The 144,179-nt window shown below is 44.1% G+C and overlaps 1 protein-coding gene across 3 annotated transcripts; it reads right to left on the bottom strand.

Annotated features, from left to right (window-relative positions):
• Positions 1–66,518: 66,518 nt before the first annotated feature.
• CCDC50 (coiled-coil domain containing 50) lies at positions 66,519–125,433 on the bottom strand. Of its 3 annotated transcripts, XR_014471778.1 has the most exons (13): positions 125,139–125,433; positions 105,587–105,649; positions 102,707–102,836; positions 101,957–102,047; positions 90,096–90,192; positions 86,021–86,521; positions 85,327–85,442; positions 83,671–83,715; positions 82,207–82,305; positions 78,704–78,777; positions 76,454–76,569; positions 70,988–73,167; positions 66,519–70,781 (listed from the first exon to the last, which is right to left on the bottom strand). XR_014471778.1 is itself a non-coding variant. In XM_083177547.1 (12 exons), exons 1-12 carry the CDS (start codon positions 125,185–125,187, stop codon positions 73,148–73,150), a joined length of 1,401 nt encoding a protein of 466 aa, XP_083033673.1. In that variant the 5' UTR covers positions 125,188–125,433; the 3' UTR covers positions 66,519–73,147. The 3 variants fall into 3 exon arrangements, 1 of the variants encoding a protein (XP_083033673.1); XR_014471779.1 differs by lacking the exon at positions 86,021–86,521 and having other exon boundaries at positions 125,139–125,424; XM_083177547.1 differs by having other exon boundaries at positions 66,519–73,167.
• Between the last annotated feature and the right edge of the window lie 18,746 nt (positions 125,434–144,179).

Below are 144,179 nucleotides of genomic sequence, written 5' to 3'. Positions count from 1 at the left end.
TAAGACTTTACATGTGATGTTGCTATGGGCAACCAATCAGATCCTGTGTACTATCTTCTAGAAGATGCTGAATAAATAAGTAGATTCTGATTGGTTGCCCATAGCAACATCACATGTAAAATCTTATTCCCATTTTAGTCGATTTCCCCCATAGTGTCTCTGAATAGAGGATTAGCTAATATAGTGGCTTTACAGAAGAATCTTGAATTGTTGCCAAGGGAGAAGTTACATGCTCATTGCTAGGGTGAGCTACGTCCTCATTGCTAGGGGAGAAGTTACATGCTCATTGCTAAGGGGAGCTACTTGCTCATTGATAGGGGAACGTTACATGCTCATTGTTAGGAGTGAGATGCTCTTTGCTAGGGGGAGATACATGGTCGTTGCCAGAGGGAGTAACATGTTCATTGTCGAGTTGGGGGGATTATACACATGCTCATTGTGTACACTTATGCATTTTATCCTCATCCTCAGAGAGAGCAGAGAAGCACTGGCTGCTGCAGCGCTCCCTCCCTCCAACTTTTTCCTTCACATGTATCTAGACAGTGCAGTGTGGAGAACACAAAGGTGGGAGCACAGGGGGAGAGAGCGCGGTCTGGTGGCTGAGTGGGCAGGCACAGTGGCAGAACTCTGGGAGGCAATGGAGTCATCTGCCGCCGGGCTCCTGCTCCCAAGGGGGCACCTCTCCTCACCTGCTAGATCAGTTATTTGAAAACTGTCAATATGGCTTTTGTAGCTGAGTTCTGAAATATGTGTTCTCTCTCTCTAAATATATATAAATAAATATAGCTACATATATATATATATATATATATATATATATATATATATATATATATAAATAAAAAACACATATATTGTATATATTATTTAAGGTCCGGTTTGTGTGTGTGTGTGTGTGTGTGTGTGGGGGGGGGCACCAATATATATCTTGCCTCTGGCAACCGGTACAAACTTACGCCACTGGGCAGGCATGAGGGTTGGTGGTCTGGTGGCCATGAAAACATACAGCCGGACCCCATCATGAGGGTGGAGCTGGGCAGAGCATCAGACCCCGTCTCCTCTCCATCCATCGATGGGACTAAGCGGGAGGAGGAGGGATCAGGTGGGCGAGTTAGTGACAGGCAGCTCACAGCAGCCAACGGGCATTACCCAGCAGGGGGCATGGTCTGGGATGGATATAGGCGGTGTCAGGCATATGCGCACGCCTACAGCGGCACCAGTCGTTGCTGAGGGTCAGGTAGGTGCCGGGGGGATACAGCAGGTGGGTGGAATGAGCAGCATGGGCCCTTCCCTCTCTGTCAGAGGGGCCGGGCCCAGGACAGCTGTGCTCACAGTACCCCCTGATAGCGGCTCTGGTTTCAACTGCCATCTTACCTGAGTCCTTCCCGGGACCAAACCTGCAAGCTACCAGGAGATTGATTCCCCAGTATGGGCCCGTGTTAACCCATTTACACAGAGCTGGGATCTGGGTTAACCTGGCAAAAATTCCGGTTATGACAGAGGTCTCAAAGGACTGTAAGGGGGAAATTTATTAAGATAAGAATAAGACTTTACATGTGATGTTGCTATGGGCAACCAATCAGATCCTGTGTACTATCTTCTAGAAGATGCTGAATAAATAAGAAGTAGATTCTGATTAGTTGCCCATAGCAACATCACATGTAAAATCTTATTCCCATTTTAGTCGATTTCCCCCATAGTGTCTCTGAATAGAGGATTAGCTAATATAGTGGCTTTACAGAAGAATCTTGAATTTCTTTTTGTATTTACATTTTTCAATGATGCACTACATGTGTTAGCATACCCGGATGTGATTCTACAAGTGCCAGCAGGCCTTGAAAGCTACATTAGTCTTCCGAGTATTTAGTGTACTTAGTCAAAATGGTATTTTTCTATTATTTTACCACTTATTAATGCAACAACCTTCACTCTTGGAATGTATTCATCTGGGAGTAGGTCGGCTTTGTAGGGACAAGGAATGCACACAGCCAGCCATAGTACCAACTGTCCCAAGGCTGGTGGATAATGATTTTGAACCACTACACTGCAAAGGTCAGACCCATCATTAACCAGGGTCCAAAATGCTGTGTGAAACCTTTTTCAATCATCCAGGCTGGACCTGGGTTTTTAGTGTGAAATGGCTATATGGATAAATCTAAATAGTTTTTCATTAACTGGTGGGTTAAGTTCAAGGAGAATCACAAGGGTGGATTCCCAGAAAAGTACTTCAACAATCAACTTGAATATAAAAGATGAATTTATTGATATACTTAGCTCATGGTATTGTTAATTTAGTAGATGTCAATACAGCATACACATCAGCAAACTCAGGAGCCCCGCCCTCTGCGTCAAAAGGCTAAGTTGTTTTCAGATCTTCTTGGCACGTCTGCAGTCAGTGTATATTCTGACCAATTTATATCTAGGTTGCAGAACTCCATACTTAGCTATTTCAATATATCAAACTCCAAAACTGTAATATTAATATAACAGTAGATGGCACTGTTGCCTCAGTTATAAGTATAATAAATAGCACATGAATTACAGCAGGAGGCACTGTTGATAACTGGTAATAAGTAAAATACGAACAGTTTGTACATAGATTTAATAGATTATTGTCCAAGGATTAAGAAGCAAGGACAAAAAACACTTGACTTGATAGGTGATCATTTTTTTTATTTTTATTAAATTTTTTTTTTTTTAATTATAGGGGGAGCCCATGGCACCTTCCACCAACTGACAAAAAAATAACATCCACGGACATGGTTACAGCACCTACAGAACAGGCACCTAGATGCCCCATTGCCAACAGTTTTTAAATATCTGTAGCAAATGCTGTTCATATCTGATGATGTCAACCATGCAGTGGTAGTGGGAATGTATGGATATTGGTGCTACTGCTAGGCTATTATGAAACGTTTAGATGCTGATATTTGAATTTGGAAACACTGAGTTGTCTTTTTTTTATTTTTACATCCTTGTTCACAGTCAAGGCTGCAGAAACAACAAATTAGATTTTGCTATGGAATATACAGTAGGTAGGGGTTATTATCAGCAATTGGGTTTACTAAATGTTGATCTTTACTTATGAACAAATATAGGAAACTGTGGGGTAGAATTATGATGTGTTGATCAGGGGAACATGCACTATCCCCGTGCGTTAAGGCAGGAGATAGCGCTTCCCCTGATCTATGACACCTGCTGTGCAGGGCAGGAGGCATAGCGCAGCTACAATATTTCATACTGCATGCCCGCCTCCTGCCTAATTTATGAACGGTCAGCATCGCTGACCGCTCCGCTGCCTGCAGCTATCGACTTCGACAGCATCAGGCGGCGATGCCCTATGCCCACAGCAGGGACTGCACTGTCCCTGCTGCTGGCTCTGAGCTGCGCTGGGGATCTCGCGTGAGTAGCGAAATCCCGCGCATGCGCAGTCAGTCAGCCAGGGGGAAGGAGATGGTGCATCAATATTAACTGATGCGCTGTCTCCAGGAGGGGACATCGCCGGAGGGGGGAAGTCCCTGCTTCCCCGCATCGGCCGCTAATGAGGCGAAGCAGGAACTGATATAGCGGCGTGTTTAATAAATCCACCCCTGTGGCTGCTACCTCTTCTTTTGCTCTCTGCTATATACAATACAGGATCCTTACTGGAACTGGCTTTATCCACAAATACTGTAGGTCATACCACAACCCAAATGATGTCACACATATCAATATGCCAAAATCTATTTGACCAAATTATGAAAACATTAATATGACTGACAGTTCTCTTGATAGTATCCAGATAGTATCTATAAAGTATGTGGTTTAGGCATTAGTGGGGGGGGGGGTTTGGGGGCAGGGGGAGCAGGCTAGGGTAAATTCTGAGCACCTGTCAGAATATTTACTATCAGGATGCCGGGGTTCGGTTTTATGACTGCCGCCATCCCCACCACCTGAGTAGTGTATATACAGTATAGCCCCTATTTATTTTACAATTGTTACTTAAAAGCTATTATTTATAGAAATCCATACACAACAGAGGTAACAGTGAAATAAGAAAAATGTTTGATATTATATTAAATAATAGAGAGCACTACAAAAATGCAAAGCATTGCAGTATAACTACATTAATCTAATAGTAAAATAAATACTATAAAAAATAAGGTACAGGCCGTGTGGAAAGACTTTGGCAAAACAAAAGGTCTACAGAAAATGCTGAGACAGAGATACTTAATATACATTCCAGGTACAATTTAATATCCATATAGTTTATGTAATAAATTAAATGCAGGGAAACGTGGACAATGCAGGGAAAAGTGATGACTGCAAATGTAACTAACTAGAGATTCACTTACACTGTCTATGACAAAGGAAATGCAATGATAATGTTTGCTCTTGCAGTAATTATTTGCTATTATATTACAAAAAATGCTCAGAATACATTTATGGTTAGAAGTGACTTTAAACCATTGCCACTCTTCACCCAGTGCGCAGTCAGGGCATCCATTAATTCACAACTGTAATGCTGCTTTCCCACTGCCAAACCTGCTCTGACCCGTTTTTTTAAACGTTTCTTTAACCGGGTCAGAGCAAGTTTAACCCCATTGACACTGCATGTTGTAAACGGTATATTACTGGTTAATTTCCATTTTTGTACCTTTCACATTGCACCCGTTGTGAAAGGTACATGGTAATATACCATGCAGTAGGCGGCACCTAGTAACACTCCCTCCCTCCCCTGGTACCTGGCAGCGAGGTAGGCAGCCGCTCATTACATATGTGCATATGAATAAGTCTATCATTACATATGCGCATATGTAATGAGCGGCCCGCTAGTTCCCATTTGCAGCAGGGGATGGGGGGGAGGGGGGTACCAGCTGCAAGGTACCAGGGGAGGGTGGCAGGACAGGTACCAGGGGAGGGGAGAGACCAGTGTGGGATATAAGATTGTTTTACCAATGGGTATGGTGTACCGGGCGCTACTGTGGGTTGTCTCTCGGACTGTGTTTGGGTCAGCAGCTGCTCAAATGTGGCTTTTGTGGGCCACCAAGGTTATACTACAGACAAAAACATATAGAAAAGCAGCGCTAGTATAATAATGTCATAGGTGGGATTGGCTGAAAATTTTGTACATTTATTGTATACAATGATAAATATGAACTGTGAACACTGTTACATTCAATTGAAAAAGAAAAAAATGCATTAAAATGAACCACTCTCTGCTTGGATCCAAATGCTAGTGACTGGCTGGTTTTTAAGTCCTCATCCAAGTCCACTTATTTAAAGTAATCTATTTGTTGGATATTGCATCTCACCATAAATTGGTATAGGGTGTCCGGCTAAGGTCCCAAAGAAGTTCTCACTCGTGTGCGGTTGTGCATGGATGATATCAGGCCGCTGGAGGTGCTCACTTTGACCTTTTCAGATGCCTTCCCTTAGGTTTGAAGAATGGTGCCCTTTTCAGAGGAGTGCTGGTTTGGATTGCACCCTGTTCAGGGTCTCTGTGGGTAGCTGGATGGGTTATTTTATGCCAGGATACAGTGCAGTTTCTGGATCATGCAGGTGGTATTTTAAAAGGCAAAACACCGACGCGTTTCGCTGTGTTAAATCAGCTTTTTCAAGGTGATAATAAAATGGGAAAGTCCCAATAAATTATAAAAACATAATAAACATAAAATATGCCAAATGAAAATAAAAGCATGGGGAAGTAAATTGGAATAAAATAACCTCAAAAGTTAGTTGCATCCATTTTGCAAATCCCTGTCTGAAGTGAACTATAAGATAACATCTAAAATCAGTATTCCACAATACAGGGCCCCCTCATCTTCAATTCCCTCTCCATCTGCTGACTCATCCAGCTTCTATTTTCCAAGTTCCCTGTCTGCATTTGAATAAAGTTTTACCATTACTCCCAAATACCAATCAAACGCTCAGGTATGCCCATTTTGCAGTATTCTAGAATCAGACCTTACTATGGATGCCACCAAAACATCATTCATATTCTTGTCTTTTCTACCTGAACTCAGGGCCAGCGTCAGGGGGGTCAAGGGGGACATGTGTGAGAGGGCCTGGCAATCTAAAGGGCCCCGGAGCCCGACCGCAGCCCATCTGTGTTACCCTCACTGCATACCTCCCAACTGTCACGATTCCGTCGGGACAGTCCCGATTTTCGGGTCCTGTCCCGACGTCCCACCCGCGGCAGGCATTGTCCCGCTGCGGGGGGGTGGCAGTTGGGGGACCCCCCAATGTAGTAGAATAGACGCTGTGCGCATGCGCACAGCGTCTATTCTCGTATGAAAATGAGGTCGCGGCTAATTAGCATAAGCCGCGCCCTCATTTGCATACGCCACGCCCCCTTTTCGGGCGCTCGCGCGGCTTCGCCGCGCGAGTGTCCCTATTTCTTAACATGAAAAGTTGGGAGGTATGTCACTGCGGCTGTCTGCTGTGCAGTCTGTGCATGCCGCCCGTGTCTGTGTGCTGCTGCACTACCTGGCTGTGTCCATCCCACGGTGTGTGCGCGCCGCCTCTGAATCTCTCCTGCACTGCTGTGTATGAGTGTGAGTCGGTGTCCATCCACTGCGTACAGTGCAGGCCGCAGCCACTCAGCATTAGGAGGCTGAGTCGGCTGTCTCCTGTCAGCACTGCGCACAGACCTTAATGCGCATGTGCGGCACCGTGATCTCTGCTTCGAACTCTGTGCTGTGGCTGCCTCCTGCCCTGCTGCTAACTAGTGCCTTCTCGTCGCAGCAGGAGACACAGTTGAAGAAGAGAATAAAGTCCCTAACTGAAGTCTAAAAGCCCCCCCCCTGGATCCTCAATGGTATAGGTGAGGAGGACAAGGAGGGAAGGAGGCAAGGAGCTGCCTGGACCTCATCTTTCTGCAGAGAGAGTTAGGCAGTGTAGATGTGTATAGTAACAGAATCACAAGCACACTTGCATCATAGATGTAACACAGGTCTTTATTCACCATGAGGCAGACACTAACCGAAAGAAAGTGAGACTAACCAGAAAGTAAGTCCCCTCAGCATGACGTCATCTCCCAGGATGCACAGCATGCATTTACAGGCAGTGTGTAGTCTTCAACATTTTTGAAGCAGCTCTAATATTTAAACAAAAATAAAGATGGTGTGTAAAATAGCATTAAAATAAACACACAATACCAATAAAAATAAATAAATAAATCAAAGAAATTATAATGCTACAGCTATTTTTTTATTTGTTGCTGCAGTACAGAGATTCATAGTGCATGCTAACTTTCCCTTACTATTATGGCGGAACCGCCATTATCTGTGGCTTCTACTGCTGGGTGATCTACAAGAATACTTTTATAGGAACTTCTGTGAATTCCAAAAAGCAAATACTGTATTTTCAAAAGATGTTCTGCTGTTGATCGCCCAGCATTAGAAACCACAGATAACGGCGGATCCGGAGGCACCATAATAGTAAGGGAAAGTGCGCTCTGTAAAACCGCAATAAAAAATGCTTGATACTGCAACAAATAAATAATAGCTGTAAAGCCCTGTACACACAGGGAGATTTCAGCCATAATCGCTGGGAATATGGTCACTAAGCGACTATATCCCCGTGTGTATGGGTCAACTGTCACTGGGAGCACGCTCCTGCAATCAGCCCTAGTGGTGGTCGCTGGTGCCACAAGCATGCTCCTTTAACCAGCGGCTTCCCCCGGCAAAGAGTCTCATTTTTATCAGCAACCATCTCTGGTCGCTGATGAAATCGGGAAACTGAGGAATATATTGCTCAGAGATCTAGTACTCTGTGTGCACGGAGCTTAACATTGCAATCTCTTTTATTTATGTATTTATCTTTATTGGTATTGCATGTTTATTTTTAGCGCTCTGTTAAGCTGTGTACACACAGGAGAGATATATTGCTCAGCAATATATTGCTCAGTGTCTCCAGTTCATCAGCGACCAGAGATGGTCGCTAATGAACAGGAGACTCTGCCAGGGGAAGAGGCAGGGAAACAGCTGATAGAAGGAGCAAGCTCCTGCGACCAGCATATATCAGGGGCTGCACACGGGAGTGCGCACCTGGCGATTTATCGCAGACAGCACAAACAAATCACTGGCAATATGGTCACTCAGCGACCATATTGCCAGCGATATGTGCTGAAATCGCTCCCATGTGTACACAGTTTTACACACCTTATTTATTATTGTCATATACTGCATCTCTGCAGTGAGAGCCAGTGCCATCATTATTGTGATATACAGCATTATACTAATAAATGTACGGTGCTCTTAATTGATTTTAAGCAACTCCAATGGGTTAAACTAGATAAAAATAATAAAAGGAGTGTTAGGGGTATTATGTTGGAAAACCTAACTGTCCCTACCTTCTGGATCCCTGGCTGCGGCATAGCTCGGCGGTTGTTTGTACATCACTCGGCCAGTCTGTAGTCCCGTGTGCGGCGGTGAGGTATGTTAGGTCGTGTTCGGTAATGCCACTTACCCCAAAGTAAGTATTCCAGTGTCTTATGTTTGGCAATACATTTATTGGTATATGCAGAAGAGGGTTGTGTGGGTTTGGGATTAAGTGTGTGTGTGTGTGTGGGGGGGGGGGAGCTGGGGGCCCCCAGAAATATCAGTGTACAGGGCCCCAAGATTTCTGTTGCCTTCCCTGTCTGAACTACTGCATCCTTCTACATCAGGGCTGGGCAACACCGGCCCTCCAGGTGTTGATGAACTACACATCCCAGCATGCCTTGCATCAGTTTCAGCATGGCCACATAGCAAAATGAATGCAAAGCATCCTGAGATGTGTAGTTCATCAACATCTGGAGGGCCGGTGTTGCCCAGCCCGGTTCTACATGCTCCCACTTCTCACCACTTCACTCGATATTTAAAGCTTCTGCCTCATTTACCTCTAACTACTCTGTGTCAGACTCACCCCCCCCCCCCCTTTACAAATACTTAATTGTCTCCCTCTCGTACAATTCACACTCCCCACCTTTACATGTAAACAGTGCCTTATTAACCAATAGGCTGATCAGGCTGCAGCCTAGGTAGCCAGGAATGTGGGGTAGGCAGCCTTGCAGGTGACAGTTGAGGAATACAATTAAGGGGCAGATTTATTAAGCTTGGAGAAGAGATAAACTGGAGATAAAGCGGAGAAAAGGTAAAAGGAGATAAAGCACCAGCCAATCAACTCCCAACTGTCTTTTTCAAACACAGCTGATTGGCTGGTGCTTTATCTCCTTTTACCTTTTCTCCGTTTTATCTCCAGTTTATCTCTTCTCCAAGCTTAATCAATCTGCCCCTAAGTCTTAATTTATTCTATGCTTCTTAACTATTACCTGTCCTGATGTACTGTGGGGGGCAATGTTCTTAAGCGGACTGCCAGGTGGCTGTGCCAATGTAACTTACTGATGGAGCCATTACTTAATGTACATTCGGCCCCAGTGCCAGCTGGACAGCCTAAAGCCTGACTCACTCACCATTAATTGATTTAACCAGTCTGTGCAAGAGTGCATTACTCTGACACTTCCACAACTCTGTGACACAAAAAGGCGTATCAAGGCTGGAGTTGAGGTCACAGACACCCCCCCCCCCCCCCCCTGAATACGCCTGGGAACACATGTGTTTTTTCTGACAAGAAAACGGAGGGTTATCACCCACAAACGGCTGCTCCCTGTCAGTCAAGTTAATCGCTGATTTATTAAGCTGTTTGGCCTCGAGCATGCATTCTTCAATCTGTATGCATGCACGGTTGTTTGATAATCTATCATCTTGAGAATCCGCTTAACAGCGATCAGGTCTGAAAATGGAGGCAAAGACATGGCAGTGTAATGAATTTGAAAAGGTTTGACTTATCCTCACCAAAAAAATAAATCTGTGAGAAAAGATATACCCTTTAGCTTATGGGTCTTCAAACTGTGGCCCTCCAGATGTTGTGAAACTACATGTCCCAGCATGCATTGCCACATTTTTTCCAATAAGAGCATGCCAAAACGGTCAGGGCATGCTGGGAAATGTAGTTTCACAACAGCTGGAGTTCCACAGTTTGAAGACCCATGCTTTAGCTGATTCTATGTTACATGCATCTGGAGCTACTTTTCTGTCTGGCAGAGGCAGGCTACTTATTTCCTTATACTGCTGCATGAATCCATCTGTGCACACAGGGCCGGGGCTACCACTAGGCAGCTTTAGGTAGCTGCCTAGGGCGCTGGCCACTTCCTTCAGTGGGTCCCAATTTGTGGTGCAGTCACCACAAACAGCAGCCGCCTGACCTCTAGCCCACTTATTTTTTGCATATTAATTGTGTCCCCCCACCCCCCCAGTGAGAACAAGTGCCGGCCAGCGCTTATCCAGGAGTGCAACCACACAGCGCCAACCACACAGCGGCTGTGGAGGGGGTGGGGGGGGGGGGGGGAGTCCAAAGTTTTGCCTAGGGTGCCAAGAAACCTAGCACCGACCCTGTGTGTATGGCAAAGTTCCCTGCATCTGTATGTGGAAGCTTATCCCATCCACCGTTTTTATGTTGGTAAGGTGCAATAGATCCATCTGAAGAAGGTTTTTAATTTCCACTCACACGCTGCAGAAGATAACTTTCATATACACAATCCTCCCATAAGATATACAATTGCATGGTTGTCGCCCAATTACTTCCCAGTTACTTTCCATTTTACACAAAGAGTGTTTTGTTGGTATATGAACTAGGAATTTCTGCATATTGTTTGTCTGATATACTGTTGCCAACTTGTTCAAAAGGAAGCAGAGCATGGGGAGAGCGGAAATTGATTAAGGCTAAAGTCTAAAGGCTTTGGAGTTGAAACCTGCATCCTCCTGAGCCAGTAAACTTTAGTTCCAGAAGTGAAGATTCAGCACAAAAGACTTTAAAAAGAATACTTTTATGTTGATATTTAAGTGTGTAACTTTCTTTGAATTCAGCATACTGTAGTAAACTATATGTTATCTGCATTAGTATAAACTATGTAAATCATAACTGAATTTAGTATAACTCATCCAATCTTAGCAGTTAGCAGGGTAGTAATTCACAATTACAGTAACTCTTGCAATGCCTCTTCCCTGTATTTGTTATGTATTTACAGTTTCTTATATAGCGCAGCAGATTCCGTTGCGCTTTACAATAGTGGACACAGGGCATAAAGTGGTCATGCAGAGGTGGGGGAACTCATTTCTCTATGCCACCTAATTACACCCCCTCCCCTCCCCCCATTATGCAGAGACAGGGCCAGTGGTAGGGTTTTTGGTATCCCCCTGCAAACTAAAATGCTTTTCTGTGAGAATTGCTGTGCAGAGCCAATGTGGAGGTTAAAATGTTTCACCTCACCATTAGAGGTGGTGGAACTCAGTTCCACCCCGTTCCCCCTCACTTTAGCCCCTGGTAGACAGTGATAAAACAAACTGGGTAACAACAAACTGGGTAACAACAGACAGACTTGGAGGTGAGATGGCCCTGCTGCAAGCTTACAATCTATAGGGATATAGGAGGGAAACACAAGGACAGGCACCAGTAATAGCGTAGCTTGTAGGTCCAGAAGGGAAGCTATATCATACATAAGTGCCTTAGAGGGATATGCGTATGGTACTTAAAAAATATGATAGGCTTGCCTGAAGAGGTGAGTTTTCAGGGAACGCTTGAAAGTTTTGCGGCTAGTGGAGAGTCTTATTGTGCGTGGAATAGCAGTAATGTATCCATTATTGCTGCATATTCTTACATGTTATAGCCCACATACAGTATTTAAGCCAGTAAATTGTATACATTTTTTCTCATGCTCAGAAAAATTATGCAACCAACTTTGAAAATATGGATGATGATTGGTTGGAATCTACTTTCCACAAGGAAGAATATACGGATAGGTTTTTTGGTATCTGGGAAGGGTATATTGACTCATTGTCACGGGACTTAAAAGCTTATTTACGCAAATGTTTCCATTCCACTCAAAGGTAGGAAACACGGTTGCTACTGGAAGATGCACCAATTACTTCACCTGTGCATAATCTGTGCCTAATGCCGACCATGGGCCCTTATTCTGGTTGGTGCGTATATTTCCAATTTATTTCGGAGCGGTCCGCACACCACGCTGTGCGGACATCGTACGAAAAAACGCCCACCGGTCCTCCGCATTCGGACGGACTCACACTTTAAGAAGAGGGCGTGTTTACGGACGACATCCAAACCTTTGCGTGTGCGGTGGACACACACATATTCTGCACGGTCTTACAGCGTATGCATGGTCTTACCGCGCCATTATAGTAAATCTTACAACATTTCACCTAAATTAGACTTTGAAGGTACTCCAGGTTTTGAAAATTCGAATTGCCGCTACTATGGGCATGGCCTATGCGCCGCACAAACAGCACGGCGTACGCTGCCGTACGGAACGCTGCCGTACGGAACGCTGTCGCAAAAAAAAAGGGTGGGGCTGAAGTACGCCACTGACACAAATAAAGATCTAGATCCACAAAATGGTGTTGCAAACATCGCTGGCTCTCATTCTGAGGGAGAGCAAGAGTTCCATACCCTCATGGAACGCCTGGACTCCAGCACCTCCTATGTGCCCCTCCAACAACAGGCATTTGGAGGAGAGCAGGCAGCTGGCCCATCTTCTGCCTCAGCAGAATCATTGGGAACACAGCAGGTGGCTTCCCAAGATAGTAGCATGGCCAGCACTTTAGGTACAGCGACAGGTGGCCGTGGGCGTGCCCGTGATCGTGGTCAAAAGAGACCGACAGAGGATCCAGACACCAGGAACATGGCATTCGAACCGCAGGAGCTTGCCATTCTGGTACCCCGTGCAAGGGATTGGATAGAGTGTCCACAGGAGAAGCTGACACACACCAGGAAATGAAAGATTTGGGAGGACATAACCGCAGAGATTAATGTGGTAGCTCCACAAGTTCGTGAGAGGGAGCATATGAAGAAGAGGCAAGTTAAAGTGTGCTACATTTGTGCAGAAGTAGACCAGTAATGTTTGTATTATATGTTAGATGGAGCTGGTGAATGGACGCTGACATTGCTAGGAGCAACAGACATGATTGGCATGTCTCTTATTCTACATTTCTTGGAGGATGAGTGGGAATGTTTGTTCTAAGTGTTGTGTTGATAGTTTTACATAATGTAAGTTATGTAGAATGAAGCACAGGTTGACATCGGTAGCAGATTACAATGCATGCTAAATCAAACGTCAGGGGTGACGTATTAATATGAGAACTTTGCATGCAGGTGGCACGACTTCAAAACCAACCTGAAGAAGAAGCTGACCAAACGGCGGGAACACAGCCAAACCTCTGGGGCTGGCCCCATGCCAGCAAAATTGAAGCTCACCCCCCTGGAAGAGATGGCAGTTGGCTGCATAGCCATAGAGGAGATCCGGGGGGTGAGCAACATGGATAGCGAGGCCCCAGCGGAAGTCTTTGCTGCTTATGTTGAAGGTAATTATTTGGCATGGCATAAGTAGTTGGTACTAATTTTCTTGGAATGTGTTGTAATTGTAATTTTCTCTTTCACCAGCATCCCCGCCGTTTGGTCAGGCAAGTGTTCAGGAGGTGGAGGAGTCTGTGCCACCTGCCACCACTGCCAGACATATGCAGCAGCAGCCACCAGCCACACAGGATGTGGACAGGTGGGTGGAGATGCTTGGGCAGATTCACCAGCAGGGAGACATAGCATCAGAGCGGATGCGAAGGACGGAGGAGGTCATGATGGGTCTTGTCAGCACCCAGCAGTCCGTAGCTGCCAGCCTGCGGGTGCTGGCAGATCAATCCTGACGGATGAATGACCTCCTCCAAGACCTAGCTACCACCAATCGGGCCCTATTAGCAGTCGTCTCTGGTGCTTTCCCACCACCAGCACTACCTGCTGGCAGAAGGGGAAGAGCATCATCCCCTTCGCCATCATCTGCCCCACCTGCCCCACCATCCCAACGTGGCCGTGGCCCTGGGCGAGGAGCTGCTGCTGCACGTGGCAAGGGCCCTTCCAAGGCGAAAAAGCCCCGCACATGAACTTGTGTCCACATTAATCTCCACCCTTATGTCTTCCCAAATCTTTCATTTTGCTGTGTGTGTGTCAGCCTCCTGTGTGCAAACCAATCCCGTGCACAGGGTACCCACATTTGCCCTCGGTTCGAATGCTGTGTTTGGTTCCTCTGTTGGCCTCTTTTGGCTGCCATTACTGTCTGCTGTACTAGAAGTGTTGGTGCTATACTTTTGTTGTGAAGCCACCTGATGTGTTCCTAATGATTCTGCTGTGGCTATGTATGTAAATAATACATTGTTTTATTTTTATTTATTTTTCTACATTCCTGGTATGGTACCTTTTAATTTGTTGCATGTGTCAAAAAACATGCTTTTTCAATTTTGTGTTTGACCTTAGTGTAATAAATTTATATTTTGATCCCCAAATGTGTTGTTTTATTGGTAAATGTACACGTGACATTTATATTTATATTAGTGATAGGAATTTCTGTCCATTGCTTGCAGTGTAAATGTGTTTTAAAAATGCAGCATATATTTGTGTGTTTAGTAATGGTCCATTTAAGCTGCAATGGTTCCAATTGAAGCAATGACAAGAGTGTAATTAATGAGTAATGAGTAAAGGAGTGGATTGTATTGTGTTCAGCTGACATTGGTTGAGGTGCGCCCATACTGATTGGGCGTTCCGAATGCCTAGCGCATGACCGAGTGGTGTCCGCAAAGCAATACCTGACTTTTTGTTCGCGTGCATTCAGTGTGCTGTCCGAATGTACGCGTACCAGAATTAGTGCACTCCCTGTTGTGTGCGCCCATGTTTACGCCCAGTTTAACCCACTTTGAAACTACGCCCCTGTGTAGTTCCGAATGATGCCCATATTACGCCCATATTTCCCGAGTGAATGCGGTGCACATTTCTGTACGGTATTAGTGAGAACAAGTACGGAGACCTTGCGTGGCACATGCGCATAGCGTTGCCCACGCATGCGCAGACGGCTAAAAAACGCCATCCGAAAGAGTGCGGGAAAGTACGCACAGACCAGAATAAGGCCCCATGTCTTAGGTAAAACAATACCAATAAATATCTTCCTCTGTATCTGTGTGTATACATTAAAAAAAAAAATCAAAAAAGTAGTAGTCCCTCAAAGGCTGCCATAATCCATCCCAAGTGTACAGTACTTTAGCTGAACATAGACTACAAACCCAGCATCAACGTCCCATTATAAGTGTAGGGAATAAGCCTCAAGAAGATGGACGGACAGTCTCTAGGTCTGGATAAAAACAGCCCTCATATCACCAAGGTGTTTCAGATTCCAAGAGTCTTAGGTTGTTGATCTGGGCAATAAAAAATACCGGTACTTGTGTATTATCACGGCGCCCACGAAATCGGCCGCAAATCGCATGCAAAAATCGGATGCAATTTGGCGGCGGTAAGCGTCCTTTCGACCTTTTCATACCCCCACTATCCACAGCAGCGTGGAGTTGATTTTAGATAGTGTGGCGAGCGCAGCGAGCTACCGAGCCTGAAGCGCGGCGAGCGAACGCGGAATACAGGTAAAGTAATCCGCGTCCCTTCGCGGGGCTCGCTGCGCTTGCCACACTTCGGGCTCGGTGGCTCACTGCGCTCGCCACACTATCTAAAATCAACTCCACGCCGATGTGGATAGTGGGGGTATGAAAAGGTCGGAGGACGCGTACCGCCGCCCCTCGCGGCCTCGCTGCACTCGCCACGCTTCGGGTTGGCGTTGATAGTGGGGGTGGCGTTAACAATGGGGGTGCATTTAACATTGCGAATCCCATTCGTATCGCATGCCACTTGCTGGCATGCAATGCTATGCAATATTTAATTGTACAATCAGGGGCATTTTCCCAAAAATCACATTGCATACCATTGCATACCATCGCATAGTACCTGGGGGTGTGCAAGGATGGAATAACATGCAAATCGGCAGGAAATGGCCGAAAATAGGCAAAAAATCGTCCGTAAATCGGACGCAAAATCGCATCGCAGATCGAATCGGCCAAAAAATCGGCCGCCGATAAATCAGATGCGATATCGTATGCGATTTAGATGAAATCGGGCGCCGTGATAATACACAAGTACCTTATACCATACAGAGGACAGGAAGAAGTAGAAAATGATGATGAATGTGCAAGCAGTCGTTTCCAATCTTGATCCAAATATATCTTCAAACGTGTAAGAGGGACCTGGATAAATGGGAAACCTCTACTACTGGGACTAAGTATGAGGACCCAGCATTTTTGCACCAAATAACCTCTGTTAGTGAGACCAGGGCTGCCATCAGAAATTATGGGACCCTGGACTGGCAAAAAAAAGGCAGGACCCCCGTGTGTGTGTATATGAGAGAGAGAGAGAGAGAGAGAGAGAGAGAGAGAGAGAGAGAGAGAGAGAGAGAGAGAGAGAAAGGAATAGGTGGAAATGCAAGTGGGAGGGTGAGAGAGAATGAATAGGGGAAATTGGAGAGTGTTTGACAAAGGCAGGTATTCAATGGTGGGAATCAGGGGAGGCAGCGAATCCTGTGTAGGATTCGCTGCACTTTCGCCCCAATTCTCCCTGTAGGGCGATTTGCCGGGCAGCCGCTTATTCAATGCGTCAGGGGCTCTCTGGTGGCTAATTTTAACCCCCCCCCCCGGCGAATGCCGCCGGGGAGCTGGGGGACGGATGCAGGCAGGGAGATGGAAGCCTCCCTGCCTGCGCCGGACACTGTGGGGGTGTTGGAGGGCTGTGGGGGACACAGGGAGAGCCCCCCACAGCTGGCAGGGGGCTGTGCTAGGGAGCCGCTACACACTGGTCCCGATCGTGCAAGTGTAATGATCGGGATCAGTGTGCAGTGAATATATGAATATTAATGAGCGGCTCCCGGCTCGGCCCCCTGCTGGCGAATGTGTAAAAAAAAAAAACAAGCACATGAATAAAAATAGCATGCCCCTTCACTTGACACCAAAATAAAAATAAAAAACGCTTTATTTTCAAAGATCACATTCCAGTTCTCCAGAAAAAGATGACGAATGTGAAATGGAGAATCCGGTGGAAAATCACTGGAGAAAGCAGTTTTCCACTTCAGCATTGAATACACTCTCGGCGAATTCCACTAAAAACCCCATTGAAAACCACTGGCGAATCGCGGAGAATCACAAACAGAGAATCGCCAGACATTCGCTCTTCATTTGCAGAGAATTGTGTCCATTGAATAGGGCGAATTGTTTTTTCTATGAGAAAATTCCCCGTAAACCTGGCGAATTGCCTGATTTCCCAGAAAATATGGCGAATCAGAGGCATTGAATACTGGCCAAAGAGTGAGAAACAGAAGAGAGAGGGGTAGAAGGAGAAATTGGGGGAGAGAGAGGGGAGCAACAGAGAGATCAATCTGAACAAAAAAACATAATACATGTACTCACTGTGGTGGGGGGCTGACAGGGAGGTCCTTGCTGCAGTGTTTTCTTGCAGTGGGACGTGTAGTTTTTTTTTAAGTGCAGCTGAGCCGATGCACACACCACGGGGGTAGATAGCAGGGGCAGAGATGGATAGCTGTTAAGAATCTATTTATTGTTAATAGTTGTAGGACCAGTTCCATGCCCCCTTCTCTGTCAGGGCCCGGGACTCCAGACCCCACAGACCCCCCTGTTGCTGCTGCCCCTCACAGCAACCAGAATGTACCCGCAGACAGTAGAGCCAGAAAGAAAGTGAGATTGACAGCTGCAAGCCACCCCCTTCTGTCAAAGCCATGTGACCAGCTCTTCCAGGGTCAAAATTAGTAGTTCTGTTCCCTGAGCAAGGTACTGATTAGTCTCCCCCCTCCACTGCCATACATCAACACACAAACTGTCCCCAAATCTCCGTCACCCTGTCCTGTGTGTAACTGTGTGTGCACGTGATTATTTTCACGTGCACGTGCATAATCCTGGGACTAGCGTATGTCTGAATGGCTCTACCCAGGATTTTAGTCGACTAAAAACCCAGGATTGTACCGGGTTTAAATTCCCAGAAAAATTTAAAATTTAGACCCGCCTCTTTTTCAGACTGTTCCTCAAGAGCTACTAGCTGAGCTCCCTCTTGATCCGACTGCTGGGTGCTGCACTCCCTAACTGCACTATTAAGAATTAACTGAAAGTAAAGCTCCCAGCAGCCTACGGATGGCCATCGACAATGATTCGAAATCATCGATGGTTCATGGCCGATGTCAAATACTTTTGCCATCGATGGGGGAGAACCAGATGGGTTTTTTTCAAAGTGCCAGGACACGGAGCATAGCTCCACCCCCGACACCCGTGAAGCCCCAGACCCCCATGTTATGATTGGCCCAAAGGCCAATCAATCAAACACAATGGATGTAAAAATATCGATGGTCATCCATTGCATAGTTAAGCACTATCGATGGCCAGTTGCAGAATTGCCATCGATGGAAACCATTGATGGCAATGGCATCGATGGCCATCCCTACAGCAGCCCTAAGATTCCTGCACCAAGGGCTGCTAGGAACTGTAGTTTATTTAATTTCAGTTTCCTTACTGCGGTGCACCCGGTTATAGACATACTTTATCTATAGCCTCAAGGGCCCGGTGCCAGCTCCTCTGTGCCCCCTGATAGCTAATACCCGGCGGCCAATGTCTCCATTGCCTCCGGGAACTACGCCACTGTATGGTGAGATCATTAAACAAAAAGCTGTGTCTTGAATCACTAGTGCGAATGAAGGGGTGTGGGTCATATGGTCGACACAAGTTAGGTCAACATACATTAAGTCAACCACTGCTAGGTCGACACTTATTTTAGATCGACATGCATTAGGTCAACAGGGTCAAAATGTCGACACAAGTATTATGTTGACATGGCAAAGTTTGACATGCATAAGGTTGACATATTTTTTTTGTCGTTGTCAAAGTACTGTAAGTGAACATGGACACCGTTTGAATGTACAGCGTCCCCTCGCATGGCTCGCTTCGCTCCCCATGCTTCGGGCGCGGTGCCTCTCTATGCCAAGCACACTATTCTAGTCTCACTCTATGCCCACTTGGATAGTGAAGAATGAAAAAAACACCTATTTTTCAAAAAATAACATGAAAAACTAATGTATGCCAACCTTTGCCATGTTGAAATAAAGCTTGTGTCGACCTTGAAACCATGTCACCTAATACATGTCAACATAATATAGGTGCCAACCTTCAGTTTTCTACTTAATGTATGTCATCCTAACGTGTCTACCAAACAACAGTATCCCTAGTGAACAACATGCACTTTTGACACTTTAATTTTTAGTAGAGTAAGATTCTTACATCAGAAGTCTAGAAAGTACCTTTCCCTTTAGCGGCAATAATTAGGATGTGGTTATTTAGTATGAACAGTAGTTTATCTATCAGCATAGTTGATTGCTGGGCATGGTGTGACTTGTGGTCCAACAGCAGCTGTGGCAGCGGTATGGGGAAAGGGCAATAAAAGTGTCAGAATATTTACAGATAACACACAAAATCTCTTCACCCACCTTTGATCAAATCTTCTTAATGTAATCGGTCAAATGAGCAGATTCTGTAGGTCGCAGGGCAAGTGATTGAATGAGATGTAATCATACATTTTAATGAATTTTTTACTTAATAGGCAATTTATTATTAACAAGACTGAACTAATTTATCATTGTTGCAGTATTCAGACTGTGAGTAAGATTCCAATGAATACAATGCCACCATGTGGAATTACTGGCTGGTGCAAGTAGACTCTCATAGAATGTAATTCAATAGGCATAATACAACGAAACAAAACGAATGAACCATTATTTCCTATTTTTACTCCAAATATTTTGGATGAGTACAAATGTCACATTTCTTTCACCAGTAGTAAGTAAGGGTTTCAAAGCCTCAGAAGTAAGTTTTATAGAATATCTGCAGTGTATGCATGATTTTCCAATTGACCTGTAATCTACATGATTTAAGTGCAGTTTACCTTATTTTGGTTTTATAGGATAAATAGAACATTTTCCTTATAAATGAAATTGCATTGAAAAACTTTATAAACTAAACTTGTTTTGTGCTTTTGGGGAAGACAAATGGGTGTTAAGGGGCATACACACAGGGCAATTTCAGACCCTTTTCCTAAGCAATCTGACTAGATCGCTAAGAAATGGAGCACTGATTGCTCCGTGTGTATGCCCTGCAGCGATGGCGATGTGCGTAACCGCACATCGCTATCACCCGCACGGAAAGCCAGTGCTTGCACTGGCTTTCTCTAGATCGTGGGGCTTTGCCTTTTAAAAATAGAATGCTCAGCACAAAGCATCGCAGGACACCCGGTGTGCTGAGTGATCGTGCTGAAGCATGTCGCTCGGCTATAAAGCTGGGTCGCCTATGTGTATGGGGCTCTAAGGGACATACTCACAGAGGAGATTTCAGCCCCATTTCTAAGCGATCTGACTAAATCATTTAGAAATGGAGCATGGATCACTCCATTTGTATGCCCTCCAGCAATGGCGATGTGCGGTCCCACGCGCCACTATCACTCGCAGGGAAAGATAGTGCTTGCACTGTCTTTCCTACTAAGATTGCAGGATTTTGCCTATAATCATAAGCAAAACCCCGCCGAGGGCAGAGCGCTTAGCACACATCGCTTGTGCAATGCATGTATGCTGCGATGTGTTCTGAGCGATCTTGCTCTAGCATCTCGCTCAGCACCTCCGGCTCCCATCGCCCCATGTGTACCGGACTTATGGTAGTTACTGATGTATTTTTTCTTTTCAATATTGTGAAATACTACTATAGTATCAGCATAGCATATTGATATTGTTTCAAAAATGTTTTGGTTTTAATTTTACGGTTTACATGTGTACAGTTGTCATTATATGTTGCATTAGTTATTGTCCCTTTCTGAAACGTATTTAAATGGTACTAATCTGTTGTGGTATAAAATGTATCAGCTTAAAAGGATAGGGCACTGAAATGTCAGTAATGTACACAACAACAATATGACAGAGCAAGCAGTGCTGCTCATCAAGTCCTTGGTGGTCCATAGAAAACCACAGGAATCCTGCAAAGACTATGTGATTGTATAGTGATGAAAGAAACAAAGAATACCTGCAAAGATATGACAGCGAGCAATCAATGCATCTCATCTACTCCCTGGTGGCACTGACTTACATCTAGAACATAGGGGTCATAAAGCAGATTACTCCCAAGATCAGGCATTTACAATGTTTCCATATATTTTTACATTTGGAAGCCTGTTCATACAAGCTACAGTATTCCAATCACTAGTATTATAGTATTATTTTATCACTAGCAATCTGAGCAGATACCAGAGCACAAAACATCCAGAGAGCTAAGAGATACTGAATGATGTGCAGCCATCTGAGCATGAGCAGTGGGCCATTATATGGCAGTGGGCAGCACGGATGGGGTAATGGTTAGCATAACTGCCTCACAGCGCTGAGGTCATGGGTTCGGTTCCCACCATGGCTCTAACAGTGCAGAGTTTGTATATTCTCCCCATGCTTGCGTGGGTTTACTCCGGGTACTCTGGTGTTCTCCCACAATTTAAAAATATACTGGTAGGTTATTTGGCTCCTAACAAAATTAACCCTAGAATGTCTGTGTGGGCGTGTATATTTGGTAGGGAATATAGATTGTAAGCTCCACTGGGGCAGGGACTGATGTGAATGCTCAAATATTCTCTGTAAAGCGCTGCGGAATATGTGTGCGCTATATAAGAAACTGTTAATAAATAAGTAAATAATAATAAATAAATTATATACTTGGGACTGGGGCTAAGATGATCTACATTTGGTAGATTTTGCCATGCACTGACCCGGAATGTTTAACGGAATCCCAGCTATACATAGCACTAGATATAATGAATGTGTGATATGTATATATACTAGCTTTTTTCTGCCACGGAAAATAAAACCTTAAAAAGTAATCATCAAAACATTTTTTATTCTCTCACACTGTCAGTGGTATCACTATCCACATATGATGTTAACAGGACAGGTAATGTAGCAGTAGAAGTAACATACTTGTTAAATCGGCAAAGACATACAAATGCAGGGGTCTAACTAGATGTTTGAAACCCCCAATTCAAAAGTTTGTAAGGGCCTCTATATACCAACTAATGATGGCCTCCCCATGGGACTGCACCCCAAGCACATATGGTAGTTACACCCTTGCAAAAATAAATCTGTTAAAAAAGGCTACTGAATCAGGAGAAAATCTATCAGATGTTCAAGCAGCATAGCCTAAACTTTGTCACCAGGTGTAAGGTACTAAAGTCCATGCCTCCCTACAGGAATCGGTACATCTGTCAGAATGAACTTAGGTCTACAGTCATTAGGTCGACCCCACTAGGTCGACTGGCAGGAAGGTCGACCTGACTTAAGGTCGACATGACTTAAGGTCGAATTTGCATAAAGGTCGACATGAGGAAGGTCGACTGGTCATAAGGTCGACATGGGTTTTTCACTGTTTTTTTTATCTGAATGTCGACACAGTCGACATGGACACAGTTGGCAATGAGAATCGGACCCTCGCATCGCTCGCTTCGCTCGCAATGCTTCGGGCACGGTGCCTCGCTGCGCTCGGCACACTATTTTATTCTCCCACCACACCCTAGTGGATGGTAGGGCATGAAATACCGCCTGTCGGCACATGTCGGCTCAAAAAACAGTGAAAAACCCCATGTCGACCTTATGACCAGTCGACCTTCCTCATGTCGACCTTTATGCAAATTCGACCTTAAGTCATGTCGACCTTGGCCCATGTCGACCTTAAGTCAGGTCGACCTTCCTGCCAGTCGACCTAGTGGGGTCGACCTAATGACTGTAGACCTAAGTTCATTGTAATAGATGACCGCTTCCCTCCCTACAATGGTGGCAGAGGGACACTCTCTGCGATCTTTCTAGAAGGTGCTAAATAAATAAAGGGGTATACGCAGTGTGAGAACAAAGTCCTTGGAGTGCTGGTCCAGAATCGTTATACTGTGTGTGTGTATATATATATATATATATATATATATATATATATATATATATAGTACACTTACACCCCCCCCACTGCGGAAGGAGTCCAAACCGGCACACGAGTAGTGAAGAAAAAAGATGTGGTTTATTCCATAAGTACAAGAGTTATAACAGCGGTCCCGACAGCTGTTTCAACTGGGTCCTACCAGTCTTCATCAGGTAGGACCCAGTAGGACCCAGTTGAAACAGCTGTCGGGATCGCTGTTATAACTCTATATATATAGAGAGAGAGAGAGCGAGAGGAGAGAGGTGCGGCACACAGACACTATAAGTGTCAATAAGAATGAGCAGACGGCGCTGCTTAGACAATGTCAACTTGAAAACAGTTTAATAAACTGAAACGTTGTCTAAGCAGCGCTGTCTGCTCGTTCTTATTGACACTTATAGTGTCTGTGTGCCGCACCTCTCCTCTCTATTGATGCATTTTTGTGGAGGCACTGGACCAAGTTATCTTTTGTATTTGGGAGTGCCGGACCCCCTACAGCTATATATATCCTGATGAAAATTGCATAAAAGCGATTGAAACAATGGTGGCAGTGGCGGAGGGACATGGGGCGGTCCTGAAATTAGGGGGCATGGTCTCAAAGTCAGGGGGCATGGCCTATGCCTGCAGTACTTCCACGAGGCCCCACCCCCCATTTACTTCGCTGTTGGGGGAATGTCCAGTGCTGTGAGAGCTACAGTGAGCTCCCCTTTCTGCAGTGAATAGACACTGTGCACATGCACACAGTGTCTATTCCCCATTGCTCTGCTAAGGGGGGACTCTCAACTCCCCCCTCCCCCCCTCACCGCAGGATACAGCAGGAACCTGGGACTGACCAAAAAATGGGACGGTCCTGTGAAATTGGGACAGTTGGGAGGTATGATTGTGCAGTATTTATGCAGCCTCGTCTTTCCCTGGTCAGTCCTGTTTCACACACTACTATGAGCCAGCACTTACTACAGCCAAAATCATACACAACATTTTAGTTAAGTGTGCTTAGGGCAGTGGTAGCCAACTACGGTCCTCAAGAGCTACCAACAGTTCACATTTTCCAGACAACCCAGCTGCTGCACAGGTGCACTCATTACTAGGTGAAACATTTTCAAAGATCCACAGGTCGAGCTTATTACTTCACTTGTGATTCCGTGAGGAGACATGGAAAACATGAACTGTTGGTAGCTCTCGAGGACTGGAGTTGGCTACCCCAGCCTTAGGGGGATCTGATGCAGGTGACTGCAAAATAAGTCAGCATGCTGTGTCACCTCCGGTTGGGTCCATAAGCACAAAAGCATTTATGCACTGTAAGGGTAGTGTTACACAAGATATACAATGCAAACTCCATGAATGCAGGGTATAAACTCTGGATTTCTTTGCTTATTAGATTAGATTCCCATCACCTGAGCATTTTATAGAGTAGTGTGAAATCAGGTTCTACAAATGATATCTTCTGTAAACAGGGTGCCATGTGCCCCCCAGGCCGCTGTACTAGTAGTGTTGTGGGCCATCTTACCTCCTCCTCCACTGCCGGCGGTCATGTTCCTATAACCTGCGGCACCGGCTTTCAAAACATGGCCACGGCTAAAGGAACATGGTCGTTGGCCTCCAGGGGTACGTGGAGGAGGGCCCGGCCGCCTGTTAAATCCTGATTCCTGGCCATGACAGATGCTGCGTGGGATGACCCCACCCACCCATGCATCTGTGGAGTATCTTGGTGGGTGGAGGATGGGCGGAGGTGTTGAGTCTGTGGCCGCGGCTCAAGGACGGCAGAGAAGCAGGGAGCCACAGTAGGACCAGCAGGTGAGCATCTAACACACATTAAAAAATTTCTGCTGTTTTCTGTGTCCTCCTGTTATTGTGCAGGGGGAGCAGCCTGTTGTGTCCCCCTGTTATGCAGGGGGAGCAGCCTATGTTGTCATGGTATGATTATTATACAGGGGGAGCAGTCTGTGGTGTCCTGTTCTCTATTTATGCAGGCGAGCAGCCTGTGGTGTCCTGTTCTTTATTTATGCAGGCGAGCAGCCTGTGATGTCCTGTTCTCTATTTATGCAGGGGAGCAGCCTGTAGTGTGCTGTTCTTTTTTTTATGTAGGGGAGCAGCCTGTGGCAGGGGCAGATTGGGACGTTGGGAAGCCGGACAAATTTCCTGTGTGCCGGGTCCCGCACCCCTCTCAGTGGCCGTTGTCCTACCAAGATGGGCTAATACATAAAAAACCTTGGCTGCCACAATTGTATGCGCAGAAGCTCGGTTAACCTGGAGCCAGTTAACAATGGCGTGCTAGGCCAGGGGGCAGTGTCACTAGCCCCCCTGCATCATATAATAGGCTGGCTGCAGGAGGCTGTCAGTGTTGCAGCTGCGGCCACTCTCACTGCCATAGGTGAGCAGTTCTGCCTCCTTCAACGGGTTGGGATCATTTGGTCTATTGCATTATGGTCGAAAGTCATTAGGTCGAATCCATTAGGTTGACATGCTAAAAGGTCGACATGACTCTAGGTCGACATGGGAAAAGGTCGACATGATTCTAGGTCGAAAGGTCATTAGTTCGACAGGTCATTAGTTCGACAAGGTCATTAGTTCGACATTGTCTATGTCGACATTCACAAGGTCGACATGGGGTTTTTCACTGTTTTTTTACCTGAATGTCAACACAGTCGACATGGACACAGTTTAAAGTGCACTGCATCCCCTCGCATCGCTCGCTGCGCTCGCAATGCGTCGGGCACGGTGCCTCGCTATGCGTCGGGCACGGTGCCTCGCTACGCTCGGCACACTATTTTATTCTCCCACCACGCCCTAGTGGATGGTAGGGCATGAAATACCGCCTGTCGGCACATGTTGGCTCAAAAAACAGTGAAAAACTCCATGTCGACCTTGTGAATGTCGACATAGATAATGTCGAACTAATGACCTTGTCGAACTAATGACCTGTCGAACTAATGACCTTTCGAACTAGAATCATGTCGACCTTTTCCCATGTCGACCTAGAGTCATGTCGACCTTTTAGCATGTCGACCTAATGGATTCGACCTAATGACTGTCGACCATAATGCAGTAGACCAAATGACCGCATCCCCCTTCAACAATGTGCTGTTACTTATGGGCAAGTTCTCTGGACTTGCCCCCAGGCTAAAATTTGCCAGCCAGCCCCTGATTAGGCCGCCATAATCAAAAGGCCTCCGAGGATGAAGTGGCATACACAAAGTACTGAGAACATAGTTACCTACCCTCCTGCATTCTGCAGGAGACTCCCTAAAATAGCAGCAATCTCCCTCTCTCCTTATTCTAGCAATCTCCCCCATTTCACCTAGCCCACACTATGCAGATGTAAAAATTTTTGGGGAAAAAAAGGAATGAGACATAGATACATTTATATTGAATCATCAGCACCATTTCCCAGCATTGCGATAAAACACAATGATCCCGCAATAAAGGCTATAAGCATTTCTTGTGGCTATTTATATGGAACAATCCCTGACAAGTATAGTAGCTCGTGCGCGGGGGGGGGGGGGGGGTGCGGGGGGGGGTGCGGGGGGGTGCCCGCGAACTTCGGGTGGATGGGTCGCGGGTGGGGGACTGGTGTCTGCGAATTTCGGAGGGGGGGTGTGCCCACGAATGGCTTCTCTCTGTAATAGAGATTAGGGCTTGTGGAGAGTATGAATCAGGGATTCTCTCTCCCTGTGATCCATCTCTCTCTTTATGTGACCCCTCTTTTTCCTTCTCTCTCTCTCTCTGCAATCCCTCTCTGCAATCCCTCTCTGTGATCCCTCTCTCTCTCTGCGATCCCTCTCTCTCTCTGCAATCCCTCTCTGTGATCCCTCTCTCTCTCTCTCTCTCTGCGATCCCTCTCTCTCTCTCTACAACCCCTCTCTCTCTATTTCTCTCTGCGATCCCTCTCTCTCTATCTCTCTCTATGCGATACCTCTCTTTATCTCTCTCTACAATCCCTCTTTCTCTGCGATCCCTCTCTCTCTCTCTCTCTCTCTGCGATCCATCTCTCTCTCTCTCTGTGATCCATCTCCCTCTCTCTGTGACCCTTCTTTTTCCTTCTCTCTCTATCTCTCTTTCTCTCTCTCTCTCTGTGATCCCTCTCTTTCTCTGCAATCCCTCTCTCTCTGCAATCCCTCTCTCTCTCTGTGCAACCCCCTCTCTCTGCGATTCCTATCTCTCTCTTTCTCTGAAACCCCCCCTCTCTCTCTATGCGATCTCTCTCTCTCTGCGATCCATCTCTCTCTCTCTCTGTGACCACTCTTTTTACTTCTCTCTCTATCTCTCTTTCTCTCTCTCTCTCTGTGATCCCTCTCTTTCTCTGCAATCCCTCTCTCTCTGCCATCCCTCTCTATCTCTCTCTGTGATTACTCTCTTTGCAATCCCTCTCTCTATCTCCCTCTCTCTCTGCAACCTCTCTCTCTCTCTGAAACCCCCCCTCTCTCTCTGCGATCCCTCCCACTGCGGAGGGGGGTTAGAGTATATAGAAATGCGGAAAAAAACCCTGATAACAGGGTTTTTACTGCATTTCTGTGTTAGAGAATAGCCCCCTCTGCGATCCATCTCTCTCTGTGACCCAAAGGCGTAACTACCATAGGTGCAAGGGATGCAGCTGCTATGGGGCCCAGAGCTGAAGGGGGCCCATCTTTACTGTATAAATGATATTTTCTATATACATTTATCGCCAATATTTGGTATATAGGGGCCCTTACAAACTTTTGCTATGGGGCCTGTGAATATCTAGTTACGCCCCTGCTGTGACCCCTCTTTTTCCTTCTCTTTGTCTCTCTGTGATGCCTCTCTATCTATATCTCTGCGATCCCCCTTTCTCTCTCTGCGATGCCTATCTCTCTCTCTCTCTCTCTCTCTCTCTGCAACCACCCCCTCTCTCTCTTTCTCTCTGCGATCTCTCTCTCACTGCGATCCATCTCTCTCTCTCTGTGACCCCTATTTTTCCTTCTCTCTCTATCTCTCTCTGCCATCCCTCTCTATCTCTCTCTCTGTGCGATTACTCCCTCTCTCTCTCTGCAACCCCCCCTCTCTCTCTCTGCAATCCCTCTTTCTCTCTCTGCGATCTTTCTCTCTGCGATCTCTCTCTCTCTCTTCGATCCCTCTCTCTCTCTGTGATCCCTCTCTATCTCTCTCTCTGCCATTTCTCTCTCTATCTCTCTCTGCGATCCCTCTCTCTCTATCTGCGATCTCTCCCTATCTCTCTTTCAGCGATCTCTTTCTCTGCTATCCCTGTCTCTCTGCAACCCCCCGTCTCTCTCTTTCTGCGATCCCTCTCTCTCTGCAATCCATCTCTCTGCAACCCACCCTCTCTCTCTCTGAGATCCCTCTCTTTCTCTCTGTGATCCCTCTCTCTCTCTATCTCTCTCTGTGATCCCTCTCTCTCTCTATCTCTCTCTGCGATCTCTCCCTCTGTATCTGTCTCTGCTTACCTCCTAATGCAGTTTATTTACTAAAATGCAAGTTCATTTCCAGATGGGATGTTGCTATGGGTAACCAATCAGATTCTATTATCTTCTAGAAGGTGCTAAATAAATAAAGGGGTATACGCAGTGTGAGAACAAAGTCCGTGGAGTGCTGGTCCAGAATCGTTATACTGTGTGTATATATATATATATATATATATATATATATATAGGTCTCAGCTCAGTAACAATCAGCGGCACTCCAACGGACTTCAAAACAGCAAACTTTTAATGCACAATAGTGACCAACGTTTCGGGGACAACGCTCCCCGTTTTCAAGGTGTGCAAGTCTTGCACACCTTGAAAACGGGGAGCGTTGTCCCCGAAACGTTGGTCACTATTGTGCATTAAAAGTTTGCTGTTTTGAAGTCCGTTGGAGTGCCGCTGATTGTTACTGAGCTGAGACCTGCATTTCCCCCTGCCAGAAGGCACCCACGGCAGTTGCACTAGCACCCCGGGAGTGCCAGGCTGACACCTTGTGTATATATATATATATATATATATATTTATTACACTTACCACCCCCCCCCCCCACTGCGGAAGGAGTCCAAACTGGCACACGAGTAGTGAAGAAAAAATATGTGGTTTATTCCATAAGTACAAGAGTTATAACAGCAGTCCCGACAGCTGTTTCAACTGGGTCCTACCAGTCTTCATCAGGTAGGACCAAGTAGGACCCAGTTGAAACAGCTGTCGGGATCGCTGTTATAACTCTATATATATATAGACAGAGAGAGAGAGAGGAGAGAGGTGCGGCACACAGACACTATAAGTGTCAATAAGAACGAGCAGACGGCGCTGCTTAGACAATGTTTCAGTTTATTAACCCCTTCCCGACATTTGACGTACATTTACGTCATGGTCGGGATGTACTTCCCGACACATGGCATAAATGTACGTCATGACTTGTAACTGTCACCGCGTCTATAGACGCGGTGACAGAGGGACGATGTCTGCTGTCCCTGACAGCAGACATCTTCCCTCATTGCCCAGGGGGGGGCACCGATGCCCCCCCCCTCAGCGATCGCTGCGATTGGCTGTTCAAACGTGAACAGCCAAAAGCAGCGTTTACTGTGTTATGTGCATAATTTTGACTCTGCTGCCCCCTAGTGTCCAAAAAAATTAAAAGCAGGTTGAAATAATGATGTCATAATAAAGTATACATATGGTCTATGTTAGTTATTAACTATTTTGAGTGGTATGATTATTTGTCTCACCAGCAGAAAATTTAACATTTTGCAAATTGCAAAATGTTCAATTTTTTTACGACATTTTGGTATTTTTCACAAAAAAAAACAGACTGTATCAACCAAAATTTACCACTAACGTAAAGTACAATGTGTCACGAGAAAACAATCTCAAAATCACTGGGAAAGTAAAAGCAAAAAAAAGTTATCCCCACTTAAGTGATACATGTCAGATTTGAAAAAAAGGCCTCTGTCAGGAAGGCAAAAACAGGCTGCGTCGGTAAGGGGTTAAACTGTTTTCAAGTCAACTTGAAAACAGTTTAATAAACTGAAACGTTGTCTAAGCAGCGCTGTCTGCTCGTTCAAATTGACACTTATAGTGTCTGTGTGCCGCACCTCTCCTCTCTATTGATGCATTTTTGTGGAGGCACTGGACCAAGTTATCTTTTGTATTTGGGAGTGCCGGACCCCCTACAGCTATATATATCCTGATGAAAATTGCATAAAAGCGATTGAAACGTTGACCGTTCCTCTAAGGCCTGGCATCTGCTTTGTGAATTCCGGGGAGTGCCACCCACTGCAAACTATTTTTATATATGTATATATATATATATATATATATATATATATATATATATATATATATATATACCAGCGATGTGTGTAAGCAATGTGCATGCAGTATAAATCTAGTCAGGCAATGGCGAGCAGGACCACACATCGCCGTCGCTGGGGGGTATACACATCCATGCTGCACTTCTAAGCAATCTAGTCAGATTGGTTACAAATAGCTCTGGAATCATCCCCTGCGTATACCCCTTTATTTGTTTAGCACCTTCTAGAACACGGGTGTCAAACACAATGCCCGCGGGCCAAATCCGGCCCGCCAGACCTCGTCATGTGGCCTGCGCAGCCGCCGCCACTCACCCCCGCCTGGCGCCGATTACATTACTGCGGGAAGCCATCACAGTGTGAGTGTCACATCACATTCAGTGACACTCACATGACGACTCGAGACTGAGAGACATACCTAACAACGTGAGGAAGCCGGGTGACACAGCCACTCCGCCGTGGCGCTCGCTGGGAGGAGGAGGGAGGCAGGACAGTGGACACAGACTTGTTAGTGTCACTGTGTGATGTGCCCGACTCCTCCCCGGCTCCTCCTGTGGGCAGCGGCTATGGCGCTGCCATGTGTGACACACGCCCGCCTGACAGCAGTGCCAGTGACACCGTGACATGCATGCTGCTGCGGCTGCCTGTCGGACTTGGACGCCGGCCCAGCGGTGAGCTGCCTCCTGCCTGTGGTGCCGCGCTGTGGGGTGGGCACAGTTGTGTTGTCTCTTCTTGTCCAGACCAGTCTGTCCAGTCCAGAGTCCGTGGCCGGGCAGGCAGAGAGCCAGGCCAGCAGCACACAGCCGCAGCCTGAGCCCACAAATCTGCAGTGCGGCTGCCTGTGTCCAGGGTCATTATCATTATCTGTCCCACTGTCACCACCAGTCCAGAACTCTAGCAAGAGTCCTGCAAACCCAGAGGCCCAGGTCACCTGCTGGGCGATCTGACGTCACGTCACTGTGCCCTGTCCCAGCCAATCTCCCTGCTAGTTATTACTTACATTATTACAAAAAAAACAGTAATAATTGAATGCAGTGACAATAATTTATGATAATAAAGAGTGGAAACATAGTCCTACAGATATAACCGGCCCTTTGAGGGTGACCAAACTGCTGATGCGGCCCCCGATGAATTCGAGTTTGACACCTCTGTTCTAGAAGATAATAGAATCTAAATGGTTACCCATAGCAACATCCCATCTAAAAATGAACTTGCATTTTAGTAAATAAACCGCATTAGGAGGTAAGCAGAGAGAGAGATACAGAGGGAGAGATCACAGAGAGAGTTAGAGGGACCAAAGAGAGAAAGAGAGGTATCTCAGAGAGAGTCCTGGGTGACAAAACGCATTGGTGTGTAGTTTCCTGACGTACTGGATCGCTCACTAGTGTCCCGTCCTGTGGTTTATCTTGTGAACATGCTGATGCCGCCGTCTTGCTGCCAGGTCTGCCCGAGTTGGTGTCCTGTGACTGGAGAGTGCTGGGGTGTGCGGTGATTACCATCTATGCTGTCCATGCGGAAGTGTATGTGAGCTTTATAAAAAAATTGATACCTGCAATTTTATTGGTCATTGGTGCGCTCCTTCTTATTTCTTCTACACACACACACATATATATATACATATACACACACACATACAAGGTGTGTCTATTAAATTCCAGGACTGGGGCTAATACAATGGAATGAATAATAAAAAACAAACATACATTTAATAGTCCTCAAAATAATCACCTCCGGCACTCACACATTTTTGTGCACGGCGGTGAAAATTCTGGAAACACGCTTCGTAGTCCTCTGAAGATATGCTTCGAAGTTGAGCAGTTACGTTTTTCTTTATGTCCTCTACGTCCTGAAATCGATGCCCTTTCAGAGCAGTCTTAAGTTTTGGGAACAAGTAAAAGTCAGGAGGTGACAAATCAGGAGAAAACGGAGGATGATTAACCTCTACAATGTCATGTTTTGCCAAAAAGCGCTTCACATTGAGAGCACAGTGGGGCCTCGCGTTGTCGTGCAGTAGGAGCCAGCTGCCTTTATCCATATTCGGTGGCACACAACAATTTTTAGTAACTCGTAGGTTTCACTCTGCGTTTTCCCAATTTTAAAACAAAAGTTGATATTCACTCTTTGCTCCATCACCGACCGTGACAGGCGCTCTAATGAACCACCTGCATTTACCTTCTCCAAACCAGAAATGCTGACGCAATCACTGCGCGTTTGTTCCACCTTCGCGCCTCATTGGTTGCGCTATCACATCCGCATGATGACGCATTTTCATTCATTAACTACACGTACAGTCCTGGAATTTAATAGACACACCTTGTGTATGTGTGACATTCAATAGTGGATTCACAATTTGCGATTTGTAAACAAATTTTATTTAAAAATAAATGATATAGTCGATATCAGACAATAGTCACATAAAACATAGTAAAATTATGATTCAAGCATTTTCAGTGAGTCGAGACCCAACGCGTTTCGCCGGTACTCGGCTTCCTCAGGGGTGGTAGACTCTATGAGAACATAGAAGGCCCTTTAGATCCTTTTAAATATAAAGTACAGTATTTGGTGGTATGTAGAGTTTTGTATACATACCGGGATGCTGAGCTTATGGAAGGTCTAAGGATGAGTTTTTAAAAAAACTTCTTATGATGCTTGGATGACGTCTAAAATTTAAAATACATATAAATACATGAATGATCTTGAGAGGGGGGAACATGTGTTTAGGAAAGAAATAAGCAAACAGGAGGTGCCATGTTGAACCTCCTGGAGAGTACATACCCTATGGTGTTGAAAGATCTGTCATACAGATGTCTGTCCGATATTTATATGGGTGGCGCTGTCCAAAGGTTTGGAAAACACCTAAATGATGGATTTTAATTTTAAATATGGTGTCTTTTATTTTTATAAAAATCAAGACACTGTCAACAATTTCTAGGCAATTTACCCACCGAAAAAATAAACAGGGGGTATAGTGTTAATTTTTTATGTACCCTTTGATGTTAATGGATCTGCCAAACAGTTTTCTGTCAGATACTTATGCGAGTCGCGCTGTCCAAAGAATTGGTGAACACCTAAATAGTGAATTTTCATTTTTTAAAAGTTCAGTATTATGTCCCTTGTTTTTAGACACACAGTTAAAGGTATCTGGAGGGTTTCGCTACAGAGATTCTCTAATTAAAAATATGTCTGTCTGGGGGTCGTTTGCCGTGGGAAGGAAAAACTCCCATGTATAAAGGATCATTTCATTCCCCTAGTGGTGGGACAGTCATATGGCGCCTTTATTTTTGCGCTTAGTACCTATATTTTACAATATGTCATATTTACTTATTTTTTTGCTATAATTTATCATATTGACTTATTTTTAGTGCAGGGTGGTGCCTTTTAAACTTTGAGGTTTTTTGGGGGTGTGACAGTAATTTGTGCTGCTCGTACAATAGTACTACATTTCTACATGTTACAATTAGACACATTTAGACATGTTATAGTTGTACATATTACGTCCGTCTTAAAGTATGGGAAACTATTCAGATAGAGCTTATTGTAATTATACATCATAGTAATGCAGTGCTGAATAGGTGCAAGGACTTACCAGAGGTGTGTGAGTCTCTCCTTCTAAGTGTCTGCTTTCAGACTCCTGTTGTATCTGAGCTCCCTATAAGGCTAAAGGTACCTAACGTCATATCCGGTTCTAATGAGAAGTTTATCCATTAGATTATCGCCTTTGTAGTGGTGGCTCATAATCTATGGTGACTTCCCTTTGTGTGTGGTGTTTAACTTTATCGGGGATTGTGTGCCCGGTGTTTTAATATCCGTTATAAGGGGAATGGTTCTAACTGAACGCAGTTTGCGTTCCACGTGCGTTCCACTCGGAGCGCGGCGGGGCTGAGCTTACTTCCTGGTAGGGGTGACGTGACTTCCCTTCCCTAATGTGGAGTGTTCCCCGTGCGCTCTACTGGACGACGTTTGCGTTCCAAGTGCGTTCCACTACGGAGTGGGACCTACTTCCTAGTTGGATTGGCGTGTGTTCCCTTGTAGTTGTATTGCGTTCCATATGCGCTCCACTGACAACACAGCGGAGTTCCTCATTGTTTCGGGGTTGCTTTTCTTTGATTTAGGTAATGTGATTAACACTTTGGAGTGTCATATTCCGGGTATTTAACTTATGGTCTGGAGCTTTTTGATACTAGGGGCGTGTGTTGCTATGGCGATTCATAAAATAATGCTGGCTTATTTCTCTGATATGTAGATTAATGGTGGGTGATTTAAAGTGTGCTGCATAGTGCTCTGGTTCATAATTTTGTGGGTGGTTTGCGATGTATTGCTCTTCTAAATAGTTTGCCATTTACAATTGCATGTTTAGACAGTGTTGCAACGTTTGTGTTGAAATTTTAACATTTGTTGCATAAATATCTTATGCATTCATTGCTTGGATAAATGCTACCCCTATTTCTTTTCCCCTTGCTAGTATGGAATACATTACAGGTTATAGAATACAGTACAGGTTATACATCAGGGTGGAATTTAGGGTATAGTAATCCACCTATACTAGTTAGATAGATCCGTAGTTGTCCGGCAGCATTTTTCTGATCTTGTACAATGATTTGGAAACATGATTTATTTGAGATATGCATTTTTAAATATTTTTCAGAGTGCATATCATTTTTATATAGTGCATTTGAAATATAAGGTGCACCGTGAGTAATTAAAGTTCCTTAGTAGTGATAAGGGAGTGTGTCCTCATGCATTGTGCCATATTGTGACTTTCTCCAATGCGTGATTTGAGTTCTATGTTCCGTGCTGTGGTGTCTGATACACCGTGAGACATTGGAATTCATAATACATTGTATGGCATATATTGTGCCAAATCGTGACTTCCTCAAATAAGTGATTTTGAGCTCTAAGCTTCGTGTTGTGCTTGGGTGCTCTTATTCTTTTATTACATTAAGTGATTGATATCCATGGTACATTTTACCAAAAGTGATACTGTGACATTATGGAAAGGGTGGGTTTGTGATAGTGATTCGTCTGTGTCAGGATTGTCGGGTGCTTACATGTCCAGCCCTTATTGATAGAGTTGAGTATGTCCATAATGTTCATCCTTTTATGTTTAGGTGTGGGATGAATCGGAGGCTGTTTTTTCTCCAGTGCGATTTGCTAGGGTTCGTTCACTTTAGTCTATTCTGGTGTTGCGTTTCTTCTGATTGTGATTTTTAGGGTTTTGTTGAGAGGTTTCAGATCTAGCCTGTCCTTTAAGGTGGAGTTTGTATTCCTGACTGGTGGACCGTGATGTAGTTTCTTATGGATGGCTCATTTTGTCCCCAGGAAGGAGACGATATCTAGATTTTCATTTAGTCCTGTTGGTTGCAGAGCGTTCAGGGTGTATATCCAGAAGGTTTCTTTTTTTGATAAGTCTTCATCCCTGTTTCCTCCCCTTGGGTTGATGGTTATGTGCTCTAATATGGTGAAGGTGAAGTTGTTTTTGTTGATTGTGGATTCGTGTTTCTCGTTGAAGTGTCTTGGAAGGCTGTGGGAGGTTAATTTGTGCTTTATATTTCTGATGTGCTCTTGTATCCTTAGTTTAATTTGTCTTTTTGTTTTTCCGATATATATCATTCCACAGCTGCATGTGATTCTGTAAATTACATAAGTAGATTTGCATGTACATGCAACATTTAATGAATATGACTTTTGGTGTATCTTAGTTTTGAATGTTTCTTTTTCCATGTGTTTGCAGCAAATGCAGTGTCCACACGGTGTGCATCTAATGCTACTCCCGAGAAAAGTGGTTTGTTTAGGGGGGTGTTCTGGTTTGGTTTTTATAGTGCTTGGAGCTATCATACTCTTGAGGTTTTTGGCCCGTCTAAACACTAGATTCGGTTTTGATGGGAGGGTTGGGCCCAGGATGTTATCCTTCTTCAGAATGTCCCAATGCTTGTTTAGTACTCTTCTGATGAGATGATTCTCTTTGTTAAATTGCGTAATAAACGGTCTTTGATGGTATTTTTGGGTCTCTGTAGTGGTTTTTGGTTTGGTTGACAGAAGTTCTTCTCTTGATCTATGACTCGCTTTTTGTTTTGCCTCTTCAATTTTCCCCGGATCATAACCTCTTTCGAGAAAACGGCCTGCCAACATTTGTGCTTGTGTTGCGAAATCTTCCATGTTCGTGCAGTTTCTTCTCAGTCTTGTAAACTGGGCGTAGGGAACATCGTCTTTCCATCTTACATGGTGACAGCTGTTATAAGGGATGAAGCTGTTCGCGTCAACTTCTTTGAAATGTGTTTTAGACGAAATTGGCTCACCTGGAATGCCCATAAGGCAGAGGTCCAGATAGTCTATACTGGTTTGGCTTGTTTTATGGGTGAATCTCAGATTAAACTCATTTTGGTCCAAAGATGTTACAAATTCGTCAATTATTGTATTGTCACCACTCCATATGAATATGAGATCGTCAATATACCTCATGTATAGCTTGATGTGTTGTTGGTAGGGGGAGCTGTGTAGATGTTGATCTTCCCACATCCACATTAAGAGATTGGCGTATGATGGGGCGAATTTCGTCCCCATCGCCGTACCCGTTGTTTGAAGGTGGAACTTCCCGTTGAACTCGAAGAAATTCCGTGTGAGGATGTATTTGATGCTGGACAGTATGAAGTCAGTTTCTTCTTTTGTTTTTCTGTTGTCTCTTGAGAGGATGGTTTTAACGGCTTGGATCCCTTTTTCGTGTGGTATGGACGAATATAATGCTTGGACGTCAACCGTTATCCAAGTATAATTGGGTTCCCAACAGACCGTTGTCAATTTGTTGAGCAGGCTCCCCGAATCTTTTAAATGTGACGGATTTTCTGCTACATACGTAAAAAAGGTAAAGGTAATTAAATTCTTCCACACTGATGAGGTTTTTACTTTTAGCATCGAGTAGTAGTTTATGTAGTTCCTCTTGGAATTCAGAAGTGGGATCGTTTGAGAGTTCTTTGTAGGTTATTCCATCTTGTAGTATGTTTTCCGCTTCTTTCAGATACTCTTCTTTAGACTGAACTACCACCGCCCCTCCTTTATCCGCGTTACGGATGACGATGTCTTTGTCTTTCTTAAGTTGTTGTAGTGCTTTCTTCTCCTGTGCGTTCAGGTTGCTGTTATATTTAGTGTTGGTGGTTTTAATTTTCTTGAAGTCTTCATTGACAAGGTTAAAGAATTTGGAGGGGTTACAAACTCTTGGTGGGGTTTTTTCCAGTTGTTCAGGTATAGGGTTTTTTAGAAAGTGGCGTTGCAGTGTGAGGTTCCTCACGAATTTATTCAAGTCTATGAACAGATTGAATTTGTCCAGATGGCAGTCGGGAGCGAATTTGAGTCCTTTATTTAGTAGAGCGACCTGGGTGGTGGATAGTTCCCTCTCAGCGAGGTTAATAAGCCCTGTTTTTGATTGGCTAGTTGTGACGCTCCCTTCCTCTTTTTTGGGCTGCTTTCGTCCTCCTCTGCATCCTCTTCTTCTGTGCAGTTCAGTATTCTTTTGGTTCCTTTGGGGGATGCTATTCTGTCGAAAAGGACTTCTTCTTTTTGAAGTCTGATTGGCCTTTTGCCTTCCCCTAAAAAATGACTTTTTGTTGGTCTTTCATGTGAGAGTGATCTCCTAGATCTTAGAGGAGTGGGTGATCTATATCTCTGTCTTCTTTCTAACGGTTTGTTGTCGTAGGGATGACCATACGTATGATCATGATGAGTGTCCTCCTTTATATCCCGATGTGATCGGATCCGACTTCTATTCCGTCTATACTCATCGTTGTATGATGGAATTCGTCCTCGGTATGGTCTTTTTTGTTGGTCGTTATGATATCGTCCTTGGGGTCTGTTATAAGGAGCATTATGATGTCTTACTGGAGACCGAAAATGTCTATCTTGGCGATCATTATTTGTATGGTTTTCGAAGACTGGTTGTTGCCAACGTTGTGTGTTGTATCGTCTAGTATTGTCTTGTTGTTGCCTGTTTCCGTTCGTATAATTATGACGATTGTCATTGTGATTGTGGTAGTTCTCCATCATGCGTTGCTCCCTTTGGGTCCAGTTTTGAACTTGGCCGTTAATGTAATCATTTCTATCGCGAGCAAATTTTTTCTGTTTGCGTTGAATGATTTCATTTTCAGTATTTTCTAGTTTGTGTTTGAGGTCTTGTACATCCTTCTTGAATTCCTCACTTTCAGAGAATTTCGCCACAAGTTTATCCAATTTGTTCAACTCTATCTCGATTTTTGAGATTTCTCTTTTTCTTTCATTCACTATAAGGGTCATGAGTTTGTTGGAACACTCTTCCAATATGTTGTTCCAATTAGTCATGAATGTTTCAGTGACATTGCCCAGAGTGGGATTTTTTGTTATTCTGAGGCCCCTTGGTCTCCCCTTGATATTCACTCTTTGCTCCATCACCGACCGTGACACGCGCTCTAATGAACCACCTGCATTTACCTTCTCCAAACCAAAAATGCTGACGCAATCACTGCGCGTTTGTTCCACCTTCGCGCCTCATTGGTTGCGCTATCACATCCGCATGATGACGCATTTTCATTCATTAACTACACGTACAGTCCTGGAATTTATATATATATATATATATATATATATATATATATATATATATATATATATATATATATATATATATGGAGAACAAACCCTTGTTTCACGCTAATGGATTTTCAAAAAGAATATGAGAATGGGCTGCCTCACTTACAAAATCGCCTCTTGCATGGGGGATGAGAAACACATGAAGTACAATTGTAAGATGGCGCCCCTCTTGTTGATCTCACAATTAGATCAATATAGCCTTATATTCACTTTCCTTAGAAGCATACAAGGAAAGTCCGTATAGTTCAAAAATGTATAAAAACAGTCTCTTTTTCAAACATCGAAGGTAAAATTCCAGACAGCATTGATGTATTATTTCTGGTATTTCAAACATTTGAAGAAAGCAAACAGTAGTCCCCAACGCGTTTCGTCCTCTACTGGGACTTCATCAGGGGTTTGCGAGTATGTTATTCGTGACAATATTCCCAAGATGAGTATAGTCTTAGTATACTGCTTGATAGGTCCTTATGTAGGTGGAATACCTTCTAATGCCATCCAAAAGATGATATGAGGCAAATTAAAAAGTGGTAGTAAAATATCAAACTTCTTAACCTTCCTGTAAGGCCGTACCTTTACTTGATTGTGGTTGTGGTAATGGCCTCGTTGAGGACTGGGTGGGCTCAAAAAGATATTTCGGGCTGGTTTAGCCACCTTTAGAGATAAAATTGCAGGTAAACAAATATAGTCTGTGCAGATTCAGTATGTTCAAAGGGCAGTGTCTCCTCCTGGAGATGTGCTCATGTGTGCTGCTCTGCATTATTGCAGATGGGTACTGCTGTCAGTGTACGCCGAGGGAGGGGGAGTTGGAGGGGTTCTGCTGTCAGTGATCGCAGGAGGGGTGTGGTCTGAGCGGATGCTGCAGGAGTTGGTTTGTAAGGGTGCTGCTGTCGGTGAACTCCAGGGACTCACTTGAATATCCCCAACAGAACGGGGAGCCAGGGACCAGGTAGCGGCAGGCAAGCAGGATGCTGTTGGCAGCTGCTGATGGGTGAGAGGAGAAGCTGGTATATCACGTAGCTGCTGACTACAGGTGATAGATGGTGGAGTAGCCTCTTCAGGGCTTGGTGCCTGGCGGTGGGAGACTCCATTATCTCTGAGAGTTCTACAACTGGTATGATTATCATACCATAAGAGGGTAATCATACATTAAGAAGGAAGCCCAGGAAGAGAGCATTGTGTACCTCCTGGAGAGGGTCATGTTGGGAGGTATGCGAATACCCAATTCACAGAAGGTCAGGATGCATTGTGTCATCAACATTAAGTTAAACAGAACTAACATCACAGATCTACTTCTAAGAAACTTTCTGCTTCATTTTTTTATTTCTTTCAAATAGCCAGTTCCTCAACACTTTTATGTTCTATCTTGGTGCTCTGCCAACAGCACACAGCATACCCTGGCAAGCAAATGACAGCAGTTTTCTTGCATGATCAAGAAATACACAAACAGTAGGAGCATTGTTGGGAATGCTTCCAGGTTCTATAGATAAACCGCATATGAAACATATGATTTCGAATACCGATACCTAGTGTAATATCAACAATACTTTATGTAACATAGTAGTATAACAGAGCTTTATAATTTGACACTCTCTAAGTCAGGCATGCGGGGCAGCAAGGGGGAAGCTTGCTCCCGTAACATGCAGAGTGGAGGAGGGCAGCAGTGGGAGCCCAAGCATCTCCTGTCCTTGCAGTGCCTGCTTTGCCTCTCCTTCCTCTGGCTCACACAAGGGGCTGGGAAACATACAGAGAAGGGAGGGGGCAGAGTGGGGGACATACAGCGAAGGAGGGTCAGGCTGGGGGACATACAGTGAATGGAGGCAGTGATGGCCATTCAGAGAAGGGGGAGCAGGGGCAGGCTGGGGGACATACAGTGAATGGGACAGAGTGGGGTACATAGTGAATGGGGGTCATACAGTGAATGGGGTCATACAGTGAAGGAGGGTCAGGCTTGGGGACATACAATGAATGGAGGCACTGATGGACATTAAGAGAAGGGGGCAGGCTGTGGGACAGAGTTAATGGGTGCAGAGTGGGGAACATAAAGTGAATGGGGGACATACACTGAAGGAGGGGCAGGCTGGGGGACATAGAGTGAATGGGGCAGGCTGGGGACATACAGTGAATGGGGGCAGAGTGGGGGACCATTTTGATGTGATTAATGATTCAAAGAATGTCAGGCTGAATGGTCGGCCCCCCATATTTTCACCTCACCCAATCTGGCTCTCGTCACAAAAAGTTTGGACACCCCTGCTCTAAGTGCTGTATACACCCCACACTTATAGATAACCATATGTAATACCCCACAATTGACATGGTGGCAACCTTCATCACCAAATGGGACTAAGAAAGGCAGAACAGTGAGGGGTTAATTGTTTTAACCTTTAATATTCCAGGGAAGGGCGGAGCTTGTGGAACACTGACTGTTACAGGGGGAAGCCTGATTGGCTAGAGAGTGTGGCGCAAAATAAGCCGCAGTGTAGTGACATCTGTCATCATTGACTAGAGGGAGGTAGGGATGGCCATCATTGCAGTCATCATCAATGGTGATTCTGCATCCAGACATTGAAAGTTAAAAACTATGCATTGGACAGCCATTGATAGTTTCAGCTATCGATGGTTCTCCATTCTCTGGATGTTGTCTATATGATGTGATGTTTATATCATGTAATATTCATGTTGTATGATGTCTAAGTGGTATTGACGGCTACTAGGCAGTAGGTTCGGTTCAATGGTGCTGTTACATTGTGCCCGGTTAGTGATGCTTTAATACAGTAGTTGCAAATTCCGTTATAAAATATGTTTATTACCTCTCACTGCCTGGCAGCACCAATAAACTGGAAATAGTGGGTATCTCACCGCTGGAGGATAAGATGTGTGGCAATTGGTGTGTGAGTCCTCTCAATTTTGCGGATGGAAATGTTTTACCACTGGGGTCTCCACTTAGGTAAGTCCAGGTATCTTCTCCAAGATTTAGTAGCAGAGAGTTGATGGATTTAAGCCGCTGGGGTGGTATATGGTACCGGGACGTCCAAGCCTTCCTCACTAGAATGCAGTGTCCTGCCCACTTGGGAATCAGCAATCAGGTTGAATGGTTGCCAAATAGGACTGAATCCTTCTCCTCAGTCCACTCACTGATAATGATGCTCCGAGCATCATTATCATATTATTAATGTTTTTTTTTTTATAAAATGCTAATTTATATGTAGACAGTCCGGCTTGTTCATACATGACATTAAGGGGGAAATTTACTAATATGAAAAACCTAGTTTTTCGTATTAGTATTTCCCCTACGACTGCATACGACTGTTTCAGTCGAATGCAAAGTCATGTTCCCGAGGGGAATTTACAAAGCAGTCATATACGACTGCTTTGTAACCCTCCGATGGTGTAATGATTCGTATTAGCTGGCCATATATACGGCCGCTAATACGATTTTTTCAGGCAGTCTGCACGGATCAGTCAGATCCGTGCAAGCTGCAAGGTGTAAAAAAAATAGAAAAATAAATAAATAATAAAAAAAAAACAGCGTGGGGTCCCCCCCACAGCCGTAACCAGCACCAGGCTGAAAGAGCCGGGGCCGGTAATTAAAAATCAGGGAACCCGACAAATAGGGGTTCCCTGATTTTTAACAACCAGCCCCAGGCTCCAGGTCCGGGGCTGGTTCCCAAAATACGGGGGACAAAATGAGTAGGGATCCCCCATATTTTAAGAACCAGCCCCAGGCCAAACCAGCCAGCAGGGTAATGTCACAGCCGGGGGACACTTATTATATAAGGTCCCGCGGCCAAAACATTAACCCTACCGACCAGTCAGCCTGGCCAGGGGCCCTGGGGGAGTGGGGACCCCCCCAATAAAGGGGTCCCCCCTCTCCAGGACTTACCTGACCAGGCTGAAGCCTGGTGCTGTCCCCGGTGGCCCTGTGCGGTGGCCACCGGGCTGATTCTGTGTAAAAGAATAGATGAAAACCTTGCCTCCCCCGCAAGCTGGGACTTGGAGAACCACAAGTCCCAGCCTGCGGGGCATTAAAGGGCCCGCTGGCACTTGTAGTTCCATAGTAATAAAAATAGTACAATAAACACACACTGACACAATGAAAATAAAAGTTTAATAATACATACATTACACACATACTGATACTTACCTATCTTGATCCCGTAGGTAGCCCTCTGTCCTGGTGTCCTGTGTCATCCTCCAGGTCCATGTCGGCGGTCCGTGTCGTCCTCCAGGTCCATGGCGGTGTCCGGGTCCGAAGAAATCCATGTTGGAGCTGTGGAAGTAGTAGTAGTAGTAGTAGTACGTTTATTTATAAGGCGCCACAAAGTGTCCGCAGCGCCGTACATAGCAAAAAAAAAAAAAAAAAATTACAAGGTAACGTACAGGGTGTGTAGAAAGATACAGTATAAATAGGGGTATAGCTGGTAGAACTAAAATCAGCATCAGTTCAGAAGTAGGTGTCAAAATAGTCAAGGAGACCGAAGATGAAGTAGAGGAAGGGAAGAACAGGACAGGAGCACAGGTGAGGTAATGAGGTAGGGTGAGTACGTGAGGAAGGAGGGCCCTGCTCATAAGAGTTAACATACTAAAAATAGGTGGGTGGACGAACGAAATACAATAGGATAAGTAGGAACGGAGGGGAACGGAGGCAGGATAGGAGGATCAAAAGAGGTTAGGAGGAGGGATAGGCTAGTCGAAAAAAGTGGGTTTTGAGGGAGCGCTTGAAGGAGGTAAGGGAATCAGATAGCCTGATGGGTGGCGGGAGGTTGTTCCAGTGCAGGGGGGCAGCGCGAGAGAAATCTTGGACACGGGAGTGGGAGGAGGTGATTAGGTGAGAGGTCAGTCGGCGGTCAGCGATGGAGCGAAGAGGACGGGAGGGAGTGTGGATAGAGATCAGTGAAGAGAGGTAGGGAGCTGTGGAGGAGGAGAGAGCCTTGTAGGTGGTGGTGAGGAGTTTAAAGAGAACTCGGAAAGGAATGGGGAGCCAGTGAAGAGATAAACAGAGGGGGGAGGCGGAGGTAGAGCGGCGGGAGAGGAAGATGAGCCTAGCAGCAGCGTTAAGAATGGATTGGAGAGGTGCGAGGCGGGTGAGAGGTAGCCCAGAGAGAAGGATGTTGCAGTAGTCAAGGCGGGAGATGACAAGAGAGTGAATGAGAATTTTGGTCGCGTCAGTGGAGAGGAATGGTCTGATGCGTGAGATGTTGCGTAGGTGAAAGCGGCAAGACTGTGAGAGAGCACGAATGTGGGGGGTGAAAGAGAGGGAGGAGTCAATGATGACACCGAGGCAGCGCGTTTGGTCGGTGGACGTGATCTCGGTTTCACCAATGCTGATGGAGATAGTGGGAGAAGAGGGGATGTTCGGGGGATGGAAGATTAGAAGTTCAGTTTTAGCCATGTTTAGTTTCAGGAAGCGTTGGGTCATCCAGGCTGAGATGGCCGTGAGGCATTCGGAGACCTTGGACAGAAGTGATGGGGATAAGTCGGGGGAGGAGAGATAGATTAGGGTATCATCAGCATAAAGGTGGTAATGAAAACCATAGGAGCTGATGAGGGTGCCCAGAGAGGTGGTGTAGAGGGAGAAGAGGAGAGGGCCAAGGACTGACCCTTGGGGAACACCGACTGGCTGGGGGGTAGTAGGAGAGGAGGAGCTCGGAGTGGAGACGGAGAAGGAGCGATCGGAGAGGTATGAGGTGAACCAGGAGAAGACCGTGCCAGTGATGCCAAAGGAGCGGAGGGTGTTGAGCAGGAGAGGGTGGTCAACAGTGTCAAAGGCAGCCGACAGATCAAGCTGGATGAGGATAGAGAAGAGGCCTTTGGATTTAGCCGATAGTAGATCGTTAGTGACTTTGGTCAGGGCAGTTTCAGTGGAATGTAAAGGGCGGAACCCGGATTGGAGGGGGTCTAGAATGGAGTTAGCAGTAAGGTGGCTTAGGAGACGATTATAGGTCAGACGTTCTAGGAGTTTGGAGGCAAAAGGGAGGAGGGAGATGGGCCTGTAGTTGGATGGAGAGTTGGGGTCCAGATTTGTTTTTTTGAGAATTGGGGAGACAAGAGCGTGTTTGAAGGAGGAAGGGAAGATCCCAGAGGATAGGGAAAGATTAAAGAGGTGAGCCAGGTGAGAGCAGACTGATGGACTGAGACGACGGATAATATTGGAGGGGATAGGATCAAGCGGGCAGGTGGAGGGAGAAGCGGATTGAAGGATAGAGTGGACTTCAGTAGCAGTGGTGGGGTAAAATGAGGACAGGGGTTGGAAGGAGGGGAGTGGGGATGTAGGAGGGGAGGAGGGAGAGGGTGAGGTCATGGCAGCAGTGATGGCAGTGGAAGGAAATCCTACTCACCTGGTCCTGTGCTGAAGATGTCTTGTCTTGGTCCAACGTAGTCCAGGTAATCTTCAAGCTGTCGCCGGTCCCCGGACTGTCCGCATCGCACTGAGGAGAGATGCAGAGATATTTCATACTCGGCGCCTCTCCTCAGAATGATTCCATTGGCCGCCTACCGGCCAATCAGGAGCCGACTTTCTTGGCTCCTGATTGGCCGCTAGGCGGCCAATGGAATCATTCTGAGGAGAGGCGCCGAGTATGAAATATCTCAGCATCTCTCCTCAGTGCGATGCGGAGAGTGCGGGGAGCACCGGCAGCATGAAGATTACCTGGACTACGTCGGACCAAGACAAGACATCTTCAGCACAGGACCAGGTGAGTAGGATTTCCTTCCACAGCTCCAACATGGATTTCTTCGGACCCGGACACCGCCATGGACCTGGAGGACGACACGGACCACCGACATAGACCTGGAGGACGACACAGGACACCGGACACCAGGACAGAGGGCTACCTACGGGATCAAGATAGGTAAGTATCAGTATGTGTGTAATGTAGTAGTAGTACGTTTATTTATAAGGCGCCGCAAAGTGTCCGCAGCGCCGTACATAGCAAACAAAAAAAAAAATACAAGGTAACGTACAGGGTGTGTTGAAAAATAGAGTATAAATAGGGGTATAGCTGGTAGAACTAAAATCAGCATCAGTTCAGAAGTAGGTGTCAAAATTGTCGAGGAGACTGAAGATGAAGTAGAGGAAGGGAAGAACAGGACAGGAGCACAGGTGAGGTAAAGAGGTAGGTTGAGTACGTGAGGAAGGAGGACCCTACTCATAACAGTTAACATACTAAAAATAGGTGGGTGGACGAACGAAAAACAATAGGATAAGTAGGAACGGAGGGGAACGGAGGCAGGATAGGAGGATCAAAAGAGGTTAGGAGGAGGGATAGGCTAGTCGAAAAAAGTGGGTTTTGAGGGAGCGCTTGAAGGAGGTAAGGGAATCAGAAAGCCTGATGGGTGGCGGGAGGTTGTTCCAGTGCAGGGGGGGCAGCGCGAGAGAAGTCTTGGACACGGGAGTGGGAGGAGGTGATTAGGTGAGAGGTCAGTCGGCGGTCAGCGATGGAGCGAAGAGGACGGGAGGGAGTGTGGATAGAAATCAGTGAAGAGAGGTAAGGAGCGGTGAAGGAGGAGAGAGCCTTGTAGGTGGTGGTGAGGAGTTTAAAGAGAACTCGGAAAGGAATGGGGAGCCAGTGAAGAGATAGACAGAGGGGGGAGGCGGAGGTAGAGCGGCGGGAGAGGAAGATGAGCCTAGCAGCAGCGTTAAGAATGGATTGGAGAGGTGTGAGGCGGGTGAGAGGTAGCCCAGAGAGAAGGATGTTGCAGTAGTCAAGGCGGGAGATGACAAGAGAGTGAATGAGAATTTTGGTCGCGTCAGTGGAGAGGAATGGTCTGATGCGTGAGATGTTGCGTAGGTGAAAGCGGCAAGACTGTGAGAGAGCACGAATGTGGGGGGTGAAAGAGAGGGAGGAGTCAATGATGACACCGAGGCAGCACGTTTGGTCGGTGGACGTGATCTCGGTTTCACCAATGCTGATGGAGATAGTGGGAGAATGTATGTATTAAACTTTTATTTTCATTGTGTCAGTGTGAGTTTATTGTACTATTTTTATTACTGTGGAACTACAAGTGCCAGCGGGCCCTTTAATGCCCCGCAGGCTGGGACCTGTGGTTCTCCAAGTCCCAGTTTGCGGGGAGGCTTGCTGGGACTCATAGTTCCACAGTTTTAAACAATAGGTTTTCATCTATTCGTTTACACAGAATCAGCCCGGTGGCCACCGCACAGGGCCACCGGGGACAGCACCAGGCTTCAGCCTGGTCAGGTAAGTCCTTTATTGGGGGGGTCCCAACTCCCCCATGGCCCCTGGCCAGGCTGACTGGTTGGTAGGGTTAATGTTTTGGCCGCGGGACCTTATATAATAAGTGTCCCCCCGGCTGTGACATTACCCTGCTGGCTGGTTTGGCCTGGGGCTGGTTCTTAAAATACGGGGGACCAGTACTCATTTTGACCCCCGTATTTTGGGAACCAGCCCCAGACCTGGAGCCTGGTCCTGGTTGTTAAAAATCAGGGAACCCCTATTTGTCGGGTTCCCTGATTTTTAATTACCGGCCCCGGCTCTTTCAGCCTGGTGCTGGTTACGGCTGTGGGGGGAACCCACGCTGTTTTTTTTTTTAATTATTTATTTATTTTCTATTTTTTTTTACACCTTGCAAACTGCACGGATCTGACTGATCCGTGCAGGCTTAAAGCAAATACAACAGGACAATCAAGGTGTATTTTCCTGTCGTATTTTCGTGGCTGTTTTACACCAATTAGCAGCCGTATTATCAATACGGCTGCTTAGTAAATCAGGAACCACCATTCTTTTGAATGGTGATTCCTGTCGTATTCTATCGATGGTGTAGACATTCGTATTTGTAAATACAAATACGAATGTCCCATCATTAGGAATACGAATTGCTGTATTTTTGGGATAGTAAATCCCAAAAATACAAATGTGTAAAAAATAGGTGTATTTCTGCCTACGAATACACCTATTTTTTACGAATCCATATTAGTAAATTTGGTACTTGCGTAGTTTCACAGCGCCAGTATGGCGCCGTGCGTCTGAGTCCCCTTGCGGGGCTCGCTTCGCTCGCTCACGCTGCGGGCTCGCTACGCTCACCACGCTATTTAAAATCAACTCCATGCCAACATGGATAGTGGGGGTATGAACTATCCATGTTGGCATGGAGTAAAGTAACTTTTTTGTACTTATTTCGTGGCGTGCGTAGAACCCGGAAGTAGCACGGCGCCATGCTGGTGCTGTGAAACTACACAAGTACCGTAAATTTCCCCCTAACTGTAAATATCTACCGCTGCTTTTTTCCCTTTTTTGTTCAATGGCCTGATTAAAAGCTAATACACGTGTAGCTCCCCTTGTATTGCTGCTCAACACAGCAGTGTATGGGTACTCAGGGACTCACCATTTATACTGCCCATGTGCATGTAACGAAGGCTATGCAACTGGCATGTAGCATCTAATGCTTGTGGCGTGTGAAGGAGACTTTGACTTTAGGCTGCATAGCTGATGCTGTAGCACAATATACATAAAGTAATGGTTCCATCAGGTCGGCATGCATCACTCTTGCCTGCAGTATACACATGGTGCCATTTGGGCTAACCTGGTCAATTTTGACTATCTAGTCAAAATTGCCTGGCCAAATTGCACCGTGTGTACATAGCGTTCTAGTAGTCAGCACTGTGATGTGTGGGTTTTCTGGCTGCATTGCCTCTATTTGCATGTGACAGGTATCACCTGAGAGATGGGGAAGGAGAGGTTACAGCGTCCCTGCCTCCCTGTATGGTCCGGACTATTCCAGTTTTTACTACACCCCCAGACCATACAGGGAAGCTGTATTCTCTTACTCAACATTTCTCTGGTGATATCTGACTTCCAACCACTAACTGATGATCCTTGTAAAAAATAATAAAAGGTAAATGGAAGTTTCTAGTTATTATAAATACCTACACGGTGGAGATATTCTCAATCCTGGCAGTGTCAAAGCATTGAATAAACCTAGTAGCTAATACTGTAGCTACTTTTCCCATACAAATATGTGTTACATAAAAAAAAAAAAATGGAAACCAAAGTATGACACTGCACTCCTTCCCCAAACTGGTTTTTCTTGAACTTTCAGAATCTTTTGACCAGTGAAGCAAAATAAGTGAACAGATCTTCCTACTGTGTATAGTTCTTTAAGGCTAGACGCAGTTCTGCAATGCGTGTTTGCAGATGGGTTACGGCTGTCCGAATAGATGTTCCTGGAATTACTGTAGGGAGTGCAGTCTTCCTGTAGGTATGTGGTATCTTGCACTATTTCATTGGCCATTTTGTTTCAGTGTTTGCATTTCATGTAACAATACGATAATTCTGTAAAAATGTATCATTTATCGTTTAAAAATATTGGTGTTCAAAAATTTAAAGAAATTACTTTCAGCACTAAAGATGTCGCACTTTGTTTCCATATTCACACAGTCTGGCAGTCAGGATGGTTTGTCATACAGTAGTTTACGGCATTACCGGTGAAAGGTAAAGACACTGGGGCAGATGTACTAAGAGATAAAGTGGAGATAAAGTAGAAGGTGATAATGCACCAGCCAATCAACTCCTAACTGTCATTTTTCAAACATAGCTGATTGGCTGGTGCATTATCTCCATCCACTTTATCCCTTCACCAGACCTAATACATCTGCCCCAGTGTTTGGGTGATATACAATATTTTGTTTTGCCCTATGCATAATGCAGAACGCAAAATATTGTCACAAATTATTGTAACTCTAGCCTGCCCCACTGAAAAAAAAAATAGTCACAATATAAAGGTCCTGCTGTTAACTATAAGAGGGATGGGTGGTTGTAGGCTAAGTGCTGATATTTCCAGTTTCTGGTGTTGTGTCAAAACTAAAGCTAAATTTGGCTCCCTGCTCTCACACGTGTCAGGGGGATATTTTGTTCACTCCATCTGGCAAATTCCTTCTTAGATGGACAAAACCATGTGCACTGCAGGTGGGGCAGATGTTACTTGTGCAGCGAGCGTTAGATTTGGGTGGGGTTTTACTTCAAAGTGAGCTCTATATTGTGGTGTAAAAATAATGCAGTCAGTATTTACCCTGCACAGAAACAAAAAAAAACCTCACACAAATCTAATTCTCTATGCACAAGTAACATCTGCCCCACCTGCAGTGCACATGGTTTTGGCCATCTAAGTAGGAATTTTCCAGAAGGAGTGAACCAGAATAATGCCCTCAGCAGCAATAGTGCACTGCAGGAGGAGCTATGGTAATAGTATTGGTTTGGGGGATAGAAAAGACTGTAGGGCCGTTCACTGATGGGCAAGTTGTTCTCTGCAGGTAAGAACACACAGCTGCTTCATGTGGAGCAACCCATCTATAATGGAGATTTCTGTTTCAGAATTACAGTATAAGGTGGAGCAGCTTAAATATGCAAGTATCAAAAAAGGGATTCGTGGATTACACGGGCACTGGCTATGTTCTGATGGTATGTTACCAGTCCATATGAAAGCTTCATAAATGAATGAGAGGCATGAGCATAATTACCATGTGCCAGCTATTTTTTTCATATATAAGTTGTTTAAGTAAACCCGACTTCTCTTTCTCTCTTGCTCTCTCATATATGTATGCACACATTACACAGCAGATACAGAACCACACATTATGGATTAACATACTTTCTTTTTTTCTTTATTGATTGATAATACTTTATATCTACATGACAAATTTATTTTTCAATTATTTGGTATTTAATTTAGGCATATACCATATAGGATGATTCTGACTTTTGATGTGATTGTTGGGATGCAAGGCTGCCCAAGTTCGGTGGCAGTGTATGATGCTGACTGAACTCTGACACTCTTTTTAAAGGGGCAATCGCTTACAAGGCATGGTTTTGTCTCGTAAGTGAATGCCCTTTTAAAAAACCTCTTGCACAGCAAAGGCCCTTATTCTGATCGGTGCGGAAATTCCCGCATGCGGACGGACCGCCGATGTTGATCGTCTGCGCATGTGCAGAGGTCACTCTGCGCATGTGCAGGCGATTTCGCCGCACGGATTCTTTATACGCCGCACAGGGGGCGTAGAGGGGCGTGAGGGGCTACTTAGCCTCATTACCCTATGCATACGCCCCCCGTTTCATGGGCGTTCCCATGCAAACGCGGGGCGTATGCATGGTAATGAGGCCGTGACGCGTGTGTACGGGGCGGGCATCTGACATCGCCGGATGTCAGCTGCCCGCCTCTATACATGATTTCACACGGACAAGTGTCCGTGTGGTCTTGTGTTGCGGGACCTGGTGGAGCGTGCGGCCCTGCATTCGATGTTCGGCGACCATCGAATGCAGGGGCTGCTCCCACCATGGAGGAGGCGTATCCCCGTCCAATTTCATGCGGATCGCCACATATCCGCATACGGACGGCAGGTGGCGATCCGTATGGAAGGCGGGGATTCGCCTGCACGGTTGCGGCCGCATATTCTGATCGGGCCGCACCGATCAGAATAAGGGCCAAAGTCGGGCAGCATTACATCCCAGCCCATGTGAGAGGAACATCATTTTTAAACTGTATGATATTCAAATTCACTTTCTTGTAATCTGTCTCCTACCTTTCTGTATTCTTTGTTTAATAACATGGCTACATTATCTTTTTCATTCAGATTTCTAGATTTTATCTATCTATCTATATTATTATTATGAATAATAATTAATAATATAATATTATAGGTTATGTTTTAGAACAGGGGTTCTCACTGTCAACCATGACGTTTTCCCTACAAGTCTTTTTTGAGGATTTCGGTCTGTGGAACCAGGTGGGATAATTACTGACAGCCATTTATATGAACTCATTTGCGCATTATTTAAGAACAAAAACATTGGATGATACAGTACTTGAGGACCGGAGATAAAGACCTACAGTAACTTTACTTTCTCTAACCAGCCTGTGTGAGTACAGTTTATTTTCCTAGATTAAATTTTTTTAAATCAGCAAATGAATTTAGTTTTCTGTCACCACTAGTTTTACAGGGATAAACTATCAGACTTAAAATAAAAAGAAACATGAAGAAGACCATATCAGATGAAGAGTTGTAAAGTGTGTGAAAAAGGCACTTACCCAAATGTTGTGTGAGATGTAGAGGGCTTACTGAAGATAACAGAACTCACTTTGGGGAATTTACTAAGATGGGGTTCTATTTGAAGCAGGAATGTTCCCAAAGCAACCAATCAGATTCTACTTATTATTTATTTAGCACCTTTTACAAGATAATAGATACAATCTGATTGGTTGTTATGGGCAACATCCCATCTTCAATAGAACTCCCATCTTAGTTAATGGATCCCACTGATCGTTCTATAACTAATTAGCCTTTATTTATAAGGTGTCACAATAGACAAACTATGTAGATCATGCACACGAGAATGAGGGTTGGGGGGCATACTTGCCTACCTGATCCTCTCCATGAGAGAGAAAATGCTCTGTTCCTGGACTTCCCTGGTGATGTAGGATTGCCATCACCTGTGGGGAGCTAGGTAATTGATAAGAAAGGTGTCACCACAGGTGATGGCAATCCTACATCACCAGGGAAGTCCAGGAACAGAGCATTATCTCCCTCATGGAGAGGGTCAGGAAGGCAAGTATGGGTTGGGGGTCTCACCGTTTCCTGTCATGCAAGTGAAATGGAGTAATTGGAAGGGGAAGTCAGAGCAGCACTCATTGAATCTGTACCCATCACAGGGCAAGCCATTGATATTCTGTCAAATACATGTTTTGTAAATAATGTTTCGGAGTTTGAATTGAATTCTGAGCAGAGGAATGGCATGGGCCATGGGACCTGAAGCAGGCTTGTTTCATAGCATGATAGTAATTTTTCAGTTTCTGTAATCTGGAGCTTATGTGATTGACACACTGGGGGCAAGATGTACAATACTAAGCCTTGAAAATTATAAAAAGGAGAGTGATAAACCACCAATCAATCTGCTCCTAACTGGTATTTTTCAAACCCAGATTGTAATGAGACTCTTAGGAGTTGATTGTCTGGTTCTTAATCATTCTCCATTTTATCACTTTTTAAGCTTAGTACATCTGGACACCACCCTAATGGTAGAAAGGGAGAGGAATTGAGGAGAGGGAAATGTTTGCCGCTACACTGCCTGCATGTTCCATGTCACTGAATATACTGTTGATTCCTAACAGGCAGAACTGTTCTGGTGCCACAGGGTTCTATACTATCTCCCATGCTTTTTGCAGTATACATGCTTCCACTGGTTGACATAATCAGACATCATGGCCTGGTCTACCACTGCTATGCAGATGATACACAACTGTACCTTTCCTTTGCTCCAGGCACTGATAACACAATAACAACTTTAAATGGCTGCCTTGCTGAGCTCCAGGAGTGGATGAGTTGGCTGAGACTGAACCCAGATAAAACAGAAGTCCTGATGATAAATCACAGGACAAGACGGCAGCATAGCCAACTGACAGGTCTTATGCTGGGGGCACAGCACTAAAAAACTCTGATCATGTGCGGAATCTGGGTGTTGTCCTGGACAGTGGCCTGACACTTAAATATCAGGTGTCAGCCATAATCAAATCCTTATTCTTTCATCTGAGAAACATATCCAGAATCAAGCACTTAATTCCCTCAGAAGACCTGCCTAAAGTCATACATGCATTTATATCATCACAACTAGATTACTGCAATGCTCTCTACCTGGTTCTTCCAGCAAAAGAATTGCACCGCTTGCAGCTGTTACAAAATGCAGCCGCCAGACTATTAACTAACCAGCCCCGCTCCTGCCACATAACTCCCATTCTCTACTCCCTTTACTGGCTACCTGTAAAATGGTGAATCGTTTTCAAGATTGGCTTACTCACTTTCAAGGCCCTACATGACCAGGGTCTAAGGTACCTGCAGCAGATGCTGATTCCTTACTCTCCTACTCGATTACTACGATCCGTTGAAGAAGGCCTACTAAAAGTACCCAGAATCTCCCTGAATTCATATGGGGGTCGAGCTTTCAACTTTGTTGCTCCAACTCTATGGAACTTTCTTCCTCGCACAGTGCGAGAAGCCCCCTCTGTAGAATCCTTAAAAAAGAGACTAAAGACGTACCTATTTACTCAAGCATTTCACTGACATCTACTGTTGAGATTGTTTTGTATTTTGAGCTGTAAAGACAATGGTAAAGCACTTTGAGTCCTATTAGGAGAAAAGTGCTATATAAATATTATTATTATTATTATAAGTCCCCAAGCTCCCCCCACCAATCACAACACTGCACTGTGGTCAGTGACATAAAACATGCAGGCAGTGTGGTCAGGGCCGGATTATAATGGGGACACAGGGGGCAGTACCCCTGGGCCCCCCTCTATCTAGGGGCCCCCTGTGGTTGGCATGTATTTAAAAATATATATATATATATATATATTTTTAGCTAATGGTTTTGTGCATGGGAGTGGGGTAGTGCTGCAGCTTCACCTATCTGCCAATGTGACAATGATTAATGGTGCTGAGCATCAGGAGTCCAAGGCACACTGACTGCACAAGTGTGCAGTGCATTACTGGGAGTTGACTAAGTCCCATAAGACTTTGCACAAGAGGTGGAGCTCATCATATGCTTCTCAGGCCCATGAAGGATAGCAGCACCATTGACCAAGTTTATACTGCTTTTACTCTGTGTTTTGACAGTGTAGTATTCTCCCGTGCAGTTTGCGGCCAGTAATGACAAGTAGGAGGGGCCCCCCTTTCTAAAGTACCCCAGGCCCCCCGAAGGCTTAATCCGGCTCTGAGTGTGATGATCAGCTCTTATCTCTTAAGTCCTCTCCTCGTACCCCTGAAATCCCAGCCTGTTACAGAGAGCCATCAACCTCGTTAGGATCATACTTGGAGGTGGTACGGGCAACCATGGTGCAGTATCGATCCATTATTACTATTAGCACCTTCTGTCATGCTCGTGCCTGGTGCTTACAATCCACTTGCTACACCCCTGGTTCTGTTGGAGAAGTCAATAAAACAGGTTACTTATGAGGTAAACTGACACAGAGCAGATGTAAAAACCGGACCCGGACTAGACCCTGCACCACCGGACCGAACATCAAAATCTGCAGTCCGGAGCTTGTAATGTCCGGTCCGGGGTTTGTCTTGTCCGGGGAAGGGTCCATGTGATAGCTATCACCAGGGACATGGGGAAGGGGAGACTACAGCCTACCTGTGTGGTCCGGATCGTCCGTTTTTTGCTACATGCCCGGACCATACAGGGAGGCTTTATTCTCCCCCTCTTCCACTCCTGTGTGACAGGTGTCAAAGACAGCCCCCCCAGACAGGACACCCCCCGGACCAGACGCTACAAGCTCCGGACTGCAGATTTCCTACCTCCCAACATCTGGGATGGTGGCGGCGGGACGGTGTGCGCGCCGAAGGCGCATGGCAAATTTTGGGGGTGTGGCCCGTCAGAAATGGGGCGTGGTCTACACTCGCTGGGCTATCATGAGGCCACGCCCCCATTTTTTGTCACAGTGGGGGCATGCCCAGCAGCTCTGTAAAGAATAGACGCACAGCGTCTATTCACGGACTACAGGGGGACTCCCAATTGCCCTCCCCCCATCGCGGGACACTGCCAGCAGCGGGAGGGACGTGGGAATGTCCCAAAATATCGGGACATTCCCGCGATAAGCGGGACAGTTGGGAGGTATGAGATTTTGATGTTCGTCCGGCGGTCCTGGGGTCTTGTTTATGTCCCGTTTTACCCATGCTAAATTGTAGTGGGCTAAAGGACCTTCCACGCCCAGGGGAGGAGCAAGGCCGGGGGGCTTGCTCCTTCACTCTCCACGCCACCACTGGTTGCCTTTAGTAACCAGGTGGCGAGCGATGCGAAGCAGAGCCCGGCAAAGCGTGGCAATCAAAGCGAGCCCGCGAGGGTCCGTTTGGGACCCTTCTTCCGACCTTGCTCCTCCTCTCTCCACCCCCTCTCCTCCCCTGTATCGTCAGGAGGTCCTTTAGCCCACTACAATTTAGACCTTTACTCATACCCAATAGGAGGACACAGAGTTCATGACAGATTGAAGTGGGGAATGGAGGTGGCCAGAGAGGAGAAGGTTACAATAATCAAAGTGGGAGATGTATGCATCCATAAGGGCTGTAGTGCCAGCGCTGGTGAGAAAGGACATGATTTTAGAGATTTATGAGACAGACGTGGCTAGAATGACATACACTGTAGATTGAAAAAGAGATAAATCTTGAGATTTTAATGTCACATTCTTAAAGAATTAATGTTATAAATCAGACTGTGAGTGCTTTGTTTCCTTCTCTAGAAATGAAGTGTGCATACTGTACCTTTGTGGTACGGAGAAGCTGGAAAAGTTCTACGTTTCACTTGAAACTGTGCCTGTAGTACCACAAGAACATTTCAGTCATGGTTTTTAGTGGAATGTGGATCTCACATCGGCAAGAACATGCATCCTATGCAAACTACTGTTCCTGGCCTATCCCCTGTTAATACTGTGAGAAGCAGAGTTATGCACAGGTATGATCAGACTAATTGTGCATTACATGGCTTTTCAGCATATTGGCAGGTTCAGTGGGCACATTTCCATTCTACCGACTGCATTTAATACTTTATACTGCACTATTCCGCTGCATTTTACAATTGAGACTATATACTAAGCCAGTGGTTCTCAAACTGTGGGTCCTGACCCCAAAGTGGGTCCCAACCACCTCAGCATGGGGTCATGACTATGTTGCTGACCATCAGGCAAATGTGCGAGTAGAGGGGGGGGGGGGGGGGGGAGGGGTTGGGCAGGGTATAACTCCTTAAGTAAACACCCACTGCTTCCCTCTTCCATCAAACTGTCTCCCTTTTCCATCCCCCCCATTACCCACTGCCTCCCTGTCACAATAGCGGTCACTTCACTTCACTGACCGTAATTTGCTGGGGTCCTGTAATAATTTTTATTATCTGATGGGGTCCCAGAGCAAAATAGTTTGAGCACCCCTGTACTAAGCCCAAATGAGACCTGGTATTAACAGATAGAGAGGTAAGTGTGCCCTGATTACAAGCTCATATCCTTACTGTAAGTATCTAGACTCTGAAATGTCAATTAACACGGTGCTTTATACTGTACATGTTTATGTTGACCTGTAACAGTGTAAATTACATTGACATGAAATTGTATAATGATTGCTGATTGTATAATCTGATGTGGTCAGATTACAGTGAAATCTTATGTCAAATCTGCAATACAGTTTACTTAACCCAATGATTAGTAATTGCATTGTTTATATATTTATTTATTATTTATTTATTTATTAGCAGTTTCTTATATAGCGCATACATATTCCGCAGCGCTTTACAGAGAATATTTGACAATTCACATCAGTCCCTGCCCCAGTGGAGCTTACAATCTATATCCCCTACCACATGTACATGTACACAGACATTCTAGGGTTAAATTTTTGGGAGCCAATTAACCTACCAGTATATTTTTGGATTGTGGGAGGAAACCGGAGTACCCGGAGGAAACCCAAGCAAGTACGGGGAGAATATACAAACTCTGCACAGTTAGAGCCATGGTGGGCATTATATATAGACAATAAATAGATGAAAAATTAGAATGAAAAGAAGCATTGTTTGGGGAAAGACTATATATATAGTAGTAGTACGTTTAATACTATATATATATATTTGTAGCACCTTTTGTTCTTGGGGAATAAATGTGATTTCAATGGCAGCTACCCAGCTAGTCCAGGGTTTTGTACTGGTACGTAAAGGTCACACAGGTATGATAGTGTGTAGACCAGGGTTGCCGACTTTCAAATTCTCCTCTCCGGAGAGGAGACTTTCATTACCCATTCGGGGGCGGGGGCTTGACTGTGATGTCAATAAGCCCCACCCCTATTACGGGAAATAGTCTAAATCACTGATCTCCATGGAGAGGGCGGGGCTAAAATTTGCCATTTTAGCTCCGCCCCCTCCTCTGAGACCCGCGGATTGCGGCATTTAAATGCCGCGATCGGGGGGCTCAGTGGGGGTCCCCCTGATTCCGGGAGGGTTGCCCACCCTTCCGGGTGGCCGGGAGGGGGACCCGATTTTCGGGAGACTCCCGGTAATTCCGGGAGGGTCGGCAACCCTGATGTAGACAAACATGAATGCAGATAGTATGTGCCAGCAGCAAGTATAAATGACAGAGACTCATAGGGAAGTCTCAGAGCAATCACTCACTTGCCTTGTGGACTGTGCTTTTGGGTTACAAACTGAAATGTCTGTCACCAGGTCCCTATTTTTTATTTCTTTCCAGGTGGCCAATATTCTCTAGATACCCAGGTTCTTGTCTATTTACTGTGGACTCCTGCCTACAGAATGTGATCTAGCTAATAAAAGTGCTAAACTGATCAGACTATTAGAACCAGCACCTAACCTCTGACTCTGCCAACCCCCCCCCCCCCCCCCATCTAATTATGCAGAGCCTGGGCCGGTGCCAGGGTTTATGGTACCCACTACATTTTTGTGCCCTACCTCCCATACTTTATAAAGGGATAGTGGTCCCACAAGTAAGGGACACAATAGTAACTCAAACTAAAATGACACCAGATTAGACTACACTACAATATTATGTAGTATAATAGCATGCAATGCAGTACAAATATACCTGCATGCAAATACTATTTTGTCTTGCAATATTGACTCTGCAGGAGCGTGCATCACATAGCAAGGGAAAATAAACACGTGCGATTTAAACTAGATGCAATGCAAATTGAACTAAAAAATTTAAAATGCATGTGATAATCGCACTGTGTGTGGACACCATTCATTGTCACAAGGATGCGTCTGAACCTGGATAGATTTACCATCTTTACTATTTGACACAAGGCCCACAGAGAATAACCCTAAAGGTCACCTGCCTACCATCCCTACCATCAATTGTGGGCCATAGCTGCTTCTACCAGAGATAGCCCGACACAAACTCACCAGAGCATTGCCTTCTTATACTTTATATGAGACTACCATAATAGGACCCCTTCTCTTGCTTCCCCTATCACTCACCTTTAGCATAACACAGGATTGTTATCTTGTTTTTAAATATGGATTGAAAAAGGTCAATTTAGATGGGTGCCAGACGTGGTCCCGACAGTCGGGATCCCAGGAGGCATTCACCCGACGTCGAGATCCGGACTGTCAAAACACTGACGGCCGTCGGCTATTTTCCCTCGTGGGGGTCCACGACCCCCATAGAGGGAGAATAGAATAGGTGGCTCGTGCAGCGAGCCACCGTGCCCGCGTCGTGGCGAGCCCGCAAGAGGCGTAGTTGCGCTCACCATGCTGTCTGGGTCCGGCCAGTCGGGATCCCGGTGTCAGGATAATGACTGTCGGACCCCTATACCACACCCATTTTAGATTACCTTGATTCTAAACATTGTGCCATTTTGGGTACTCTACAACTTTACATTTCTCATTCTCCAGATAAGGCTCTGAGAGGTAGATGTATAAAGCAGTGATAAGAGAGGAGAAATGTCCCAGTGAAGTGTCTCTTTGCAACCAATCAGCACTGAAGTAATCTATCATTTGCATAATATAAAGTTATAATGAGCAGCTGATTGGTTGTCATGGGCCACTTCTCCTCTGGCTCACTTCTCCCTTTTCACTGCTTCATACATCTATAGTTTGGTGACAAATGTACTAAGCTTTCAAAAGTAATAAAGTGGAGAATGATAAATGACCAACCAATCAGCTCCTAACTGTTATTTTTTAATGCAGTCTGTAACATGGCAGTTAAGAGCTTATTGGCTAATACTTTCTCTCTCTTCACTTTATTGCTTTTCAAAGCTTGGTGCATCTCACCCTAAGTATGTTCCCTCCCTAATCACTTTGGCACAGATGTATTAAGCCATGAGTAGTTGTAAAGTGGCTGATAACGCAGCAAACAATCATCTCCTAACTGCCATTTTTCAAACCCAGCCAATAACTTGACAGAGCTGTCTGGCTGGTGTGTTATCACCTTCCACTTTATCACTTCACCAGGTTAATACATCTGTCACTATATCACTAGAGTCTAGTGACTAGACCTGGGGTAGCCAACCCCAGTGCTCGAGAGCTACCAACAGTGCATGTTTTGCAGGTCTCCTCACAGAATCACAAGTGAGCTAATTATATCCATCTGTGTATCTTTTAAAATGTGTCAGTGATTAATGAGTGCAGCTGTGCAGCAGCTAGGTTGTCTGGAAAATGTGAACTGTTGGTAGCGCTCGAGGGCTAGGGTTGGCCACCACTGGACTAGACCCTTGACCTTCAAATCTTTCTGTCCCTTACACAATTTGGCTCACTACTAACCACACAACCTTTTGGGAAGTTGTTAATTTGGGTAGCACAATAGATGAGGACACCTGCTGGTATATTGAATAATGAACAAATTTACAGAAGTGGAGATGTTACCTATAGCAACCAATTAGATTCTACTTACTATTTATCTAGAACCCTTGAAGATTATAGCTATAATCAGAATTGGTTTCTATGGTCAACATTTCCATTTCTATAAACCTGCACTAAATATACCCCTTGTTTACAGTGTGATAACCTTTATTATAGATCCTACACAGCAGTGGCGTAACAATAGCTCCGTAGACCCCATGGTGGCTTGGGGGCGCTAGGTAAGGGTGGGTGCCGTGGGGTCTGTGGAAGCTATTGTTAAGTTTGGGTGGCACACAAGCAGTGCCCTAGTGATGTGTGCTGAGCAATCTGTGCGGGCCAGTGTTCTCTGTTGAGAGAACACAGTCAATGACCAGATTTTGACTAAATGCAGTCAAAGTGTATTCAGGCGATATTGGTGCAAGGGACTGCACATCGCTGTCATTGGATGGTAAACACACAAGACAATGTGTGCTTAACTTCTAAAAGATCTAGTCAGATCGCTCAGAAATAGCCCTAAAATCGGCCCGTGTGTATGGGCCTTTAGAAGTCACTAATACCCCTTTTACACCGCCGAAAAATCCGGGTCAGCGGCGGGTCAGACCCGGATCTTCGGCGGTGTAAATCCCTAACGCCGTGTCCCTTTACACGGGTAGAACACGGCTAGGACCTGGGTAGAGGGCGGTGTAAATGGGAACGCCGGGTCGGATGACCCGGCTCCCATTTACATGAATGTGGAACGTCCAACCTGCGGACCGCAGCGTCCGCAGGTTGGACGGATTGTCAGTCTGACACTGACAGCCGGCGCTGCTGTCTGCTATTTCTGCAGACGGCGGCGGGGGAGGGAGGTGAACGGATGCCTGTGTGCGGCATCCATTCACCTCCTGTCCAATGGCGGGGGGTGCGCGCGGGGACTGGGGGCAGCCTAGCAGCTTACCTTAGTGCTGGGCTGCCCCCAGCAGCGTTCCGGGTACCGCTGCGTCGATCGGCGCTTGAATATGACATCACGCTATCATCTTCAAGCGCCGGGAAGGGGCGGGAGGGGGGTGCGGTCGTTTAAGCCCGTCCGGTGTAAATGCCCCTAAACGCCGGGTAGCACCCGGCTTCAACCAGGGTCCAAAAAGCCGGGTGCGACCCAGCGTTTTCGTCTAAAAGGGGTATAAGAAAATACATTTGCAAGCCTGATACCTTGAACAGCCCTTAAGGTGCCCACACACTAGAAAGATCTGCGATTGTAAGATGTGCGCATAAATTAGCCTTGAAATATTTTGTCTGCCCTGGACAAAAGATTTCAGGCAAGTGCACGTCTTTACCAAAGATTTTTCTTAAGATCCCGTGTGTGTTCCTATGGATCTTTTGTTAAATCTTCTGATCTTTCGTGCAGCACATAAGATCAGAAGATTCAGCTAAAGATCCACGGGAGCGCGCATCGGACCGATATCGGCCGATTTTTGACCGATTATCGGTAAACATCGGACAATATATCAGCCGATTTATCGGAAATCGGCCCAAAAATCGTTCTAGTGTGTGGGCACCTTTACACTACATGGCACCTCAATTAAACTTAAGTTCTATTGGCAGGTATTGAGTGTAGGAGTAGGAGAAGCACTGACATATTTAGAATCAAAAGTGTCCACACCCTGGGTCATTATCCATTGAAATGAAATAGTACTATATGATTTCAGCATGGGATGACAAGTTTGTGGCTAATTGCTATTATGGCAAGGGAACACCATGCGGTGTATCTTCCTGCTATAGCCTTAAGCCCCGTACACAGGGGGAGATATATTGCTCAGCCATATATGGCTGAGCAATATATGGCTGAGAAATATATTGCTCAGTTTCTCCTTTTCATCAGCGACCAGAGATGGTCGCCGATGAAAAAGAAACTGCCGGGGGGAGCCCGGCAGTGGAAATCAGCTGGTCGCAGGAGCATGTTCCTGCGACCAGCGATCACTACAGGGGTAAAAACGGGAGCGCGTACCCGGCGATATATTGCCGGTGCACACTCCCAGCGCGGGCAATATGGTCGCTTAGCGACCATATTTCCCGCGATATTACACAAAATCGCCCCCATGTGTACGCACCTTTAGTCTACATGCTGGTTCAGCCAAATAAGTGCAAAATAAGTCACAAAATAAGTACTTTTAAAGACTTTCCAAACATAACAGCCTAAGGGCCAGATGCACTAAGCTTCAAGAGTGATAAAATGGAGAGTGATAAACAGCCAGCCAATCAGCTCTGCCATGTCACAGACTGCGTTCGAAAAATGTCAGACAGGAGCTGATTGGCTGGCTGTTTATCACTCTCCATTTTATCACTTTTGTAGCTTAGTGCATCTGGCCCTAAAAGATAAAAGAAAGGGAAAGTTGAAAGGTACACTAGAGATAAGATTGTGTGTGTGTGTGGGGGGCTTGCATGCAGCAGTGTTTGCGCCTCCATCCACATCTGAATCAGGCACTATAAGTTACGGGCGAACAAACCAGTCCACTATGGCCTCCCGTGGATCTGTAGAATGAATGCAGCACATGTTGGAGTTAATGATGACTATACTATACTATCCATCAGCTAGGTGGTCTGGAAAAGGTGTAGGGTTAGTAGATCTGGAGGGCCGGTTTGGCATGCACTGATATGTCATTCATCAATTTCACAATAAACATGGAATCAGATATGTTTAGAAGTTATACTGTATGCTGCTGGATAGTGTAAATCAAGATTTTTATTTTATAAAACAAAACAAAAAACATGCTATACAGTGCATCTTTAACAGACTGATTATGATAAGACTGATATAGGACATTAATCAAGCAACCGATGTGGTCTATATTGCTTCTAATAAATGTTATTATGGATTACTCTGGGAGGATTGATTACCTGCGCTTCAAAGAACTCTACAAATCATGGCTTCCCCTGTGTCATGCAGGGTGTTCGTGCTCTTGTGCTGTAGTGACACAGTGCCATAGATTGAGTCACAGTTCTTATAGTGGCTATTCACATCTGTACAGTATATGTTGTGCAACTGTATCACAATTTACTAGGGATAATGCACATCTTACCAGTGAGAAATTATTTATTATGGGTGCAGTGTACACAGTCCCCCAAGTCCCAAACCCCACTTGCTGCATTTTAGAAAAAAATACATGTCCTTCAATGAAGGCAGCAGGGCTGCGGAAATCCACCACAACAGTTTTACAGAGATCTGAACATGCGCATTCAAGTCTGGGCCCTCTAGTGGCCAGAGAGGAGGAGGCCCGGATGGTGGAGGATGCACACAGGCCTCCTCCTCCTCTCGTTAAATACCCTTGCATCTTAGGGGCATATTCAATACCAGGGGGAGCTGTGACAACTCACCATGTCAGCATTCAACTGACCCTCTGCATATGCCGAATCCCCCTCGCTTCATTTTTGGAGTAAGGGGGAATAGGTGTATGTGGCCGCAGAAGCAGCGAGCTCCCTGCATTAGCCGTAAGCCTGCTGTTTGGGGGAATCCTCGCTGTCCTGTGACAGCAAGGATTTCCCCGGCATGTAGAATAGGACGAGCAGCCAGCGAGGGGGTTAAACAGCAAGGATTGCTTGTTTACTGCGATCCCCGCTGTTTAACCTAACTAGAATAATGGCAGAGGCAGAACTCTGGGAGGCAATGGAGTCATCTGCCGCCGGGCTCCTGCTCCCAAGGGGGCACCTCTCCACCCCCTGGAAGTTTAAATCAGTTATTTAAAAGCCCTACGTAACTTGTTAAAACAACCCATCTCCACAAAGCAGTCTGTACAAACATAATATGTAAGATTATCTATATATTAGAGTCAAATGGATCTTTGAGCATGAGCACAAAAAGCATGTTTTTTCATACAGCACATGCAAAAATGCAAATGTATGCGCTTTTTTTGTGTACTTCTATCCTATTCAGAGTTGTGCAGAAGATATGGCTTACCTTTAAAGAGAGTGGTGGCAATGCAATCGCATGTGGAAGTGTATCGGCTTTCTGACTACTCTCTTGCACCTACAGTAGATTGGGATTTGTGAGGCAAGATGATGAAAGTTGCAGCGGCTGGTGTAAAATCAGTGGGCAGCAAACAAATCCACTCGCATTTAGTTGCTCAGAACAATGAAAGTTGTTTCTTTAAGAAATACAATTAGTTTACCCTTGTGGCTATGGAAAGGGAGCTCAGATATCGAACATACAGTACAATGTTGTGTTGTGCCAGTTTAGCTGTACACGGTACAGTACATCTAAAGGAGTGGGACTACTGACCAGAACCACTCCAAAATTCAATCGTATGCAGCCAGTCATTGTTCATCGGGATGTGGCTCCCCTTGGGTTGGTGTGGCTGGGTTGCCTTGCGGTGGCACACCTTAACATTGATTTAGCACTACTTATTTTCCACTAATATTATACTTTCTAGCACTTTCAGTTTTGTAACACTTTTTAACCCCTAGCTTTTCCCTCCTTCTTAATAACACACTTAAGCTGTGTACACAGAGGCATTTATTGCTGGCAATATAGTCACTGAGGAACCATATTGCCAGCGATTGGAGTGTGCACCAGCGATAAATCGCCGGGTGCGCACTCCCATTTTCAGCCCCATTCTAATCACTGGTCGTAGGAGCTTGCTCCTGCGACCAGCTGATTTCCTCTGCGGCTCCCCCGGCAGAGGTCCCCTTTCATCAGCGACCATCTCTGGTCGCTGATGAAAAGGAGACAGCAATATCTCCCATTAGGAATCTCTGGCACAAATCTCTCCATGTGTAGGGCCCATTAGTGATAAACCAGGAGAACCTTAGCACCAAGAGATTGTGACAATGGAGGATCACTACCAAGGACACAGCCATCAGCAATAACGAGGGGCAACAGCTGGTTCCTTTTTATAAAGACCAAGGCATTTCTGCACAAATGGAATTTGGATCATTAGGATTATATGAAGTCTGTAGTTTAAAGTTGTTTCTGTTGTTTTTTTAGTATTGTAAAAATGAATAGGATGAGAATATTTCAATTCTAAACTGAAATGCTCACTTACTTTTTTCAGATATAAAACACTTTTTTGGTTGCATCTAATATATGTGTTTTTTTTCCACAGAATTCAACATCCTCTAATTAGGCTGAAACATTTTCACAAGCCATATGTGTTTAGTGCATAACCTAAAGTGCTACATAAAAATGTGACTCATTGTTAATTTTACAGAAAAGTTATCACAAGTTTTCAGGGGGGGGTGGGGGGGTTGCATCAAGTAGTTTGCCAAATGTAGACTTTTTTTTTTTCTGTCAAAGACCTGTATTCTACAGTATCTCAGATATTTCAATGAAATTGGTCTCTGTCGCCACCTGCTGGTCAAAAGTAGTTTTTATTGGTACATTTATGAAATATACAGTGGAATTGTAGGAAACTACTCAGACAAACAATTTGATGTTGCCTGAATGTTATGAAAATCACTGTGCTAAAGTTACTTTTATAATCCATCTAAGAATTATCAAAACCTTTCATACAAAAAAAAAAAAAAAAAACACAAACCTAAACCCCACAAACTCCCCAATCTGTCTGGTGTCAGAAAAGTATATGCCTAGGTTGACAGTCAATCGGTCAACAACAAAAAGGTCAGAATGCATTAGAAAGACTTTGACAAATTCTTGACACAAGCAAAATTGTGAGAAAAAAAAATGTTAACATGTTTTCATGCTTTATGTTATGTGGACTCCGATCGGGAACGACAAAGTGTGCAGAGGAAGCAGAGAGAGGAAACTGTCCCTAAGCATAACGGGCTACACTAACTGGCAGGGTTTTACATGCTCATGTGTCAACATGTATACCAAAACACCTAAAAAACAATTTTGACCCTCAATGTCAACCTTTTCTAAATGTCGACATAGCACACTGAGCTTTTGTCATTGCTGACCGAGTGCATGTCAACATTTTGCAGTCAGCCTATTGGCTGTCTATCTAGACCAGTGGTAGCCAACCCTAGCCCTCGAGAGCTACCAACAGTTCACATTTTCCAGACAACCTAGCTGCTGCACAGCTGCACTCATTAATCACTGACACATTTTAAAAGATCCACAGATGGAGCTGATTAGCTCACTTGGGATTCTGTGAGGAGACCTGCAAAACATGCACTGTTGGTAGCTCTTGAGGACTAGGGTTGGCTACCCCAGATCTAGACATTAGCTGCAAGCTAATACACACCCAATACAGATGGAGCGATCCTCATCTAGCCCTTTAATATGATTGAGTCATAGGATTACTCTGCTAATCCCCTACTGTATTGTATTGCAGCTGAGAACAATAGGCCTTGGCTCACCATGGCTATCCAGAGACAGCTAGACGAGGATGGCTCCATCTGTATGTCCATGTTTTAAATGAGAAATATATGGGAACTATAACAGTGAAGACTGCAAAGAAACACTGTGTAACCAATAAGATTTATTGAAGACAAGCTACAGATAACATTCAATCATCATTCAGGAGTTCAAATAAAGTAAATGAATACATTCAATACATGATGCTTTGTTTAAAAAAATATTTTGACATATCAAAATATCACATTAGCATGAACAGTCAAAAAATAATTGCATAGATGAATTATTGGAAGTGAGCATTTGATTATTAAAGGAATAGATATGTATTCAACTACCTGAATTCACCGACTGTGCATTATATATTTTAGTGCTTTATTTACATTTTCAGCGACAATCGTTGACCAGTATTTATTTGAATTACACCTGGCTGTATTACATCAGTTGCAAAAACGAAAAGGACTTGTCCATTTAATCGGTTCCTAAACCCAGAAAAGTACAGCATAAAAAGCAACAGATACTCAAGCTTGTCATTTACATATAAAAATGGCACAAGTTACATTCAAAACCTATATGTAACAAAAAATATGAATAAAAATATAGAATATAAAAAATGAATTCCAGATAAATGGTTTACATTTCTGTAGAAGCCATACAAGTGTTATTTATTGCTAAATAGATATTTCTAAGCCGATTACAATGCGTGTAAAAATAAATGCATTACGTATGAATGGTTATACTGTAGCTCAGTTACAGATTCTCCCCCCCCCCAAATAAAAGTTATGCATGTTAAAATTCCTTTTAGGCATTTGTGAGTCACTAGTTCATCACAAAATACAGCAGTCATCTTATACTGTACCATGGGTATGAAAACTTATATAACTTTATAGTTATTCATCAATTTAGAGCAGATGCGTACGTGAAGTACATCCTCACAGACAACAAAATGTAGATTTGGGCGGTGACAGACAATTATGTCACTGGGCAGTTCTCCTAGTTACTATGGACCCAAGTCAGACCTGCTCGCTGGGCTAAGTATGCTCAGAGAGCAGGTAGTCGCTGCCCCGACAAACGCACTCCCCCTGTCACTGAACAGCTGCGAACGTGTCCACAGCCTTGCAAACAGGGGGAAGCCCTAGGACTAGGATTCACTCTGTGCTGCAAAGGCCGTGGGGAGGTGGCCGTTGATGACATCAGCTGCTCTCCCTCCCAACAGCCAGGGAATGTCTGCATATGCTGGTGGATGCTCAGAGAACGCTAGCGGCACGTCCCCAAATGGCTGCAAGGTGTCAATCACCCTGCGAGCAAAGACTAGCCTTTGCTCGCTGCCTTTGGCCAGACAGCTCATGCATCTGCATTGTGTACCGTGCGCATGCGCGGTCATTAGATAATTCGGCGAGCAGGTCTTAATGACCCTATATATCCTACCAACACAAGATGGAATAAAAGAACTAATAATTTTCTGGGCTGATTGTCTTACTTCTATCAAAACATAGGAACTACAATTGATCAAAGTTCTTAGCAGGATCTGGACAAACCTGGTTAACAAATGGCAAAATACAAAATGATTAGGCCGACGTCTGAATCCCGACTGCAGGGCGAACACAAAGAAGCCCCTTGCGGGCTCACTGCGCTTGCCAGGCTGCAGGCTTGGTAGCTCCATTCTCACTCTCTATGGGGGTCGTAGACGAGAGAGGATAACCCATGTAAGTCAGGATCCTGACTGTTGGGCTTTTAACAGTCAGGATTCTGAAGTCAGTCTACTGACCGTTGGAATCCCAAATGTCAGCACCCCAAAACCTGCCATCCAATAATGAATGCACATTAGAGATCTGTAACACACATTGTTACGGGTCTCTAACGACTGGAGTTGGGAAGCATTGCTTTAGTTGATGTCAATGTAGGTAGGCCAATATTTTTGGCCCTGAAATTTCCTCAGTATTGTCAAGAATATGCTTAGCCATTTAAAACCACTTAACTGTGTATGTGTTGTATGGCCTATCGGAGGAATTTAAGGACAGGATAAAGATATGCTAATATTTTATTACAGGCCACATTTTGCCTTCACGATCTTGTATGGCAGACCAACTGCTTCTGGAACGGTTTGTAAAACATTGGTTCTCTTTGGTTTCTATTTTTAAACTATGAACATCCCAACTAAAGCAACCTGATTATCTCAATGCAATAAGTCCCCAAATGACATTATCACAATTTCGCACTAGTAAGAGTAACTGCAAGGCAACCAAGGAGCCAAAGCAAATAGTGGTTTCACCATCATGTTTATATACTGTGCAACAGTTCAATAATTGTCAGCTTTTTATGAAAATGTTGTTTGTGAAGAGAATTTAACTATCTTTCCAAAACATAAATGCAAAAGCCTATTTCAGAAGTTAAAAAGTAAATATACAGTATTTTAATTAAGAAAAAACTATACTGCATACTTTCATGATATACTCTTTAAAAACCCCATGTAAACCCTTCAATTGTTAGTTCTTCGATAAGTCGGGCACAGGGGGACACACGATGAGAGAGAACACACAAATGTATGGTGTATGTACGGACTTAATTAATCTTCTGTAAAACCTACTTCTGATTGTGCCCCGTTACAATAGAACAAAAACTATTGTTTGAGAAAGAAAGAATTTCTATTTTGTAAGACTCCTGCATTACTTACCAGCAGTGAAGGATTGTATTTTGCAAGCTAAACTAATAATCATATAAATGTAAACCCATCCATTATTGGTTTCTTAATGCCTTGGTGATGTAACAAGGTGCAAGTGAATAGAAGAATTGGCTCAGGTTACAAAAGGCAGCTTCATTGTGTGCGTCAGCGATTCTCAACCTCGGTCCTCAAGTACCCCCAAACCGGTCACGTTTTGCAGGTCTCCACACAGAATCACAGGTGAAATTATTCGCTCCACTTGTGATCTTTTAAATGGTGTTCGTGATTAAGGAGTGCACCTGTGCACCTGCCAGGTGACCTGGAAAATGTGCACTGTTGGGGGGTACTTGAGGACCAACGTTGAGAACCATTGGTGTACATCACAGGTAGACATAGGGGTAAATTTACTAAAGCGATGTTGCCGATAGCAGCCAAAAAGGTTTTGTCAGTCATTTTCTAAAAGGTGCTAGATACAGAATTAGAATCGGTTTGGTTGTTTTTGGCAACATCTCTAAACCTGCCCTTTAGTAATTATAGCCCTTACGGTCTAAACAATCGAATATACATTGTCACTGCATATTAAATTCCATTTGTCTTGGAGTCATCACAACTATTATGCTGCCTTTCTACAATTACATTTTATGATTCAACTGGATAATGTGATGCTTTCACTATTATAGCCTTAAAAAGGATGTTCCTGGTTGCAATCTGGGCATTACACACATTTTACATACGAATACAAAACCGTGGCCAAGGCCCATTCATTCCTGCTTTATAGTGCAATTTTTTTTGGCACAAACCAAAATTCCTTTAGATAGATAAACCGGAACAATACCGGCAAAACAGGTCACACCTGTTAACAGTACTTTTTACAGATACAGGTTGAGTATCCCATATCCAAAATGCTCGGGACCAGGAGAATTTTGGATAACGGATTATTCCGTATTTCGGAATATTTTAATATTTCAAGGATGTATTTTGAAGTATCTTGCATTTATGCTGTATAAACACATCAAGCACATGAAATGCACACAAATATATTTTATTTGTTAAAAAAACAAGATTTCAAAACATGAAATAAAATTTGTGTACTTTTTCAGATATTGAATTTGAATGCAAAGCTATAATTTTCTTGTACATATATAGTGCCAGTTACAAATCATTCCCTCAGTAGTGCTGTTACAGATGTCCCCAGTGAGTTTTTAGCAAAAAAAAATTTTTTTTTAAACTTTCTGGAATGCATGGTTTTTGGAATAATTCGGATAACGGATATTCGGATACGGGATACTCAACCTGTATACAACTTCAGTGCAATCATTTTAACAGTGGGCCCACATGACAAATTTAACCACACATTATCTTTTATAAAATGATAATTGTATTTGCCTAAGCAGACATAAGGACTACCTACATCCACAATTAAAAACACACCAAATTGAAACCTATTGCTACAAGCAATATTAATCAATATTTCATAAAATGGGTACTGACATTATAAAAAGTTAAGCTACATATTGTCTATAGGTCTCTTCCAAAAGCAAAACTTTACACACAGTTGCCGGCATCATTACAGGTTACAATTAATGCCCTGAGTTCATGAACACTTGCGATAATCATATTAAATATGCCCATTTAAAAAAATCATTAATTAGCAAGAACTGTGCCTTCATTGTCACATTAAATGTAACGTGCACCACATAAATCATAGTGACTGTCTAGTGCTGGGGTAGCCAACCCTAGTCCTCGAGAGCTACCAACAGTGCATGTTTTGCAGGTCTCCTCACAGAATCACAAGTGAGCTAATTAGCTCCATCTGTGTATCTTTTAAAATGTGCCAGTGATTAATGAGTGCAGCAGCTAGGTTGTCTGGAAAATGTGAACTGTTGGTAGCTCTCGAGGGCTAGGGTTGGCTACCACTGGTCTAGTGCACCAGACAGAATTATCTTCTTTTCTAGTGCCGATAAGGAGTTATATTTTTATTTTTTATAATTTGATAAAAATGTAACATAAAAAACAAAACAAAAAAAAGGAATAATTTCACGGGGAGAATTACCAATGCAGTAAAGACAAACTGACCCTAAATTAACTAGATAACAAATAGTGGTAATCTACTTTAAAAAGGGGAAATGTTGCAGCATATAAGTATTCATCAAAGATCCTAAACCCTCATGCTGGTTAAAAATACATAATAAACATGACAATAGACTGGCTCACATTATAACAGTAACAATAAATATGATTCAAAAATATAAAAAAATACATGATATTCTGCAGCTTTCATTCACAAAACCTGGCTGCTCAGAGGATACATAAACTTAAGAGTGTACAAAATGAAGATAAAAAAATGGCACTTTGTTATATTTCATCTACCTGTTCATACATTGTGCAGTTTGTAATCTTAACACTGGATATTTGTTTATGAGGAGACAACACACAATGACAAAAATACTACAGCATTGGCTGGGTGTGGCAAGCAGAGCTTTCCTGAGGAGATACAAATGAGAAGTCTTTATGACTGAGCAAACCACTAGTTTTGTGCTAAACCAAGCAAATAGCTGGCTAAGGAGAGCAGTGCCCCTCTGATGTATTGTACAGTATAAATCTTTCCCCTGCTGTATAATGCAGCCGGGCTGTTGTGTGGTCACATCTGCCATAGGGCCAGATGTATCCAGCTTCAAAGAGTCATAATCAACCTGTCATGTTTCAAACCAAGCCTGTAACTTGCCAGTTAGGAGCAGATTGACTGGTTGTTCATCACTCCATTTTATTTTTAAAGCTGGATACATTTGACCCATAATGAGCAATATGGAAAATGTTGCTCAGCTACATCGGGGGTAACAATGCTTGGTTATCTCTTAAGCTTTGTACACACTAGATAACCTATGTATCAAGCTGATGGCAGAAGCAACGGAATAATATATTGTGCGGTCCATACACTCCGTTGTGGTGAACGACCTACTGTATATATATCCCCCCCCCACAGCATCCAAATGCATGGGCTTGTCTGCAACAGCTTCAGATTAAACAGCATGTAGGGTTGACCTGAAGGGGCAACAGATGACCTACGGAAGTGTGCAAATAGTGCGTACACACTGGACAATTTGAACGATTGGTTGCTCTGGTCTGTCAGAAATCGGCCAAACATTCAAACTATCCTCTAGGGCAGGCTTGTCCAACGTTGGCCCTCCAGATGTTGTGAAACTACACATCCCAGCATGCTTTGCCACAGTTTTGCTATTCGAGAATGCTAAAACTATTGCAAAGCATGCTGGGATGTGTCGTTTCACAACATCTGGAGGGCCAACGTTGGACATGCCTGCTTTAGGGTGTACCCAGCTTTACACACAAGCATATTCTGGATTAAACTTGATTTTAAGTAGCAAACATAGAACAAAGGTCAGAAGGTATATTTCCTATGTGCTAGCATATTACAGCCATTAATATCGTTCACATTTCAAGTGACATAAACACATATCATCATAAGATAACGTCTGATTATGATATATGTTTTCTGGGACAAAATGCAACAGTGAAACGCTTACAGTGGATGAGCAACCTAGCCACCACTGGCTGTGCCTTAGTGATGGCACTAGTTAAACAATAAGCTGCACTGTCATTTAGGCGACATGTCTTGAGTAAAATTGATATGTCCACTACTATATATAGACTGTAAGCAGTCTTAAACTAGATGTCTAAGTTAATCATATATTAAGCTGCTTTGCAGAATGACAGCCACACTGGCTGGATCACATCAGTGTTGTAAATAGCATTATCGAACAGTTGTGGCAAACAGAACAATGCTCTAATTTTGTATTATGCCTAACAGTGTTGCTTTTGGATCTAAATGTCAATATGCGGTTGTAGTCATGTTTTCAACATGTTTAGACAATTCCAACTTTGCCCGCTGCTTAGGGCCAGATAATGTTGGACGTTTGTCATTTGGGTAGACAAAAGACTGACAGGACATGGGGAGGGGAAAGGGCCTTGAAGCTTCAGCCAAGGTCAAGGGAAAAAACACAGACTTTCTTGAGATTTCCTAGAAGCTTGTGAGCATCATTGGCTTTATGGATCCATATCTCATGGCTTGTAATGGGAGCCTGAAAAGAGAGAAGCACAAGGCAGTACTGCTTTAGATCTTAAATGTGAGAAGTCATGGTATCTTACTACTGAATAGCTGCCCAGGAACACACAAGCAATTCAAATACCCGAACAGGAAGACGGTAAGTCTAGGAAAAACGTCATATCTGAATTTAATAAAAACAAATTTATCTGTTATGGTTTAATAGGACAACCAAGTTTTTTGCATTTCACACGACATCGATTTAGCTGGTAACAACTTCATATTTCACTGGTCATTCAAGAGGACTGATTAATGTGTGGATGGAATTACACAGCCGCAAGGAAGCAGGTTGAAGCTCAACGCGTTTGTACTGCACTCAGATCTGGCTAATGATACTGCGCTCAGGTCTGGCTAAAGGGCCCCATATATCAGCAATCACAATTAATGGATTTCCAGATCCAGGGATTTTTTGGCCAGATAAATGGATTTTACAATCTATCTGACTTTGCCCACACATTACAGATTTATTTCAGTGATCGGCACATTTTTCCATCTAAAGATTGCATCTTCAGATCTGGAAATTGCCCAATCTATTGACATTTCAGCTGTTCATAATGTAAATAGATGAAGAAGATGAATTGGGAATGCCCACACATATAAAAAAGATCTGCAGATAATACCAGATTATTAAACATGTTTAAAAACCTATCGATTGGCGATTTTGATTGGGATTGCCAAAAGGGGGAGCCAACACATCTAAAATTAATTGTGGCAATCATCTCCATATCTGAAAATTGTCACAATTAATTGCTGATGTATGGGGCCCTTAATGCTGGTGTTAAGCGTCAACTGAATCAAATTAAATGTTTAAACATATGAACTGCTGGAATATGTGGACTGGGTGAATTTAACGGCCAGTCATGAACAGTAGCTTTGCCGTGGGATTAAAACCAGTGATTACTTTTCTTATAAAAAGGTATGCTATGTAATAAATTAGAATAGGACTGCTTTCAATTGGTCTATGACTTTAGCTTTCAATTGACCCATGATGCTTCAGGCAGTGCAAGTGTACAAAAACAAATGACCGAGTCCGCCCATATTACCTACAGCACGGACTAAAAACACCAATTTACACGCATAAGTAAGGTTTGTTCCTGATGGTACACAATGCAGCAATGGCAGCTTTTTTGGATAATTTATAATGCTTATAATTAGTTGAGCAAAAGGAGAAAGAAAACCATGAAATCCTTTTATAAATGAAAAAATATATATAAATTTGGAAATAGCTAGTGCACAGATGTTACTATAAACCCATTGAAAACAAAAACTGTTGACAAACGGAGGTCCCAAAGCTTGGTGGACCCGTCACTTCCCAGACTTATTTTGCTTACATGGGAGAGAAATAAGAAAGAAACAAAGAACCACAAGTACAGATAAAGCTGCTGTATAGGGGAGTGTGTAAAGCTCCGTATTTAAATGTATGTAGAAAAAAAGGGAATATACAGCACTGGGGTTTGACTGAATAAAAACGGTCACAATTTATCAGTTAAATGCATTTATTACATATCAAAACAAAGCATGACAATACAAAAAATGTGAGAATTCTTAAAAAAAAATTGGGAGAATAAAAAAATGGAATAAAAAAAAATGTGAAAAAAACACGTAAAGGCATTTTAAAAATCAGTCTTTGCTAGCATGAATTGCTCCAGTGAATAAATATATTATAGCAGCAGTTCATATGCACCAGTGTTGATTATATAATTACCAGAGATGAATTTTGGTATATACGTCTCCTATACTTGGAGGAACTTTGAAAAGGTCCCGGAGATTACTGCATGTAAAGCTGAGGTTGTGGAATCCTGTATTTAGAAGAGCCGGTCCGGAAGTGTGGTATACCAAAGGTGCAAACTGGAGCAAGGCAGGTTGAAGCTCAATGCGTTTCATCAGGAGCAATAATGACTGGTACATAGACAAACAAATTCATAAATATAGATAATCAAATGTATGCACAGGAGGAAAAATTTGAATTGGTAATTAGCAGCTAATCAACAGTAAAACACAAATGTATACCTTATAGCAATAAAGTGTCAATAAAGTTGTATATCACGTGACCGGAGTTGGTTACATGATGCAGGAAGTGGACAGAAAATATTAAACATATGGACAAAACAATGATCTAGAACACACTACTGAGAAATAGTCACTATGCCTGGGTTAGGGCTTTATTGATAATAGAGGAGATGCTGTGATCCATAGCGCTGAATAGCCTCCACTGCGGCGATGCATCTCAGTACAGCCGCCGTGGTTGTCAGAAGTATCGTCCGGGGAGCATTAGAGCTGGTTGGCGGATATATATATATATATATATATATATATATATATATATATATATATACATACATACATATACACACACACTATTAACCGCATGGTTGGCAGATATCTGCCAACCATGCGGTTAATAGCATATACATCCGCCAACCAGCTCCCTACCCTTGGACATCACTTCCGCCAATCACGGCGGCTGTACTGAGACGCATTGCCGCAGTGGTGGCTATTCAGCGCTATGGATCACAGCCTCTCCTCTATTATCAATAAAGCCCTAACCCAGGCATAGTGATTATTTCTCAGTAGTGTGTTCTAGATCATTGTTTTGTCCATATGTTTAATATTTTCTGTCCACTTACTGCATCACGTGATATACAACTTTATTGCTATAAGGCATACATTTATGTGTTTTACTGTTGATTAGCTGCTAATTACCGCTTCAAAAATTTCCTCCTGTGCATACATTTGATTATCTATATTTATGAATGCTTGTTTGTCTATTTTAATGCATTAAACCCCAACCGCACCTGGGAATGATCTCCCAATTAAATGAGGAATATATATATATCTCTCTCTATCTATCTATCTATCTATCTATCTATCTATCCATCCCTGCCTCTTGCCACAGAGTAAATCTGGATCCGTATGCTAGGTAATCTGCGGGACCTTTTCAAAGTTCCTCCAAGTATAGGAGACGTATATACCAAACTTCCTCTCTGGTAATTATATAATCAACAATGGTGCATATGAACTGCTGCTATAATCATTTATTCACTGGAGCAATTCATGCTAGCAAAGACTGATTTTTTAAATCCCTTTACGTGTTTTTTTTTTCACTTTTTTTATTCCCCAATTTTTTAGAGAATTCTCTAATTATGTGTATTGTCCTGCTTTGTTTTAATATGTAATAAATGCATTTAACTGATAAAATGTGACCTTTTTTATTTAAACCCCAACACTGTATATTCCCATTTTTTATTATTTTGCTTACATACCTTTATGAGAGGACTGAGACTTTGAACTGGATCGCGGGGAGTTATGAGAGACACGGTTTTTGTAATCATGATCATAGTCATTATCGTTCTCTTCATCTGGAGGGGGAGGAAGAGGCCTGTGCAACAAAGTACAATTAGCTTAACAGACACATGGCATTGTCCAAAAGTGTAATGGAATCACAGCAACAGGAGAAAACCACTGTCAGCATAATATTTGGCACCAATAGACATTCATATATAGCCCCGCTCATCATTTCTGCACCACAGCAGCTCGTGCCTGTGTGGAGTGCCAATGTCATCGCCGCTCAATGCGTTTCTATGAGTCGTTGGAGTAAATTAGATGCACACCTGTGGCAAAGGGATCACGCCAATCGGCACGTCACACGTGATGATTGATGCGACAATTAAGAGCATGGCTACATCTATATAATGTGAAACTAAAGTATGTTGTAGGCAGCAGTGATTACACCCTTATATAATCATGTTCCAAAATTCCTAGGTAAACTGTATATCTAGTTTTCATTACACAGTCATTTTAAAAATGAGTATTACATAGGTATCACTTCATATACAGTTTCTTACTATAGCTGCTGTATGTTCTAGAGTTGTACAGAGGTGCACCTCATACACCTATCCTTTATGTGCTGTAAGGTGCAAGCTGCAACTTAGAAGCTCTGGCACATGTAGCGACTCCCCCCGATATGCATCTGAACTCACTAAACATGTCCTAAGTAGCTAACAATGTTTCAAGTACTTGGGGATTTTTTTGCCTCAAAGGAATTTAGCATAATGATGCATGCATGTTGCACATTGCTTTTGCATATCATATAGTGTGTACGGGGAACGCATATTGCCCGCAACTTGTAAGTATCCTGACTGACACTATCTTTAGTCATATTCAATTAGACTCCGGGTTTATCACTAATTACCACACCGGTCTGATCCAATTAGCTGGGATTCCCACAAGGGTATACTTTCCCTTGGAGCTTCAGAAGGATTCAGTATTGAATCCCGGCGGTCGGGATCCCGGCGTTCAGAATCCCGACGCCGGAATCCCGACAGCCGAAATGCCGACAAGGGGGGGACGTGGATCGCCCCCCCTTGCGGGCTCGCTGCGCTCGCCACGCAGCGGGCCCGGTGCGCTCGCCACGCAGCGGGCCCGGTGCCTCGCTACGCTCGGCACACTAATTTATTCTCCCTCCAGGGGTGTCGTGGACACCCCAGGAGGGAGAATGTGTCGGCATTTCAGCGGTCGGGATTCCGGCGTCGGGATTCTGAACGCCGGGATCCCGACCGCCGGGATTTTAACTGCATCCCCTTCAGAAGCTGCATGGAAAATTCAGCAGAATCAGGGGTTCACATGCAGGAAAAAACAGATTCTGTAGGTTTACGCTGACCCAGCGAATTTCTGCATTGTTATTACCCCCCCACTTCCCACAGTATTGAGGGGCAACATGTGGCTACCCACTGGCTGGGTAGCCACAGCAAAATCAACATGTTAGGAAACTCTGACTTCTGCCATTTTTGTGTAGGAATAGGCAAATCCAGTGTTTCCAACATGTCAGATGTTGCTCATAATCAGACACATTAATTGGCAAAACACAGGATTTTGCAGATAAATTGTTGATGTATGAGTCCCTTTATTCCATGGAGAAAACCCAATTAGCAATACTATCTAAAGCCCTGTACACACTCTGCGATTTAGACTATTATTGCGGCTAAATAGTCACAGGAGCATGCGTAGCTAAAATTTGCAGGTTGCTGGTGAACAATACACGGTGCACCAGCAACCAGAGATTTCTAGTCAAAATGAGGTAGAGACAGAATTGCTTGCAATTTGTAGCCAAAATTTCTGGTCACTGATGAAAACTGTACACGGAGCAATATGATCAATGAGCAATATATAGCCGAGATATATTAAGCCAAAATTGCTCAGTGACCATATTGTACAGTGTGTACACACCTTTAGTAACACAATGCAGCTACTTGAAAAATAATGCCTCTACATACAGCCGATGTGCCTGCAGCACAGACCTGGGATGTTCTAAAACGAACACTAAACTGTAAGCTGTAGGAAGAGCGGGTACCCCATCAGCTGCCTCTCCATCCCTGTCACACTGTAGCAAAGTGACCGATCCACATATAAGAAAATTCCAGTGTCAATCACCATTTTGTAGCCCCATTCAAAACATGCATTCTCTTCTGCAACACAGCCATTCAAATGTTGTTGTCCAAAACGCTTATTTATACCTGTATGGCTTATCATTTCTGGAACGGTGCAGCTCATCCCTTGACCGTGACTGACCATGTTCATTTGCGTTTAGCTACAGATTTAAAAAATGAAAACAAAAAAGAAAACAAAGAAAGAACATAATTGGCACTTTAAAGTGCGGGCCCACAATGCATCACATACTGTACAAGAGTCCACCTACATGTCAGGCTGTTGCTCTGGTTCTGCACATGTAAAATGCACATTGGAAATTTAAAAAAGTTTCATTTATGACCACAACCTTTATGCATTCTGTATTTTGTCTAAAATACTTTGAGGTTTAGCTTACTTTATTACTTCGATACAGTACTGTTAAGGAGCCCATACACGGTCCGTTGTGGACTGGCTCCATTCTGTACTATGTGATGCGCGCTCCCGCGCATCACATAGTACGGTACAAAAAGTATGTGCTGCACATACTTTTTGTACTAGGTACACATCGTATCGGATCGCAGTGCATGCACAATGCATGCGATCCGATGCGATGTGTACTTTGAAAGTACAAAACGGACCGGAAAAATGGACCGTGTATGGGCAGCTACATGCCTTATTCATTTAGGACACTAATTATTTGACCCTGAACACGTTAGAGACAATGAAGTATGGCTAAACATTCTGCAATGAAGTGCAACTTTGCAAAATGCACCCCATTAAAAAGTGTATAACTGGTTCTCCAGCAACTGATTTCAGGGAAGGAAACCTGCTTTACACTCTTCTGTGACAGTGAATGTTTGTGTAAAGCATCCTCAATACCCCTTGATTAGAACACTACACACACAAAATAATCTTGTTTCTCATGTTGGAGAAAAAGCTCAGCCCTACTCCTGATCCATACACTGCAAAGAACGCCAAGCACCTTGTATCATACTGAAATCTCCGTACCATCACAACTGTGTCTGTACATCCATGCACTTCCCTGCAGAAATGTGTAATTACACTAAAGTAACAGGAGATCACAAGAAAGCATTTGCTCATTGGTTGAATGATTTCTGCATTTGTAACATGTCCAGCATGAGCCTCACAGCAGCTAGGAGTTATGTTCTCCAGGAAGGGTTTTTAAAATGTTACACCAGATAGTAGGCACTCTTCCCATCTGAGTTTACTTGATGGTCTCTGCTAATTCTTCCTTGGTTTATCTTCCATGCCGACACTGTAACGAGCAAAGACTAAATCCATTTTCTGTAGGGATTAGTATTTGTTTATGAATTCATTTGTGAATTTTTTGATGACTTGTATCATAGATCTAGAACCTACCCTGCGTATCCATGGCATTTTCCAACTCTAGCAAACAAACAGGCTGTGCCTTTTGGTATTATTTCTATTAGTAACATATGTAGAAGCTTGTATACAAGTCCTTCTTCCAGGCACACCCTAATATCAGATGCCTTATCAAGGTTTGTCAACATATTACCTGTGCCACGGCATTGTGCCAAAATAACTGCGTAAGTCAGTTACTTAATGACTCACAGAGCTCAGCTGGCGAGTGTCATTCCCTTTCACTCTGCCACCTAATTCTATATTCCCCTGGAAGAGCGGAGCACAGAGCACATGTACAGATGTGTCCTCATAGATTTAGGCTTTCTTTACGCAAGAGGTCTGGTGCGATTCTCACATTCTCAGATTTGTAACTTGCAGGTAGTATACTAGGTCGTTAGGATTTGTTTTTCTGTTGCAAAGGAATATAAAGTCAGATAAAGGGTAATCATGCATGCACCGGTCACTCATGTCACACCTGTCTATTTCCTTTTTTACACAGGTTACATATTTTCTCAATTTTGGGTCCTTCCTTGCTTATAATCAACTACTGTAGGTAATTCAAATTAGTATTTTGTAGCAAAGGAATTGGGGTACAGTAAAATGTTGCAAATCAAGAATGCATAGCGAGGGTCACTTGTATTGCATCTGTTTGTTATATTTTTTTATCCAAGATTATGTATTTTTCCCGTAGTTCATTTATAGTGCGATAGCTTTAATGAAGAACCTAGACAAAGCCCTAGACACTTGAAATCTGATGCTGAAGCAAGCTACTGCCCATTCCTCTCCAGATGGCAGCACAGTTGTGAGACTGCACAAATAGAAATCTGGATATTAGGTGCCCATACACTAGTAACATTTATTTTCAGATCTGGCTGGTTGCAACAAAAACATGGTTATGGATGAGTGACAGTTTGTCAGTTTTCCAAGCAAATGGTCAACTGTCATTTGCTCTCATCCATAACCAGGTTTTTATTCCAACCAGACAGATCTGCAGATAAATCTGCGTGTGTATGGCCACCTTTACAGTCCATGCTGCATTCCATCTTCATCATCTGGTACACTGGGGCTTCCCCTTGGACCATTACAGCAGTGCATGGGAAGAGGTACATTTACAATATTTACATAATAGCATGTGGACGGCAGTATGTGATGGCTTCATTTTAGCTTTGTGCCCAACCTTCTACATCATTTTCATTACAAATATAAATCTAAAAATGTATTAGTGGGAATTTTTGGGGTGCTGCCAAGGTATGTAGTAAGACCAAACTCTATTCAGATACTGCACCAAGTGATTTAAGCAGTCATTGCTGGTGCCATCTGTATTCCTCTGCGCCTCCACTGTTACAGCAGAATTGGACAGAGAGCAATGGCCCTGGCGCTATTTTCAGTAGCAACTCCACTGTAGTAACAGTCTTCCATAACGATAAATAGTGAATGACTATTACAGCTGTCAGCAGATGACCACTTGTCAAAATTTGGGGTTTGCGCCTTTCACGGTCTCTCATAAGAGCGGTAAACCAACAGTACATGCACAGTATTGCTAGTCGCTGATGTCTGCTTTATAACTGTAGGCTGATAGTGCTGCTATCTTAATGTCCCTGAATGGGTCTGTGGGTATCTGTCTTTGCGCTTCAGTATTTGGGATGACAGGAAAAAAAAGTTACAGGAAAGATTAGTGCTGAATACTAATCCGGCATCGTAGCCATAAAACATTACTGTTTTATAAGCCATTAGGGCCCATATACAGGCTAGATAATTGTGACCTGAGCACAAATGAATACACAAATGAACCACACATGTTCAGTCAGAGTAGACAGAACAATCCAGTTCCTGTGGGGAACAAATAATGCCGTTGGCTGATGAACACCCACAGTGTTCCCAGTGATCACAGACATCCCATCCATATTTTCTGCCAGTCCTTAACAGATGTTAATCGTCAGTCAACACATGCAGTAATGGCTAATTTAACCAATTAGTATAATAATTAAAAAGGCCACCTAAATTGCTATTAATAAAAGGTATGTAAATGATCTGCTCATACAAACAGTTACGGCTCTTTTATGACTAAAATAAAATAAAAGTTTGAGACATGAAAACTGGTCTTACATGTAACTGCCCCATGGCACATCTGTATATCTCCTATAAACTTTCAGGACTTTCTTCGTGCTGCACCCACTCTGTGGAATGCCCTCCCAAACAAAAAAGCAGCAAATCTGAGTGTACTCACCTCCAACTCCTCAGGTCTCCTACCATCTGACGTTTTATCGCGTCCTTTAGATTTCTTATGTGATTTTTCCTCTCTCTCCATTAACCAGCGTGCTATTTCCTAGATGACAATTATTTCATTTGTGTTAAAGGGTATTCTTTGGGCATTGTGTGTGCATATTAAAAAAAAAAAAAAAATATATATATATATATATATATATATATATATATATATACATATACACATACATACATACATACATACATACACACACACACATATATATATATACACACACACACATACACCTAATGATGCTCCCTCCCATACCACTGTGTCCCCTAATGTAGCTGCTGTGGTGTGTGAGAGCACCCAAACGGAGCTCTGTTGGCAGCCATCTACTGGCTTCCGGCGCACCATAGTGGTGAAGAGCAGCGTTAGCCTATTATATATCAGTGACATGTGGGGAGGTAAATGGCTGAGGAGGTACTGGCACTATATGGGTTGATGCATGCATCATACAAAGGCAGTAAATACTGCTGGCAAGTGGATGAGTTTTGATCAGAGATGTGCGGCCAAAGGTCAGCAGGGAGGCAGTGCCTCATCGGTCAGACTTTACTACAGAATTTGGTGATAAAGGATTGGAATAATACCAAGAACATATTTATAATATTTGTATTTTTCATACCATTTATATAATGCAAGCTTGTTGCACCAAAGTAAAAGAACATAATGCAGAGTTTATTTTTTTTCTTATAAACACAAATTAGATACTGTACAGCCTAATAGTTGTCAATGTTTTAATCAGAACAGAAATTTTGGGGGAAATTTTTTTTTTAAATGGAAAATAAATTAGGAGGATAGAAGTCCAAACCCCAGCCCAAAAAAATTATGATTTTCATTCTATAAACAACAAAAAAAAAGCGGTAAAGTGAAAAATACATTTAGTATTATTACTACTGTAGTTATTTGAGGCGCTCTCCCACCCCTTCATCAGTTGGCAAGGCTACCATGCTGCCAACACCACTCGGAGATTGAAGAACGATGAGCCCACTGCTTAAAAGATGCTATTCATGCATTTTACAGCAGCGTCAATGCTGCTCCTCATTGTCAATGATAACAATGGGGCTTAACTCCACCTGGAAGTCCCCAAGTGTGCTGCTATCACTTTCTTCACACTTCTCTGTAATTTAGACAAGTGTCACTAATCACCATCCTTCAGAAGCAAATGCATGTTTTTATTTTTATTGGGGGGGGGGGGGGGGTGGTGTGTGTGTTTGTAAATCATTGGACGGGTAATGTCAGATCAAGCTAAACTAAAGTTTCCATAGGCATATTTGCAGATTTCTTCTTTTGATTTCTCATTTTGAATTGTCTTGTTAAACTCCCTAGTTCTGCTAAGAACGTACTGAAGTAGTAATGAGCATTTTGTGTTTCCAGTTGGGTCACTTATAATGTTATTATGTTTCCAGTTTGATCACCTACCTCATCTTGCGCCATTTGTGCTGCTCTGTAATCCACAGCATTGACCTGGAGGATATAAATAAATGATACAAAAGCACACTTCAATTTGGTTAAACATCAAAGTGACGATATACTGAACGCAAACAAAAAACAGCATAGATCATACTTGTTCCCTTACGTCAGCTAAGATGAATTAATTAACCAGAAAATTGAATTGCAAGACCATAACTGAAAAAGCATTGATTCTCTCAGACGTCAAGGCAGCATTTACAACAATCACTGACGAATGGACCACTGGAATTTGACAATTCAAGGTTCTTTGTACTGTGACATACATTGGATAACGCAAAATGTAATTAGTGTTGTTACTACGCAATGAATCACTCAAGAGCTTTTCTACCTTTAGAAGAAAACATTAGTTTGTGTAGGACATGTTTTTTTTCTTTTTAGCAGTTTTAAGCCTTGTACATATTAATAGACCTGTTTGTTAATTTTGTTCTCTCTCTCTATCTATCTATAGATTTACAGAACTTAGTACCACTTAGTCAATTATACAGTTATAATCATAACTGAATAATACATTAATCACTCTTGATATGACCATTGTTTGTCGTCTTTCAAAATGACACGTGAGATTTGTTCAGGATAAAAGTTCTTTATTGAAAACCTTTAATAAAGAACTTTTATCCTGAACAAATCTCACGTGTCATATCAAGAGTGATTGATGTATTATTCAGTTATGATTATAACTGTATAATTAACTAGGTGTCACTTCCTTGCAGCTGCCTGGTCCTCCTGCCCAGCACGTGAGCTGTTCCCCTGGCCGGGTTCACCGGCGTCCCCCCGCTCACTGCCTATGTGTCCGCTGCCCCTGCCAGCCTCTCCCCATGCCCGGCTCATCTGCGTCCCCTGCCTGCTGACTTTTGTCAGCTCACCCTGCAGTTCCCCAGCGTACCCACCCGGCTCTCCCCCTGCAGCTCCCCGGGGACTGCATATGATAAATCCATGCGATTTATCATATGCAAAATTTGGCACATCAAGTGCCTAATCGTGTGTTCCCCTCCCGGGGAGCTGCAGGGGATATCAAGTCCGACTTGTCCCTAGTACAAGTCGGACTAATGTATGGGGGCCTTATCCCTAAATAGAATACAGCCTTTTTGCTAACTAGCCTAGGGATGGTTGTCTCTGAAATGGACAAAATTCACACTAGTGTGTTCCCCATGTTATTGTGCCACCTGGCTGGTAAAGCCTTGTGCTGGTAGAGGAAGTTTTTGTGGAACCCATTCTCACTTTCCCATGATTTTACCATTATCAGCCTAGGCCTAATATGCAAAATCAAATTCTGAAGGCAACTGCTGGGGGGGCTCTTCTGGAAACTTATTTTAAGCTACTGATGCATTTACTGCACAGCTAATACACTGGTTATTGTTCTGTGGCTGAATATACTAAAGTCTCTGAAGTTTTATGTTACAGGGAGGAACCCCACCCCCCCTCCTAATAAAAATAAAGAAGTAATCTGCCACTATTTCCCTACTAACATACAGTAACTGACTCAATGCAAAATGTACAGATGGAGCATACTATAAACATAGGACTTTATTTTAACTGGAGTTGAAGTTCTTTTAAGATTTAATTATATAAATATATCTAAACAAAGATTGAAAATGTTCACATCACCCTCAGCTCTTCTTCCTGAAGTCTCCTAGCAATCTCTGCATCATGCTTAACCCGAGTTCTAGAGCCTGCTGCGAGTTTAATATGAGGAACATCTTTGGGTCCTTTCGAGCGATGACCTACGGGTCACAAAGATAATTACAATGATTAAATGTCCTGTGTTATTCCCGTTTTGTTTATGAAAAAACAACTATTTCAACCAATACAATGTTGAGCAAGTCTCAAGGTCAACACTGTTCTAATATGTAAACTGTAAGCTTTCTGCATTATAGCCTCAAACTGAGTGTAATTAGAAAAACACAATAGATTTTCTAGAGACTTAACAAAAGTGTTTACTACTTCTACCTTCTTACACAATATAAAATCAGAATTACAGAGCAGTTGGGCCAAGCATGCATTGGCTCTAGCACCGCCAACAAGTCACCCAATGGGAAGGAAAGTTAATTTGTTATCATGTCCACAAAATGTAATGATTGCATAATATCATGGTAAAGGGCTAAACTGCCTTAAAGAAAAATAGAGGAGGCATGATTAAAGTACAAAATATAAAGGTTTGAATGAACAGAATTTGAAATAAAGATCATCAAAATATACTAAAACGTTGATTGGAGAGAGATGATTTCCAAAGTTGTCACTATGGTAAATCGCTGTACCACCACCACCACCACCACCACCACAAGTAGTAGTTTCTTTATACCTGGGTCTCTGTACAGCCTTTCATCATGTGGAGAAGGTGTTCTCCGCCTGTGCCTTTCATTCTCATATTCAACCCTAGTACCTCTCTTATTAGCACTTGAACAAGATCGGTCTTGATGATCTGGTATACCAGAATGTTTTGAATCCAGGTCATGACTATGAGACCTTCCCCTTCTAGGTAAATGTTCACTGGATTTTGCTTCATGCGTATTCTGGTATTCAAAATCCTCATGTCGGTGTGTCCTGGGTGCTGGTGGCCTTTGAGGTTTGTTTGATTTTGCAGATGGTTGAGTAATAGGACTTTTATGTCTATGTAAGTCAGAGGTATCTCTGGAAACTGATCTCGGTTCTGCTGATCGTCCACGTTTTCTATCATCATCGTAGTGGGAAGAAAGCTCAGATCTAGGAACACCCCTTTCCTTTCTGTTTCTTTCTGGTCTTTCATGCCTATGGTGTCTATCGTATTCCGGCATATGTTCCTTATGTCTATCCCTATAATGGCCTAATCAATGGAGGAATACCATAAAAAAGCAATTAGGAGATTAACATTATGATATACTTCTGATTTTTCCCATGAAGAAGTGGCTATGATCAGGTAACACAATGAAATGGCAAACATATCAATGCATCACAGGAAAATACTGTATGAAAAACAAGTAGAAATGATAATACAGGTAACATGCCTGTGGTCCACCCAGAATTTCTACCACAGACCAACAACGCAATATTTATTGAGGAGAGCATTAAAAACACCATTGCCTGCTTTAATTAACCAAGTAAAAGGAGAGGAAACCTCCTGTAACATACTGTGTTGTTAGCATCAAGGGGAAATAAATTATAGTTAAATTATGTTTATGTTGCCACATTCAGGCATAAGAAAAATGAATATAATAAAATAAAAAATAGGAATCACTTTTAAGCAGCCCATACGGATCCGTTTAACGGATCCGTTTGGGACTTAATTAGCACACATCGGATCGGATCCCTAGTGCATGCAGTGTGCATGCACTGCGATTTGATCCGATGTGTACCTAGTACAAAAAGTATGTGCAGCACATACTTTTTGTACCGTACTATGTGATGTGCGGGAGCGCGCATAGTACAGAACGGAGCTATACACAACGGACCGTGTATGGGCTCCATTAGAGACAAAATATAAAGTGAAAACAAATATATAACTGCTGGCTGCACAAAGAAAATGAAGATTCGTTATAGCAAAATAGTGCAGCAATAAGAAATCTTCAGTAGAATGTATTAAGGCAAAGTTGCTGGGACCGGGCTCCAAAATGTGATCAGTAAGAAGTAAAATAACTTACGCAATAACTTTACTTCCTGGATCACAGATGGCACAGTTAGGCTAATTTCTCACACACACACACACACACACACACACACACACACCAGTTTTGACTGGGCGGCAAAAAGCCAGACAAAGTTTGTCCGGATTTTTGCTGGGTGGCAATGCCTTTCACATGCACCAGCTTTTAGCTATTGCGGCTACACTTCTAATGAATTCTGGCAGTGGGGAATCGATGAGATGTCAAGTTGGGGGAAGGGGATAGCAAATGCAGCATGCCAAAAACCATTATGTGCGAAAGGTCTCATCTTCCTGTGCAAACACTGACATGTTAGGACAGGCCAACCATGGCCTGGCAGACAGCCTTTTCAGTGGAAACATACGGCTGCTATCCGGCAGCCATGCCGGGCCGTGTGAAAGGAGCCTATAGCTAGGACTACTCATTAGTATCCCAGCATGGCTTTTTGCTTTCCAGGAAAAACTGCTGCATGTGAAATAGCCAGTACAGTGTGAAGGTCTGTCCATACATGTACAAGCAGATACCAGCAAGTTCTAAATTTGCACCAGCCCAATCCTTGGTGCAGGGCAGCAGACAGCATTGAAGGCAGTTTCCAACAAAACAGATCAGACTTTAAAACAAGTCGAATCTGTTTGGTCGGAAATGGCCGTGGATTGTCGAAGACATGCCATTTTTCGACAATACAACACTTAACAGTCAGAACACTGAATTTAGACTGTCAAATCCCTGTCGAACAGAATAGAATAGAAATGACCCGGGATTCCGACAGTTGGAATCCTGGATTGATTTCCCCCAAATGTTTCTTGAAATTTTACAAAAGAAATGATAATTCTGCTATAGCATACAGACACTAGTGCATACGAAAAATGTATGAAATAGATAGACAGACTGATTTATCTACTTTAGAAAACAAAATAAAAAAAACGGAGTTTATCGTTTATAGCACCTTTTTCCACAAAACAATTTTCATAAATGTGTAAAGATAGTTTTGATTAAAATTTGCTTGGTTAGGCCTGAACTGTATTCAATTTGCTAAAAAATGACCCAGTTCTGTGACACAAACATACCGTATGTCCAAACTCAATTATCCTAAGAACCTGTTAACATGGGTCAAAAACTAATTACTGGGTATTATTAACCTGCAGCTGATAGATACAATAAAAAATTAAATCAGTCATTTCACAAACGAGCCATACATTTTTGCTTTTATGCACTTACAGCCTTCTATGATAGACTGCATTCTAACCGACCATGATTTATGTTTCAGGGGTGAACCTCCCTAAAAAGTATTCTATAACAGCGATCGTTACAGGAGCTGAAAATAGCCTTCAGTAAAATCTCCAGTAATGTGACTAATGGCCTATGTTACAGCTATTAACAAAAATAGACTATACTAGAGGGCAAATGCATTTACTGTATAATAGCTAAAAAGGGGTGTTATGGGAAAACTGGACACATTATTTTATTTTGTTATTAATTTTTATTGAGTTTTGCAAATTGACAAACACGAATATCAAATGAATAAAACATTTAACCTTTCATCCACTACATCGATTCCGCTGTGCCTGTTTTTTTTACAATTTGCATTTGACACATTTATCAACTGCAGTTTTCCTACATCACACATACATTGTACTATACAATAACTTCCGTCATTTCCTGTTCTCCATCCAGGGTGTTGCCCCTCGGATAACCTTGAATGTTTTCCTGTATTTTGCAGATACATTTTATTCCACCATTTGGGTGGACATCAATTTCTTATTATTTTTTTTCAATGAATGTATTATGTTCTAGCGGTGGGCGCCTATTCAATACGGTCTTGCCTGACAGCATTGAAGAGGCAGATCGACAGAACGGCATGACTTTAAAAGCGGTCAGGCCTCTTTTGCCGATAACGGCCGTGAATTGTCGTGATCATGGCCAAATCTCGACAATCCACTGCCGTTTACGCATACAAGCCCCCTTTCGCCAATTGGCAGGTGGGATATTGTATCCCACCTAGTAATATGCCATCAAGCAAAACGAAAATGGGGCAGGGTCACGGCTGTTGGGACAGATCAACAGTCATAACCCGGGATTGAATACCCCCTTACGCTGTAAATAAAAGATTCAGTTGGAGATAACCAATATCTAAGAGTGCTGGGTAACTGCAAACACAATGGAGGTACCATAGATGATTTTACTTCAGTCTTCTCAAGAACGGTAAAGCCATCAACCTCAGAAACACCTCTACGCTATAGTCACCATCCAAAACATTTAATATTTATGTTATTATTAAGTAAATTTTAATTTTATCTAGTATACTACTAACATTCTTCTTTTTGGGCCATTACAATACAAATATTAAAGTTTATATCTTACAGTCCAAAAAGGAAAAAAAAAAAAACTCAGAAAACACACAAGTGTAAAAAGGTGCACATACATTACTGCGACTTCTTCGAATAGGAAGGCCCTGTGCGACAGAACTGCGTGTGATATATTGCATGCAATCCCATCCCCATTTTCTCGGCCTGATCCTTCAGAATTGCGTTAAAAATTGGCAAATCGGACAAATGTATGACCAGCTTAAATGGTTACGCCTCAAATGGTTATTGCCCTTAGAATATGATACTTTTAATAATATATAAAAATGACCAGTTAAGGTGTCGCACAATCACAAGGAGCGATAAAACTACTAACTTGTGTCTCAATGATGACCCTATGACATATTACTGGTTATTGCCTTTTCCATCATACAATTGCACACAGGTAGTACTCTACCTTCATGGTCCGGATGATAAGGCTCTTCTGGGCTCCGTGATGTAGAATATTTTTTCTTCCTTTTTTCCTCTCTTTCTTGTAATACTCGAGCAATGTCCTGATAATGTGCAAACAGTTTTGATTAGAGAATAGAACATACATGATGTAAAATAAATCAAATTGTTGCATGTTGGGTCTTCTGAAGGACAGCTATAAAAGCTGAAGTAGCTTCAGAAGTCATGTGCATTCTAGATAAAATAAAAAAAATTGCAATACTACCCTGGTTTTTTAAGTAAGTGATGACATTTGTAAGCATTACACAGCATCAGAAGGAACTTTTGTTTAATATGATCGAACATTTGTCTATCTAAACCAGTGTTTTTCAACCACTGTGCCGTTGCACACTAGTGTGCCTTGAGTTGTTCTCAAGTGTCCCTCCAGATCTAGAGATGCCCAAACTAGTTTACAGCCACCACCAGTTCAAGTGTTATTTACTGGTCTCTTATTTTCATTTAAAAGGGTCAATGTATTTTATTTTAGTTACCTGTGGGGACCAGTGTGATTGTTTTTTATATGGGGGGCAATAGGTTTGTTTTTTTCCTGTGGGGGCCAATGTGTTTTGCCCTGTGGGGATCTCATGGTGTGCCTTGGCAATTTTAAAATCTTATTTAGTGTGCCGCAAGGTAAAAAGGTTGAAAATCACTGATCTAAACTGTGCTTTCAAATTCTTCCATCATGAACAGATCATGAAAAGCAACATGGAAATGTCAGAACAGTCCTTGATCTCTTACATAAGTAAAATAATCATACAACTACTGGTTGTCACGCTGAACAAAACACAATTCTTGTATTGTAGAGATTTTTTTTTTTTACAATTTGTTAGACAACTAACAGCAATTAATGGGATCAAACTAAGGAAAAGGGAAAAGTGTTAAATTGCAGTTATGTCAACTAACATTTTGGATTAACATGACATAACAGCCCTCTCTCCCCAAGGAACTTACAATTTGGTTATAAAAGACACCTGTAGTAGACAACTTTAGGAAGGGGGGGTTTCTACATCCATTTCTCAAGGATTTCTATGTGTAACCTCATTAAATTGAATAGTAGAAATTGAGAGTTACCTGGTTATATAAATTCAGTGCACTCTCAGACAGATGAAATAGTGCACTGATATAGACTAACATCTAAATAAAGGTGCCGCAACAGCAACACAGGATGATGCAAGTATGGTAACAGAACATTGACATTCTTTGCAGCAGGGTAACATGTCAGAGTGGATGGCCTGGATAAAATTCAGAAAGTAGTATAAATCCATACAGAAATTACCGAATGCTGAACTAATATTTGCATGCTATGAACTCCATATATAAAGTAGGTTACTAAACCACAAAGATAGATAAAACGGTCTGTTCAACTTTCAAAATGACTTGCTTTTTTGCTTTATTGAATTGAGCTCAAAGGCTGTTTATAGGTGCCCATACACGTACCGATTACCCGGTACTTTTTGTGCTAAAATAGCATCGTTGTGCATGCGATGCTATTTTAGCACAAAAAGTACCGGGTAATTGGTACGTGTATGGGCACCTTAAGTCCTATTAAAACAACTAAAATGTCTACTGAACCTCTTCTGACCAATGACATTAAAAGACCTTGGGTAAAGATTTTTATGAACTAACAAACATAATACACACTACCTATATACTCTTTCAAGAAAAGAAAGGAAAATTGACAAGTAGCATCACCTAGTATTTATTTCTGAAGAGTGATCATAGAAGTAGTTACTTGCCGCTTTATACAGCTTATTTATTTGTTATCAGGGGTGGCTCAAGGATCTGGCTGAAAGGGCTTCCGTTTAGAGCACTGCACCTGTCAGCAGGACTCCTTCATGAGTCCTCCTCGCCCATGCAACTGCGGTCTCTGAATTGGTTTATCCGGCCCGCTGATTCATGCTGCTTCCCCCCTGCTGCTTCTCTGTGCTGCTGCCCATACTGTCTACCTTGCCTTTTTTCACTGGTTTGTGCTGCCTTTTCTCTGCTGCATAATACCTCCCCCCTTGCTCACTGCCTGTTCTCTGGTATGTGGCCATTGACTTACCTACCCAGGATTGTCCTGTGGTCTAGCAGCCCCTTTACATCCGGAAGACTGGAGCCATGCAGCTTATACCCCTTTTCCACTAGGAAATTGTACCCGTGTTTTGCGCAGAGGCGCGCACCGACACAGGTTTTTAGTTAGTGTGAACGGGTCCGACTTCCAAAAGATGGGTAGAGAGACCAGGGAATTCTACCCTGGTATCTACCAGGGTAAAACACGGCAATGCCACGTGTGTGTGCGCAGTGTAAAAGCACATCACCGGGTTTTTATATCCGGGTAACGCTCTGAGGCCGTTTATTGGTTCTTCAGGGGCACCTGAAGATGATGTAATCTGCTGGAGACGTGCTGGGAGACGCTGACCACAAGCAGGCTTCCCAGCAGCAGCTCTGCAACACTGGGCACAAGCAGCTTTTCTCCTACGCTGGGCACAAGCAGCTTCCCTCCTACACTGGGCACAAGCAGTATTCACAGCAACTTCCCTTCTATGTTTGGCTCAAGCAGGTATTTCGACCGACAGTGAGATAAAAAAGCTGCTTATTCGGGGAGAGGAAGAAATTAGAAGGCAGATGACGGGAACAGTAAAGGATACTGTTGTGTACAAGAACATATCCCTTATGCTGGCGGACAGAGGCATAACAAAAACTCAGCATCAACAAATTGAAGGCACTACACAAAAAAATTACGAAAACACATGACCATAATTGCAAGAAAAGTGTTGCAGGATGTTTTGATTGGCCATATTATGAGCTATGCTTCAGTGTCTTGGCAAAAGTGCTCTAACTAATCCCATCGCACTATCATCATCATCATCCAGCTGTGCTAATAGCCAGATGTCAGTAGAGGAGGACCATGCAGAAACACAGCACAGCCTCCCAAGCTCCCAATGTGGACCACCATCCCCACTGCTCATATCTGACTGCAGTTTGGAAGAGTCAAGCATGAACGATGATTCCATCAGCGCTGTAAATGAGGAGGTAGTGGCTTCTCAGTTAACACATGCTGGGATGTGTGGATAGATGAGTGGCAACCTAGAACAATATTACACCCCACAATACCTTTAAACTGTTTTTGAAAAAGGATAGAAAACATAATGGGTAATGTTGCAGTATAGCTAGTGTGCAGGTGGCGGAAGGCCACAAACACGTTATATGTTCAGTGTGTAACAAATTATTTTTTATCCCTTTCACAGTCTAGAACGTTCCCAAAAGAAAGCCGAAACCAAACAGAACAGAACAATCAGTCAGTGCAATGACAACGATTATTGTGGATCATCTACGTGAAGCGGATAGCGTTTTGAATGCTCATGAAGATGCAAGAATTGCCAGATTTTTGGCATCTGAAAGAGAAATGCACGATTCATTTATGACGAACAATATCGGGTTTATAGGCAATTGCCTTAAGTAAGGCCTGTTGTTGCTACAGCGATGTTTGTTTTTTACATTTGCAGGTTACACTTGTTAGGTTTCTGCACAATATAGCTAGAGAGGCTGAAGTTGGCCCATTTGGTACACAATTATTTTTTTTGAAGTGAGTTTTTGGATTAAAAATATATATCTAAATAGGTATATATATATTTATATATATTTTGGTGCCTCAAGGATGTTAGTTAGTGGGCCTGAAATAATTAGGTCCACATGATAGGTAGAATGGCCAAAGTCTGGCCATTTGGCACAGAGGGGCAGGTGTATGGAACAGTGATAAGGGAGGACAAGTGACAAAGTGCTTTTTGGCTGTCTATCAGCTCCAAACTGTTAAGCGTATGTTGGGTCTCTGAAGAGACAGTTAGGAGCTGATTGGATGGTCACTTTATGACTTCTCCCCTCCCCCCATCACTGCGTCATACATCTACCTCTTGTGTTCTCTTTGCACATTGTGTTGTGCACCCAGGCTTGGGCTGCTAGGTTTACATGGTGTAATGTCTGTGTACCTTATTTTTCACTTATATATTATTTTGCACTTATATAAAGTTAACAAAGCCATTTTCTACCTGTATGACAAGTTTTAGAAACATACAAGAAAGTTTTTTGAACAATTTTTTATAAGATAACTGCAATTATGCAAAAAATATAAAAATAAACCCAAACTGTTAAACCAACAATATTTGTCTGTGTCCCCTACTGGAACATTGATGGAAGGTTTTCAGTTATTGTGGCTCTTATCCGCTCTGCGGCAACGCTATGCACCCCCTCATAGCCTGCTGCATCATGTACGTTTCCCCACACCTCCTGGTCCAGCACATTCCACTCAGGAAGAAAGTTTTCCTTTTGCAGCTCATATATATTGTGCAGAATGCAGCAAGCTGCTACAATATCCGGCATGATTTTTAAGTCCACATCATTCCTCTTCATGAGGCAACGCCAGCGTCCTTTAAAGCGGCAAAAAGCATTTTCAACTGGCATACGGGCAGAACTGAGGGCAAGGGTATATGTGATCTGTTGTGGCGACAGTTGAACATGCTGGGTGTAGCCCTTCATCAGCCAGTGCTGCAAGGGGTAGGCCGCATCACTAATGAGGTGGGACCGGAATGTCCACACCATCAAATTATTTATTCCTGGTGCAAAAAAAGGTCCACACAGTCACGGGTCTCTAGAGGTGGTGCCCCTGGTGAGCGCACAATTACCTTGCTGGTTTGCTGTCTGCAGTGGTGAGGAGGTGCCGGCCGCCACTGTAGTCTGGTGAGTATGCGTCCAACCCCCGCCTGGGCCCCAATTCATCCTAGGCCTGCAATCTCTCTCCCCCTGCTGCTGCTGCAACAACAGTGACAGCAGTGTGCGGGGAGGGGGGTCAGCATGCGTAGTGGAGGAGGGTGGTGGTTTGAGCTTAGGCATCTGTCTCCTCTCCTTGGGGTGTCTGCTTGGCCTCTCCATAATCTGGCTCACACAAGGGGCTGGGAGCCATACAGAGGAGGAGGGTCAGACAGGGGAATATACAGACAAGGGGCAGGTTGGCGAAATACAGTGAAGGGGGGACAGAGTGGGGGACATACAGTGAATGTGGGCACAGGCTGCGTGGCATCTTGCGCATCAAAACCACTATATTTGAGCCAAACCTGGCCTATATACTGCAGTCAAGATCTCATCATCACCCTTCAAATTAGAGCAGGTAAGACAAATTATTTTTTAGTCTTCTGATTAATGGTTCAAAGAATGTTATGCTAAATGGTCGGCCCCCACACATTTCCACCTCACCAAACCTGGCCCTCATTGCAAAAAGTTTGGACACCCCTGCTGTAAGAAGCCCCTTTGTGACTTCAATCTGGTTTGGACTGGAAACAAGCTATTTCTTGTGGGCATTCTTGTTTTTTTTCAAAGCTTACACGGGTTTAGTGTAAATGTGCAGTGGAAACAGTGTTTTTACCCGTGTCTTAAAGGGGTATGATCCATGTTCAAAAACCTGTGTTTAATACGGGTTTCAGATGGAAAAGGGGTATTAGACAGCAGTCATGTAGATCATGTAGACTAAGGGGACTAAAGTAAGACTACTTAGGGGAGCGTACATGTGTTGGCGTTACAATTTTTCCCCCACCACTCAACAATACGAGTGAACGATGTCATGACTGGCACGGCACCCCCCCCCCCCCCCCCCACAATGCCACCCGGCACTGGCGGCAGGCACGCACAATACACAGTGCAGCCTGCAGAGTGCCGAGCCTAGGATACAGAGGGGCTCGGCGCTCTACAGGCTGCACTGTGCAGTGAGTGCTCCGTCCGAGTCCCGACGCCTGGAGGGAGAAGATGCTGGGATGCTGGTAACAGCAGGTAAGTAATAGTTATTGGCTGGGTACTGGCATGTGAGGGGGGGGGGGGGGGTGCCGCTGGGGGCCCTGGCTGAAGATCAGTCCCGGGCCCCAACATTACTAGCGGCGGCCATGATGACTTGCACCATGTATCTTTATGCATCAGGATTCAGATGGTCAGAATACCACCAGAAAAATTCTGACAGATTCCAGTGAGTATTTTAATCTTCACCGACCCATTCCACAGCCTAACCCAAAAACGAACCCTAACACTCACCATCAGGATCCATTGGCATTGTAAGCTTTGGGATTCTGACCACTGGTATTCTAAATACATTCTCTTGTGAGCTGTAGGTTTGCAGTGTACCAAATACATCACATTACATAAACACAGGGAAGTACCCAACAGTAAATGAAATACTAAATGTACATTTATTTATACCAGATGTTAAAAAGGAGATGACTGACATGAGCAGAAATAAAGGGGAACTAAAAGCCCCCACATACAGCACGATATTCAGGCATTTTCTGAGCGATTCTAACAAATCGCTCAGAAAATGCCTGAAGATGCATGTAAATCGCTGTGTATATAGCCCACACAGCGATTTACATGCGCGCACCCGCCGTTCTGAATCTGTCCAAGATTCAGAACGGACGGGCTGTACAATACAGAGCAGTCGCTCAGAAAGCTCCTGCTCATCTCCCGCATGTGTGGCTGCGGGCAGATGAGCAGGGCCGAGCGACTGCGGACGCCGCAGACCCGCCGCACCCCGCGCCGCAGAACCCGCCGCCGCCACCCCTGACCCCCCTCCCCCACCAGCTGTAGCACCCATCGCCACCCCCACCTCACCTCTCGGCGGCAGCGGGGCGGCAGCGCGGCGGACATATAAAAAAAAATAAAATAAAAAAATTTAAATTTCAAAATGGCCGCGGCCAGCCAATCACGGCTCGCCGCGTCATTGCCCCGCCCCCTAGAGCTGGCTATATTAGCCAGCTCGAGACGGGGTAGGGGCAGTCAGTCCGACGGCGGAGAAGGAGAGAAGAGAGGGGGTTTATACTCTGCGCAAAACTATACATATGCCGAAAGAAATACACTATACTGTTTGTAGTATAGAAATAATATCAGTTTTATTTTTTGAGAAATAGCAGTTTATTTAAAAAAAACAATAATCAGTTTGAAATCAATAAAAGTTAGCTAATACCGGTATACACACTGGGGGATGGTTTAACAATACAAGACAAACATACATAAAACATCAATCACAGGCACTGAGGTTCAATATCTCCTTTTTAAAGTGATGTGTGCCAATGTCCTTTTCAGGGTAATTAGTTCTCCCTTATTGGAATAGGTTTTTTTCAACCTTGGGTCTTTTTATGCGCAATGTTCAACTTGTATCCATAAAGTAGGTTGCTTACCAGAATGGCTGAGGGTCTGCCGGCAGACTTCCCTGATGGACCACGTGGTGAATTGCACAGGTCCAATGGGCTCCAAGCTGTTTCAGATATCAACTAGTTTCACCTGCATGAGGCTTCGTCAGGATGCTGAATACGCTTGGTACCTCTGCCACTTCTCCTTATATACTTGGAAACTGGGACTTGGAGCGCGCTGGCTTCCGCCCTTAGGTCGGAACGTCACTTCCGCCCTTAGTTGTTGATGCGGCCGTCGCGTCGCTTCCTGTTTTCCTCTGTCTGTTCATAAGGAGAGAAGAGCTCCTGAAGTCCTGGGAGGCGCGGCCAATGCAAAAGAGCTTAAAAGGCCGCCGCCCCCAGGTGAAGAACACAGATGAAGAGGCAGAAGCCCTGGGAGGCGGCAGCCATGCAAAAGAGCTTAGGCGGCTGCCGCCCCCAGGTGAAGATGCCGCAGAAGCCCTGGGGGGCTGAGCTCCCCTGGGTGAAAAAAGAAGAATCAGATTAATAAAATATTTTAAAACCAGTGTTTATGTGTTTTATTTTAATATTTCCTTTACAGGGGGGCTATAGGTACCGGCGGGCCTTTAATGCCCCACATGCTGGTACCTGTGGTTCTCCCAAGTACCAGCATGTGGGGCAGGCTTGCTGGGACCTGTAGTCCTACTGTAAAAGACAATATTACTGTTAAACAAGCTATCAACCCTGCACCCACCGCCCAGGGGTGCAGGGGATAGCCCCGGGCTGCAGCCCAGGCCTGGGGTGCCTTGGAGAGGGGGACCCCCTTATTTGGGGGGTCCCCACCTCCCCAAAAACTCCCGGCCTGGGCTGACTAGTTAGGGTGGGTAATGCTTTGGCCACGGGACACCATCAAGCGTGTCCCCTGGCTATGGCATTACACCCCCTGCTAGTGGAGCCTGGTGCTGGTCTCCAAAATACGGGGGACCCCTATTCATTTTGTCCCCCCGTATTTTGGAAACCAGGGCCAGCTCAAGAGCCTGGTGCTGGTCCCCAAAATCCGGGGGACCCCACGCACTTTGTCCTCTGGATTTTGGGGACCAGGACCACTCAAAAAGCCCGGGGCTGGTCATGCCTGGGGGGGGGGGACCCCATGCCATTTTTTTATTTTACAAAATGATTGTCTGTATGACAGGACGAGACGCTGGACCCCGAACTTGGTAAGTATTTTTTTTTATATCCGTTCCCACTGTACCATCAATGTTTAAAAGTTTGCATATGGGGGGGTCGGTCGGTGCAGGGGGAACCACTAGCCACCAATGATTCACTTTTTTTTTGGGGGGGGGGGGGGGGGCAATATTAGGGGGAGGTGAAAGAATACTTATTAAAGAGTAATAAGTAATGTTCAGTAATAATAACATTTTTGTGATGAAGTGCAGTGTTGTACTTCACTTTCTGTGACAGATTTGAAATCTCCCGTGCTGAATCTCCCAATTTGAATCTCTGACACAAATCTCTCTGTATGTGGCTCATTGTCTGAAATGAGCCACAAGAGTGAAATCTCTTGTGCTGAATCTCCCGTTATGTATCTCTGGCACACATCTCTGCGTATGTAGGGCCCTTTAGGGTTAACAACCATGTAGAGACCTGCTCCTAAGAGAACAGTCCTGGATAAGAAAGCCCCTCTATACTGTTTAGTAATCACATTAGTTTGTGCTGATGCCAGTTAAACAGTAGCTGACAAGGCAATCTGGTCCTGCATTCTGAGAATGTTGCATGCAAAAAGCATTGTTCAAAGTGAATAAAATCTAATGGTCTGACTGGAAGAGAAACAGCAGGTGCAGTGTGTGAGTAGGTCATCAAGTCATTACTTAATGACAAGGTAGTATCCTAATGAAATTATAGACACATGGCACATTGCCCAGACATATATACACAGGAGAAAACGCTATAAAATGATAGGAAGTGCTCATTTTATGCCATCCCTCATCATTTGGATTAGTTGCTGAAGCACTACAAAATTTCAGGGGTGCTGAAGACACCACAGCACCCAGACAGCTGGCACCTATATGCAGAGAGATGCCAGTGAACATGCAGACAGTTTAAGAAATGTATTTTACATAGGAATGTTGCAATACAAAGGAATTATGTGTCCAATTATGAGTGAGTCCTGAAAGTGCTACATAGATTATCACATTTATAAAGTAATCTAACCTCCAATTACGTGTAGACAAACAGATTTTTTTCAAGCTATTTAGTCCTTGAACCCTTTAAAGTAACATCTTTATACCATAGGTGTGACTGCATTACTTAGAAACATGATGGACTCTAGTTTCTAGCATCTTGGAATGGGTACACACTACAACAATATCAGCCTGATTTGTTATATATAGTGTGTATGCCGGAGTGCCCCATACTGAGCACAAATCACCCCCAACTACACACACTAATACTTACTCTTCTCACCAGTGTTTCCTCCATGGAAAGCAGAGAGATGGTATAAGCACGGTATTGTGCCCATGTGGCCTAGCCTCAGGGAGATTGCTAGACTCTTCATAGAGAACACCCACTATTCAGGTACTCTCAGGGACATGCAGGGAGAGTTGGGAAGTATACTACACTTATACCTCCCCTCAAATTAAAGGCCCCCCATCCACTAGGACAAGGTATTGCATGCGGTACCACGCATGTGATACCTGCCATCTCACCTAGTGGCTCCCCGGGGGACACGATCAAGTACAGTACATTGTATGCAATCCTAGCAGGGGCTACGACAATTATTAACGGCAGCCCGTAGGATCTACGACGCGAGGAGCTCGGGAACGTGCCTCACATTACAATCGCATGTAAATGACATTCGAATGTGTCACTTTTTATGCGATCTGCCGCAGCAATGTGTCGCACTAGTGGATGGGAGCCTTTAATTCTTCAATTGCTTTAGTGATATTTCATCTTTTAAAAAATTACTGAACATAATGGATTCCATTATATACGTTTGCCATTGAGCTACTTAATGTAGATTCATTACTTTTTTAGAATATTGGGCTTAAGACACACAAATGAAAGGCAAGCCACAAAATGTACAATTAAGAGATGGTGACATCATAGCTATATCTTTCCTCTGTGTAACACAATGGGCCACATTCAATGTGGCCGGCGAGGGGGGTCAAATGGTGAGGATTGCCAGAAACAAACCCCCCCCTCACCGTTTAACCCTCGTGCTGGCCGCTCACCCCGTTCAACATTCCGGGGGAATCCTTGCTGTCCTTGGATGGCGATGTTCTCTGCTAATACAGGGAGCTCACTGCTTTTAGCCACGAGTCTTGCTGTTTTGGCGACCGCACACACCGTTTCCACCTCACTGTAAAAACGGCATGTGCAGGGCGGAGAGTTGAATACTGACCCGCGAGCTGTGATGGTGAGCAATCAGCACTGCTCGCCGCCACAGTTTGCAAAAGAGCAATAAATACCGCCCAATGGATAAAAGATGGAAGGTACTTTCTACTTCAGGAAATTTATTTATTTCATCCACAGTGAGAGCAAATGCTTTAACAACTTTTTAGGTAAATGGTGACATATTACTTTATATTGCGGAGTGGACACTTTCATTCACTTTTCATTTGGGTCAGATAAGAGATTTTCCCGTTGCTGGCAAGAATCCAAAGTTGGATTTGGTCTTAGGGGCTATTACTTCAAAGATGTATTACAGTGAAATATGAGCACTCTGAAAACCTGCTGTATTATATCAGGACTGCGTGATGCCAGATAGAGCAATGCTTCAATTTAATGATTGCCAGCTACAGAAATCAAACTGGGATGGTTTTGAAAGTCCGAATGTGGCAGCCAGTTTCCACCTAGCAGGATCCATTTATCTGGGCAGATTTATGATTTCATGTACCCATCCAAGTACACAGTCATACAATTTTTCAGAGTGTTTTTTTTTTTCACATTAAAAAAAACTGTTCTATACAGAGGTGTCCCTCATGCACATATCTTTTTGTGCCATATGGCACAATTACCCTCCTGTGCATTTTGGGTCTTGGTTTGCATATAGTATCTAGGTACTTACTGTAGGATTATTATTTATATTTTTGCTAAGTAATTTGTATAAAATGGCAGATAACGCATATTAAACCTTTATACCCTAGATCAGGGGTCCTCAAACTTTTTTGCTCTGGGACCCCATCAGACAATGACAATAATGACAGGACCCCAGCAAGTTACTGCAGAAGGTCATTAAATCACATGTGTAGTCAGCAGGCCGCACATACATGGCAGCATTGTGGAGGCACAGAATGATGTGAGGAGACTATTAACTGACAACGCAACAGGTTGTTCAGACTCCTTGAATCACTGTCTGAGATTAGAAAAAGTCATCAGACTGATGGTCAGCAATATGGAGTTGTGGACCCCATGCTGAGATGGTCTGGAACCACTTTGGGATCAGGACCCACAGTTTGAGAACCGCTGCCCTAGGGTGTGTTTAGATCGACAGTCATAGGCTAACACCATTTGGTCGACATGGTCAGCAGGTTCAAATGGGTTCAACATTCCCAGAATTGATGGTTGAATAAACATTTTTATGTAATCTTGTTTACATTTATTTGTTGTTGGGAATCCCCTTTGCATTATATTTCACCCTCAGCCACTGAAGCAAAAGTAATTTTAGAGGACTGTTTATATTTACCTCATCCTTTTCTTCCTGTCTGCGTCTGATTTCTGCTTCAATCACCAACTTATCTTGAATTTCCTGAGCAATTTCACCATCTAGAATTTCTCTGGAAGAAAAAGAACAAATAAAAACGTAAAAAAATAAATAAAAACTTTTATAGTAACTGGTATTCTAAACTTAAATGAATGACTGTCAGCAAAAATATTTGGAACCGGACCAATAAATAATTTGTACCACAGAAGTTGGAGTCTTAAAAGCTGAATCTACTGTAAATGATGCCACCGCCTAAGAACAGATAAAGTGTTTATACTGCTTATACATTGAACCCTAACATGTACTATATTATATTCCCCCATTGCCTCAACACCAATAGAAATCACTTTCTAGAATGAAATCTGATACCCAACTGTCCAATGGGGTGTGGTATATTATGTTGCCATGTTCTGCAAAGTTGACATTTCAAATATCAAAACTGGCAATGTCAACATTGTGAATGTCGACAAATGACATGCCGACTATGGGATTTAGAGTTACATTCCACTCTACACCTAACCCTAGCATTGTGTATGTAATCTTCCTGTACATGTCAATCCTATGGTGACTGCATGGAAACTATTTAATCAAATAACTTTAAAGAAACCATTAATAATATGTGTGATTTTGTTTTCTACTTAAAAAAAAAAAATCATAATTCAAGGCACCACTTAAAATGATGGTACCTTTAGTTTATACGTTCCATTGCACATGCCCATTTAGAATACTCACAATTCAGTGTGATGGGTTTTGACGCGTGCTTGTGCTCGGAGATCCTCCTCCTCCTGAAGCTGTTTCGCCACTTTTAGGTCATGCTTTACCAAGCGGTTCCTCTGGATATTGGTGGATAGATGATGCTCAACTATAAGCAGAAAATTATTAACCCATGAACCTATGCCAAGAAAACATTTGTAATCACTTTCACTTGTAGATAACAAGCTCTATCATCACATGACCATACAAATAATAGCACAACACAATAAGAGTGTCATATAATGATCACTTCTAACTAATATGGACATGAAAGTTCTAAGAAAAGTGCATAATATATGGAGAAGATAATAATAATAATAATAATAATAAAGTAATAAATGAAAAGGGGTTTTGATTTAGTAGAGCCACTGGGTATTGCAAGTGTTCTACGATTTGATAATATTATTCTAGCTCTATATTTATTTAATTACAAGAAATGTCAACAGTTACAAAAGTAAAAAATGGAAGGCGAATTTTAGAAGCCAAGATTCAGCTATGAAATGTGTACTAGTATGCAAATAGCAATTGTCTCAGAACATACATGGTAAAGTGAACATTAAAAATAGACTCCTAAAAAAACATACAATGTCGCCGGGCCGTTTGCAACAGGGAGAGAGGGATAGGAGCGGATGAGGGCAGTGGCGGCGTATGGAGCTCCTGACCATGTGATCAGTCTCTCCCTAACCCTTCAAATTTTAAAATAAGCTCTGAAAATCCATTTAGAACCACTTACACTACTCCGACCTATAATGCCCATACTAATGGACCTGCACAACTGTCTCAATTCCTCATGAAGCAACACATGCTCACTTCTATCCCTTCTATGTCAACCCAGTCTGTCTGCCACACTCACCTCTACAAAGTAAACTCTCAAGAGCAGGGCTCTCTCTCTCTCTCCTCGTGCGTTTTTCTTAGAATATACATATATGCAACCCTGATAATTGTATCAGTGTCCTATCCCCTGCTGCAACTGTCTTTACAGTAATGAGAAAATAAGTACATGGTAAGTTATATTTCTCTTTTTCTTTCATCTATGTATTCTCAGTGGCACCATATAACTAAATGATAATAATACAACAGTATTATGCACGCAAAATATCGAGTGCGAAAAACTACTGGTTTTTACAATTTTTCCCGATTATCCTATTTGGATCACCCAATAAAAAGCATGCGCTCTCCTGAAAATACCACTGTTTGCTGGGGTTCAGTATGATTTCATTCAAAATACAGACAGGCAAAATGCCGACACGCATTGGCAGACAGTCAAAATCCCGACATTTAAACTGTCAACATGTCAAAAAGTCGACATGTTTTTTTATTTGGTGTCTCTGTCAACATGGACACCGTATGAGTATACAGCATCCCACTATTCTAATCTATAGTGCCCACTTAGATATTGAAGTAAAAACAAGTCTGTTTCAAAGGAAAAGAAATCACGAAACAATTCATATGAAATTTATGACATTATGTCAACATTTTGACCTTCTGGGCATTTTGAACATGTTGTATTTTGACTGTAGGTAAATAGACTGCATTTTGTTCAGTGAAACCTTCAGCCGCCGCAGCCCCATTTTAGCTAAGGCAGACAAAACAATATCTCCAATAAGCAGTGACACGAACGGCTTTTCTGGGTCAATTAGACAGCTACAAGCAAGCATATTACAGACTATCAATGATCGTGGGTAATAGGATATCCCCGATACTCCTCCTGCTTTAAGTGTGATCTGTACCTTATGCTGTGTACACATGGTGCAATATGATTGCTAGCGATATATTGCTAGCAATATATTGCCAGCAATCATATTGCTCAGTGTCTCCTTTTCATCAGCGATGAAAAGGACACTGCTACTGTCAGGGGGCGGGGGGGGGGGGGGAGCAGCAGCGTCTGCTCGCTGCTAGCACGCAGTGGGGGGGAAGACCCGAACAGAGGAGGGAGGGAGCAGCGGCGAGAGAGACCCGTACGGAGGAGGTAGCGAGGGAGCAGCAGCAGCAGCAGACGCTGCTGCTATCACTCGGTGGGGGCGAGAGAGACCCGAACGGAGGAGGGAGCAGCAGCAGAAGGGAATCCTTCTGCCGCTGATCTCCGCTGACCTCCTGCTCAGCGCCGGGGGAAGTCGCTGGTCGCAGGAGCATGCTCCTGCGACCAGCGACCATCAGGGGCTGCACACGGGAGCGCGCACCCGGCGATTCATCGCCGACAGCACACACAAATCACTGGCAATATGGTCGCTCAGCGACCATATTCCCAGCGATATGTGCTGAAATTGCACCCGTGTGTACGCACCCTTAGAATGTAAGCTCTCTCTACCATGAGCCCACACTTCGCTTTGTTTGCATGGATGCATTTATTTGGTCTACTGTACCGTGTGTGTCCTGCTCTTGCCTACTTCCAGAGCTGCATAACACTGTGCCAAACCAACCACCACCTACAGTATACTGTTGATAAGTTTGTAGAATTGTTAATTGATTTTATTATGTAATTTGTAGACTAAAAATAATAAAAGCAGATTCTTTATACATTATAAATCTTCTATTTTTAATAGGAGTCTCTGTTGCATTTATTATTCTTATCCCTAAGAATAACTGGAACAAGAAAGTTTGTTTTGAAAGTTTATAAGGAAATTTAACATTCACATTTGTACAGGAATAGGAATAGATTCACTGTAAGGTGGTTGAATTCTCAAAATTTGAAAAACAAACTATCAGTCTTTCAATCAATAAAAGTGACATTCAGGATTGGGGACATGCCATGTAAATTAAGTAAGTAAAGCATTTATATACCTGTATAAGTATATTTTTAGCTACAGAAATTTTTTTGTATTTTATAATCGCATGGACATTATAGTATTTAATACTTACTCTCCTGCTCCTGCAAGCTGTGCGCAAGACTGTGGTCTTCCAGTACTGCAAAGTCGCGGCATACTGCGAAAACAAACAGCATATATAAAGGTTTATCATTTATAAGTAGTAAAGGAAGAAGATTAAGAAATGCCAAAATTATAATAAACTAGTAAATAATTTTGTGCAAAATTACCGCACAATTTAGGAGTCATAACATACGAAGGTGGTTTTAAAATGCTAAATCCCTCAATGACTCTATGCAACGTCTACCACCAATGGCTTCAGTTACAGAAAAGCGCATTCAGCAGGTATAGCATTCTGTAACCTCCAGGCTGATTATGTATTTTCACAAAACTATTTACTGATGCCCAAAGCTGGACACAATTCCCATCAACAATATACATTTTGTACCTCCAGATATTCCAAATTAAAGTTTATTTTTAAAATAAGTTCATAGTTTGACTATCACTGCATCAACACTTTGAGTCCACTATTTCATGAGCAATCAAGCACAGCTTTAATTAATGGGTGCTTGACTGCACAATTCAGTTGTGCTAAGCATGATAATTAATGGGCGCACAACACAATTGAATTACTCCATCAGGTGCCTATTAAGAACAAATCGAATTACACTGCAATCTTGAAAACCTGTGAAATGCATCTCTTTAATTCGGTCAAGCCACCTATACAATGGCACCTATGGAGAGGTGAGTAGAAATAGAAAGAACTGCTGCCCCAGGGCTACTTGCGGGTGGTTCACTAGTATCTAATTGAATTATGTCACTTCATCTGGGATAAGACTATGCAAGAAGCGCCGCTGGGCATCATTGAAGATACCTTACTGTACACTCCTCTGCCATTTACAAAAGTGCTGTCATTTCATGTACTTTCTCACACCTCTTGGGGAGAGAGGGAAAACTTGTGATGCATGCGGGCAAGATGTGATGTTGGAAATTGACCTCCGCCTCTCCCACCTTTAAACCTGCATCCGGGGACCAAAAGGGCTAGGTCAACATTTTACAAGTTAATGTACCGATCATGAAAAACAGGGGGAAAAAACTGTGCAAGTATAGATTTCACTAGATAGCCAGTATAAAATATTCCCACAAAAAATAACAATAAAAAAAATGATTTATGTTTTAAAAATCGCATCAGAGCCACATAAAAGACTTCTAGAACACTTTTCTCTGGATAGTCAATGGTTTTGAAACAATCAAATCAAAGTCCAGACTTTAGCCCTGCTGAGATGCTGTGGTGGGACCTGTAAACAAGCAAATTAACATCAACGATCTAAAGCAGTGGTTCTCAACCTCGGTTCTCAAGTACCCCCAACATTTTCAGGTCTCCACACAGAATCACAGGTCAAATAATTAGCTCCACCTGTGATCTTTTAAAATGTGTCAGTGAATAATGAGCGCACCTTGCTAGGTGACCCGTAGATCGTGCACTGTTTGGGGTACCTGAGGACCAAAGTTGAGAACCACTGAGCTAAAGCACTGAAATAGGACAAAGTTTCACATTATATGATGTAATAGAACCTCCTACAGAAAATAACCACTTTCAAGTTAATTCTGCTATAGGTGGTTATACAAGCTACCCAATCATGTGATTTGCTAATTTCTTCACTTTGACTTAAATCTGTAAAATCTCATGTGTTACTTGCCACATGAGTTTAGATTTAGCAAATTATAGCAACTGTTAACAAATAGAGGTTTGTTAATTACATCCTGTTAAGTAAAACTGTTTCAGTACGACTGCATAATAATGTAGACTGTACTTTGTGTACTGGACATATGATACACAACTCTTAAATTTAAAATATAGCTTCTACATTTAAGTTATCATCGAAACATACTAAGAAATAGTCGGTACTTGTTTCCTAGCACGGCGCCCATCGTATGCCATCGCATACCACTAATTAAGGTATGCGATGGGATCCGATTTTCGGGTCCTAAGAATGTGAATTAAAACTGTACAATTTTAATATTGCGTCGCATCGCATGCCATTACAATGGCATACAATGGGATTTTTAATTGTACAGGCACCCTGATGGGTGATTACAATGTTAAATGCACCCCTATTAACTCCACCCCCACTATCAACGCCAACCCGAAGCGTGGTACGCATCCTCCGACCTTTTCATACCCCCACTATCCACGTCAGCGTGGAGCTGATTTTACATAGTGTGGCGAGCGCAGTGAGCACCGCGAGGGCATGCGGAATACATGTGAAGTAATCCCCTGCGCTCGCAACGCTTCTGGCTCAGTGGCTCGCTGCGCTCGCCACATTATATACAATCAACTCCACGCCGACGTGGATAGTGTGGGTATGAAAAGGTCGGAGGATGCGTACCGCCACCCCTCTTGGTGCTCGCCACGCTTCAGGTTGGCGTTCATAGTGGGGGTGGCTTTAACAATGGGGGTGCATTTAACATAGTAAATCACCCATCAGGGTGCCTGTACAATTAAAAAAAATCAGGTCTGATCGCATCGCATGCGATCGGGTCGCATGCGATGCGATCAAAACAATGGCATAAGATTAAAATCGTGGGCGCCGTTCTACGAAAAAAGTATCATAGTCTTGCATGCTTGGCGCTTCTAGTTTGCTTTGGCTTTAAGCACACATACACTATTTGATGTTTTACAGATACAAATATCTCTTATCTTAAACGAACAAAGTACACTACATTTTTTTATTCTTTTTCAGAACACTATATTACTAGTTAAGGTATACATTATTGTACCATTTAACTTTCATTCCAAAGTATTTTGGACATTTATCTAGTTTCCCAATAACATCCTGTGCCTCCTGGTTTATGGAGAGGGCCCCTATAAAACAAACAGTAGCTAATTCTATTTATAGACTCAATTCTTTACATTGTGCTGTTGATTAGGAAGTGGGAGCTGCAGAATATACCTCATGTTGCTAAGGCCGTATGTCTTCCTCCCTGACATATTTGATTAGGGAGATTTATGACTCAGAAACCAAGCTCCAAGTTAAATGATTAGCAGTCACCTTTTGACGGTGATTAAATCCAAGTGGAAGGGAACATGCCGGACTATACATGGTGCTCATCAAGGTTTTCACTCAACCATGGTAACCAGCAGGTTATAAATCAGTGCATCTATAGAAGTAGTAGTTTGTTTATTTATAAGGCGCCACAAAGTGTCCGCAGTGCCGTACATAGCAAACAAAAAACAAATTACAAGGTAACGTACAGTGTTGATAAAATACAGCATAAATAGGGGTATAGCTGGTAGAACTAAAAATCAGCATCAGTTCTGAAGTAGGTGTCGAAATTGTCGAGGAGACTGAAGATGAAGTAGAGGAAGGGAAGAACAGGGCAGGAGCACTGGTGAGGTAAAGAGGTAGGGTGAGTACGTGAAGAAGGAGGGCCCTACTCATAAGAGTTAACAGACTAAAAGGAGGTGGGTGGACGAACGAAAAACAATAGGATAAGTAGGAACGGATGGGAACAGATGGAGGGGTAGGGTAGGCAGGATAGGAGGAGCGAAAGAGTTTAGGAGGAGGAGGGATAGGCTAGTCGGAAGAAGTGGGATTTGAGGGAGCGCTTGGAGGTGGTAAGGGAATCAGAAAGCCTGATGGGTGGCGAGAGGTTGTTCAAGTGCAGGGGGGGGCAGCACGAGAGAAGTCTTAGAAACGGGAGTGGGAGGAGGTGATTAGGTGAGAGGTCAGGCGGCGGAGCGAAGAGGACGGGAGGGAGTGCGGATAAAGATCAGTGAAGAGAGGTAAGGAGCGGTGGAGGAGGAGAGGGCCTTGTAGGTGGTGGCGAGGAGTTCAAAAAGAACTCGGAAACGAATGGGGAGCCAGACAGAGGGGGAGGCAGAGGTAGAGCGGAGGGAGAGGAAGATGAGCCTAGCAGCAGCATTAAGAATGGATTGGAGAGGGGCGAGGCGGGCGAGAGGTAGCCCGGAGTGAAGGATATTGCAATAGTCAAGGCGGGAGATGACAAGAGAGTGAATGAGAAGTTTGGTCGCTTCAGTGGAGAGGAATGGTCTGATGCGCGAGATGTTGCGGAGGTGAAAGCGGCAAGACTGAGAGAGCACGAATGGGGGGGGGGGGGTGAGAGAGGGAGGAGTCAATGATGACACCGAGGCAGCGCGTTTGGGCGGTGATCTCAGTTTCACCAATGCTGATTGAGATAGTGGGAGAAGAGGGGATGGAAGATTAGAACTTCCGTTTTAGCCATGTTTAGTTTCAGGAAGCGTTGGGTTATCCAGGCTGAGATGGCCGTGAGGCATTCGGAGACCTTGGACAGGAGTGATGGGGATAGGTCGGGTAGGAGAAATAGATTAGGGTATCATCAGTATAAAGGTGGTAATGGAAGCCGTAGGAACTGATGAGGGTGCCCAGAGAGGTGGTGTAGAGGGAGAAGAGGAGAGGGCCAAGGACTGACCCTTGGGGAACACCGACTGGCTGCGGGGTAGTAGGAGAGGAGGAGCTCGGAGTGGAGACGGAGAAGGAGCGATCGGAGAGGTATGAGGTGAGAAATAGAAATTTGTGATAGACACCAACAGGTATCTGTCACTTTAAGAAGCGCAGTTACCATATTATGTCCATCGGTTTACTGACAAGAAGGTGAATGCTGTTTTACAGGACAGTGCCATTAAATTGGGACTTTATAGACTAAAACAGGACAGGTACAGTAGGAGCAAGTTTCATCTTTGCTCCTTTGTCCATGGCTAGCCATGGCTATTCTATTGTTCTCAGCTGCAATACAATACGTATTGCAGCTGAGAACAATAGAATAGCCATGGCTAGCCATGGCCAAAGGAGCAAAGATGAAACTTGCTCCTACTGTACAAGAATGGGATCTCTGCAGATTCAAGATCTACCATCACTGCAGGGGATGTGGATACCACTGGGTTAGGCGACCTTGTGCTTCTAGGTTAGATCTGTTTGTTTAGATACCATTGCTCAATAATAATGTCAATCACTAATGAGGACTGGGATTGGTCGGGCTAGTATATAAACCCCTACCAATGAGACTGGGACATATTCCTTTGGAGTACATAATTTGGACTGGGGGAATTTGTGTGGATCTGGACCTGTTCCTGCCATCCCTAGTCAGACTGACTCTTGGGACTCACTGTTTTATTATGCGAGTTTGAGAACGGCCTTCTCCACCATCTTTGGTAATGGGCCATTCCTATAATTTTTCACCCCATTATTTTAATGTAATGGTTTTAGCTGTTGTTTCATTAAATGGTATTACACCATATACTATTGTCCTTGTCTTTTGGGGCTATTCATGCTATTGGAGTACATTTAATTCATCATATTGGATCCGATCCTCCTAAAGTTGGTAATCTTGAGATCATTACTAAGGTGGAGAAGAGGATCGTCAACCCCCCCCCCCCCTAAGAGGGATGCATGGTATTTATCAGTATTAACATCTAGCTGCTTTCAAACTGAGGTGAATGGAGAAGAGGATCCCCCTCCATCAGAAAAGGGTGTATTGTTATGTTCAGTTAGCTACAGTGGAGGATACACTTTAAAAAGTTCTGTGTGTACAAACCAGAGTGTAGTCTTAAGGTGGCCATACATCAGAAAGATATTGTACCCAATCATACAATCTCAACTGATTGTAAGATGGATTGTATGCAGATTGTGTGCACATCTTGTGTACACAATCATGCAGTAGATGGATTGTATGATTGATTGTATGATCGATTGTGTGTAGATTGTGTGTCCAAAAACCACCAAGGACTGCCGGGGATTTCAAGGGAAATTGTACACAATCATGAGCGCAATCGATCTTAAGATCGATCTTTCTGATGTATGGCCAGCTTAAGAAAACACTGCTCCTGCAGAGCGAAATCCTTGACAGCAGGCATCGCAAGGGTTACCTCATATTTTGATGCCCATCATTCCCACATTCTGTCCTGTACTGTAGAACTAACCTTAGTTATGCAGTACATTACAAAATGGAGTAAACATTTAGGACAGTAATCTATAACCATTTTTTAATAAATTTAGCACCATAATATTGTATTAGTCACAGATAGATTCATAGCTTAATGGCTAGGATTTAATCTTCTGTTCATGTTGATGCACAATGGGTAGTATTCAATGCCCCGATTCACCATTTTTGGGGGGTGAATCAGACTGTTTTCACTCCCTGTGGTGAACCGTTTTCACTGAAATTCTGATTAACCCTATTTTATGTCCACTGTTCACCGAAGGCAAACAGTGAAAGCCAGACCGTTCTCAGTTTGATGCTCGCTGCAATTCGCTGGTATATTTCAATGGGGTTTTCCTAGTGTATTCAATGCTAGGATGGCAAACTGCTTTAAGAATGATTTTTGACATGATTCACCGTTTTGCATTGGACATCTTTTTAAGGTGAACTGGAATGTGTTCTTTTAAAATAAAGTTTTTTTGGTACTTGTTTCCTAGCATGGCCACAATCGTGGGGATCGTGTACCTTTAAGTTAAGGTACACGATCCTGACGATGGACCCGATTTCCTTTGAAATCAGGTCCATTTTGCCAGCAAAGGTACAAAATCGGGGGCATCGCGTCAGTCGGGACCATTAACATTGGTCCCGACGCGATGCCCCCGATTTTGCCATAGACTTCAATGTTAAAATAATTTTTATAATTGAAATCGTGAGCATCGCGTCGGTCTTGTGCCATTATAATGGCACAAGATGAGATGGACTTGATTAAGTCCATCTCACATTGAAAAAAAAATGTGAAAAATGTGAAATGGGCCAATATGACCCATTTCACATTATATATGGCCCCGTCTTCACCCCACAATAGACGCCAACCTGAAGCGTGGCGAGCGTAGCGGTGCGCGTCCTCCGACTTTTTCATTCCCCTACTATACACGGCGGCGTGGAGTTGAGAATACATAGTGTGGCGAGCGCAGCGAGCCCGAAGCGTGGCGAGCGCAGCGAGCCCCGCGTATACCTGTGAAGTTATACGCGTCCGCTCGCCACATTATATATTCTCAACTCCACGCCGATGTGGATAGTAGGGGAATGAAAAGGTCGGAGGACGCGCACCGCCGCCGCTCGCCACGCTTCGGGTTGGCGTCTATCGTGGGGTGGGGTTTACGAAGTAAAATTTGGGGGTCTAGGGAAATATTTTACATTGAATCCAATCCCAGGGACCAGATTGGATTCAATCAAAAAATCGGGTCGGTCGCATCGCATGCGATGGACGCGATTTTTCCGACACAACCACCCCGATGTAAATTGGTGTGGCCGTGCTAGGAAACAAGTACTGTTTTTTTTTTTCTTTGGTGTCAAAAAATCTGTAATTTTATTATGTGAAGGCGCATGCTTTTGGATTTATGTGCTTGCTAAATATATATTTAATTTTGGTAATTATATGTTACTTGGGCACCCACTATAGTCAGTACGCTCATACCCCCACTATCCATGTCGACATGGAGTTGATCTTTTATGGTGAAGCTTGACGAGCCCCGTGTAAAACTAAGCAAATAGATTAGTGGGCGCCCAACTTATAAGTACCTTAAAAAAAAAAAAAAAAAATATATATATATATATCTCAATTCCAAAGGGTGGGAGGCACTCAAATAAAGCAATCAGCCAAGTAGTAAAATAAGCCTCTCTCTTGTGTGTTCTGTGCCCTGAGGACGGGGTGATTCCCGAAAGCGCTTGGTGCACAATACACAGCATTATTTTACTACTTGGCTGATTGCTTTATTTGAGTGCCTCCCACCCTTTGGAATTGTTGTATGCACATACCGGGAAGGCACCCTACATTGGCTTCATTTGGAGAGTGCCGGCATATCGTGGACATATATATATTTTATTTATTTATGGATCAGGACCACCGCGTCCCCTGTCAGCTCTGTGTCCCCTGGGTCCCTCCTTCTCCCCCACAGTGTGCGGCACAGGCAGGGAGGCTTCCATCTTCCTGCCTTGCGCCTTCCCCCCGGCTCTCTGCAGCATTCGCCGCGGGGGATAAAAATCGCCATCACGGGCAGCGAGCCCCTGCGGCGTTGAATAGGGTGAGAGGGCGGAAAGCTGTGAATGTGCAGCGTATCCTAAACAGGATTCGCTGCACATAGCGATTTCTCTAATTGAATACTGGCCAATGAATTCATACTAAAAAAGACAAAAATATATCTTGACCCTTAAAATCTGCATAGAAGTGATAAATAGCAGTTCTAGGATGAGAGATTCTCCCCACATATTGCAAAGTAACTGCACAAACAAATAATTGAGTGTTAAAAGGGTACTTGTTTCCTAGCACGGCCACAACGATTATGATCGTGGGCATCGTGAGGAAAAATCGGGGGCATCGCGGCCATCGCAAGCACTAAAAAATCGGGTGCGATGGTCGCGACGCGATGCCCGCGATTTCCCCATAGGGAACAATGTTAAATGGGTCAATTTACGCAAATCATCATAGGGAACAATGTTAAATGGGCCATAAACCCCCCAAAACACCCCTGAACATTGAAATGTCCCCCCAAAAGTATTTTACGCCACCCCACGATGAACGCGTACTGGAAGTGTGGCGAGCCCACGAGGGGCGGCGGTATGCGTCCTCCGACCTTTTCATACCCCCACTATCCACATCGGCGTGGAGTTGAGAATAGAATAGTGTGGCGAGCGCAGCGAGCCACCGAGCCCGAAGCGTGGCGAGCGCAGCGAGCCCCGCGAGGGTACGCGGATACCTGTGAAGCCCGCGAAGGGACGCGTTTACCTGTGAAGGTATCCGGTGCGCTCGCCACACTATTCTATTCTCAACTCCACGCCGACGTGGATAGTGGGGGTATGAAAAGGTCGGAGGACGCGTACCGCCGCCGCTCGCCACACTTCGGGTTCGCGTTCATCGTGGGGTGGCATAAAATACTTTTGGGGGGACATTTCACTGTTCTGGGGTTTTTTGGGGGCTTTCTGGCCCATTTACCTATGATGATTTGGTGAAATTGAGGTATTTAACATTGTTCCCTATGAGAAATCGGGGGCATCGCGGGTACATTGAGCCATTTAACATTGTTTCCTATGGGGAAATCGTGGGCATCGCGTCTGGACCATTCAAGCCTTTTTTAGCCGCATACGACGCGACCGACGCGATTTTGACTTTTTTCTATGCATTTCAATGGGAAAATCGGGGGCATCGCGTCGGTCGCGTCGTATACCACTAAAAAAGACACCCGATGCCCGAGATTGTGGCCGTGCTAGGAAACAAGTACCGTTAAAAGCTTTTCATTTAAAGTCTGTGCTTTTTTTTTTTTTTAAGAAACGCTACCACATGTGTCACAATCCTTATTTCTCACATTTTCCATACACATAATAAGTCTGCATTTCGGATTACCCACATGGAGTGAACATTATGTATTTGCTTTGTGCAAGCAGTCAGACTGCACAGATGAAGCCCATCTGTACAGCAGACGGAGGCATGCTAAGAGTTTGAATTTATGTAAAGTATGCAGGACATTGCCATTGGCTATGGCCATCCCATGTGCTTGCAATTTGCAAACTGTACTCTGTACTGCATCAACACCCTCTGTTGTTATATTTAGCCTAATTTAACCCTTTAGAACTAAAGGGACTTCAGAGCATATTGGCAAGAAATAATGTATAAACTTGGCTAGTGTTTGTAATAATGCACATAACATTTGTTTTGTATTTATTTAATAGACTAGTCTGGCTAAAAGTGGCCATACACGGTGCAATAGCAAAGTTTTGTACTGCTTTCGGATCGCATGCCGTGCGATGCGATCAAGCCTATAACGCATGCAATTCTCACAGCGTGTATGGGCACCTTAAGTGGCAGTAGATTCTTCCAGGACAAAAAATAAATAAAAAATTAGTGACCTGTTATCAGGATAAATATATATTATCCTGATGACAGGTCACTATGATTTAAACCCGAAACGTTGATATCCATTTGTTGTGTGGTAAACTCCATTATGAAAAGTACTCCAGCTTCTGCAATCCAGTAGTATACACGCACTGATCACTGAGCTCCTATCTGTGACAGTGAATGAAATCACAGAACATCTACCTATCTCAACAAATTTACATGTCCTTTTATTAGTAGCAGTACATTAAATCAGTAAGTGCATTCATGCATATATTCAATACCGTGGGCGAGCGGTGACTGCGAGCAGGACTTTTTGCTTGCAGTCACCGCTCACCCTGTCAGTATTCAACTGACCCCCCCTCATACGCAAATTCCCCCTCGCTCCGTTTTTTGAGCGAGGGAGAATTGGCGTATGTGCCTCCAAAAGCTGCGAGAATCGAGGCTAATTACAGTGAGTTTGCTGCACTAGCCGCGGCTCTCGCAGTTTTGGGGAATCCTCGCAGTTCTGTGACTGCGAGGATTCCCCCGGAACGTTGCATAGTGCGAGCGGCCTGCGCGGGGGTTAAACTGCGAGGATCACTGGTTTTCTGCGATCCTCGCAGTTTAACCCCCTCGCCGGCCACTCGCACCGGCATTGAATACATGCCATAGAGTGAACCAATACATGTTGAATACATTTTAGTTCGTTCACACAGCACAAGGGGGTATAAACCCAAGTAGATAATCAGAGCAGCTTTGCTATGCTGTAACCAACTACAGTTAAGTTGCATGGATTCTGTACACAAGTACTACATGTATTTAGCATTGACTCCCAACAGTTTCAAGAGAGAGGAGAGGACTGTTATGTTGGACGCACTGCTGAAACAAAAGTGATCATTTTGGTGTGCAGGTATGTTTCATGCTCCCTAGAGGGGCAAACAGATGTTTGACTCATAACAGTGCAAGGCTAGGTTGGTATGGTGTTGTCTGTGATGGTGTTTGTTGAGAGTTTCGTGCTGTTGTGTTCTGTATCTTCAGGACATGAATCTGTTACTGTATACTCTACTCGTATGCTAAGGGTTAGATTTGCATTTAAATTCAAAAATATGGTGGTCGATTCAATAAGGTGTATAGTGAATAGCGCCAGGAGGGTGCTTCCGCAGCTATTGTTATCAGTGCACCACTAACCCCAACTAATGGATTTCTGCTCGCAACCGTCCTGGAGTGCGAGCAGAAAATCCACAAAACTGCCGGTACTAGCGACCGGGGCATTTTTTTTTCAATTATGGAATTTGGGATTGAAAAATGTCCGATCCTGGGATTGGCTTCACTAATAAGTTAAAAAATGCCCCGCATATTTACCTTTATGGTGAGGGCACGAGGCGGGCGGCTGGGAGCCCAGCGCCGTGGAGCTGGAGGCGCATCTGGGAGCTGGCCCACGGAGCGATGGGTGGGCAGAGCGGCCTGTGTAGTGTGACCCCTGAGCACCACGCTGTGCAGAGCTGTAGGCTGGGCATTGGGAATAGCCAAGCAGCGTCTAAGCGAGTGCTCAGACGCTGCCTGGCATTAAACTGTGCAGGCGCAGTCTAATCCCGAAATCCTGGGATTGGAAACTCCAATCCCGGGATTCAAATCCCGGCATTTTTGGGGCCAAATCCTGGGATCCTGCAAATCCCGATTCAGGGATTGGCCACCCTACTCGCGACTAAACACCCTTGTGTTCCGGCATTCTCCAATTTAGCAGCACGCTGATTGGAATAACTCCAAGAGCTCCCACCCTGTGCTATTCACTGCGTACCGTATTATGTTCACACCATGGAGTTTGTATTAACCTATTTATGGCACCAATTTTTAGGAGTAATGTTTGGTGTTATCCCAAAACTTGTTATGGCAGCCCCACTGAGATCTGTCAGTACACCATATGGAGAGAATTTTGCAATGATTATTAACATACTATTTTTATAGTAATGTTATGGAAACATAATTGTATTACCCAGTTTGAAGTGTATCTTTATTTAAAATATTGTTCTTGGAGATTCCATCGCACTTACTCATAATAAGGGGCTATTGAAACAACAGGGCTTTCAAAATAACAAACTGTTAATTATTATCCAGCTCACACTGATGACTAACGGTTTCATTGTTGATTCAAGATGCCGTTGCTTCTCATTTTATTTATTTTTATACTTTTGTTCATACTTATTTGAATTGTAGGAAGGGTTCTAATACACACGGCAATAAGCTATTGCAGGAACTCCAATCCTAGATAGATTTTTTTGTATAGACTGGTTCAAATATTACATGTATTATGTGAGGAGTAATACATCAGGGTTTAGTTTTCTCACATCACTTTCTGAAAATGAATGCAGAGTGAACACTGAAATAAAAGACCAGTAACAGCAATTTTTTTTATTCAAATTGAATCTCATGTATTGAGCGAAACCATAAACTTCTGCAAAATATTAGGATGAGCTGTCATAACATATCTGTATAAATATACTGCCCCAAAGTCTTTTGGCAACTTTTAGCTTTTTTACTATCATATTAGCACTATATTAAATTTACCAACCAAATTGTTGGAGATATACTCTGTTTTGAGGAATTCTGTGACAAAACAACCTACAGCTCGTCAGATCATCAGTGTGCTGGTGTTTCGGTGGCAGTGATCTAGCTATTGTGCGATTAATTAAAAGGGGGGCACAACTACAAGATATAGAACCCATCAAAATTGTTATCCAAATTATTCAATTTGTTTTTGGCTAAAAGAAATACTGGGGAAATATGTAACAGCAATACTGGGGACATAATATGTCACTGGCTCTATATATGTGCAAGAAAATGTTTGCTTGGTATTCAAATATAGTGCCTAAGAATACACAAACTTTGCTTCATGCACACAAAAAAAAAAAATATTGTTTTATGTGTATTTCATGGGTTTGTTGTTTATCTACAACATAAATGCAAGCATCATTGAAATAAAATTCCAAAATACGGAAATCCATTAACCAAAATGCTTCTGATCCCGAGCATTTTGGATAAGGGATACTCAACCTGTATTGAAAAAAAAATCTACATATTGTATGTAGAATATGTTTTGCGCAAAACGCATTGTTTTGCCCCATTCCGTTTTATTTTTGTGGGCCAATTAACCTACCAGTTAATTTTTGATTGGACATCAATTGTGGAACCTCTTAAGGCAGGGCTTGACATTTTTTTTTTAAATCTAGGAGCCAGGATGAAAACGTAGGAGCCAGATAAAATAATAATAATAATAATAATAATAATAATAATAATAATAATAATAAGGACAGTGTGCGCCGTAAGGTCCATTACATATACCACATGCCATAATGTCCATTAAATATAATGCCACATGCCGTAAATTACATATTATGCCACATAAATTCAGCTTACCTACATGCTCGTTACTATTGGTTTCATGCTTAATGCCAGGGGTTAATACGCTTGATGCTATGGGGTTACCATGGTCTGCCAGGGGTTAATATGCTCTGCCAGGGGTTAATTGGGAGGTGGTGTAACACTGCGGAGCAATTTTAAAATAGCCGCACACATTATTACTTTCAGCAGGAGGGTGGCTGGAACGTCGCTGACATCCGCGGATTCCCGCTGCTGTGGTGCTCAACACTGCTCAGAAGTTTCTCCACGCGCGTGGGGTCCAGCTCTCCAAGGGGGGGTCACACGTTCATCCACTGCATGGGGGGGGGGTTAACACTTATCCGCGGCAGGGGAGCGGATTTAATATAACCGGCCACCACACACATTATTACTTTCATCAGGAAGGCTGCAGGAGGGCGGCTGGACCGCGGATGCCAGCCGCAGCTTCCGGCTGCTGAGTACTGAGTAGAGCTGAGCACTGCTATGCGGGGAGGAGGACGCGGGGAGGGGGGGGGTGGGTCCGGATCGCTGTGATATGCAGAGAGGTCATTTGACACTGCTATCCACTTAGGCAGGAGGTTGGACACACTGCTACAACATGCTATCTCCAGGACCTCAGCAGATGGCAGGCCATGCACCCCCCACAGAATCTAGTCGCCAGATAGGTAATTCTGGTCGCCATGTGACCTGGCACCCGGGATTTGTCGAGCCCTGTCTTAAGGTGACAACACACAGTAAGATTTCGTAAACAATATGGCCATTTCAGACCGAGCGGAACGACCAATCGTTTAATAACTTACTGCGTTTGGACATGATCAAATGTGAGTCCCTGTGGGTAATTCATCGAACCTGCTGATCCCCTTCAGCAGGCAGATAGATGAATGACCCGCCATGCAGGATTTGGCCACATCGTTTTATGTGTAGGCATGATGAACAATGTGACCATGACACGCCTCCCAACAGCGGCATCTTCCGCTCCCCCACCCGACCATGGGTCTGTCTCTAACCAATGTTGGTTGCAGTTTTCAGTAGTGGTTTGTATATATTTCACTCAGCCTAAACTAAGGAACTGAATGAAGATGATTGATGGGGAATTAGTTAACGGGATTATGAACTAAATATTTTCTATACATAATGTCAGGTGAAACTAAAGCACAGCTTTATTATATGGTCTGACACCTTGTACTGCACAGTATAAAATCACCCTTTATCCACTCTTGGACTATGAATACCTAAACTACTTTAACAATGAATATTTCTGTATACATTTTTCCTTATGTCCTCAAAAAATGAGCTGGAAAGGGCTAGAGCAGTGTAATGTGGAAGTACACACTGCAGCTACTGCTACTAATATGTAAATCCTAATGCTGTTTTGACTTAACATGAGAGGATTGTTGGATTTACAGAGGGCATGCTAATGTGAAAAGCCTGCACATCTTAAACTGCTTTATGTGTAGGAAGGCCATCATATTTCTATAACTAGAAAAGACTAGTTCTCATACAGTTAAGCTGTAAAACATACTCATTACTAGGCTGTGAGTATAACAAGTTATTACAATACTACTTTTATATGGAAGACAAGTAAGGGGTTTAAAGTAGTGAAGTACAATGGAAATACAGTAAAACTCTTTATAAAAAAAAAACCTGATGCAATTTATAAAAATTACATAAAAAATAATGAATTCCAATTATTTCTTATTCAAAATAAACCTTTACTAGTGTCATTACCTGACACCTGCCAGCTGCTCTCCTCCTCATTTCCCATCCAGTCCCCCATCCTGTTACTAAAGGCCCCCATATACTATGTGATTTGGGCCTGATTTCGGAATGGGCAGAGAAAACTGGTGAAATTGGCCCAAATCGCAAATGTATGAAATCCGATCGGGTCTGACGCGCGGTTCCGTTCACATTGGAGTGCACAAATCTTATATGCAGCCAACAGTGGCTACTTGTGGGTTCTAAGCACCAGCAAAGTATCACGTCCGATATGGTGCGGCAGCAGGGAGAATTAAAAAATCCTATTCAAAAGACTGGGCTGCTGCTGATTGGCTGACAGCAATCTGCGGCCGTCAAAGTCTTTTGAATAGGATTTTTCAATTCTCCCACCCAGATTTATCACATGTAAATAAAAAAAAGCTTATCACTTACCAAATCTTATTGAATTCTTTTTTGGGGAGATCTGGGGAAATTAGGGCCAACTTGTCCTTAGGAATATATGGGGGCTTTTATACTCAATTCCCAATCCTTTTCTCTTTCCATATGCACATGCAGGATGTACCTAATGTCCATGGCGCACAAGAACATTAGGTGGATCCTTGTAACAGCAGTTTAACAGTTTACATACCACCTTCCTGTTTAGGGTGTGATGACCTGTAGTATTTTAATCAAGGTCAAATTTGTACCAACCCCTCCACCTCGGAGGGGCATTCCAGTGTGCAGCATAGTGCGTCAGGGGGCATTCCAGTGTGCAGCATAGTGCGTCAGGGGGCATTCCAGTGTGCAGCATAGTGCGTCAGGGGGCATTCCAATGTGCAGCATAGTGCGTCAGGGGGCATTCCAGTGTGCAGCATAGTGCGTCAGGGGGCATTCCAGTGTGCAGCATAGTGCGTCACATAGTGTGTCAGGGGGCATTACAGTGTGCAGCATAGTGTGTCAGGGGGCATTACTGTATGCAGCATAGCGCGTCACAGTGTGTCAGGGGGCATTACCGTGTGCAGCATAGCGTGTCACAGTGTGTCAATGGGCATTACCGTGTGCAGCATAGCGTGTCACATAGTGTGTCAATGGGCATTACCGTGTGCAGCATAGCGTGTCACATAGTGTGTCAATGGGCATTACCGTGTGCAGCATAGTGTGTCACTAGGGGGGGGGGGGATCCCGGGATTTGGCCCCAAAATGTCAGGGATTTCAATCCCGGGATTGGAGTATCCAATCCCGGGATTAGACTGCGCACACTGCCCGGCTGTCCCTGACCCAGCGTGCGGCCTACACAGCGTGATTAGGTCACAGGTCACGCTGCGTAGGCCATAGCACTACACCCCCATCGTCGGAAGCCACTCGCTACCGGACCTCCCCCAAAGCCTGTCTCCTCGCCGAAGCCGCCTGCTTCCCAAAAGTAAGTGTGTGGCCCTGGCACCTGCTTGCCACCAGGCCACCCACGTAATACCCGCCGCCTGTCTCCGCATCATTGCCTCCTTCCCCCTCCCCAAAAGTCAGTTAGTGTGGGGGGGCACAGGGGCAATTTTCTTTTAGGCATGCCAATCCCGGAATTGAGCATTTTTCAATCCCGATTCCCGGGATTGAAAACATACCCCTGGATTGGCATCCCTACAGTATGTGTCGCATAGTGTGTCAGGGGGCATTACCGCGTGCAGCATAGTGTGTCAGAGGGCATTACCGCGTGCAGCATAGTGTGTCAGGGGGCATTACCGCGTGCAGCATAGTGTGTCAGGGGGCATTACCGCGTGCAGCATAGTGTGTCAGGGGGCATTACCGCGTGCAGCATAGTGTGTCAGGGGGCATTACCGCGTGCAGCATAGTGTGTCAGGGGGCATTACCGCGTGCAGCATAGTGTGTCAGGGGGCATTACCGCGTGCAGCATAGTGTGTCAGGGGGCATTACCGCGTGCAGCATAGTGTGTCTGGGGGCATTACCGCGTGCAGCATAGTGTGTCAGGGGGCATTACCGCGTGCAGCATAGTGTGTCAGGGGGCATTACCGCGTGCAGCATAGTGTGTCAGGGGGCATTACCGCGTGCAGCATAGTGTGTCAGGGGCATTACCGCGTGCAGCATAGTGTGTCAGGGGGCATTACCGCGTGCAGCATAGTGTGTCAGGGGGCATTACCGCGTGCAGCATAGTGTGTCAGGGGGCATTACCGCGTGCAGCATAGTGTGTCAGGGGGCATTACCGCGTGCAGCATAGTGTGTCAGGGGGCATTACCGCGTGCAGCATAGTGTGTCAGGGGGCATTACCGCGTGCAGCATAGTGTGTCAGGGGGCATTACCGCGTGCAGCATAGTGTGTCAGGGGGCATTACCGCGTGCAGCATAGTATGTCAGGGGGCATTACCGCGTGCAGCATAGTGTGTCAGGGGGCATTACCGCGTGCAGCATAGTGTGTCAGGGGACATTACCGCGTGCAGCATAGTGTGTCAGGGGGCATTACCGCGTGCAGCATAGTGTGTCAGGGGGCATTACCATGTGCAGCATAGTGTGTCACATAGGGCCTTATTCTAGTTCACTCTTTCTGACAAAATCCTTCTTAGATGGACAAAACCATGTGCACTGCAGGTGGGGAAGATGTAACATGTGCAGAGAGAATTAGATTTGGATGAAGTTTTACTTCAAAGGGAGATCTATATTGCAGTGTAAAAATAAAGTATTTACCCTGCACAGAAACAAAATAACTCACCCAAATCTAATTCTCTCTGCACATTTTACATCTGCCCCCCTGCAGTGCACATGGTTTTGTCCATCTAAGAAGGATTTTGGCAGAAAGAGTGAACTAGAATAAGGCCTATAGTGTGTCAAGGGGCATTACAGTGTGCAGCATAGTGTGTACTTTAATTGTACCCTGTGTAAGCAGCATTATGCTGTGTACACACGGTACAAGCCAGCATGAGATTTTGACTATATAGTCAGGTTTTTTACCTTGCGATCCCGATGCACGCTCCCGTGACAGCACAAATCGAAACCCAGATAGACAGGGCAGCAATGACTATATAGTGCAAATCGAATGTAGATAGCATGAATTGTATGTAAAAAGTACAGAGTTAGCAAAGATTGTATAGCAGTCGAATCTTAAGTCAACTAGCAATGGAATCTCACCGTGTGTACATACCTACAGATTTATCTGTCCAATAAATCTGGAGGGAACAAAAAACTGGCAATGTTTGGGACTTATGGGACCATTTGCTTCCAAATGCTTGAAAACAAACAAATGCAATAAGATAAAGATTAGATAAATTGGTTAAAGTAATTTGATTTAATCAGATTAAACCAAACAATCCTTTTAATCCATTTTGCAGTGTTTGGGAGCAATTGATCAATTGTCATTTTCTCCCATGAAATGCCAGACTTTTGTTCCCACCAGACAGATTGGAGAGATAAATCTTTGTGTGTGTACCCAGCTTAACCTGTTTAAGAAGTATGTAGGCATGTCATTCTGGCTGGCTGGTGAAATAATACAATCTCAAAATAATTTTGTTAGAGAGGTACCAGTCCATTAAAGCTCCTAATGGCCACATTACAGGATGTGTTTTAAAAAGGAGAGAGGAAGATTAATTGGTACTTTCTCTTACCATTTTATCTCTCTCTAAGCTTTGCTAAAACTCTCCAACAGCCTTTCAAATGACAGGAGCTGATTGAACAGTACTGTATCTCTCTCCAATGTTTGAAAAATCTCCCTCATAATTAGACAAGATTTCACACTTCCTTACTGTACATTATCATTTATCCACATGTACCTATTCAACATCTTTTCTGCAAACTACATTTGGATGACACTCAAAACCTCCTCTTCATACTGTACAGAAAGTAGCCAGAACCACAGTATAACAGCTATATAATAAACGTCAAAACCAAATTGTGCCACCATGCAAAAATCACACATTGATTACATTTCTCACATTGTGTAATAAACAACAAGCTGTATTACATTTTTTGTTTCTCAATGCTAGATCAGGTATTTAAAAATCCAAAAAGAAGATTAATTTGTTTTGGACAGGATTGCCCCCAATGTGTTTGTGTGGTAGGGGATTTGTGTACTGGAAGCGGAACTGGAGCAAAGGTGAGGGAATTTATGAAACATTCTCTGTATAGAGCGGTGTAATGCCCTGGCTGCTATATAAAGATTATTACAAATACTGGGGTATATTCAAAATTGATCTGCAAAAATCGAGAGATACGTACGCCTTGGAGAGAGATAAAGTAGCAGCCAATCTGTTCCTACCAGGTTAAAGGCTGTTGGTGAACAGTGACAGTTAGGGGCTGATTAGCTGCGACTTTCTCTACTTTATCTCTCTCCAAGCATTGACAAATCTCCCCGGTTATTCCATATAATACATTGCTAAAACTTAGTAACCATGAACCAGGGAATGAGAAACCACATAGAAAAACTGCACCATACAGAAGTCATGGAGATATCAAATCCCACCTGTGCTACTACATGGCGTTACACCTAGCAGGCACAGCTGCCAGTAACACCAGGGGCCTATCGGGGCAGGGCGCAGCATAGGGAATGGGCTTCATAAGCTGCCCATGGAACAGGTGCCCCTGTACTCTGCCAATCCCCTGCCTGCCTGGTTATTATTACCCTGCTAGGAGCCGGCTGCTGCCTGTACGGAGCGCCGGCACCTGCCCAGGACGCTGCGGTGCATTACCTTCCTTCACGCCGGGCAGATTGGATTTGTCGATACTGATCTCGGTCATGTCTGTGGTGCGCTGTCAGCACCCCAGCAGCGGCGGTGGCTCTGTACCCGGGGGAGCGGCGGGTTACCCGGCCCGGTGGGCACTGGAAGCGGTCATTGGCAGTTAGTGGGGTCCCTGAGACTGACTGACTAGTACATCCCACCAGCACCGAGATTTGTTATCAGGAAAGAGACTACTCCAGTCCAGGATGGTGGTACGGCAGGAGAGGAAGGACAAAACGCATCCAGGGCTGGGCCAGCTAACAATTGCCTGACGTCATGTTCCCAATGCTAACACAGGGGGTGGCGGCAGGAGCTGTAACTCCTCCGGTGCCGGCCACAGGCGCCTCAGCCTCACTAGTGCCAAATGTTCTAACAGGGCTACTTCATGTGCTGCTGAGTACAATGTTATATAATCATCCCATCAAGACTGTGCGGCGACTGCTGTCTTTTTATGCCTTATTTGTATGTTATATATTTCTCTTCTTTTTCAGCATCTCTAATGAAAGTCAAACAGGATTCAACATTAAATTTGAATGATTGGATCTGTCATCTGTTGGTCATCTCCTGTATTTCCAGTTTTAGACTTTTTTAAAACATAATTACACATTACAAGGATTAATCAAAATGGTGCATACTATATGATTTACAATACATGATTGATATGTACCTACTTGCCTACTTTTGAAAACTAGTTTCAGGGAGAATATTGTTGGTAGTAGGATTATGCACAGCGCACCATTGAGGGGACATGTCATGCTCCTCCCAAAGGGCGTGTCTAGTTCCATGTATGGAGAGTTTGTGAACGTGGCACCTAGAAGCATGGGTGTGTACTGCTATATCTGAGAGGAATCTTTTTAAATGACTTGTATCCAAATGTAGATGATCCCCCAAAGTAGTTAGTAAGAGCTACTATACAAGGCCTGGCCAACCTGTGGCTCTCCAGATGTCAAACTACAAATCCCATGCCTTGCCACCATTTTGCTATAAGGGAGTGTTAAAACTGTGGCAAGGCATGCTGGGATTTGTAGTTTCACAACATCTGGAGAGCCACAGGTTGGCCTGTACTGTACATCAGTGGTGATCTATCTGACTGAGGCACGAGTCACTCGGCAGCAGGGAGCGGAAACTCTGCCCGTATCCGCTTCAGGTAGGGTTATGGGTGGGGTGCGGGGACAAATGGGGAGGCGGCGGAGAGCTCTGTCGGAACAGGGCGCGTGAGCATCTTCTGTGCGCGTGTCCCCTTCTGCCGCCGGCTGAATAAGCGGCGCTACATCTGTACTTGCTAAGGTGCTTGGAAATGGTACTGACGATTCAATGTAAATGTATCTATCTCTCATTCCTTTTTTCCCAAAAAATTTTACAGTGTAATGTGGGCTTGGTGAAATGAGGGAGATTGCTTATCTAATGAGGGAGAGGGGGAGATTGCTGTAATTTCAGGGAGTCTCCTGCAGAATGCAGGAGGGTAGGCAGCTATGACAGATGGAGCCATCCTCATCTAGTCCTTTCATAGGATTAAGTAATGGGATTACTCTGCTTATCCCCTACCTACTGTATTGTATTGCAGCTGAGAACAATAGGCCTTGGATAGCCATGGCTCACCATGGCTATCTAGAGACAGCTAGACGAAGATGGCTCCATCTGTATGTAGGGTTACCACTTTTGTGCTGAGTCCGGCTCCCTTCGCACACTCATGGCCCACCCATTGACCCGCCTCCAGCTCCACCCCTTGACACACCTTATCATGTTTTTTAAACTTTGCTTTATTTCTGTTCTTGATTTAGCACATCACGAAATCCATTACGTTACACCAAACATCACACTACTCAGGTTACGTCACACACTGCAATGCCCCTTACATATTGCACCAAACACCGCAATGCCCATTACACGTTACATCACACACCGCAATGCCCATTACGCGTTACATCACACCAGGGCCGGCGCTACCCGCTCAGCAGAGGATGCAAAGCAGGTAGGCGCCGGGCAGGAGAGGCGCCACTGTCCCTGCTCTGAATCCCCTGCTGTCTCTGACTCTCTGAGGCTGCCGGCTGCTGCTGCGCCTATCACACTGCAGGGCACGCAGCAGCGCCGGAGGCACAGAGTTCCCTCCAGGCTCCTATAGTATACATCAGGGCAGCAGTACGTACTAAAGGGGGCGGGGCTACACAGACAGTGGGGGCGGGGCTACACAGACGGAGGGGCGGGGCTATGATGGAGCAAGACTGAAGAGAGACACAGGAGAGACTGAGCTGCCAGGACAGCAGACTAAAGTGTGAGTGTACTAATGTTGGCAACTGGTGTGGGCACGTGTATAGGCAGGCAGCATTACCAATGTCAGCAACTGGTGTGAGCATGTGTGTAGGCAGCATTACTAATGTCGGCAACTGATGTGGGGATGTGTATAGGTAGTGCTACTAATGTCGGCAACTGGTGTGAGCATGTGTATAGTCAGCGCTACTAATGTCAGCAACTGGTGTGAGCATGTGTGTAGACAGCGCTACTAATGTCAGCAACTGGTGTGGACATGTGTATAGTCAGTGCTACTAATGTCAGCAACTGGTTTGGGCACATGTATAGTCAGTGCTACTAGTGTGGGCACATGTATAGTCAGCGCTACTAATGTCGGCATCTGGTGTGGGCACGTGTATAGTCAGTGCTACTAGTGTGGGCACATGTATAGTCAGCGCTACTAATGTCGGCAACTGGTGTGGGCACGTGTATAGTTAGCGCTACTAATGTCAGCAACTGGTGTTGGCACAGGTATAGTCAGCGCTACTAATGTCGGCAACTGGTGTGAGCATGTGTGTAGACATCGCTACTAATGTCGGCAACTGATATAGGCATGTGTATAGTCAGTGCTACTAATGTCAGCAACTGGTGTGGGCACATGTATAGTCAGTGCTACTAATGTCGGCAACTGCTGTGGGCACGTGTATAGTCAGCGCTATTAATGTCGGCAACTGGTGTGGGCACGTGTATAGTCAGTGCTACTAATGTCGGCAACTGCTGTGGGCACGTGTATAGTTAGCGCTACTAATGTCGCCAACTGCTGTGGGCACGTGTATAGTCAGCGCTACTAATGTCGGCAACTGGTGTAGGCACGTATATAGTTAGCTCTACTAATGTCAGCAACTGGTGTGGGCACGTGTGTAGTCAGCGCTACTAATGTCGGCAACTGGTGTGAGCATGTGTGTAGACAGAGCTAGTGATGTCGGCAACTGGTGGGGGCACATGTATAGGCAGTGCTACTGCTGTTGGCAACTGGTGTGGGTATATGGTTACACAGTGCTACTAATGTCGGCAACTGGTGTGGACATATGGTTACACAGTAGCGCCTTGAGTCCTGTTGGAGAAAGTGCGCTATATAAATTCTACTTACTTACTTACAGTGCTACTAATGTCGGCAACTGGTGTGGGCATATGGTTACACAGTGCTACTAATGTTGGCAACTAGCGTGAGCACTACGTATAAGCAGAGCAACTACTTTTGGCAACTGGTGTGGGGGCGTTCTGAATAAGCAGCCCTTCAAATGTGGGTATATCCAGGAGTATTTGGAGCATTATGTGTAGCATAATGTGTGTCAATATCATATGGGCATTATGGTGCATGGCATATTTTGTAAGGAGAATTACGGTGTGTGGCATAATGCGTAATGGGCATTATGGTGTGCTGCATATTGTGTAAGGGGCATCATGATGTGTGACATAATGTATAATTTGCATTACTGTGTGTGGTATAATGTGTAATGGGCATTGAGGTGTGAAGCATAATGTGTTATGGAGATTACAGTGTAATTGGTACTTTTATGTGACGATGCCCATTCCCCATAAAGCTACGCTCCTACATTTTTGCACGCTCCTACGGCGCAAACTCTCCCTGTTTTTTTAACTCATGGCACCAAAATGGCTAGTTACAGCTGTGTAAGGTGAATAATATTGTGCTACTATGTGGTGTAATTTGGAGTGGGAGTATTATTGTGTGGCCATTCCCCTTCCTTGAGAGATCACACATTTTTCTTTTGGTGTGCGCTGTCCCTTGTAAAGCTTGGGTGGGCGCAAATTTATAGTTTGCAGGAGGGCGCCGAACCCCCTAGCACCGGCCCTGCATCACACACCAGAATGCCCATTACACATTACACGACACAACGTGATGCCCATTACAGATTATGCCATAAGTACATTGCAGAAGCCGTCATTTTGATAGGCTTTTAACTAGTATAGTTAGAAAATGTAAACTTGACTTTAGAACTTACATTTAAATTTTCAATTGTTTTTCGTTAATGCTTCTGATATAATAATAATAATAATAATAATAATAATAATAATAATAATAATAATAATATAACATATTTTGTATTAAGCACAGGCACTCGAATCCATTCAATTTGCTTCTGGTTGATAGATCTACAGTGTCTAGATAGACAGTCAATAGGTCTACCCCAAAATGTCCACAAGCAATAGGTCAACAGGGTCCAATGGTTGACATGCATTGGGTCGACAGGCAATAGGATGACAGGGTCAAAATGTGTACAAGATCGAAATGCCCAGGTGAAAAATTTAGATATGATAAGGTCGACATAAGTTAAGGCGCCCATCCATGCTCCGATCCAGCGTGCGTTCTGGGCTACAATAGCATCCATCACATCACATTGAATGCCTTGTGCATGCAATGCAATGCGATGTGATGAAAAGCAAGTACAAAAAGTATGTGCAGCACATACTCTTTGTACTGTGTGATGAGGTGCCGTGGGAGCGTGCACATCAAAGCACACATCGCACCGCTGGGATCGGAGCGTGTATAAGCTCCTTAAGTCATGATTTTTTTAAACCAGCTTGTTTTTGCTTTCCCCATCCTTGTGAGGAGGGCGGGAGGGTGCTGGCCACCCCATTAGCATATAGGAGCACCAAGCTTTTCATGGGCATTCCCATGATTAACGCCGGGCATTCTCATGCGGGCATGACGGACAGGCGGGGGGGGGGGGGGCAGGCAGCTGACATCACCAGCTGCCCACTCCCCCCTGAACATGCACGCATATGTAAGATTGCTCAGAGCAACCTTACACATGCGTGCACCTTCCACATCTTTCGATGGTCGGCGACCATCGAAAAATGTGGGAGGTTCCCCCTGGCCTTCGAATGGATGTTACTGTGTAACATCCATTCACATGCCCTGCGTGCGAATAGCTCTTGCGAATGGGTGGAAACAGCCAACCATTTGCAAGGCAGGGTTTGGTGGACTTGCAAGGCTGTGAATTTGCAGCCTTACGAATCAACCAGAATAAGGACCCTAGTGTAACGATGCACCGAGCTCAAAGTATGGCGTATGAAGTGCGCCATATGAGGGTACCCCTTACTCTAAATGGGGGACCATGTTAAAAAATGTCTACATTGACACCCAAAAGATGTGACTAACTTTTCATGTCAACATTTTGACCCTATCAACATTTTAACCCTGCTGACCTTTCCCATGTTAACCTTTTGACCCTTTTGACCTATTGCATGTTGACCTTTTGAGGCCCACCTATTTACTGTCTATCTAGATCTAATAATCCACATAACATTCAACTTTTATGCAAACCGCTGCTTATTATATTTGGAATGAGAGGACACCCTGTTAAGCAAGGGAGTTGCTATCACTATTACTAATACTTAATTGTCATATTTGTTTCTACATTTCTATGGAATGAGCACTTAGACACTTTTGGGTTTTCATTTTATTCTGTCACTGTTACTTCTGTTGGTTCTACGATCATTCTTCGCTTCACCTAGATATTGTATATATAAAAGTTGAGCCGTACTGAAGGCAGTGACTGTTAGCAAACTAGCGCAAGAAATATTGGACTTTTTCATTTTGAAAATGGAACTCTGTGATATAAGCTTTAAGACGCAAGGCAGCACAGTCATACACCATACTCCGGCACATGGATGCACAGGAGCCACAAAATATATAGCAGCAGCCACCGTCACCTCTGCTGTCACTGCTATGCTGTAGTTGGTTTGTCCAGTGCTGTGATTACCAACAGCAACCCCATATCACTGGCATGATATCCAGAGGAGAAGCAAGGAAGACTTGTACAGTACCTGACCACAGTCTGTGGGCTAAATGGCACATACAACAGATCATAAGTTGTGTTTCTTATCTACAAAAATACATTTCCTGCTACATTTGCTATATCACAAACGTTCCTTTATTTACCTCTTTAGCTCTTTCAGTTCCTCCTTTATACTTTGACTCAGTGTCTGAATTCTCTGTATGTCTTAATTTAGCACATTCATTTACATACAGTACAAATTAAGATATAGAGATCAGATAACTAGGCTCTGTCATTCATTTTTAATATATATTCCAATAGAGATCCTGGCCTCATCACTTCCCCAAAATGGAGGCAACATGTTTTGGGAAATGGTGAGCCCTCCCCAAATGGTAGCAGACTGTCAGTACCTCACAATCTGCAGTCAAACTGCTTCTGACGTTGCAGACCCATACCGCACATGCACAGTATGGTCCATGTACCGCGCATGCACAGTATGGGCCATGTGCTGCGCATGCATAGTATGGGCCACGTGCTGCGCATGCACACTATGGGCCATGTACTGCGCATGCATAGTATGGGCCACGTGCTGCGCATGCACACTATGGGCCATGTACTGCGCATGCACAAAATGGGCCATGTACTGCGCATGCACACAGTGGGCCATGTACTGCGCATGCACACTATGGGCCATGTACTGCGCATGCACAGTATGGGCCATGTACTGCGCATGCACAGTATGGTCCATGTACTGCGCATGCACAGTATGGGCCATGTACTGCGAAAGCACAGGATGGGCCATGTACCGCACATGCACAGTATGGGCCATGTACAGCACATGCACAGTATGGGCCATGTACTGCGCATGCACACTATGGGCCATGTACTGCGCATGCACAGTATGGGCCATGTACTGCGCATGCACACTATGGGCCATGTACTGCGCATGCACAGTATGGGCCATGTACTGCGCATGCACAAAATGGGCCATGTACTGCGAAAGCACAGGATGGGCCATGTACCGCACATGCACAGTATGGGCCATGTACTCCGCATGCACAGTATGGGCCATGTACTGCGCATGCACAAAATGGGCCATGTACTGCGAAAGCACAGGATGGGCCATGTACCGCACATGCACAGTATGGGCCATGTACTGCGCATGCACAGTATGGCCCATGTACTGCGCATGCACAGTATGGGCCATGTACAGCACATGCACAGTATGGGCCATGTACTGCGCATGCACACAGTGGGCCATGTACTGCGCATGCACACTATGGGCCATGTACTGCGCATGCACAGTATGGGCCATGTACTGCGCATGCACAGTATGGTCCATGTACCGCGCATGCACAGTATGGGCCATGTGCTGCGCATGCATAGTATGGGCCACGTGCTGCGCATGCACACTATGGGCCATGTACTGCACATGCACAGTATGGGCCACGTGCTGCGCATGCACAGTATGGGCCATGTGCTGCGCATGCATAGTATGGGCCACGTGCTGCGCATGCACACTATGGGCCATGTACTGCGCATGCACAAAATGGGCCATGTACTGCGCATGCACACAGTGGGCCATGTACTGCGCATGCACACTATGGGCCATGTACTGCGCATGCACAGTATGGGCCATGTACTGCGCATGCACAGTATGGTCCATGTACTGCGCATGCACAGTATGGGCCATGTACTGCGAAAGCACAGGATGGGCCATGTACCGCACATGCACAGTATGGGCCATGTACTGCGCATGCACAAAATGGGCCATGTACTGCGCATGCACAGTATGGGCCATGTACAGCACATGCACAGTATGGGCCATGTACTGCGCATGCACACTATGGGCCATGTACTGCGCATGCACAGTATGGGCCATGTACTGCGCATGCACAAAATGGGCCATGTACTGCGAAAGCACAGGATGGGCCATGTACCGCACATGCACAGTATGGGCCATGTACTGCGCATGCACACAGTGGGCCATGTACTGCGCATGCACACTATGGGCCATGTACTGCGCATGCACAGTATGGGCCATGTACTGCGCATGCACAGTATGGGCCATGTACTGCGCATGCACAAAATGGGCCATGTACTGCGAAAGCACAGGATGGGCCATGTACCGCACATGCACAGTATGGGCCATGTACTCCGCATGCACAGTATGGGCCATGTGCTGCGCATGCACAAAATGGGCCATGTACTGCGAAAGCACAGGATGGGCCATGTACCGCACATGCACAGTATGGCCCATGTACTGCGCATGCACAAAATGGGCCATGTACTGCGAAAGCACAGGATGGGCCATGTACCGCGCATGCACAGTATGGGCCATGTACTGCGCATGCACAGTATGGCCCATGTACTGCGCATGCACAAAATGGGCCATGTACTGCGAAAGCACAGTATGGGCCATGTACAGCACATGCACAGTATGGGCCATGTACTGCGCATGCACAAAATGGGCCATGTACTGCGCATGCAAAAAATGGGCCATGTATTGCATACAGAACATTGGTGATTTATGCTACTGTATGTGCAACACCTCCAACCACATCTGAATTAGACCTAGTGTGTGAATGTAATACATCTGTGCAAAAATGCATATAATGCTCTCAGAACATCAAGATGCATGCTTATCCACTACCTGGAGACGTAACTAAAATCTATAAGTGCATATTGATGGAATTCAGCGCATTCAGTAAAAGTATAAATGTCTAACCTCCTATCCTTTAAAACGTCCCTACTTTAATAAATAATTAATAATTAACACTCCATTCTGCCCTTTTGTACTTTTTAAAGTTTTTTTTTTTTAAATTGAGCAATTTGCACCTATTTCAAGGTACGTTCGAACAAAATATGTCCCACTTAAGTTATATAAATAGACCTCACATTCTAAACTAGGTCACTGACTATCTAGTTCCTGCCACAAACTGTCCATTTAGACCACTACTGATCTCTTCTTTAAATATGTGCTATTTTTTATCATTACATTGGGTACTTGTGAGTTATCCGGACGCCCGATTTCAAAATCGGGTCGGATCGGGCACATCGCATCGCATCGCATGCGACCATCGGATGCGATGCGATGCGATGCGATGACCCGATTTTTCCATAGGAATCAATGTTAAAATGGACTGAGTCCATTTTAACATGGAATTCAATGGGAAAAAGGGGTCCTTTTCATACCCCTACTATCCAAGTGGGCATGGAGTTGGATATAAACCTGTGGCGAGCGTAGCGAGCCACCGAGCCCGAAGCGTGGCGAGCGTAGCGAGCCCCGCGAGGGGACACGGAATACCGTCCCCTCGCGGGGCTCGCTTCGCTCGCCACGCTTCGGGCTCGGTGGCTCGCTACGCTCGCCACAGGTTTATATCCAACTCCATGCCCACTTGGATAGTAGGGGTATGAAAAGGACCCCTTTTTCCATAGGAATCATTTTAACATTGATTCCTATGGAAAAATCGGGTCATCGCATCCGATGGTCGCATGCGATGCGATGCGATGCGATGCGATATCGCATCGCATCGCATCTGATTGTATGCCTTAACTTAAGGCATACAATCAAAAAATCGGGCGTCCAGATAACTCACAAGTACCTTACATTGTGTGCAGGGGAAGTCAGGGTACTTATATGTTAGTTGGGCGCCCACTAAGCTATTTGCTTAGGTTTACGTGTCCCCTCACGGGGCTCGCTGCGCTCGCCATGCTTCGGGTTTAGTGGCTTGCTATGCTCGCCACACTATATAGAAACAACTCCATGCCGACATGGATAGTGGGGGTATGAGCTAACTAACTATAGTGGGCGCCCAACTAACATATAAGTACCGAAGTCAGCATGTATTTGCACTGTAACATTACATGCAGCACCTGCTGCCTGTCACTGCGCAGCATTTGAATTGTGTAACCGCGGGGTTAATTTGTGAAAAAAAATCGGTACACATAGAAGTCCCATTCTGATTAACAGGAAGCCGGCATTTAGGGGTGGAAATATGGCATTTCCTGGGTGTGTTTTTGAAAATGCAGGCGTGCCAAGCCGTTTTTGGGTGGGTCTGTGACTAGTAATGACCACTTCCAGACTACAGTACATCTTCGGCAGATTAGTGGAAGCCCTAAAAAAATGTAGGCACGTCAAGGCGTTTTTGGGTGGGTCTGTGACATCAGCGATGACCACTTCCAGACTGAGTCTTCACAGGATTACTGGAAGCCCTAGACTGGCACAGATGGAAAAATCTATTTGACGGTTTGTTTTTTGCAAATGGATCTGCAAATATCTCGCTACTTGCAATGCATTCGCATTTTTGCAAAGGGATGGTCAAACTTTCTCACCGGCAATGGCTTTGTGCTCGCAGTCCACTGCAAATTCTCTGATTATTGATCCATGCTTGTCAGGACTCGTGGGTTTTGTGAGTCCGTTTGCTGGTCAGGAGCTAGGGGGCACTCTGAGGGACGGAAGATAGCAGGCTTGATATAAGTCTTTCACATAAGCAAAGATAGATAGTACGTGGTATCAATGTATTACAGTCTCGGAGGTACAGGTGCTTGGAAGCATGGAGTAGAACCACTGGGATGTAGGTACACACTAGGAGACAACAGGAACACAGTCTTGGAAGCACACTGGTGTGCCAATGCTGGTATGGGTACACACTGGGAGATCACTGGAGCTGCAGACTTGGAGGCACACAGGTGTGGGAACGCTGGTGCAGATACACACTGGGAGATCACTGTCCCACTTAAGGACTTGGAAGCACACAGGTGTGGAAACACAGGTGCAGGTACACACTGGAAGATCACTGGAGCTGCAGACTTGGAAGCACAAAGGTGTGGGAACGCAGGTGCAGGTACACACTGGGAGATCACAGGAGCACAATTTTGGAAGCACGCAGGTACGGGAACGCTGGTGCAGGTACTCACTGGGAAGCACGCAGGTATGGAGACGCTGGTGCCGGTACACACTGGGAGATAACAGGAGCAGCAGACTGGAAGCACACAGGTGTGGGAACGATGGTGCAGGTGCTCACTGGGAAGCACACAGGTATGGAGACGCTGGTGCTGGTACACACTGGGAGATAACAGGAGCAGCAGACTTGGAAGCACACAGGTGTGGGAACGCTGGTGCAGGTGCTCACTGGGAAGCACGCAGGTATGGAGACGCTGTTGCCAGTACACACTGGGAGATAACAGGAGCCGCAGACTTGGAAGCACACAGGTGTGGGAACGCTGGTGCAGGTGCTCACTGGGAAGCACACTGGTATGGAGATGCTGGTGCCGGTACACACTGGGAGATAACAGGAGCAGCAGGCTTGGAAGCACACAGGTGTGGGAACGCTGGTGCAGGTGCTCACTGGGAAGCACACAGGTATGGAGACGCTGGTGCCGGTACACACTGGGAGATAACAGGAGCCGCAGACTTGGAAGCACACAGGTGTGGGAACGCTGGTGCAGGTGCTCACTGGGAAGCACACTGGTATGGAGATGCTGGTGCCGGTACACGCTGGGTGATAACAGGAACAGAGTCTTGGAAACACTCAGATGTAGAGACGCTGGTGCAGGATCACGTTGGGAAGCACAGGTCACAGGTTACTTCCTGGGAAGAGATAGCGAAGCACTGGCGTCTGCTGAGAGTCAGGTGAGGGATTAAATCCCCCGGGCATGTTCCTGATTGGACAAGCGGGAAGTCTGAGTTAAAGCCATTGGGCGGCCACAGAAAGATGCACTATGACACAGGGCCAAGCCAACATGGCGCCCGGGAGTGGAGACCAACTACGCTAGGCAGGAGATGACAGGCACGGCCGCTGGGACACAGCAGCAGGACTCCTCCGGCCGGTACCAACATGAAGGGACCTGAGACCCCGTCGGTGGACCTGGACTGGTAAGCGCTGCTTGTGTCCAATAGTCGTGACAATGCTGAATTAGGCCCAAAGTGTCCTTTTAAGCACTGCTAATCAGAGGCGTAGCGAGGGCTGTGCCGGTGGAGCACCAGCTCCGGGAGCAGGAAGGTATCATGGCGCCGGAGCTGCGCCGGCACCGCCAACTCGCCCGTTTCCCTGCCGCGCTGCCGCCATCTCCCTCCCTCGCTGGGTCTCGGCGAGTCCCCGCTGTGGAAGTCCGTGACGCGGTGCTATTTAAAATTCACCTCTCCCGCTGGACCCCTAGCCAATAGGCGCTTGCGGTCCAGCAGCCAATCAACTGGTGGCTGCTGGACCGCAAGCGCCTATTGGCTAGCGCGGTCCAGCGGGAGTTGTGAATTTTAAATAGCAGTGCACGTCTCCTAGCCAGGCGTCCCAGCCCAGGCATAGGCGTGCGCATGGAGGGGGGGGGGAAGACTAGACGCAGCCCGGAGCCGTGCGGTGTGTGGGGTGGGGACTAGCCGCACTTCTGACGTCACAGCCAGCTGTCAATCAAAGGGGGCACCTGCTGGGATCCAGCTGCGGGAATGTGCTTGTCCACCTGGCAGAGTGGTGACAGACTCGCCCCAATACCCTAAATCACTTCACCTGAGCAGTAGCTGGTGAGGGATAAGCATTCTGCCCACACTTCTGCCCATAGCCTCACCATGAAGGGGGGAGAAGAGGGAGAGGACACACTGCTGACGCCTTTGCTTTGCACAGGGAGGAGGAGCCGCTGCCATTGTCTGATGAAGGAGAGAAAGTAATGGTGAGCATCCCAGCATCTGTTTGTCTTTGCCCCCCCAACTCTTCCCTCTGTCTATGCTGCCCCTCCATCCATCTTCAGTCTGTCCCCCAACATGGTACTTTGTCCCCATCTGTCTATGCTTCCCTTGATCCATCCACCTGTGCTCCCCCTCCCCTCGTCCATCTTTCTATCTATGTTCTATCTGTCCATCTTTGCCCCCCCTGTCTGTCCTGTGCCATATAATATGTAATGGGCATTACAGTGTGTCAAATAGTGTGTAATGGGCATCACGGTGTGAGGCGCAACATCTAATGGGCATCACGGTGTGAGGCATAATGTGTAATGGGCATCATGGTGTAAGGCGCAATGTGTAATTGGCATCACAGTGTGGGGCGCAGCGTGTAATAGGCATTATGGTGTGTGGCATAATGTATAATGGGCATTATACTATGTAATGTCTGTGTGACGTTTAATAGGCATTACGGTTTGTTATATAGTATGTAATGGGCATCATGTGTGACCTTATGTGTAATTGGCATCACAGCATGTGGCTTTAAGTGCAATGGGCATTACGGTGTGTGGTATAATGTTAGGCCGCGTCCCCTTTTTGCAAGAGCCCTGCCTACTACAAATGGGGAAAGGGGGGGGGGGGGCGAAACATGCCCTCGCTCCAGGCACCGTGGCACCTAGCTACACCGCTGCTGCTAATGCTGTTTTTTTGGGGAGTTTGCAAATGGGCAATTGGATGCAATCATTATTAGCAGCTTTGCAGTCATCACTATCAACCATTGATTTAAGGTCAAAGGTGAGGACAGACTACTCGCCCATATAATGCCCTTATTGAAAACTACCTGCACACTGCATTTGTATTCACACCCACTTCCTACAAGCATACATGGTACATGCAAGGATAGATTTTGCGAGAGGGACGGGGTTGGAATTCCATTTTTTCCCCCTGAATTTTATATAATTTTTTACATCGCTTTTTAGTTCATTACATATAGCACCAGGGATCAAGCATCTGAGAGAGTTCCCCAATTGAGGGGGGGGGGGTATTTAATCCGTGACGCTATTTCAGCCGGTGAAAATAGCTGTACTCACCTATTGAATGTTGCCATTTCTGACAGCATCAGAGGCTTTCAGATTCGGCTTTTTTAAAGTTGAATCTGAAATGTTGGAAATGGCCACTAATTGTCAAATTTGAGGCCGATTCCATCAAATTAGCACACGTTTCTGACAAAACGCGGCTCTTCCGACAATCGACAGTCAGAACATTGAATCCCGACTGTCGAGTTACAGTCAGAATGGGTTGAAAACAACTGTGAACACAACTGTCGGGAACGTTCCGACAGTTGAATTCGAGAATAAATACCCCCTTAAGAGTCATATTTATATTTGCTCCTTTCTCTTAATCATGCCCAAGGTAGGAGGCATTTTGTATATTTTAAACAGGTAGTTATTCTTATAATGTATTACAGAATATGTGGCTTGCAGTATACAATACCATACTTGTGGCGACAGCCCTTGCTGCTTGTTCTGAAATTTTTACTCAAAAGTTGTTTGGTCAAATGTCAGCTAATCATTTATTATTAGTAAAAATGGCACATACTGTACCACAGACCTACTCTAGTGACATAGAGCATAATTCCTGTTTGAAATGAAAGCAAAAAAAAAGCACCTGGGTAAAACCATATTGCATTGAAATAACATACAAAAAGCTGTATAGAATTTTGGGCTACATGCAAGAGCTGCTAGTATTTACCCTGCACAGAAAAATATAACTAAACAGTTGAGTATCCCTTATCCAAAATGCTCGGGACCAGAAGAATTTTGAATAACAGATTATTCCATATTTCAGAATATTGCTATATTTGAATGAGGTATCTTGAGCTATCTTGCATTCATGTTGTACAAACACATCAAACACATGAAATACACACAAATATATTTTATTGTGCATGAAACAAGGTTTTAAAAAAATGAAAGAAAGTTTGTGTACAATTTCAGATACTGAATTTGAATGGCAAGCAATCATGTCCTGGCACATATTTAGTGCCATTTACATGTTATTTCCATAGTAGTGCCAGTTACAGATGTCCCCAGTAGGTTTTTAGCAAAAAATAAAAGTACATTTTGGAGACTATGATTTTCAGAATAATTTGGATAACGGATATTTATATAAGGGATACTAAACCTGTATTTGATCCCATTGCATGTTAACATAGTTTGTATATTTACAAAGATGGGAGTTCAATTGAAGATAGGACGTTGCCCATAGTAACCAATCAGATTCTACTTTTTGGTACTTATATGTTAGCTGGGCGCCCACTATAGTAAGTACGCTCATAGCCCCACTATCCATGTTGGCATGGAGTTGATTGTATATAGTGTGCTGAGCGCAACGAGCCACCGAGCCCGAAGCGTGGCGAGCACAGCGAGCCCTGTGAGGGGACGCATAAAACTAAGCAAATAACTTAGTGGGCGCCCAACTAACATATAAGAACCCACTTTTTTATTTAGCACCTAAAGATTATCTAGAAGATAATATATAGAATCTGATTGTTTTTATGGGCAACATTTCATCTTCAGTAGAACTCCCATCTTAGTAATTTTACCCCACAATATGACATGCTTTGTTTTTTGCTTTACTAACAAACATCCATCAGACCCATAGCATGCAAAAGTTGCAGGAGCGGGAAAACTGACTACGCAAATAACGTATCTCTGACTGACTATGTGAATTCTGAAACCAGAGTTACTCATAAAACACTACAGAAACCCTGTTGAGTACTGAAATCGCATTGCATTGCATCGCACGCATTGCATGCCTTTATAAGTGAACATGCCATGCGATGTGATTTCACTACGGTGCCGTACGTATGTTAAGTGGGCGCCGTGATAATACACAAGTACCCAAAGGTCAAATAAATATATTCATGGCTCATTTAGTACAACACAATGATTAAGAAACAATTAGTAGTAGTGCTCAGTTTTTACTGATTTCTTCAGTTATTTGGCAATTTTTCTTCTATTTTTGATTCTCAGCCTGAATCTAAACTGTCTATTAAATAATTAGTTTGAAGTAATTGAACCTTAGCTAAGACATTCACATACTGTAACAGGCATACTGTAATAGAAAAAGGCTTTCTGATCAGCATAGCTCTTAAATTGAAAAACAGCTTTTACGCTAGACAGAGAAGCAATTCATTGTAAATTAAATGGTCTTTGATTTGCAGATTGAACATTAAATTCAATTGATGTTTCTATAATCTGTTATGTGAACCAAACTTGATAATTATTTGTTATTTATTATGTTACAGTCAGGGATTATTTTAGGATGATTTTAGTATTCGCCGTTTTATTGGAGCAATATGAACAGGATTTCCTGATTATTTTAAAATGTAAAATGTTATAATAATTATACTTACTAAAGAGTATCTGGAAAATCCTAAATTAGGCGTTGAGCTCCTCTTTTAGGGATCAGGTTCCAGACTGTGCTCGTGAATTATACATATGTTATTTTACACTGTAAAGGACTCTGGTGTATTTCTTTCCGTGCATTGCTCCTATTAATTTTCTACATAGCATAGCATACATGCACTATCAGTATTTACTAAACTATTATATTTAAGGGTTAGGCAAACCTCTATGGCAGCTGGCCACACCCCCTATTGGTACAGGCCACACCCCTAAACATGGGCCCTACCACTGCATTCCCCGGTGGGCACTTTATACACCAGTCCAACACTGGCCCCCCTGGGCCCAGTGGCCTGAATGCACTATATGCATTGGACCTATTATAGAAACATAAATGATTTAATACAATCTCAAAGTGATACAACAGATTACCTTTAATAGAAATGTTTTTATTGTCAGAGTCTCGTACCATTTTATTGTGTCCCGTGCTATCACTTTGCGGTCCTCTATGTCCCTGCTGGCTACCTGTGGTTTTATTTTGATTACTGTTCTCCTGGCGGTTCTCTGTAATCTGAACCATTGTATCACATGACCCACTATGCCAACCAGCTTTCAGCAATTTCAGTCACATGTTCTGCACAGATGTGTACACAGTACATAGAGCATCCTGGAGTGACTATCATTACATAACAATAATGTGAAGGAATGCCTAATAATATGTCCTATATTCAGACTTGATATACTCATGAAACAACAGTAACTTTTCACTCCTTTTGCTATGTCTGTATATTATTTGAACTTGTTAGAATCAGGAGCTTCAGAATGTAATCTCTTTTGGCTAGACTCAACTATTCTTTTGCTTGATGAAACTGAGGGGTCCATTTATTAACTAATGACTAATGACTCGTGAATGATAAATGTTCAGACAATCAGCACCTATCATTAATTAAAAAACAACAGTTATAAGCTGAACACATGACAGTTAGGCTCTGATTGGCTGCAGCACCATTTATCATACTCAGTGAGTTTATCACTCACAATGAGTTGTATCACTCATTGATAAATGAGCCCTTAAGCCTTATATTTAAAAAGAGAACATTTAGTACTTTATGAGCTGCATTGTTAATTATATGAGTATGTAAGCAAAATATGAACAGTTGTAAATCACATCTGATGGGCTGCATTGTTAGTTATTTGATTTTATGATTAGGTAAACAAAATTTGAATATTGGCATAGATATCAGGCATCTGCTATTGAACTAACGTGGCTTACTTTTTATTTTAGATAAATTGGAATAATTACTTTTCCCGACTACATGATTTTACATATAAGATGCTTGGTATGCCCTGCTTGGTTTATTTAAGACAATTTATGCAACTCTAACCCTTTCAGTTAGAGAGAATTTGGAGTTGTTTTCAACCATTGCAGACACATGCCTGGTATCATTATTAAAGACCAATGCCTAGGCTAAGTGCATATGTTTCAAAGTGTACTTACAGTAGTATATTTTTTGTGTAAAATGGGCGTTAAACCAAATGAAACAAGATGGAGAATATTCCAACAGCAATCTTTACCATAAAAGGACTCACTTGGAGCATAAACTATCTTTACATCTTCTCACTTCTAATATTGGGCCAGATTCTCTAAGCTTCAAAAGTGATAAAATGGAGAGTGATAAACAGCCAGCCAATCAGCTCCTGTCTGGCATTTTTCAAACACAGTCTGTGACATGGCAGGTAGGAGCTGATTGGCTGGCTGTTTATCACTCTCCATTTTATCACTTTTGAAGCTTAGAGAATTTGGCCCATTATGTGGTAAGGGATTCCAAACTTAAGTATGCCGGGGAGCGCTAACATCAGACTAGGATAGGGGTTCGGTTTAGGCACAAATAGTTCCTGGCATCTCTACTGTTCCCTTTTTAAATATGTTTTTTTATTTATTTTTTTGCTGAAATTGAGCTGGCATGCAAATGCTCCTATGCACCTTGGAGTACTGTAACTCACTCTTTGGTTTTGCAGGGTATTTCTAGTTTTTGTTACTGCTATTATTATAACAATAAGTTTTATAATTTATCTATAAGATGTCCCAAAAATTTGTAGCGCCATACAACGGGGAATTCTGGAGGGGTATGGGAGTTTATGTCGACTAATATTAAGTCGGCATGGTTAAGGTCGACAGGGTTGGGAGGTCGACACAAGCATTAGGTCGACAATGGCAAGGTCGACAGTAAAAAGGTTGACATTAGTTTTTTTAAAAATTTGTCACTGCTGTCAACATAGTCGACATGGACACCTTGCATGGCTCACTGCATTTGCCATGCTTTGGGCACCCTGCCTCGCTGAGCTTGGCACACTATTCTCCCTCCATGCCCTAGTGGATGGTAGGGCATGAAATTCCGCCTGGCGACACATATTGACTCAAGTAAAATGTGATCTTGTCAATCTTTTGACTGTTGACCTAATGCTTTTGTCAACCTTCCAACCGTGTTGACCTTAGCTATGTCAAGTTATGTCCTGTGTCGACCTAAGGCATGTCGACCTTCAGTGATCGACCCAATGCATGTTGACCTAATGGGTTGAGTTAATGACTGTATACCTTCTGGAGCATAACTGGAGCATACATGCAAATACAGAGAATAAGACATAACAAATGCTGACACAAGGGACACAGACACATATATGGACGCAGTGCTGTAACAAGGTGTCACTGTGCCCTGTGCTGGCCCTGCCCCCTACAACCATCATGTCATGACATCACACCTATGGGTGTGTGTGTGTGGGGGGGGGGTAGACCATTATTAGTAGAGCTCTGCCTACAGCTTCCTGGCCTTGTATTAGCACTGTTCTAGGAACCCTGACAACCACATGTAGGTTCCATTTGGGCAGTGGTGGTGCTGCCAAGACAGCCGCCTGCACACAT

The sequence above is a fragment of the Crinia signifera genome, chromosome 3, assembly GCF_055691185.1.
Source record: "Crinia signifera chromosome 3, ASM5569118v1, whole genome shotgun sequence".
In the NCBI taxonomy this organism is placed as follows: Eukaryota; Metazoa; Chordata; class Amphibia; order Anura; family Myobatrachidae; genus Crinia; species Crinia signifera.
This window is presented reverse-complemented; position numbering and strand designations above follow the sequence as displayed.

Coding starts and splice junctions, on each gene's coding strand:
- CCDC50 (XM_083177547.1), bottom strand. CDS start 125,187: ATGACCGAGATCAGTATCGACAAATCCAATCTGCCCGGCGTGAAGGAA. Junction 85,443..86,020: donor AAGGCTGTACAGAGACCCAG/GTATAAAGAAAC, acceptor TGTGACCCGTAG/GTCATCGCTCGAAAGGACCC. Junction 73,168..76,453: donor GTCTCAGTCCTCTCATAAAG/GTATGTAAGCAA, acceptor CTCTCTTTTCAG/GCTCCCATTACAAGCCATGA.